Source organism: Henckelia pumila, chromosome 3 (assembly GCF_033568475.1).
Source record: "Henckelia pumila isolate YLH828 chromosome 3, ASM3356847v2, whole genome shotgun sequence".
In the NCBI taxonomy this organism is placed as follows: domain Eukaryota; kingdom Viridiplantae; phylum Streptophyta; class Magnoliopsida; order Lamiales; family Gesneriaceae; genus Henckelia; species Henckelia pumila.
The window spans coordinates 32,764,658-32,900,950 of record NC_133122.1 but is presented as its reverse complement, the minus strand read 5'-3'; the positions used below and the strand labels follow the sequence as shown (position 1 = coordinate 32,900,950).

The following is a 136,293-nucleotide window of genomic DNA, read 5'->3' as shown; positions in this document are numbered from 1 at the left end:
AAGATAACATAACAAACAATTTGAAGTTGTCTTGCTTAAATATCTTCGACAAATAAAAAGCACAATCAAATAACGATGCATCATGATGCTTTTTCAAGCTAAACCAAAAAGAAGTATTTTATTCGAACATCTCCAATTACCGGACAAAACAAAAGACAATGACTATTAGAAACATAGTGAAATTTAAACAAAGAACATATTGTAGCGCAAAATTCTTTATTTTTTAAAATTAAGAAATGGAAAATTGATACAAAGTGAATTTAAAAAATTAAATAAAGATTAGTGGATGCAATCTCTAAATAATCCCTTAATTTTCATCTTCAATGACAATTTCTTGATGAATTTGAATTTCTTGAGTATTTGATCTTCTAGAAGAAGATTTGATGTCTTGAGATTTGATGTCTTGATAAAGTTAATTCGATGGGTTAACAACTTGATATCGAATTAAACTTCAAAATTTGGGAAGAACGCGATGAACTCCTTGAATCGCGCCTTGAAATTTGTTATCTTGAATTTGATGAAGAACACGATCTTCTTGAATTTGATTTATTTATTGAAGAACATGAACTTTTTGAATTTGATGAAAAACACAATCTTCTTGAATTTGATTTATTTGATAAAGAATGCGAGGTTCTTGAATTTGATGAAAAACACAATCTTCTTGAATTTGATTTATTTGTTGAAGAACACGAACTTCTTGAATTTGATGAAAAACACGATCTTATTGAATTTTATTTGTTTGATGAAGAACACGAACTTCTTGAATTTAATGAAGAACACGATCTTCTTGAATTTGAATGAATTTAAGTATATTTGAAGAAGAACGTAATTAATCCCTTGAATCACGCCTTGATCTTCTCGAATTTGATGATTATAGTAACCCAGATTCCATTTTAAGATAATAATATGTTAAACATGATTAAGGGTTAGTAATTAATCAATTTCGGAGTGTTATTGGACTTCAGAAGAAAATTTGGGCTTTTGACTTTTGGGCCGGATCGGAAGCTCCGAACCCAGATCGGAAGCTCCGATCCCAGCCACTTCGGAAGCTCATCGAAAGCACAGAGATCGGAAGCTCCGATCCTGGAACGGAAGTTCCGATCTTCGGCTGCCAGCAATGATCGATGACTCAGCCACGAGTTTTGACAAGTGTTGAACGTAGGGCAGATCGGAAGCTCCGATCGTCCGATGAAGTTTCGATCCCGACGTGTCTTGCATGCACGCCGTGAGCTGGATCGGAAGCTCTGATCCCAAAATCGGAAGCTCCGATCCCGAAATCGGAAGTTCCGATCCTTGCCGGGAATTTTGTCTATAAATAGGGGTCTCCGGGATTCATTTCAATTACGAATTCCGAGTTTCCTTCTTCAGTTATATAGTGTGAGTTATACACTTGAGGGCCCTATCAGTTATAATAGAGGTTCTGGAATAACCAAGGTGTGGTTATAGTCATCCGGGACTAGCGACTCCAAAGGGCTATCTACGGACGAAGGTATGGTCCGGGAATCTATTTAAGTTTTGGGAGTACTTATTAGCTTAGTTAAGGCTTATAAAACTTGTGTAGTGATACGATGAACTTTTGAATATAGGCTTGGAACCTAGGATCTACTATACTTGAACTAGCCTAGAGGTACGTACACATTGACCGAGATTGCCAGCGAGTATACATGTGTATATGTTGCATTTATTTGGCATTATTATTTGGCATGATGTATGATTTACCGTTTTCTATACTCATATGTCATGTGCATATACACGTTGAGCCTATACTTGTTATACCTGATTATAGAGCCGCTCAGCTCTATACTCGATAGTCTGTCACTGAGAGTACCGCAACGGCGGGGGCATTTATGTCTGTCTACTCTGGTGTACTAGACGAGTGTGGTTGCACCCAGAGGTTGATCCGCGCGGAGGCAGCACTCATGTGGCGCCGGTTCTGAGCATGACTTTTTGGATGACCCTTTACCAGTCATCATGTTGCATGCATTATATACATATGTTTACTCATGTCTATGTACTGGGCGTTAGCGCTCACGTCTTAGTTGTTATCTTGGACACCCTATTCCATGGGGCAGGTCGCAGGATGGATGGAGCTGGTAGTTCAAGGCAGAACTAGGGAGTAGGAGCCTTGAGGAGTTTATTATACACCAGGATTCGATATAGCTATATAATATTTACTTTTAAGTTTTAGATATGGTTGTATCACTACAGATTTAAGCCTGGATAATATTACTAAGCTGATATGTAAATTATGGTTATGTTTTCGCACGTTTTTACTCTGTTAGTTAATTATGCTGTATTTAGTTTAATGCATGCTATTAGTTGCCAGTTAGTAGGTGATTCCATTCAGGGTCACTACATTTTTGGTATCAGAGCATGCATAGATTTTGGGATTAGTACTTGGGATTTAGTCTAGTAATTCTTGCGCATTTGGTATTTTAATGTGCAATTCTTTTCAGGATATGGCTGACGAGAGTCACGGTAGTATTGGCCAGGGAGGTGGTCATCATCATCGTCACCATCATCATCAGGATGATCGACATCGTCCTCATGAGGGTAGACGTCGTTATACTATTAATAAGTTCATGCAAGTAGGACCGAAACCCTTGGTGGGAGGCGAGAATCCTGAACAAGCTAGAAGTTAGATGTCTAAACTTGATAGTACATTTCGAGCTTTCGAGTGTACTGAGGAGCAGAAACTGGAAGTTATAGAATTCGTTCTAGAGGATCGAACACGTTTTTGGTGGGATGCCAAGGCTGCTCAGGCACATACTGAGAGAGGACAAGTGACTTGGGGAGATTTCTGTCACCAGTTTCAGAAACTGTATTTTCCTCCGGCTGTTCGCCAAGCACGATCGATGGAGTTGCTTACTCTGAGGCAAGGATCAATGACTATTGATCAATATCAGCAATGATTTCTTGATCTGCTACCTTTCAGTCCTCATATCAGTAACAGTGATGCATCAAAGTATGATATCTTTCTGCAAGGCTTGAATCAGGATATATACTCACAAGTTGTCGTCTGTGATGATCCGACATCTTATGAGACTTTGGTAAACCGTTGCCGTCTTGTGGAGACCAGCAACAGGCAGGCACAGTTGATGATGCCAGCACAGCCTAGTGGATCTTTTGAGCCTCGAGCTCAATCTGTTGTGCAATCTGTACCTACGTCTTCTTCTACTCCTACTACTTCATCTGGTTCTCGTGGTTCACGAGGTACATTCCGCTTTGGGAAGAAGAAGAAGGAGGAGGAGTTTTGTAGCCACTATGGGGGGAAACATCCTGCAGCTTCATGTCGGAGGGCTACTGGGGCTTGTTATATTTGTGGTCAGCAGGGACATCTGCGGAGAGATTGTCCTCAGCTCATGGGTTCTGCTAGTGGATCGGGATCCCAGGTTGGATCTCAGGCTTCTACTTTTCCATGTCAGTAGCCAGCACCACAGAGTTCTTCTGGTTATCGTTCCCAGACTCAAGGGCAGGTATTTGCTCTATCTCAGGAGCAGGCTACTGAGGGAAGCGATCGCATGTTGGCAGGTAACTTTTTGTTATGTGGTATTCCTGCACTTGTCTTAATTGATACTGGAGCATCGCATTCCTTTATTTCTAGTCGCTTTGTTAAGAGACATAGATTACCTTATGTATCATTAGATATGGATTTAGTTGTATCTACTCCGCTGGAGCAGGAGGTAGTAACTAAGCGTCTAGTGATGGGTTGCCTTCTGGAGTTTGAGGGTAATGTGTTAGGCTAATTTGATGATATTAGCGATGACAGATTTTGATTGTATTTTGGGAATAGATATGCTGACTTTGTATCATGCTACTGTGGATTGTTATCAGCGTTTGGTACAGTTTCATCCTGTTGAGGGTGATAGCTGGTACTTTTATGGTGAGGGTGCGCGACCTCCGATGCCACTTGTTTCGGCTCTAAATGCATGTCATGTCTTAGAGTGAGGTGGGGAGGGCTACCTCATCTATGCAGTTGATATGTCCACGAGTAGTCCGGGTATTGATCAGCTACCGGTTGTCAGCGAGTTTTCTGACGTATTTCCTGATGAGATTCCTGGTTTTCCTCCGGTTCGAGAGGTTAAATTTGGTATTGATCTAGTACCAGGAACTACGCCTATATCCCGAGCACCTTATCGTCTGGCACCGTCAAATATGAGGGAATTGAAACAGCAGTTACATGATCTGCTTGATAAGGGATATATTCGTCCGAGTGTTTCTCCGTGGGGAGCACCTGTGTTATTTGTCAAGAAGAAGGATGGATCGATGCGATTATGTATTGATTACAGGCAGCTGAATCATGTCACCATCAAGAATAAGTATCCTTTGCCGCGGATTGATGATCTGTTCGATCAATTACAGGGTACTTCTGTTTATTCTAAGATAGATCTGAGATCTGGATACTACCAGATGCGGATACGAGACTCAGATATTTCTACGACTGCTTTTAGGACAGATACGGGCATTATGAATTTCTGGTGATGCCATTCGGTTTGACGAATGCACCGGCAGTTTTTATGAATCTGATGAATCAGGTATTTCGAGAATATCTGGATAGATTTGTCATCGTCTTCATTGATGATATTCTTGTCTATTCTCATGACAAGGATAAGCATGCACAACATCTAAGGATTGTTTTACAGACGTTACGAGATAAGCAGTTGTATGCGAAATTGAGCAAGTGTGAATTTTGGCTTGATCGGGTAGTGTTTCTCGGTCATGTGATTTCTAGTGAAGGAATATCTGTTGATCCTATTAAGATAGAGGCAGTACTGAACTAGTCTCGTCCGACGACGATTGCTGAGATTCGTAGTTTCTTGGGTCTAGTTGGATATTACCGTCGGTTCATCGAGAATTTTTCACAGTTGGCCAGGCCTTTGACTCAGCTTACTCGGAAAGATGTTACCTTCATTTGGTCCTCGGATTATAAGGAGTCATTTCATGAGCTGCGTAGACGTCTTACTACTGCACCTGTGCTAGCTCTACCTTCTGGATCAGGAGGTTATGTTGTCTATACTGATGCCTCTGGTCAGGGGTTAGGATATCTTTTGACACAGCATGGACATGTTATTGCCTATGTTTCTCGACAGTTGAAGATGCATGAGAATAATTATCCAGTACATGATCTTGATTTAGCCGCCATTGTATTTGCGCTCAAGATTTGGAGGCATTATCTTTATGGCGAGAAATTTGAGATATTTACGGATCACAAGATTTTGAAGTATTTATTCACTTAAGCGGAGTTGAATATGCAACAGAGACGCTGGATGGATCTTTTGAAGGATTATAATTGTGAAATCAAATATCATCCAGGTTCTACTAATCTTACTGCTGATTCCTTGAGTCGGCAGGTGAGACTTTCCGCACTTCAAACTAATGAAATATCTCATATGATTCAAGTGTGCTGTTCATTGAGTTTTACGCTCAATCACAAGAAAGGGAGGAATGGGATTCGTTTGTATACTATTCTATCTGAGCCAGTATTGTATTCTCGAATCAGAGATGCTCAGATGTCTGATGTTAAGACTTAGCGTTTGGCACATCTAGCCAATGGAGTTAATACATCTGGATTCCATTTTCAGGCAGATGGTTTATTGTGCCTATCTAATCGAGTGGTTGTACCTAATATTGCGGAGCTCAGGAATGATATTCTATCTCAAGCTCACAGGAGTCGATTATCAGTTCATCCTGGAAGCATGAAAATGTATAAGGACTTGCGAACTAGATTCTGGTGGAAAGGGATGAAGCGAAGTGTGTATCAATTTGTTTCTAGATGTTTGGTTTGTCAACAGGTCAAGGCTGGACATCGACGACCAGGTGGATTACTGCAGAATCTTGAGATTCCCGAATGGAAGTGGGAGCACGTGACTATGGATTTTGTCACCCACTTGCCTATGACTTCACAACAGTGTAATGCTATCTGGGTTGTCGTTGATCGTTTGACGAAATCAGCACATTTCATTCCTTATAATCGGGAGTATTCTTATGATCTCATGACACGCTTATAAATCCAGGAGATAGTGCGATTGCATGGGATTTCAGTGAGTATAGTCAGTGATAGAGACCCGCGATTTACCTCACGTTTTTGGGGTAGTTTTCAGCAGACATTGGGTACCACTCTGAGTTTGAGCACTGCATATCATCCGAAGACTGATGGGCAGTCAGAGCACATTATTCGTACGCTGGAGGATATGTTACGTTCGTCTGTCATGGACTTTGGCTTATCTTGGCAGGATCAATTACCTTTGATCGAATTTGCCTACAATAACAGTTATCATCGTATTATTGATATGGAACCTTTCGAGGCATTGTATGGTCGACGGTGTCGTACTCCGTTATTCTGGGATAAAGTCGGGGAACGGAAAGTCGAGGGTCCTGAATTGGTGCAGCAGATTGTAGACAAGGTAGATTTGATCAAACATAGGATCAAAGTTGCTCAAGATAGACAAGCCAGTTATGCTAATATTTGCCGCAGGCCACTTCAGTTTGAGCCTGGTGAATATGTGTTTCTACGAGTATCACCTTTCAGGAAGGTGATGAGATTCGGTGTGAAAGGCAAGTTGTCTCATCGTTTCATTGGGCCTTTCCAGATACTGGAGAAGATTGGAGATGTTGCTTACCGTTTGGCTTTACCGCCATCTCTTTTCAGTATACATAATGTTTTTCATGTGTCGTTGCTTCGACAGTACATAGCTGATGAATCACATGTGATTCAGTCTACTGATATTCAGCTAGAGCCAGATCTGTCTTTTGTTGAACGACCAATCCGTATCCTAGACAGGAAGGAGAAAGTTCTTCGGAACAAGACTATACCACTTGTGATGGTACAATGGCAGCGCCGAGGCGTTGAAGAAGCAACTTGGGAAACTGAGAGTCGTATGCAAGCGGAATATCCTGAGTTGTTTGCTTTGTACTTTTGATTACCATGTAATATGTAATTACAGTTGTTGTAATAAAACATGGTTTGATGTTTCATATTGTTATCTTGATTTGTCTTTAGATGTTATTTCGCGGACGAAATATCTAAAGGTGGGGAGAATGTAGTAACCCAGATTCTATTTTAAGATAATAATATGTTAAACATGATTAAGATTTAGTAATTAATCAATTTCGGAGTGTTATTGGACTTCAGAAGAAAATTTGGGCTTTTGACTTTTGGGACGGATCGGAAGCTCCGAACCCAGATCGGAAGCTCCGATCCCAGCCACTTCGGAAGCTCATCGGAAGCCCAGAGATCGGAAGCTCCGATCCTGGAACGGAAGTTCCGATCTCCGGCTGCCAGCAATGATCGATGACTCAGCCACGAGTTTTGACAAGTGTTGAACGTAGGGCAGATCGAAAGCTCCGATCGTCCGATCGGAAGTTCCGATCCCGACGTGTCTTGCATGCACGCCGTGAGCTGGATCGGAAGCTCCGATCCCGAAATCGGAAGTTCCGATCCTGGCCGGGAATTTTGCCTATAAATAGGGGTCTCCGGGATTCATTTCAATTACGAATTCCGAGTTTCCTTCTTCAGTTATATAGTGTGAGTTATACACTTGAGGGCCCTATCGGTTATAATAGAGGTTCTGGAATAACCAAGGTGTGGTTATAGTCATTCGGGACTAGCGACTCCAAAGGGCTATCTACGGACGAAGGTATGGTCCGGAAATCTATTTAAGTTTTGGGAGTACTTATTAGCTTAGTTAAGGCTTATAGAACTTGTGTACTGATACGATGAACTTTTGAATATAGGCTTGGAACCTAGGATCTACTATACTTGAACTAGCCTAGAGGTACGTACACATTGACTGAGATTGCCAGCGAGTATACATGTGTATATGTTGCATTTATTTGGCATTATTATTTGGCATGATGTATGATTTACCGTTTTCTATACTCATATGTCATGTGCATATACACGTTGAGCCTATACCTTGTTATACCTGATTATAGAGCCGCTCAGCTCTATACTCGATAGTCTGTCACTGAGAGTACCGCGACGGCGGGGGCATTTATGTATGTCTACTCTGGTGTACTAGACGAGTGTGGTTGCACCCAGAGGTTGATCCGCGCGGTGGCAGCACTCATGTGGCGCCGGTTCTGAGCATGACTTTTCGGATGACCCTTTACTAGTCATCATGTTGCATGCATTATATATATATGTTTACTCATGTCTATGTACTGGGCGTTAGCGCTCACGTCCTAGTTGTTATCTTGGACACCCTATTCCATGGGGTAGGTCGCAGGATGGACGGAGCTGGTAGCTCAAGGCAGGACTAGGGAGCAGGAGCCTTGAGGAGTTTATTATACACCAGGATTCGATATAGCTGTATAATATTTACTTTTAAGTTTTTGATATGGTTGTATCACTACAGATTTAAGCCTGGATAATATTACTAAGCTGATATGTAAATTATGGTTATGTTTTCGCACGTTTTTACTCTGTTAGTTAATTATGCTGTATTTAGTTTAATGCATGCTATTAGTTAGTAGGTGATTCCATGCAGGGTCACTACAATGATTTTGAAGAAGAACGCCTTGAATTGCGCCTTGAACTTCTTGAATGTGACTTGAGAGAAAAATCTTGAATTCTTCTACTTCTTTGCTTCAGTTTTCTTTGTTATGTTTTTTTGTTGGTCATTTGCCCCCTTATTTATAGCTGAAGGATGCAGATTTCTACCATTTTGATTTTATGAGATGTCGCAATTTGATTGGCTCCTCATGATTCATTTGGTGATTATCTTCCATTAATCACAAGATTTGATTTTAAATACTAAAAATATTAGTATTTTCTTTTATTTGATGCAAGATTTGATCTCAAATACTAAAAATATTAGTATTATCTTCCAATTTGTGCAAGATACAATCTTGATTTAAAAATCTTGATTTAATCACAAAATATATTAAACTATCAATTAATTAACTATTTATTTTTTAGGAATTTAATCTTCCTAAAAATAGCTAATTGTTTTATTGATATTTAATTATTTCATACTTGTCATATTTAAAGGTTGACAAATTTAATTGTCTGCAACAATATCATCATTGGAGACATTATGTGTCGATAAGTTCATCGTAGTAGGGATAAAATCCCGCAAGGCATGCCATAAGTCCATCATGAACGATCGGGATGCACATATATAGGAGGAACCATGCTACTTCTCATATTTGTAACAAATCCAAAATCTTACGTCTTCACTACGTACCCCTCTCATCCAAGGGAATGTGTAGAATATATTATCATTTCAGACCCTGATCTCCTAATAAAAGCTCCACTTTAGTGCCATTTTCATGAAGATGGTTCATAAAACATATGCAAAAAAATAAAGTAAAAAAATAATATACATTTCATCACTAAATAATAAAAGTATTGAATGTGAAACAAATGAAGTGGATGTTAAATAAACATTTTTATTATTATAAGATTACACAAATAGTAGAAGAAGAATCCTTTAATTTTGACCACAAAAATCAAAACAAAAACTATTATTATATTAACTAAACAAATAGAACATGGTAACGGCAAACCACCACCAGTGACCACACCAATGGCAGCCTCACATTTCCCCGCCGCCCACTTCCCACGGCCGAGCACCACCGCCACCACCTCCACCGCTCCCACCTTCTTCCACTCTCTCCCCAAGCACGCCACCAAAACCAAATCCTCACCGCCACTAAAATTCACAGACCACAAAGATTTCAGGTGTGTGTTCAAGCTCAGAAGCATAGCCCAAGAAACCGAAAGCCAGCCCAAACCAAGCTCGGCCTCCGACACGCAGCAGCAGCAGCAGCAGTTGGTGGAATTCTTGTACGAGGATCTTCCCCATCTGTTCGACGATCGAGGGATCGATCGGACGGCCTACGACGAGCGTGTGAATTTCAGAGATCCCATCACCAAGCACGACAGTATCGGCGGGTACCTCTTCAATATCGCCATGTTGAAGAATATCTTCAACCCAGATTTCCAGTTGCACTGGGTTAAACAGGTGTGACGTGTAGCTCATCTAGCACCGAATGTTAAACGTGGACGAGTTCTCGTGTTCGAGACTCAATTTTAATAATAATAGATGTGTATGGTTTAAAGAATTAATCAATATAATCCGTAGGATGTCCAAATTTAGAAAATGGACATGTTAGTATATTATTTTACTCGCGATATAGACTACGTTTGTTCAACTTATTAAGGTAGTCAACTCGCAGAACCCGCTCGAATTATTTTCCGAATATGGGTGTTGAACTTGTACCAGAAAAGCACATAGTTCTACCTTTACCACTAGTATTTTTAGTACTAGTCCTACACTTACATGCCTCTTGGTACATATGAATCATACTAGAATTAACTAATTCTTTAGCCTATTTGACATTTTGGAGAAACAGTTTTAAAAATTGGTGTAAAACATAACTGATGTGAATATATTTCTAACAATGTCTCTTGACTCTTATGATGTGCCAACATTTCTTTTATGTATAATCTTTTGAGTCTTCCACTTGTTGTCGCGAAAAATTAGAATGCTAACGAAGGCTGCTACCACCTGGGAATTTGGTCGTTTGCATTCGACGAAAAAACCATTTTTTTTTTCTTGATGATTGATTGTATAACGCAGTGTTTGGTACAATTGACATGATTATTGAATGATTATTAAATGAATGATAAAAGACATGATAAATAAGGATTGGTAATTTGTGTTGAAAATAGTATTGTGTTTGGTTTGATTTTTATGAATAAGATTAAATAATGGTTTAAATTTTTTTTCCCAAAAATACATTTATATTTTTTTTGAATGGGTGATTTTTAGGTTAGAGAGAAATGGTAATTATGGAATTTATGTGTAATATAAAAACAAAGATAAGTAATACTAGGGTGAGGGGAGGGTTTAGTTAAACTACTATAAAACAACTTTATCCTTTCTAGGTTAGATTAACTTGTTTTAATAAAAATCCTATCAAACAATGGATTAAATCAAAAATCACACACAAACCTACCTAATCCCTTGTACCAAACACTGCGTTATTGTGTAGACAGGAGCTTATGAGTTAACTACAAGATGGACCATGGTTATGAAGTTTGCTCTGTTGCCTTGGAAGCCTGAATTAGTCTTCACAGGCACTTCTGTTATGGGCATTAATCCACAAACTATGAAGTTCTGCAGCCATCTGGTAAGATTTTTGATATTCATACTCGACTCGACCTAAAGAAATTTATTGTGATCTTTAGCTAATTACATTGATCTCTATAAATATTTCATCTCCAGGACTATTGGGATTCCATTCAGAACAATGAGTATTTTTCTGTGGAAGGTTTACTTGAAGTGTTGAAGCAAGTAATTATAGACATCACAAATAATAATATTACATATATATACTATAAACAATTCCTTGCAAGTGAATATATATCTTTGATTCTTCAAGTGTCACCTTTGCAGCTGCGTTATTACAAGACTCCGGACTTGGAAACGCCCAAATATCAAATACTGAAACGAACTGCCAATTATGAGGTCCTCCTCGAGTTTTTCCAGTTTTTGCAAATAATTCAACGAGCATGTGGTAATATGATCTGTGATATGATATGCGCGCAGGTGAGAAAGTATGAGCCGTTTATAGTCGTCGAAACAAATACCGACAAGCTATCTGGTTCAAGCGGCTTCAACTCAGTTGCTGGGTATAAGTAACATTCTATCAATTACCACGCAAATTTTTAGTTTTTCATGACCGGATCACGTAAATATATCCTGTGTACGCATCATTTGGTTTGAAGGATAATGCAGAGGACGAAGGACGTATACTAGATATTGATAACCTTTCTAGAACTTGAGAAAAAAAGGCGTGTAATCAATTAATGTCTTATCATTTGTATCAAAGGATGCCAAATATTAGTTTTAATTAGTACTATCTGAAATCCAACATATTTCCTAGGTACATATTTGGGAAAAATGCCACGACGGAGAAAATACCGATGACGACTCCAGTGTTTACTCAAGCATTTGACCAGGAGATCTCCAAGCTTTCTATCCAAATAGTTATTCCAGCAGACAAAGATTTGAGCAGCTTACCAGCTCCGAATCAAGATAACATTAGGTTGAATAAATCTGAAGGTGGTATAGCTGCAGTCTCAAGATTCAGTGGAAAACCAACAGATGATATTGCTCGAGAAAAAGAAAGTGCACTTCGATCTGCACTCGTTAGAGACGGTCTGAAACCCAGAGTCGGTTGTATGCTAGCTCGATACAACGATCCCGGTCGAACTTGGAGTTTTATAATGGTATGTCAAATCTCTAATCCTTCTCTTCTTCATGCACAAAACCATATTCACCGTTGATATACACTGCACACTTTTCCATTCTTATCCATCTAATGTGTAAGAAAACTTAGTTTCGAGTGGTTTCACATATATAGCTGGTCACGAGCTCATAAATTTTGTTATAAGGTTTCGAAAATTTTGTTTATTTACGATTTTGATCTTGTATGTTGTCACGTGGCTTAGTCACAAGCACAAAAGTCCCATTTCGTTTTCGTAAACGATACTGACTGGCATTTGTGTTTGTTTCATGTGTGGTGATATGCAGAGGAATGAAATTCTTATTTGGCTCGAGGAGTTTTCGTTGGACTGAGCCATTTGGAACCCTTTAATTTGCTTCATTTTCATCCATAATTGAATGTAAATGTATTGCAAATAATTGCTTCATTTTTAGATTTATTTTTCTTATTTATATGAAAGCATAACAATTCATCCTCAATTACTGGTAAAAATTATAAATAATCTATATAATATAAAAATATTTTAAAATAGGAATTCAACCATTTCAAACAAAATTACTAGCTAGACAATTATAATGTTTCACTTCATTGTTTATTTTTATTATATTTTGTTCATATTGCTATTACTTAAATCGATCTTCTCATATCCATTTGATCACTAAATTAGTTTGTAATATCTTTGCATAATTTCAAGGGAATTTTTAAAAATAATTTTGGTACCCATGCAGATTTAAGATAATTTCAACGTACAAATGCTAAGTGAATCTGTACAAGGTACAACTACAATTTTGGTCATTTATATTTGTCGCTTTGCGATTTCGATTCTCTATGTTCATATTTTAATTTTAGTCTTGTATATTTCGATTTTTGGCAATTTCGGCCTTTTTGTTTCGAAAATGCTTACGTGGCACTATACACGTCATCTCTACATCAGAACTGCATTGGCGTCACATCAGTGTCACATCAGATAAAGGGTTGAGTCGATGCTACCCATGGGGTGGGGTACTATCCCATAGGTAGCGTGGCAGGTTGTGACTGGTCCAAATCAGTGAGCCCCACTGATTTTGACCAATCATGGAAGGACGCGTTGCCCATGGGGTACTATGAACAAAACCAGATAAATGACTAAAATTGAAAAAAAAAATAAAATTAAGATAACAGACTAAAACTAAATTATGAAGTTATAGATGATCAAAATCGCAAAGTAACAAACATACACAACTAAAAAACAAATTTTTTCATTTTGGTTTAATTTAATAGAATATTTATTGGAACCGAAATACATTATTAATTATTGGTTGTTTTTTATGACGTGGGACCAGCAGCCGCTACTTTTCGGTGTGCACTAGATAAACTCTCGAACAAATGCAATAGCCTGCAAACTACGTTAATCAGATAAACCACACTAGACAGACCATATGTGACAAGTTAGTCCAAAAAAATGTCTACCCCACCAACTTAGACACTTCATAGAGCATTAATAAGTGGTTGTTGGTCAACAACATTCTTTTTTGCTTTTTTGTTTTTTGTTTTTTTAAAAAAAGATAATTGTCAACAACCTTATTTTGATAACCACCAAATAATTGATGATTACAGTTTCCACGAAATTTTCCGTAGATAAATTTGTATTTTTATTTGAAATTTCGTAAGATGTCAATAAATTAATAAAATCGAGGCAATAAATTTTTTCAATGTAGATAAATATTAAAGAACATTTTTAATTCAACAAATATCAGTTTAATTATTTAAAAAATTATCGTGTTTCATTTATGTTCGTATCATAATTCTTAGTTTAATTTATTAAGAAAATCATTGTACACATATATTTATAAAAAAAAGTAATATATTTTAATAATTAAATCCTATTTATTTTATTAATCAAATAAAATTCACAATATAATCTAAGTACAAGTTTTACTAAATTGTCTTAATTATGTTTGTAATTTTACAGAAATATTAATTTATAATATTAATATAACCATAAATATATAAGAGTTTTTTAAAAAATTATTATCACGTTAATTTATCAAAAAAATTAATTTAACATATTGATCGAAAGTCATGTCAAGAAACGATATTATTTTTAAAATGTTATTATTTAATTGAATATTAATTTATTGCATCATCTATTACTATGTACTCATCATCTCATTCAATCAGGTTTGTGTGTGTTTTCAAATAGATTAAGAAATTATTTGAAAATATAAATGTTATAAAGTAATTTTTCAATTTTTTTCTTTTTTTAAGAAAATTTTAATAGAAAAAAAAAATTGTATAAAGACTTGATTACATTAATTTAATAGAATAAAATTGATGAAATAGTTTAAAAATAACACCACATTGTATATATTTTATATTAATACAACTACCATTACAAAATTTCACGAGATAATAAAAAAATCTTTTTTTGATCAAATATAATAAGAAAATCTCATTCACATAATTTAGCATTAATATAGTATTTCAATATCATAGGATATCTACTTGGCGCAAACGGCCCCAACAAAAGTATGCCAGCCGTAGTCCCCAAGGAAAAAGAAAGACCAAGACTTGCGTAAATTTGCACAATCAGATATATAATCCAACCCCCTATTCGTCGTTCCAAATCACATTTTCCTCTTTTCCAATCGCGGTTGAAAGCAAATATGGGCCTCGGGAAACTGAGAATTGGTGGAGCATGGAGTGGGGTGCTGGAAGTCGAACTAGATGACTGGACAGTGGCCATGTTGAGAGAAGAATTGGCAAACCGATCAAACTGCGGTGGGCCTCACTCAATAAACCTGATATGCGGGGGCAAAATGCTCAAAGATGGTGATGGCTCTGAGAAATTGAGCCAATTGGGTGTCAGAAACAACGGCAAGATTTTTGCTTCCAAGGTTTCTTCTTCTGATCAAGTCGGGAAGTCGCAAAAAGATGAGTTCTTGGCCGAAGAAGAGCGCGCCAACAAACTTTCCAGGCTCAAGTTAGTTTGTATTTGTATTTGTTGTGCCTTTGTGTGTGTGTGTGTGTATCTCTTGGGTTTTTTGGAGTATTGGGTTTTTGATGATTTGTTCTTTGGTTGCATACTGATAGTATATTCTCTCAAAGAATCTTTTATATATTTATTTCTGAATTTCTGTGCTTGTGTCTGTTTGGTAGTATTTCTTGGGTTTCTTTTGAATTTCTGAATTGTGTAATGGAATGATCAAAGGGATTTGTAAACGACCAAGTAGCAATTTGCTTCGCACGATTCACTGAGTTTATGGATGGATTGTAGTCATATATTGGATAAATGCATAGCTTGTGGTCATTTTTGGATTTGGTAAATCTTGAACTTGGTATGATTGATGGGTTCTGGATATATGATGTGATTCTGGGAGAATTTGAAGACCAAATGCTTCTTCAGTATGTCTGAGTTGGAATCGTTGATTTTCGGGCATTTCTCCATCTAGTATTGGTGCATCAGTCTAATATGCTTAAATAAGTGAATCCAGAGTGTTGCCTGGACCTTATGTCCCCCCTTCAGTCAGTGTCTTTGATATGTGGTTATTCTGCTGTCCTGTTAAATGCCATGACTTCATACTGAATTGCCTGCTGACTCTAGAGTTGGCTCATAGTGATGAACACTTGCTATTTTCTGCTATTTTGATCGAGAGCTTGTGGTAAATTGCATTTTTAGTTGTCAATTATCTTTTCTGAAAATTTTATCCTTAAATTAACTTTGGTTTCAGATTTTCTGAATGTATTGGGTGAAAAATTCACACATGATACTTGCCCTCATCTGGGGATCGTTAGTTTTTCTATGAGTTAAATTCGAGCGTAATAGCAGTCTGTTCGACATGGTCTTTGATTCTTTTAGGATAGAATATAAATTTGCATTGATAGGGTCATAAAGAAATTTCAGGTGAATATTTATTGAGCAAAAAAATTGCATGCTATATTTTAGGCTGCGACATTACTCTGCATTAATTTTTCTCGCTCTCTTTCTAACATGATTGACATCATAGGGCTGCTGCCACTTCATTGGCCAGTAGACATGTAGATGGTTCCTTACCTGATGGGGACTTCAATCTAGAGCTGGAAAATCAGAGTGGAGAAAAAGTGCAGTTGGGATCTGAGACTGACCAAAGGTATGATTATACACCATGCTAGTGTATTAGTGTGTATATCTGATATGCTTTGTGGGATGCATATGAATGATGAGTTCAACTGTTGCTAAAGAAGTTAAATCTCTGTTGCTTCTTTAATTTTAAAATTTGAAATTTTTATGTGGCAGGGCCATAATGATGGGACTCATGCTTCACACAAATGGAAAAGCCCTGATACGAAAGCAACAATATAGAGATGCATTGGAAGTCCTCACCGTTGGTGAGGTAATTGTCTAAAAACCTAGTGCGAGAAGACAATAAATTCATTGTGGATGCATTGAAATTGAAAGTTTTGATTTTGGCGAAAGGGATTTGATCTGGGGAAAGGATATGGAGCTTGAGTTTGAAACGACATCAGTGTTGGATGTATTTAAAATCTATTATTAAATTCAGAGGAGGTGAATCTGAATGTATCTATAAAAAAACATCCAAACAACTAAAATAGATTGAAATCCTTGATTTCAAATCACTCAGTCCAAACACACCCTTGAGGGAATTGCATGATATAACTGTAATGTGAACCCTAATCTTATGAGATGGATGATATGCCAAGTACATTTTCCATTTGTAAGAATGGTTAAGAACTGCGGGATTTAGAAATATTAAGGATTGGATGGGCATACACCTGTGGTGTAGTTTATTATTTGACCAGGTCAAATATTTTTTTTCGGTTTTTGACCTTCATTGACTTTTTTTCTTTCCTGCTTTGTTATGATGTTTACTTTTGAAATGATATGGACATAGTGAAAGAGAAAGAGGGTGTAGCACCGGATCAAAGTGTTTCAGCTATGTTGCCAATGTCTGCTATTTTTTAAACTCTAAAGTTTTTGTTATCACTCTTATTATTCAACCCAAGAATCACGCTCTCGTATAGTTTGAGATAATATCTTAGAGATAAACATTGCATGAGAAATCACACCATGTAAATTACAAAAAATATGATAATATAAAATCTGATTCGGGTATATCATCTTTGTTTTACTACATATATAATATGACTGTGTTAGTGGATGCAGCTTAATTTTCCTTGTTATGGATTATCCTAAATTTGGATTGAGATATTAATTATCTATCGGCAACCAGGCTTCTGTAACTTTTGACTTATGCTATTCTGGAATGATGCTTGTATGTATGTTTTATCTTAATGTTGTTGCTGTCTATTTCTTTCTGTGTCGCCTTGCAAAGTTTTTGATTTTATCTGAATCTTTTCACAATCCCCACAGTGTTATTTGCCTATAAATTTAATATCAAATTTCCAGATATTTCCTAATTATGCGACAACCTTGTGTTTTTTGTAGGAGGCTTTCTCTCTGTGTGACCCTAAGCTTGTTGAGGTGAGACATCGTTTCGTTTTAGCATTTGTATTATTTCTCTCAGACTAAATTTCAGAGAATCAAATCCTTCCAATCCTTGTTGTCCTCAATAATCATCAGTTATGAACTTTTTTAGTGGATCTATTAATTGCAACCATATCAAAATGCCATTTTATCCTATTTTTTCCCATTTTCAGTCTCCAGCACGATGTGGATCAACTGAAAATTTGATATAATTGTTGGTCATTTCGTCTTAATTATTTTATCATCTTAGTTTGTGGAAAGAATAGAAAATAAATTATCTGCCAAATTATATTTGGAGCACATTTAGTCAATAACTTTATGCTTGCTGCCTTTGTTTTTGGACCTCCAGATGGTTGACAACGTATCAATTCTTCAAATAGACATGGTGTGGTGCTATTTTATGCTCCGAGATATCAGTTGGCTTTCCGTAGCAGGTATTCGCCTTGCAAAAGCTAGAGAAGGTATTGAGCGTTCTCATGGAAAGGAATCTGCTCGCCTGAGGATTCTTCAAGGAGGTCGTTTTCCTGAGCTTGCATTGTGAGTCATGGATCACCTTTAGTATTGCAAGTAGTTGTTGCAACACCTCGTTGCGTCAAACAAGGTTTATGTTGTCATTATTCATCTGTAGACACTTGAGAATGGAGTTGCTAGAAGGAGTGGTTGCATATCACAGTGGTCAGTTGCAAAAATCGAAAGAATTCCTGACATCAGCACAGGCTAAATTTTCCCAGGTTCATTGACCATAGTCTGCTGCTTCTTATACACTGCCAGTGATTTTATACATAATTTTTGCGTGTTAATCCATCTTTATTGTATTAAGGGAAATTTGATTTACTATTGATTATATTTTACCTATCCCCACAAGATTGAGAAACGGAAAAGTTTACTGACTTTCTTTGTGATTGTCATTTTAATCAGATAGTTGCACGTAATTTTTCTTAACAAACTAATTGTAATTTTATATCATTTCATTTATGGAAAACATTTTCTTGTTCGAATTTCTGTTGGCATGTAAAATTCAAATTTTGGAGTCCAGGAGTATAAAGTGGATTGATTTTCCATGTTCAATCCTTCATTATGAGTTCTTATGTGCTTTATTCCAGATTCAATTCTTGTTTCAGTGCACTAACATGTGTGTTGTTTCAGCTCCAAGTTCCTGATGAAACCTTGTCTTTTCTAATGAGCATGGGTTATAAAGAACGTGAAGCAAAGAGGGCCCTACGCATGAACAACTTGGATGTTGGAAGTGCTATTGATTTTCTTGTTGATGAAAAGGCAAAAAGGGCTAAAAAACGGGAGGAGAATCTCAGAAGACAAAAAGACATCCTGTGAGTTTTAACATGTTCAATTTAACTCATCATGCTTTATCTTCTAGTTGTACTACAGAGTGCAATGAATATTTGACTAGAATTCAATGCCAGGGAGCAAAAACAATACGGAGTGACTCCTCTTAGGAAAGCAGTGGATCTCCAGAAAGTAAATGAATTGGTCTCCATAGGGTAAGAATAGTAAGATTTGTCAGCAAAGTGAGAAGTAAGAATAGTTGTAGATTTTGAGGTTCATTTGCATATGCCCACAATATTTCGGTTGGCTGAGAAACCATTACAAATGTGGCCTTTAACCGGTGATTGAAATGCATTTACTTTCTTGTGAAGCTACTTTTGCCTTGCTCTTTTCATGGAAATTCAAGTTTTTGGCCCTAAGCATTGATGAGTTTTCTGAGATTTTCTGATGTATAGGTTTGAGAAAGATCTGGCTGCAGAGGCCCTTCGAAGAAATGAAAATGACACCCAGAAGGCTTTGGATGACTTGACAAACCCTGAAACAAATTCTGTTTTACAAGTCAGTTCACATGTTTAATGTTTCCATTTTGTTCTCCTGAATTCCAACCATTCTTTTGTTTGGACGTGCAGACTGAAATTATATCAAGGAAAAGGAAAAGGTTGCGTCAAGCAGAAGCTGCTGCCAGAGAAAGTCTTTTATCCATGGGATTCACGAGCACATCAGGTATCTAAAATACGATACACATCCCAATTTGAGAACTAATAAAGGAGAACATACAGAGTTTTCGAATCATATGTTGCATCAAGGGGCTTCTTTGTTTATTTTTTTGGATTTTTTAAATGATGTATAACAATCCAGAGGTACATGATTTGAGATTCTCATAATTGTTGTCTCTGGTCTATGGGATCATAAAAGAAAATCAGAGTTGTGTTTTCGAATCAGATTGAGTCATAATCAGACTAAAGATTATTTAGAACAGAATTTTAGTCGTGTAGACATACATGCTGAGAAAGAGCAAAGATTAATTTTTAATGAAAAACCTGAATCAAAATTAACATTATTCAAAGGTGAGAAAAAGTATAGGGCTTCCGTAAAGACATTCTTGCGGTTAAATTCAAATGTAAGGCAATTACGAAGCCCCTTCATGCGGATAAATATATTTGAGATCAATATGCTTAGGCAAGAGATGAGTATTAGCATTAGCATATGCCCACAGTTTAGACAAATGTTCGAGAATTGCTTGAGATTGTTTAGGCTTATATACGCGTTGTTTAACTAATGGAACTAATGTAAATGACAACTGAGGATGACGGCGATTTTAAGGATTAGTGACGGGGAAGGCAGACTCAGTGCCGTGCAATCTAGCTTCTTGATCATGCCATATATTTTGATTCTCGTTGAATATATAATTTATTGATTTTTTTTATTTTTGTCACACTTAGTGGACGACGCCCTTCACAAGTTTAGCGATGAAGAGCAGGCATTAAACCATCTACTTGGACAACCCAACGGAAGTACCACTGATGCATCAGGTGCAAGTCCTGTTCCACCAAAGAATGTCAATGAGACAGAAAACTTAGGATCCAATGATATAGCCAGCAGCTCTGGAGGTACATCAAACGACAACGATTTTAAGGTTCGGGATATGGAGATGGAAGGTGAACTCACAGAAGAACTGCACAATACAGATGCATATTCCGACTATGATATTGAAGTTACGATAGAAGGTGAGGCGATAAACGAGTACTTGGCATTGTTAGATTCTGCAGAAAATGTGGAAAAAATTCTTACATAGACCTGAGAATGTTTACTACTTGTTGAACTTTGACGCAACTGTGTATAGTCTGCAGTCATGGATGGTTTGGAATTTGGTTTCAGTAAAATAGCAAAAGGATGGGGTATTATTTGCTTAACGAAAACGAGCTTGCTAATGAGCTCTTAACGAGCCGAAATCGAGTCAGGTTCATTTAATATGATAACGAGGTATTAACGAGCTGACCTTATATATATATATATCAAATGAGCATAGCCCAAGTTTGATATTGTTCGACTCGGCTCGGCTCATTTACATCCCTTCATTTTTTGATGTTATTGTTTCAAAAACGATTTTTTTGTCGACAAATCCTATGTTATTCTATTTTATTTCCACGCATTAATGTGATGAGGGTTTTTTTAAAAAAATAAATATTACAAATTAAAAGGATTAAAAGAATACACCAAATTTAATTTTTAAAAAGTTTATAATAAAGCAAGGTTGAAGAGAAGACGGGATCTCAATTCTTCTCTCTCGTATTAAAGAGCAAACAATTGGATCTTATATTTATTTAATTATTTCGGTCCATCTTTTTTGTCATTTTAAATAAAATGCTAATTTTTTACAAAATTTGAAGACCATGAATAATTTTTTATCAATAATTTAGAGTTGTCAATTCAGTTTGAGTGCGTCGATCAACCTGTCTCACCTCTAAAAAAGGCAGAGTTGGATTATAATTTTGGCGACTGATTTAGAGACGTCTAAAAACAGGCTAATCTGTTTGGGTTGCGAGTCAAGGCGAGACTGATTAACTATAGTAAAATAATAAAACGAAAAATTGAGGAAAAAATATAACCCGAATTCTTCGCATTCTTCTCCTTATATTATTTATTCATCTATTAATTATTTATTTATTTTGCATCAATCAAATCATTAATCATTTATCTTATATCAATCAAATTATTGAATTTAAATTACTATATTATCCTTATAAATAATATTATTCATATTTTATTTATTTTCAAAAGGACAAAATGGTAATTTATATTTTTAATATAAAATTTAATCAATCAAATCCAATAAACTATAATCTATCAATCAAATCAAATACTAAATTAACTATCATTTTCTATTTATTTTATATTATATTATATTACTTATCCAAATATTATTTATCTTGTCCTCGAACCAAACAGTGCCTAAGAGTATTATATAAACTTTTGAAAAAAATTATATGAGAGCGAAGAGAAGATATGATAATTCGTTTTACTATAAACATTTCAAAAATTAAAATTTTCTTTATATTTTGAAAAACATTTATTTGTAATATTTATTTTTAAAAACCTGATACTTTTTTTGAAGTAAAAAAAAAAACCTGAAAAAGAGGGGACAAAATTTAATTATTTTAGAAAATAGAAGAACCTTGAATAGATAAAAGAGCACATACATACGAATGGCTAGGTGGCTTGCAAGATATGCAATCTTTCTCACGAAAAGAAACTCCAACCACTATTTTTTACTTTTCTCGCTTTCTTTGCTCTTTTTATGACGTGAAAACTCAAGTTTTTTCTTCTTCTTCTTCTTTCCTTTTTTTTTATTTTTATATTAACGAAATTGAAAGTAATGTTAATAATACTAATAATAATAACCACCACCAAATATATATTATTTTGGGTATCGACGATATTTTACTTCGCCCTTATTAATTTTTTTCTCCGCTTTAATTTCTTCCGTGCACTATGTTATCCTACACAAATTACAAATATATAAAGACGTCATAGGAAGTTCAATTACATATAACCTGACTGTCAAACAATGAAGAATATGGGAATAGAAAATACTACATTAATTAGAGGGGATGGCTTTTATTCCGCATATTTTATTTGAACTTTAATTTAATGGTTGAGTTTCTTACATTACAAAAAGAAAAAAACAAAAATAAAAAAGAAACAACGCTGGCTTTTGAGATGTAAAGAAAGAAACGTCGCAAAATTTTCATTTACAGCGATTTTGTGATGGTTTTAAAAGCCATTTTCGTAACAAGAAATAAAATAATTATGTAGATGGTATTTAATGCAATAACTCACTAACATGTTGTCTCAAAACGTATGAATTTTCATGACGGATCTAGTTTAGATCAATTGTTAGGTTGCAGACTAATAATATTTTTTTATTATTACCTATTAGTTTTTTACTTCCATTAAAGCCCACCATCTCTCTTCCAAAAAAAAAATCCATAATTTTCACTCTTAAACTCTAGCCTACTTTCTTAATTCTAGGGCAAAACTTCATGAAAAAGTACAATAAAATAATTTTTATTTTGTTTATATATGTATAAATAATTTATTACATTAAGTTCAATATCACCTTTATTTTAGTTCTTGAAACGAGATAATTCATAATTATGTCCTTATAGTTTTATCATCGTCCCGATTATATCCCTTTTCTTTGTCATTATCCAAAATTATCCTTCATTAATTAAAAAGTTTCACGTCCTTAAAACTAAATAATGCCTATTTTACCCTTTCTTACCCTTTTTAAAGAAATTATGCATAAGTCCATCATGCTTCCGTAAGATTAATTAAAATTTAAATATCTTTTTGACCATAGTGTCGTCGGGTCATACCTGCCGAGTTTTACGAAGTACTCCTCATACTCAACCACGCAGTCGCAACAGATGGTTTCTGCACAAGCTCCTTCAACGACACCTAGCACAGCTTTAATTCGTTTTCTACCTTAAGGCGTATGATATATAAAATTAATTATAAAATATGAGCATGGATGAACAAGAGACTTAGGAAATTTATTCATACAACATATTATTACATAAATCAACCTCCTTTGAAGAGGAGAAGATAACTAGTTTAGCTACTCTCACAGTAGCTTTGTTCTTGAAATACATAAAATAGAGACTTAATACAAACTTAGAAAGAGAAATATTACAATAATTTTTATTTTCGTAAGAACACTGAAGGGAATGATCGATATTTTCAGCTTCCTCAAAATCCTGTATTTATAGCTGAAGTTTCACTCGTTTCACCGAGAAACTTCAGGAAATCTTACAGCTGTCTTGAATTATTTATGCCATTATTGATGGCAGTTGTCTTGAATTTTTTATGTCATTATTGATGACATCTTTTACTAGTGGAGGGTTCACATGTTTGCCACTTTCTTTTGGCTCTATTCTCCTCACATGCCTTCTTTAATTTTGTCGGGACATCTTTTGCTTTTGAAGTGGGCCCCTGTGAAAGCGTGTCTTCAGTGGCCCTTGTCCACCTTTGCTTGTCTCGGAAAAATCCTTCCGATCCGTTCGAGGTTTGAAGGTTTTTCCAAATTTTGGCTCCTTCTGGTTTGGACATTCTGGGCAGATGTTTTCTGACCATCTTCCGATATGCCCCATATTGCAAAATTTTCGGCGAGTTTCTTTACTCCCCGATAGCTTGTTGTTCCACAAAAGGTTTTCTCTTCTTTTCGAAGAGTTCTTCCGCAAAAGTCGTAGTTTTTCCTGTCATTGTATTTAACAGGAATGATCCATTCACAGAATTCTGATAAAATGTGAACGAAAACTTGACCTTATCCATATCGGTGAGACAGACCCAGATACCCCATGCCATTCTGGTTGAGATTTTATTTTCTCCGAAAGTGGACACCAATGGTATTTCTTCAGATATAGGATCCTTGATAAATCTTTGATTATTTACATCAGGTCTCCTTAGCTTGATTAAATGAAAGGACTCATGTGATCCTTTTTCTGTTGGTTCTGGAGCTGCACTAAAGAAGTATAACTCGAGTACATCTCCTCTGAACAAATGGTCATTATTTGCCCATGTTTCTTGGGCTGCTTCCTGAATCCATTTTGGTAGCTGTGATATTTCCTGGAAACTTGGTGAAGTTGTATAAACTGAGGCTAAAGCCCCAAATTCATACCATAGCTTTACATCCTTAGGATTTACATTATTTTTTAGCCAAACCCTTGGATATATCTCTGCAACATCAACCCTGCAAGTGTTTGGGTTAATTTCACTTTTTGTACTTAATTTCTCCCACCTTTGTTGATAAATCTGAAATGGAGAAATGACAGCTGGATTAGTATCAATCTTAGATTTTCCCTTGTCTGTGTTGGGCCTAAGATTGATCTCTTCCTCTTTTACCTCAGAGGCGGAGGGTTGACTTGATGAGTTATCCTCATCAATTGTTGCTTTATCTAGCTCATCAAAAGCTGATGATAGATTAGCACTTGTTTCCTGAGTTTTAGAATCCTCATCATCTTGTTTCACAATCGGTGGCTGTATTTCTTGTTTTTTGTAAAACCAATGGTTTTAGCATATCTTGTTTATAAGAAACCAATAGTTCTCTATAGCCTTCACAATTGGCCCTTGAATAGCAGCTCATAATTGAGTTTGAGCTTTCATACATCCTGTAATTCAATTAGATACTTTGATACGATCAGCTTGTTGTAACCTACCGGCCATTTCAGCATTAATGGTTAACTGGTTGAACTCGGTTTGAAGCAACCCAAGGTGTTCCCTGAGATGTCTCTGCATTTTCATGATGGAATCTACGTCACCGCCTTCCATCTTTTGTTAGAAAATCTGCAAGAATATTTTCATGAGATTTAATTTTATTTCTTAAGAAAGCTTTTACCTGAGTATTATCAACTTTCAAAATAAATTTTTTAGCAAGTAAAAATAAAGGTCATTTCTCAAAAGCCTTTTTAACTGCGTAAAATTACTTTTCGTTGATATGCCATATGATACCCTCAGATTCTGTAAATAGGCCGCTACAGTATCTGCATGGTACTTCTGTGAGAACCCAACATTCCAACAGCAATGTTGAGCCATAACCGAAGGAATGTTGAGCAGATTTTTCAGATTCAAAACTTTATGTGCATGAGTTGTAACAGCCAAGAATTGTAACATCCAAATTAAAGAAGAATGATGGATGTTAATGGGTATTATTGGCCATGAATAGGAGGCTTTTCAGCTACATTTACAGCCTATAAATGGTGGCCAGAAGCTGAGTGAATATCACACCCAAATCAGTCATTCTCGAGCATCACTTGCTGTCATTTTCAGTTTTCTCAAACACCAAGTTGCTGCTGTTTTGGTTGTGTAGCAGCTGCTGAAATTGAAAGATTTCAGCATAATCTTGAATACATAGCATGTCCAAATATTAGAGATCTTAACCAACTTTGTTCCTGCCCAAAAACGAAACACAACAGCAGGAGTTCGAACTCGGAAATCTCTTCAAGGCTGAACCAGAAAACTCGGAACTCGGCATTCGTTTCGAAGTAAACTTGCTGTCCATTTTTGAAGAGATTTCTGTTCATTTCAAGAGCAAGGTTTTGGCCATTCCTGAAGCCTTGTGGTCTGTCCAGGTTCGAGCAATCACCTACAATAATCTAAGAAAGAAAGTGGCTGAGTTCAATCCAAGAGGCAGCGCCTAAGTCGAGCAAGAATTTGCACTTTCTATCCAAAGTCGAGCAGGTTTTGTCCAACGTTCGAGCCGAGTTCTTGTCCACGGTTCAAGCAAATTTTATGTTCAAATTCGAGTAGACTTTCTGTCCAAGTTTTGAGTTATCATACACATCAACCCAAAGCCCAAAAATCTGTTCGAGTTTAGTTTAGGAGCAGCGCCGAAACCCGATCAAGAAGTTGTCTTTCTCTGTGCAAAAGATCGAGTAGATTAGCTTGTTCTAAGGTTCGAGGCTCCAAAAACACGTTTGCTCCTACACGATTTCTTGAAATCAAAATACTGTAAGTGAGCTTCTACCTTTATTTTGTGTAATATAAGTTTCTACACTTATATTTATTTTTGTGTGTGAGTTAAGTCTTATAAAATAAATAATTATGCTTTTGAAAATTCGATCGACATGATACGTATATTCGTTCCACTTTGATAAATATTATTTGTTGCATATTTATGATATTATTTGAAGCATGTTAGAATTATTTAGAAATATTTTGAGATGCACTGTTAAGAGTCGATTTAGAAATGGTTAAGGAATTTCCGATGATTTGATTTGATTTGATATGGCCCTGATGCGGTGGGTTATAATAACCGTTCCTTTGGCCTCGCCCCTTAGAGGAGTAACATATAGGGGACTGATCAGTAAAACCACGGAAAATGAGATAATTAACAGTGCAATATTTGCTTCGTATTTGTTCGAATTCAACATGCTTATTTTGTTTCGAGATTATGAAATATACATGTGTACATGTAAATATATTTTTGGTGTTTAGCGTGCTCGATCGGCCCTCACTTGCTGAGTGTTTCCCAAAACACTCACCCCCTTACTTTCCTCCCCAGATACCGAAGAAAAATTAGAACAATATGCATTCTGGGGTTGGTGATCAAGTTAAAGTTTTATTAGTAGTTGTTTTCTATTATTTTGTCGCTTCCGCTATTGTCATATTTCCTATTTTGTAAAGACATATTTGATTATGTAAAAGACTGGTTGAAGACTGTTATCTATACTACGTGGCTTGTTGTTTTTCAATTCGAAATGTTAAACAACGCCGATGTCAACTAGGCCCGGTTTCGGGGCGTGACAACTTTCCCATCTGGGGTGAGCTTAGTAAGAACTGCAGCCCACCAATCATCGCTGGCATCTGTAAATAACACCAAATCATCTTCATCTACGGGTATAGCCATTTTCGAGAGTTTCTTACATATCTCCTTTAATTGGTTTACCCCTTTAGTATGTTCATCGGTCCATATAAACCTAGCATCCTTTTTTAATAAAGGACTGAACACCTTCCTGTACATTGCTAGGTTTTTTATGAACATTCCTGCAAAATTAACCACTCCGAGAAAACTTTGGTGTTGTTTTATATCTTTGAGTTTATCTGAAAAATTCTGTACCTTTTCCTCAATATGGGGTTGTAGAATTATTCCAGATTCATAAATTTCAATACCAATAAATTCAATTTTTCTTGTTGCTATGACGGTTTTCTTTTCAAATAAAACAAGTCCTTCTTCTTTGCAAATTTTAGAGAAAATCTCTAAATGTTTAACATGTTCATCTATGTTTTTTGATGCTATAAGAATATCATCAATATAAACAAACATGAAGTTGAAATAATCCTTAAACAGATTATCCATCTTTCTTTGAAATATTTGGGGTGCATTAGCCAATCTCATAGACGTAACTTCCTAAATATAATGTCTTTGTGGTGTAGAGAAGGCTGTGAATTTTTTACTGCCTTCTTCCATCCGAATCTGGTAAAATCCAGATTTACAATCAAATTTTGAGAACGCCCTAGCATTTCGTACACAACTAATTAGGTGTTCTCTACTGGGTATGAAATACCCATCAAACTCCAAGATTTTATTAATTTATTGGTAATTAATAACTAACCTGGGTTTTCCTCTTTTTATCTCACCATGATTTCTGACGAAAAAACCTGGACTACTATATAGTGACACTCCTTCTTTGATTAGACCAAGGTCTAAATGTTCCTTGATAATTATTCTCATATCCCTTTGATATGTTACGTTCATAGGAATAGACTTATATCTAACAAACTCATATTCTTTTCCTTCCTTTAAAGTAAGGCTGGCTTTGAGTTGATTTCTATCCCACCATGCCAAAGGATGTTCATTATAACTTTCTTTGAGCCTCTTTTTGACATCTTCAAGGGATACCTTGTTCTCCAACTCTATATCCCTATGGGTTAGGGTTACCTTGAGAAGATCCATATCCTCTATTTGGAGTTATTGTTCTCTTGTTATTTTCAACATAGTTTCCCCAAATCTCCTAGAATCTTTCATCTTTGGATGAAAAAGTTGTCCTTTATCACCACGCTGGCTGCGGAATAATATTGGCATTTGTCTATAAAACGCCATCTTGAGTCGTTGAACGATAATCTTATGATCACAAATGGTAGTAAACATAAGGCGTCTTAACTCGTTATATTGTGTGTACTTTTTAAGCATTTGTAAAAAGTTATTTTCTAACAAGATATCGGCTCTTGTATCATGAAAATATATTGGTGGTGTCTTTACCTTGTACCAAGGAGTCTGACCCGCGCCTCCTATAAGGATCTCTGCTTGTTTTATTCCTCTGCAAAGAATTAGAATTCTTTTTGAGAAATCTCGTCCAGCAATTTTTGGCAATTATTCTTCACAATCTGTAGGGAAGACTCCTCTTTTTGCTATACAAATTCCTGCTCCTGAATCAATATAAGCTGCAAAGTATTCAGCTTTACATTGTTCATACAACATCCCAATTGGAATGTATATGGAGAACGAACTTTTTTTCATTTAAAAAGATTACTAAATGGCCCCGCCATTTTTAATAGGTTGTGTTGTAACTTAGTAATTTGATTAAGACTATTTAGCCTTAATCTTTCTAAGGCTTCAGTAGGGGTAGAATATGGTTACTTTTTTCTAGTTTCTCAATGCGTTCTAGTAAATCATGCTCATGATTTACTAACTTCAAGAATTGTTTCTTCCTCTGTTTGTGAACAGAGTTTTCAAATCTGGTTAAGGGATTATCCCTTATCCAATTTTCTTGATTGACCATCTCGTAGAATTTTATTGAATTCTCCAAGTTTTATCTTTTGTCATAAACTTTATTCCTCTATCAAAGTGTTTCCATGGTTTATGGTCCTCAAGGAATTCTAGACCAAAAATGAGTTGATCTACTTCTTTTCCTGGAATTCCACATATATGAACTTCCAATTCTCCAATATTTATCATGTTGTAAAACGGTGTTCATATCAATTAGAATTGATACCCGGTGCAGCGAAAGTTTAAAAATTTATTTTATTAATATGGAACGATTCCATATCTGGGTATCAAAACTTTACGATTAAATTGTGTAAGTAAAACAAATAATCACTATTAAATATTTTACCTTGTCAAGCAAATGCTTGATTGTGGACTCCAACAGAATTTAATCTACTCTTCTTATAAATCCCGGGAACCGATGACTATCACGATCTATCTCCGGAATTAGGTCCACGAACGAAAAACAGAAACCCTCTGATTGATTGCACTAGAAATCAATCAGAAGTTTTAAGTAGAGAATAAACAGATATGATCTGTTAATCCGGATTGTAATTTTTTACAAAAATCACAAGACCGAATTTTCTCCGAAAGGGACAGAGAATTCGAAAATCCTCTTGAATAATATAGACTGAAATTTCGAAAATTGCTAGACTGAAAAGCTTGTAATTTTCGAACACTGCAGTCTTATTTTTAGATAATTTCTAGACTAGATTAAGTTATAATTGCATTATCACTCTAACTTCTTAAAGCCCACAATCCATAACTTAAGCCCAACAAGCCAAGCCCGTTGTTCTAGAAATTAATATAAAATTCATCGTGACTCTGATTGATAAACTAATTTTACCAATGTGCACAGAAACCATTTCTGCATCTTTTAAAGTCAAGATAATTTTTCTGAATCCGAATTCAGTGATTTCCAAAAATGTCCATCCCTATGTCATTTTAGGAAATTCCACTCCCTTTAGTTAAGAAGTCCAACTTCTCTTTCATTAAATTTAACTCTTTAAATTTAACTATCTCTACGGGGTTTTAGTAATCCATTACTTGTGTAACCCTAAATGGTTCAGGAATACAGCTAGCCGTGGGCTCACAACTCCTTGTGACTCGGAACAATAATTTCCGACTTACCCATCGAATCATGGTAAGAGCGCCTAGCAACATCACCCCATGATTCCCTAGGTATTACTGATAGTGCTTGCAAGAACCAGTAGATTTTGGTTAGCGTACAGTACGGTCCCTTCAACCAAATATCCCGATCGAATCAACAACCATTGGTGCATCGAGAGTCGTTCGAGATTCGATAACTATGCATAACATCTTGGAGATCTATTAGTGACATCGCATGTGTTACTAGGAACACCAAGTAACCTAAAACATATCATGTACTCTGGCCAGATATTCGTCACACTAATATCTCCTCAGATCGCATAGGATATCCACACTCGCAAGTATGTGGTGAATCCTTGACAACAAAGCATCGAATCCTATATGTGTCGTAACTGTACCCAATTTCGACACCTGATGACCCCAATAGAGTCGGTAAACGAGTCAAAGTACAGTACTAGCATATAGAGTCTCAATGATGTTTCAAGTAATAAGGACTAATGGTGTACAACCAAAACCGCGGACTTTATCCACTCGATAAGTGATAACCACTTGGAAAGTCCGAATAGGATAGTTCGATCATTCATCATATGAATATCCATTTGCATGCTTTGAACATCTCTATGTTCCATACCAATGAAACGTGGTACTCGGCATCGCAAATGCTAGTCTCAATCTCGAGCGATCCTTATCCTTATTTGCGGATGGCTCAATTGACTAGGAACAGTTTAGAATATACAGTGACTATAAGATGTGTTTCATGATAGCCATCCCCATGTGCTACCACATCTTACATACACTATAGTATATTCAAGGTCTTTATCAAAACAACAATAGTATATCATAATATAACAATATGAAGAAAGATAAAGTCAATGTCATTATAAAAGTGTAAATTATATTAAACAAAAGATTGTTTTACATAGAGTCATAAATGCTCTTAGCCACAAGTTGGCTAACCGGGCACCCACTCTTTCAATCTCCCACTTGCCCTAAAGCCAACTAGTCATACTACGTAATCACATTGCTTCGCGATGTTTGTCAAACAATGGTACTGGCAAGGGCTTAGTAAGCGGATCAGCGATATTGTCTGTAGAGGCCACTCTCTCGACACTGATGTCTCCTCTTTTCACAATCTCCCGGATGATGTGGTATTTCCTCAGTACATGTTTGGACTTCTGATGAGACCTTGGCTCCTTTGCCTGAGCAACGACACCCGTGTTGTCACAGTACACCGGGACTGGACCAACAGTTTCAGGAATTACACCCAACTCTTGGATGAATTTCCTTATCCAAACCGCCTCTTTAGCAGCAGCTGATGCTGCAATGTATTCTGCCTCAGTGGTGGAATCCGCTGTGGTGTCCTGCTTGGAACTCTTCCAAGAGACAGCACCGCCATTGAGCACGAATACAAATCCAGAGGTTGATTTCGAGTCATCCACATCACATTGGAAGCTAGAGTCGGTATAGCCTTCCAACTTCAATTCTCTCCCTCCATAAACCATGAATAAATTCTTAGTCCTTCGCAAGTACTTAAGAATATCCTTCACGGCTTTCCAATGCATTTGACAGGGATTGGCTTGGTATCTGCTCGTGACGCTCAGAGCATAGGCCATATCCGGTCTGGTAGATATCATCCCATACATGATACTACCTATGGCTGACGCATATGACACGTGTGTCATCTTCTCTATCTCTTCGTCAGTCTTGGGACACATAGACTCTGATAGAGAAACTCCATGACACATAGGTAGATGTCCTCTCTTGGACTCATCCATAGAAAACCTTTTCAATATGGTGTCGATGTAGGTTGATTGAGTGAGTCCTATCATTCTTTTAGATCTATCTCTATAGATCTGAATTCCTAGAATATAGGATGCCTCACCTAAATCCTTCATCGAGAATCTACCTGATAACCATATCTTTGTTGACTGCAACATCCCTACATCATTCCCCATGATTAGGATGTCATCAACATAAAGTACTAAGAATGTTACCGCATTCTTAACTACTTTCTTGTACACGCATGGTTCCTCCGGATTCTTGATGAAACCAAAATCCTTTATTGTTTCATCAAATTTCTGGTTCCAACTTTTTGATGCTTGTTTGGGACCATAGATTGATCTCTGAAGCTTGCATACCTTATGCTCGCTTCCCATGGATGTGTATCCCTCAAGCTGCGTCATATAGATCTCTTCCTTAATGTTTCAATTAAGAAATGCAGTTTTTACATCCATTTGCCATATCTCATAGTCATACCATGCTGCTATGGCAATAAGGATTCTTATGGACTTGAACATTGCTACTGGTGAAAAAGTTTCATCATAGTCAACTCCTTGTCTTTGAGTATAACCTTTTGCCACCAATCGTGCCTTGTAGGTCAATACTTTTCCATCAGGCCCAAGCTTTCTCTTGTAGATTCATTTGCACCCAATTGGAACAATTCCATCGGGAGGATCTACTAAAGACCAAACTTGGTTAGAATGCATCGAGTCTATTTCCGATTGCATAGCTTCAAGCCATAAATTCGAATCCGCATCAGAAATTGCTTCCTTGAAGTTTCTTGGATTACATCCAATGTCGGGTTCACTTTGATCTCCTTCAAGAAGAAGACCATATCTAATAGGAGGCCTAGAAGTCCTCTCGGATCTCCTAGTAATAGGCGTGTCTTGTGATGATTCTTGAGGTGTAGGATCACTATTTTGTATCTCGGGTTCTTCTCGAATTTCTTCGAGTTCCATCATCTTGCCTTTCTTATCCAATAAGAACTCCTTCTCCAAGAAGGTGGCATTCCTTGAAACAAACACTTTTGTTTCAGCAGGATGATAGAAATAATATCCGATTGAATTTTTCGGATACCCTACAAAATAACATAAAGTGGATCGACTATCCAATTTATCTCCCACTGTCTGCTTCACGTAAGCAGGACATCCCCAAATTCTCAAGTACGAATACTTAGGAGCTTTGCCATTCCATAACTCGTATGGTGTTTTATTTACTGTTTTAGTGTGGACGTTGTTTAACAACAATACCACCGTTTCAAGCGCGTAGCCCCAAAACGAAGGTGGTAGCTCAGTGAAGCTCATCATGGATCGAACCATGTCCAACAAAGTTCGATTGCGACGCTCCGAAACACCATTAAGCTGAGGTGTCATAGGAGGAGTCCACTGAGAGAGAATCTCATTCTCTTTTAGATAGTCCAAAAACTCGGTACTTAAGTATTCTCCACCTCGATCCGATCGAAGTGCCTTAATACTTTTACCTAGTTTGTTTTCTACTTCAGCCTTGAATTCTTTGAACCTTTCAAATGCTTCAGACTTATATTTCATTAAATATAAATACCCATACCTAGAATGATCATCAGTAAAGGTAATGAAGTAGGTTTTGCCACATTTAGTACCAATCCTAAATGGACCGCAAACATCTGTATGGATCAAATCCAACAGATTTTGACTACGCTCAGGTTTCCCTTTGAAAGAAGATTTATTCATTTTTCCCTTTAGGCAGGACTCACAATTAGGTAGAGAGTTAATATCAGACATATCAAACATGCCCTCTCCCACTAGCTTGTTCATCCTCCTTGAGGAAATATGACCTAGCCTAGCATGCCAAAGGTTTGCCGGGTTTTGACTATCGTCCTTCCTTTTAATTGTTGTTACCGGTTTATCAACATAATTAATTGGAACGTCTTTTAATTTTAAGCTATATAGATCGTTTTCAAGTTGTTTATTTCCAATCAAACATTCAATCTTGTAAATATTGCAAATCTCATTCACAAAATTGCAAGAAAAACCATCTCTATCAAGCATAGAAATAGATATAATGTTTTTGACCAAATCCGGAACATATAAAAAATCCCTCAAAAATAACTTAAAATTGTTCTTCAAAACTAAATAAATGTCTCCTATGGCTTTAGCTTCGACTCTAGAACCATTCCCGAGCCTTAGCTGGGTCTCACCCATCCTTAGCTTACGACTTCTTGTCATCACCTGCAAATCATTGCAAATGTGAGATCCACATCCGATATCCAATACCCAAGAAGAAGTATTAAGCGAAACATTTATTTCAATGTAAAACATACCCTTTGCAGTTCGCAACTGTTCGAGGTATTCCTTGCAGTTACGTTTCCAATGACCGGGTTTCTTGCAGTAATGGCAAACGTTTTCATCTTTTATCCCATTTGAAACCTTGGCCTTTCCCTTCTTATTTGGTACAATCTTCTTGGGCGGGACAGAACGTTTCTTACCCTTTCCACTTGGTCCTTTCTTAGAGTTAGAAGAGGAGCCAACCAAGAGTACCGGTTTATCCTTCTTTAGTGTGGCTTCATATGTGACAAGCATATTGACCATCTCTTCAAGGGTGGCCTCTATCTTGTTCATATTGAAGTTCATCACAAAATCGTCAAACGATGAAGGAAGTGATAGAAGCAACAAGTCCGCGCTAAGTTCATGCTCCAAAGTCAAGTCGAGTGTTACCAACTTTTCAATGAGCCCAATCATGTGCACCCCATGCTCACGGACCGAAGTTCCATCTCACATGCGGCTCTTCATGAGCTCTCTGACGGTGGCATACCTCTCCGACCTTGACTGAGCTCCAAAGAGTTCCTTGAGGTTCTTGTGAATGTCAGCAACATTCACGGCATCCTCGAATCTCCTTTGAAGCTCATCAGACATCGAAGCCTGCATGTAGCATTTAGCCTTGATATCATGGTCCCACCATAAATCAAGTTTGGCCAACTCTTCCGGACTTGTATTAGCCGGGGCTTCCTTCGGAGGCGGCTTCTCTAACACGTAGAAAGATTTTTCCGAAGTAAGAATAATTTTCAACTTACGGAACCATTCCGTATAGTTTGCGCCAGTCAATTTGTTTTGTTCGAGAATTGAAAACAGTGGATTGCGAGAAGTCATTGTAATAATATACTGAAAAGGAAACAGACAATAATCAATGATTGTTTAATTAATTTACTAAGACATAAAATATGGCGAATTTTATTTTTATGAATTACACTCCCACTATTTTAACGATTTCACTACCCTCTAGTGAAAACGGGAAACTGTTTTCCTTAGTGAGAACATGGAGTCTAATTGACAAATCATGATCTCGAATAATATCAGCCAACCATAATTTTCAAAATGTAGAGCCCAATTACTTCCAAAGTAACCCCCATATTTTTACCTCATGTCCAATAAGTGCCCAATAATATGACGCCGTTTATTGTGACATGTCAAGATAACCCATCAATATTAAGTTGTGATGGACGGTCGCCATGTGGATCCCCAATAATATGAGCCAATCCCATGGGAGTTCCACCCAACTTACAACATGTGTCGATCCAATGTACAGTTTTTCGACGAACGGGCCCCCCCAATAATATGAGCCGAACCGTATCCGCGGGTAGCATCTCATACATTGATCGTTGATGGAAGGTAGGAATATTTAAACAATATTTAAATTCCTTTTTATTAATCTTGATATCAATTTTAAATCATATTTAAAATGAGGGATTTTAATTTTAAAATTTTGTCTCATCATGCAATTTATGTATGCTTGCGGGATTCATACAATGTAGTCTAAACATTCATACATCAATAATATCATATATTATTTAAGGATGATCGATCCCATTAACTAATCGACCCGTGGTTGCCAATCACGAGTCTAAGTCCAATCCTATGTGATATGTAAGTATGCAATGCAATCCTATTACATTGTGCTTCCAATTTACATTTCTTCGGTCTTCATTGTCTGCTGGGCCCACCATTTCTTCAAATCTTTGTCTCCCACTAAGTCTAATAAATTTACAATAAATTTCGATGACAAATATGGGATACATTTTAGGGGTGGGAACGGGCCATAAACCAGGCCCACTTTTATTACATATGACAATCATATTGGGCTATAAACCAAGCCCATTAATAAACACCAACAACAATAAAACAAATATAAATCACCTAACATACACCTAAAATATTGGTCATGACAATCGATCATCCTTTATCCATTAATTAATTCAATAATTAAATAATTGGATAAACATGCAAAGGCATCATAATTTAAAAGATAAAATCATATTTTATCTTATCCATCCATAAGATCATATCTTATCATAAATTGTACCAAAATAATTAATTTTATAAAATTTAATTTAACGGATAAAATTTATAAATTTTCCAAAAATTCAAATTTATCCAAAAATCAATTTTAAAATTTTCGGACTCGAACAATTCGATCCGATGCCTCGTGAACCAATCAAAAACAATTTTCGATCGGATCAAAAACTAGAATTTCAAAAAATTAAAATTTTAATTAAAAATTAAAAAATAATTTTTTCGGGCCGCCCGGGACAATCCCGGGCAGCCCGTGCCCCAAAAAGGGCCCGGGCTGGGCAGCCCGTCGCTGCCCTTGGGCAGCGACGCTCGCTGCCCGATTTGCCCATTAAAATTTAATTTTAAATTTTCGTTTTGTTTCAAAAACCGAGGCTTAAAAATTTTGTACAATCGATTAATTTAATCGTTTGATCTGAGCAACCTGGCTTTGATACCACTGTTGAAAAACGGTGTTCAGATCAATTAGAATTGATACCCGGTGCAGCGGAAGTTTAAAAATTTATTTTATTAATATGGAACGATTCCATATCTGGGTATCAAAACTTTACGATTAAATTGGGTAAGTAAAACAAATAATCACTATTAAATATTTTACCTTGTCAAGCAAAGGCTTGATTGTGGACTCCAACAGAATTTAATCTGCTCTTCTTATAAATCCCGGGAACCGATGACTATCACGATCTATCTCCGGAATTAGGTCCACGAACGAAAAGCAGAAACCCTCTAATTGATTGCACTAGAAATCAATCAGAAGTTTTACGTAGAGAATAAACAGATATGATCTGTTAATCCGGATTGTAATTTTTTACAAAAATCACAAGACCGAATTTTCTCCGAAAGGGACAGAGAATTCGAAAATCCTCTTGAATAATATAGACTGAAATTTCGAAAATTTCTAGACTGAAAAGCTTGTAATTTTCGAACACCGCAGTCTTATTTTTAGATAATTTTTAGACTAGATTAAGTTATAATTGCATTATGACTCTAACTCCTTAAAGCTCACAATCCATAACTTAAGCCCAACAAGCCAAGCCCGTTGTTCTAGAAATTAATATAAAATTCATCGTGACTCTGATTGATAAACTAATTTTACCAATGTGCACATAAACCATTTCTGCATCTTTTAAAGTCAAGATAATTTTTCTGAATCCGAATTCAGTGATTTCCAAAAATGTCCATCCCTATGTCATTTTAGGAAATTTCACTCCCTTTAGTTAAGAAGTCCAACTTCTCTTTTATTAAATTTAACTCTTTAAATTTAACTATCTCTACGGGGTTTTAGTAATCCATTACTTGTGTAACCCTCAATGGTTCAGGAATACAGCTAGCCGTGGGCTCACAACTCCTTGTGACTCGGAACAACAATTTCCGACTTACCCATCGAATCATGGTAAGAGCACCTAGCAACATCGCCCCATGATTCCCTAGGTATTACTGATAGTGCCTGCAAGAACCAGTAGATTTTGGTTAGCGTACAGTACGGTCCCTTCAACCAAATATCCCGATCGAATCAACAACCATTGGTGCATCGAGAGTCGTTCGAGATTCGATAACTATGCATAACATCTTGGAGATCTATTAGTGACATCGCATGTGTTACTAGGAACACCAAGTAACCTAAAACACATCATGTACTCTGGCCAGAGATTCGTCACACTAATATCTCCTCAGATCGCATAGGATATCCACACTCGCAAGTATGTGGTGAATCCTTGACAATAAAGCATCGACTCCTATATGTGTCGTAACTGTACCCAATCCCGACACCTGATGACCCCAATAGAGTCGGTAAACGAGTCAAAGTACAGTACTAGCATATAGAGTCTCAATGATGTTTCAAGTAATAAGGACTAATGGTGTACAACCAAAACCGCGGACTTTATCCACTCGATAAGTGATAACCACTTGGAAAGTTCGAATAGGATAGTTCGATCATTCATCATATGAATATCCATTTGCATGCTTTGAACATCTCTATGTTCCATACCAATGAAACGTGGTACTCGGCATCGCAAATGCTAGTCTCAATCTCGAGCGATCCTTATCCTTATTTGCGGACGGCTCAATTGACTAGGAACAGTTTAGAATATACAGTGACTATAAGATGTGTTTCATGATAGTCATCCCCATGTGCTACCACATCTTACATACACTATAGTATATTCAAGGTCTTTATCAAAACAACAATAGTATATCATAATATAACAATATGAAGAAAGATAAAGTCAATGCCATTATAAAAGTGTAAATTATATTAAACAAAAGATTATTTTACATAGAGTCATAAAAGCCCTTAGCCACAAGTTGGCTAACCGAGCACCCACTCTTTCATATCACTCCTTGGTAAGTCCCTTTTTCTTGTTGTTCTAAATAGTAAACCGAGTTACAAGGAAATTTGTTCCGATGACTTGTATTTCGAATACTATTTTTACTTTTTTTTCCATCCTTCTGGAGATCTAAGTTTTTCTAGTATAGAAAACTCTTTTTCTTATGGTGGAATTTCCTGAATCGGAGATTTTTCCCATCTACGAATTGTCATTCGATTTTTCTGAAAGGATAACCTTCTGGGTTCTATTTTATGTTCTCTATATAGAACCGGTTGGTCTTGAATTTGAATGTATGTTTCTTGAATTAAGGGAAACTTGATTCTTTCTGGGTAGATTGCTTGAGCAACCTTTTCAAAAATATCTGAAATTTTAATAAACTCATTTCTAATAAATAATTCTAAATGGTAAGTATTAGAAAGAGCATATGAAATTTTATATGTAATAGAATATGGTCTATTACCTTCTTTCATCAATCTTTTTTCCTTGAAATTTTAATGCAATGTCAAGGCACGACTAAAATCTATATCGGCTAAATTGTAGGATATTCTTGGGTAGATAACTCCTACAATTTTTTCTGCACATAAATTTCCTGAGATAGTTCCCAGAATACCATCTTGTATATTCCCCATTCTTTTATCGCATACTACGATATCTATGGGCGAATCTATTCCTTCTTTAAAAGTGGCTTTGATCATTATTTGGATTGCTCCAATATGAATCCAAGACATCGTCTTTGCTACTTCACTTTTCAGTTTTTGCAATTCTTCTCTTATTTCTTCAAAAGGAATTAATTACATTTCAATCTGATTACTAGTTAATTCCATAGGGATTGTCATTTCCCTTCTGGATACCTTGTAAATCAGATTGTTTCTTCTTTTTCTAAGGCCCAGGTTTCCTAACACTCTTTCCACTTGTCCTGCTGAAAATCCTTGATATTTTTGTAGAGTAGGATTTTCTCTCATAATTCTCTGGATCATATTATGAGATATAGTAGTTTGACTAAAAAAACCCAGCCAAACTCTCATGTGTTTCTTGTCGAAACACTTCCTCTTTACTCTGATTCTGATTCTGATTCTGATTCTGATTCATCCTCAGTTTCTTCTAATATTTCTTCCTCGTATATACTTTCGTTTGAGGGTATATCCTCAAACTGATATACTTGGATTAGATCTTGAAAGAAGACCGCATCATCCATGTCTGGTGTTGCTTCAAAGAGTTTGACTCTTTTCTTCTCATTTTCTAGACAATTTGTTGAGATATGTCCTCTTGCTCCACATGTCCAGCAGTTACAATCCTTAAAATTTTCACTTGCTCTTGTATGAGTTCTTCTGAAAGTTCTTTTGGATGGTATTCTTCCCTTGTTTTGAGATGAACTCATTGCTGGGGATGTTCTTGCAGGTCCGCTTCTATTTCCTGATCTATAAGATCTGGCCTTTTGTTTGGACCAAACTGTTTTTGGTTTCCAAGAACTCCACATTCGTTTGTTATAGGGATTATTTTTGAATTTCTTTATTTTAAATCTCTGTGATCTGTTCCCAATGATTGTTGGAAGATCATTTTCTTTACAACAGAAAGGAGTACGTTTATTTATACCCCTTATCTTCTTGTAGTTTTTTTGTAATACTGTCATGTGACACCATTCTGCCAATTTTCCTTTTAGAAAAGAGGCGCGTCTTGCCAATGTGTCTGGATTACCCGGAACGTATTCTTTTATCAACATTTCTCTCCAGGGACTTGACATTTTTGCAAAGAATAGCTGAATAGCTACGTTTTCCTCGACTCCTGAATTCCATCTATATTTGGTGAATAACATAATATATTCATCAACTAGACAGATGTCGTGCAACTCGAGACTATACAGAACTTGAGTATATCTTCTCTTTTTCTCTGTATCTTGATTATTGAAATAGTCTACCCTATAAATTGTGCTTTAAATAGAGTAGTCATTCTTCCTCCAATCTCGCTTAGGTATTCTCCTCCTAAGACTGATTCTTTGGTTTCTGGCATGGTCATTTCCCAAGCTATCTTGATCGATCCCATTAGACTCATTTCTAGGAGTTTAATGAATCATTCTTTATTGAGATCTAATGTTCCTGCTGCAATTCTCATAGCTGACGTCCAATCGTCTATGAGATCTTCCCTGTTTTTAAAGTCCAGAACATCAAGGTTTAACATAACCCCATAAGGATGTATCGGATCTAAAACAGTTTTTCCGTAAGGAGTTTGATGTATTGGTATCTTACTCCTTCTTGTCCTGGTTCCCGCTGGATGTGAATTTTCCCCAATCTGGAACTTACTATATGGTTTTTCTGTTTTAACCACATATCTTGGAGGATTTCCAATGGGTTGCTCACCCTCAGGAAAATTTATTTTTAGATCTACTACTTTGAGATTTGCAAATGAATCTGCAAGATCTTGTAGATCCTCGAGATTTAATCTTTCTAAAGTAGTCATCAGATAGTATTTTTCTCTGATACTGCTTTTATAAAATTAATCATCATTTCTTCACCAGTTAAAGTTTTTTGTACCATTTTGGTTTTACCTTTTTGATGTAGCAAAGACTCAGTACCAAACGAGAGTGGTAACCTTCCTCCTGTATTTCCTTTTCTAGAACCAGAGTGTGTTCTAGATTTATGATTTTTGTTTGCAGATCCTTTAGAGTTCCAAGAATTTCTTCTTGTTTCCCAAGGATTTCTTCAATCTGCCGAGGTATTTCATACAGCCGATTGCTGTAATATTGTACCGTCTTTTGAATTTCTCTAAGATCTCCGGAGAGTTTAGAGGAATCTGGTGTAATTTCTAAAAATTGAGAATTATAAATCATATTTCTTAATCTCTTCAGAGCGTATAAAAAGACCCAAGTCTTTTTAACTTCTATTGTAGAGAATCTATTTTAAATAGATTCACTTGTTTATGAGATTTCATGTAAGTAAAGTCCTTTTGGTTCAAACTCTTGTTTGAATCCATGGTTTGTTGAAAATCTCTTCCTCATCAAAGAAAAATATGATTTAATGAATAATAAAAGTCTGAATAAAATTACCTAGGTTTTGATACCATTTTTTGAGCCTAAGGAAAGAATTAAAATGTCATTTTAATTTAAGTGTATTATAGGAAATTTTTAGTTTGAATGACATATCAGAAAACATTTTTGTAAAAAAAGGGACATAATTAGGAACGAATAAAGTGTTAGTATATTTTTGGAAAACGATGAAAACTTTAGGAACATAATTCATTATTATTCCCTTCCTGAAACCGTTTCTGATGAATTTGATACCTAAAAGTTCTAGATATTAGTTAGAATAAATTTATAAGCTACTAAGGGATATATAAAATATATGTGTATATAGATATATAAATTTATAATTGAAAATCTTTTTACAAACGTAATCATTTGGTATATACTAGCATTTTAATTTCGTGTCATGATCCAAAAAGCAAATCACTAAACGTACCAAAGTTTAATTAGTAAAATTTGAGTTGCATAGCGTTATCAACAACCGGTGGGTAAAACTCAAAAAAAAAAAAAAAAAAAAAAAAAAAAAAAAAAATCCATTGGGTTTCCCTGATCTCCAACTCACTCGGTTATTTAAATTTTCATACATTTATTAATTTACGCCAAAATGTAAGAGATGAAATTTAAGAGTTGGATTTAAGAATTTTAGTGAAAGTATATATTTATATTTTGAAGTCATTTTATTAAACATTCACAATAATATTATTTTTATTTTTATTTTTTTACAAGAAAACTCGTAATTCTCATTAACTAAATAATGTCATACATATTATAAATTCTCTAACCAAATTGGAAATTTTTTCTTTTTTCAAACAAGCGGGGAAGGGAAAAAAGAAGAAGAATATTATAAGTTGAAGCATCCTTTTCTAAGTTGAACAACGTGGGATCACACGAATCATTTGTATGAGCAGATCAGCCATGTTCGTAGCAACTTTCTAATATAATTATCATTATATATTATTCCAACGTGTCTATTTGTTCTTTCGCTAACTATTTCTGCGGGTTGTAGATTTTTTTTCAAACCATTAAGAAAATATATTTTAATCTAGGTTTGAACACACTTTTCTCGTTTTGAAGTATCTTGAAGTGTTAATTAAGAAAGATTACGGTAGTGTTTGAGATTAATTTTAAGAAGCATATTAAGAAAAAAACTAAAAAAGTGTTTCCTATAATTGTTTATTTACCAATTAAAAATTGAATTTTGAAAATATTTTTTTTTTTTTAAAAAAACAAATATAGTGTCTAACTTTTATTGTCAAAATAATAATATTTGGTATGTGTAGTATAAAAAAAATTCATTTTCAAATGTAATCTTAATTTAATATAATAAAAATCAAAAGAATTCAAAATCATTGAATTCCGAAAATGAGAAAATCAAGGGGTTTTTTTTTAAAATCATGTGTCGTGGATGAGCTAATTGCACCAACATCTTTCGTAAAAAAAATGAAAAACAAAACAAAATAACATCAAAATTATTAACATTTTAGTTTAGTTTTTTTTTTTTTTTTTTGTTCAAATCAGGCACAAAACCTCTTATCAATTATCATAGGGATTATATGTGTCGAGTTTTTATTAAGGTAAAATATGTTTGATTTTTTTAAAAAAATATAAAAACGTATTAATCTACCAATAATTTTTTAAAGAGATTTTATGTCTTTTAGACTCTAACTATGTATCATGTAAGGCGATTTCACGGATTTATATTTGTAAAACGGGTTAAACCGATACATATCCGGAGTACAAAGTAATAAATTTTTAGGCATAAAAATAAATAAATTTTTATGAATCAGATTAAGAAATAAATCTGCCTCACGGTAAATATATATATAATACGGATCGACTCGTATTATATATTGAACGAAAAGTAATACTTTAAACATAAAAAAAATAATATTTTTTTATGAATTTTGAATTAGAAATTTAAACACAAAATTGATTCTTATTACAAGTTTTTGTGTTAAGACTTTGATGGTAGGTGCAGTAATCTCCATGTATAATTTATAAATGGAATCATTACATGCAAGTAGTTATTCCATATAATTCATTTAAAAAAAAAAAAAAAGAATTTATTCCATATAATTTATTCTGATAGTTTCATTCATTATTCTTCAAGTTTCCTATGAAAAAAAAGGTGGCAAGTGATGAGAGACAGCTGAAAAAGCTGGCGAGGCCTTTAAGAAAAGGAAAGGAGTGTTTGGAGAGTCAAACAAAACCTGACAGTTTGCCAACGAAACTCACCCACAATCTTGGAATACACGGAAACCCCAAATATTTTCTTGAAATTTCCCCAAAAATTTAAAATCAAGAATCCCACTTTCGATTTGTAGTAATTTATGGGGGGAGAAAATGCCGCAGGCCTCCTTTTTTTTTTCATTCTTTTCCAGCGTATAAACAGGATTATAATGTAATAAATTATTGATGATTCCTTTCACCTTTTGTGGTTTTTATGCCAGCTCCAGAGCTGTTTGCTTGTTCTTGGTGAATATCATTGGTTTCCTCCCGTTCATCTGCAATCCAAATTCTTGATTTTTTTCCCTTGGAAATTCCCGGAATATTTTGGACGAAGATCGACCCTTTCGGAAGTTGCACCATCCAATCAAATCATTTCAATTTGTTTTGTATCCTTTTAGAAGAAAAGGGTTGGAATCTTCAATCTTTGCTTGCAGCTGAATTAAGGTTTATTCTTTATCTGTACCATTTCTAAATTGGGATTTGACGGGGGGGAAATATTTTTTGCTGGGATCGTTCATTTCTTGGTATTTGTGTTGGAGGTTGGTGGGATTGTGAAGCATTCATCTGAGCTTTCTGGGTGAAGATTTGGTTTTGTCTTTCGTTTGTTTCTCGGTTGTTGGGATATAAATTGGTGCGTAGGTGTTATTGAAGGTGGTTCTGGGTCTAAAGTATACAGCTTGGATTTGATTGGTAAATCAGTCTGCAGATTTTTTCAGATTGATTTCGTTTTAATATCCTTCTTTAATAGGAAACTTCAAGCTACTTATTATTCTTAGAAAATCGATTGGGACTAAGGTCGTATAACTTTGGGGTAAGATAAGTGTTAGATATTGAATTCAAGTTTTTGGTTGTTTGAAATCTTGAATTTTAATATGGGGAAACATGGAGGAACAAACAAGAAAACATTGGGAGATAAAGCAGGGGAATCCAATTTGAGGCAAAGTAAAGCTAGTGAAAATAGTCCAAGAGCTTATGATAAGGACACTGCCATATTTATTTCTATGTCGCAAGAATTAAAGAACGATGGCAATATATTGTTTCAGAGGAGGGACTATGAGGGCGCAATGTTAAAGTATGAGAAAGCCATAAAATTGCTTCCAAGAAACCATATAGATGTATCCTATCTACGGAGCAATATGGCTGCTTGCTATATGCAGTTGGGTATTAGTGAGTATCCAAGGGCGATCCATGAATGCAATTTAGCCCTTGAGGTCACACCAAAATACAGTAAGGCTCTCTTGAAGAGAGCTCGGTGTTATGAAGCATTGAATAAGCTAGATTTGGCACTAAGAGATGTTGGGACGGTATTGAAGACGGAACAAAATAATATCATGGCAAGTGAAATTGCAGAAAGGGTGAAAAACACACTAGAGAGACAAGGCTCAAGAGCAAGTGAAATTTCGATAGACTTGATTCCTTTACCTGAATATGTGGAGCCTCCTCCTCTTTCGCCTCCAATTAAGGCATCCAAAGAGAAGACTAAGAAAAAGAAAAGCAACAATGTAGTGGAAAAGATAGTTGATGACAAGATGAAAGAAAATAGGGATGGGAAAGAAGGTGACAAAAAGGAAATGAAAGGAAAAACTGGAGAAAGAAAAGCTGATGACATTGTTATGACGAGGAAGTCTGATGAGCGGATGGATGAAAAGAAGGCTGAGGACAAATTAGTCGTTGAGGAAGAGAAAATTAGTAATGGTGTGGGTGAAGAGCCTAGTAGAACTGTGAAACTGGTATTTGGAGAAGACATAAGATGGGCTCAGATTCCCGTCAACTGCAACATGCTGAAGCTTAGAGAAATTATTTCTGATCGGTTTCCCAGCTCCAAAGCTGTTCATGTCAAGTATAGAGATGAAGAAGGTGATCTGGTCACAATTGCCACGGCAGAAGAACTGAGGTGGGCTGAAGCAGCTTCAGGACATGGTTCTGTTAAACTATATATTGTTGAAGTTAATCCCGATCAAGATACCTTGCGTCAAAAGGTTAAAAGGCTTGAAACAGAAGCCCAGCTTGACACGAAACATGTTACTGAAAATGGACATGTGGGAAGAAGAAAAGAGTTACGGAGTGAGTCATCTTGTATCAGCGATTGGATCATTGAGTTTGCTCGATTCTTTAAGAACTATGCTGGGTTTGACGTTGATGCTTACCTAGATCTCCATGAGGTGGGAATGAAACTCTATTCTGAAGCTATGGAGGAGGCGATCACGAGTGAAGAGGCTCAAGACCTTTTCAGCAATGCGGCAGATACATTCCAAGAGCTGGCAGCTTTGGCTTTGTTTAATTGGGGTAATGTTCACATGTCCAGGGCAAGAAAGAAGGTTTATTTTACTGAGGATTCTTCTAGAGAATCTGTTCTTATGCAGATCAAGGGTGCTTATGATTGGGCACAGAAGGAGTACGTAGAAGCTGGGAAAAAATATGAAGAGGCACTGAAAATTAAACCAAATTTCTATGAAGCTATTCTAGCTTGTGGGCAGCAACAGTTTGAGCAGGCCAAACTTTCTTGGTATTATACAGTCGGTACTAATATTGATCTAGAATCGTGGCCTTCAACAGAAGTTCTTCAGCTTTACAACAATGCCGAGGAAAACATGGAAAAGGGTATGCTGATGTGGGAAGATGCGGAAGAACGCCGTCTCAATGAACTGTCCAAGCCGAAGAAAGTGGAAACCCCGTTGCAGAAAATGAAACTGGATAACTTGTTCAAACATATCTCTGCAAATGAGGCCTCAGAACAGGCTTCAAATGTTAGATCACAGATATTTGTGCTTTGGGGTACCATGCTTTATGAAAGATCTATTATGGAATTCAAATTAGGACTTCCTGTGTGGCAAGAATGTTTGGAGGTTGCTGTCGAAAAATTTGAACTTGCTGGAGCTTCTCCCACTGATATTGCTGTTATGATAAAGAATCACTGCTCCATAGACACTACATCGAAAGGTGATGCTTAGACTTTAGCATCTCAGGATGTGTGATATTTTAGAATTAAAATTTTTACTTCAAAGTCTTCTAACATCTAAATGTGGTTTCAGGCTTGGGATTCAATATCGATGAGATTGTTCAGGCATGGAATGAGATGTATGAAGCTAAAACGTGGCAGAGAACCATTCCTTGTTTCCGATTAGAGCCACTACTTCGAAGAAGAGCTTCAAAACTTTATTATGCCCTTGAACATGCGTAGCTGCTCAAGTTGATGTATCATGGAGAAATCGAAGTGTAACTACTACGGAGAATCCCTTGGCAAGAATTTGGGCTTATTGCAATCTGGTGAGTATGATAAAATATTTGGCCATTATGTTATAGTAACAAGATTTTTTTCTGTTGGATCCCAAGTCCCAACTATAAGAATAGTTGAAATGACCTGAGTTATCTGTTATCTAAAGACTTACATGACATATGATCTCATGGACTTACCACAGCTTTGGTTAAGGAAACGAGAAATTTGTTCAAACGATCTAGAAAGATCAATAATGTCTGCCAGTTATTTGTAATATATAGCTTAGATGCCGAATCTAAAGTAGGTAATAAGTTGCGTTAAAGTTAGTTCCGAGGTAATTTTAAGCTCATGATGTTGAGCTTTGAGGCATCGTGCCACGAGTAAACATATACTGATATAGGAAAACTTTATATGATGATTGATCCATCAATTGATCTCGTGGTTCAAATCCCTATGGTTTTAAGTCATAGTCGAAATGTGGTTTTTCAGATTTATTTGCTCCATACCATGTGGGATGTCTTATTAATTGTCTGCTTTCGGACTACCTTTGAAAGGATGATAAAACTATAAGCTTGAGGGGGAATTGGATCAAAAGTGAGTTTCTGTCTTCACCTAAATTCATTGTGCTTGTTAAATCATTTTTTTTTTTTTTTTTTACAAAAACTCGTGAGCATGCATTCTTTGAATGAGGAATCTGATGCAGCTAGATATATATGAAACATAACAAACTTTGGTTTTTGTGGAAGTCTCCTGTATTCTTGTTTATTCGTTACCCGCAAAGTTTAGATGATAATTCATCTCCTTGCAGGTTTCCTTCTTCTGGTGGGGTATTTTGTGATGAACTACAGTGGAAAATCAATCAACTGATATGAATTTTCAAGTTTCATGGGATGAGTTTCGAGGGAGCGAATCTCTTCGCCAACTTAGCATCTCTCCCCATCACAGTAATTTCCGAGAACATGAAAATATATAGTTTTTGTTATAAATTAATTTTTACATGTTTTTCACTTTTCTTTTTCTTTTTCTTTTTTTGGTGAAGAACTTGTATGGATAGTGTTTTGCTGTGAGATTTATGTAACTGTAATTTGGTTTTTAAGTCGGTTTAATATTTGTCAATGGATTGAAGGAAGCGGCTGGTTATCATTTGTTTCATGTTATCATGGACTTAGGTTGTCTCTTTATTCATTCATTGTTTTTTTTTTTCTAGTTTTGAATTCCATCAGACGAACACCAAGTAATTTTGTCAGTAGGCAGAATACTTCCATGGTAGTATGATTGGATTACTAGAATGTGGTTTAATGTTTCATGTTTTTGTCCATAGAAAAATAAATATCACATTTCGGATCATATTTTCTTTTTCATTCGTCACAAATATTTAATATAATTTCTATATTTAATATTTTATATTAATCTATCCTCATCGTGGAATACATTAACTATTTTTAATATCATTCTCAATATACGTAAAAATACGTACAAGTCTTGTATATGGAGTAACAGTGTCATAATCTCACAAGGTAAAGTACTAAGCGAAGCGCAAGAGAATTCCATATTTTGATGTTTAAAATTCAATGGAAGGTGAAAAAGCTACAAATTCTAGCGAATAATCCGAAAAAGGAAAAATATAGAGAAACGTGCTTTTCTTATCTCCCAAACATAACCACAGTGCAGCATAGTATTTATGTAGATATAGGAAACTACAGAAGGAAATACACATAAATTGCACCTTTTACAACATTCTCGTACCAATAAGTAAATAAGAAATACAAGAAACTTCAAAGATACCAAAATCAACGTTTGCAGACTGGGCATCACATATTTTTCTAATATATAATCTAGTAAAAATTGATCCTTCTCACCCAGACACCTTTCGAAACTAATACAACGAAGTTCCATCGCGAAACTGCTCAAGAATGGGCAGCATTTCGACCTAAACCAACGCCCAAACCTAAAGGAATCGAATCGGTTTTTCTATTGTGATTATGGCCATGGCTACAGTGAGAAGAATGGACATGACCGTGATGCGAATTTGAGGTATTCTTCACATCAATTACTACTTGGCCATTTCCATTTGTTCGACTAGCATGATCGATGGATCCATTTGAATGGATGGCATTTCGTGTCATGTGCATCATCCCAATTCCTTCAGATTCATTCATTGATTCTTCAGCGCGCTCGATATCTTCATTGTAACCATTTATCAAGAAATCTGTGCAGTTCTTCTTACAGCCATGATCATAGGGGTTACGGAATCTACCACCTGGTTCTCTTAGGTAGCTGTACCGCATCATGTTTGCCATTTCATTTGTCGTAATATTGCGAGCAATCTTATATCAGAAAAGTGAATCATTTAGGAGTCAACTATAGACCGTATCAGAATTAACTACCTGCTGTCAGATTATAAGAAAAGAATTGACATTCCTAGGGCATATTTGGTAAGGGAACGTGGAAATTTGCCGAAATACAAAATCCTATTATAAAGTAAACGTGAATGCTTATATGCAAGAAAGCCGAAATTAGAGAAAATGCATATGAAATTCGTACATCGAAGAACAAATTATTGAAATCAAAATAGCAATCAAAGCAATCCCCATGCAACTGAAAGAAAAATGACCAGCATATGACATGAACTAGCCAATATGTAGCTGTTGATCCTGAAGTCTGAAAAGTGCACGACTAAGATGCCGACCATGCAGATGTGCATGGAGAAAGAAAGCAGCGTAAGAAAAACGACTGACAAGCAAAACAGCAAACAGAAGCAGACTCCAGAAGTGTACCTGAGAGCCCTGTACAACAGTCAAAACTGCAACACCGGAAAGGAGGAAAAAGTCTGCAACCAAAAATGATAACGCAGCAACATGCTGATTACCAGCATGGCTTAACCATGCGCCAAAGGTAGATGGAGCCGTTGGGTCAGTCAACACTCCTGGGATGATAAGAAAATGCTAGAAGTGGATAAAAAGCCATAAAAGATACAGCCACATATAATATCTATTAAGGCTAACTGGGAAAAGAAGCTTAAATTCAAATCTTACTTATAAGTGCAACTGCTCCAGTAATCAGCATTGCAACAACTTCCAGAACAAGAAACAAGAAGAAGTCCCACTTGTTTTTCTGTTCAAGAAATAAACGGGTAAGGTCACGACAAGTAAATTTTTCACATTGTTTCCCACTCTCTCTCTCTTATTACATGTAACGACTAACAAGCACAGAACTACATCTGAAATGTAAATGAATGCATTTATGCATAAGCGGTTATGAGAATATAAAGTGAAACGATAAAGATAATGACCCAAAATCTCGCCATTAATTATTTCATTAAAGAGTGGCAATATGATTTGTGATATGATATGACCCCACAAACAAGAAACTCATAGATGTATTAACAACAGTAGCATTAAACGGAGTTAAGAAAGAGTTGAAGCACCTTGCCAATGCAATTAGACACCCATGGGCAATGATGGTCAAATTGTTCAACGCAGCGATCACAGGTGGAACAATGCTTTGCACGAAGAGGACGAACAATCTAACAAAGAAAAAGAAAATGTATGATAGAGCATAGAAATAATTTAGACAGGGGTTCGTTAATGGAGGGGTATGCAGCATTGAAGTCAGAAAGAAATAGTACCTTGCAAGTTGAGCAAAGTTGTGACCAATTCCCAGCAAGCAAAGCAGGATTATTTACCTCAACCTTCAGCAAAGGTTCCTAACCAAAAAAAATGAGTTTTATTCAAATATTTGTTAATTTTAGAGAACAAGAAGATTTTTATTTTTTATTTTTTTTTGAGAAAAGAACAAGAAGATATTTGAAAGAAATTAAAACTGAACATGGGGCAACTTACATCATCTTTCATGTTTTCTTGATCATGTCTATTCATTTTGATAAACCCGGGATCCTTGCTACAATAAAAATGTTCAAACAGAGTTAGGCTATTGGACAAACCCCGTGCATAATACATATCAGAATGATCAGGTTTGACTGTCTTTCGCTGTAAGACAGAGAAAACAATAACTATCAAGGAAACATGAATGCTCAAAAGAGTTAAGTCAAATGGAAATTGCAAGCTGAATCTAAACAAAGAATGCAAGATTCAATTTCAATCGAAAAGAATGAATACCATGACTACTAAAAGGATATTGACTCAAATTTTACGTGGATAAACAAGAAATATAGCCAAACAAAATCAACAGCTGCTGGGTGCGCCACTTAAACAACGAATTAATTGTACCATTATTTTGGCACCAACATAAAATATATTTATGATCTCAAGGTTTCACAAACACACACAACAATTACTGCCCAAAAACTAGTCAACCTATAGGTAAACGATAAAACTAACAAAGGTTCAAGATATGTATAATTTCATCCTTGAGGGTTTATATAATCATGAAAGTAATGATTGTTTGCATCAAATATTGCAGTTGGTGAGCAAAATGGACCAGCTTCCAACCATGCCCAAATTATCGAACTGAACAAACAATGTCATTACGCATGTCAACTACTTCACCGATTATTGGCAATAAAATAATATTTAGTAAACTATCTCGAAAAGTTTAAATATTTTATTTTTTTTTTATTTTTTTTTTGAAGCCGTTTAAATATTCAATATAACTGAAGAGTTACCTGCTACATCTATAAAAGAGAATCAGTCCAGAGGTTGCCAAGAATACACCCATCCAAGCAAAAAGACCAAAACCAGCAGTTAATCTTGGCAAATTAGAAGCTGTGAAAACAAACATTTTTTTTAAAAAAAAAATTACATGCAAAAGGGCAATGATTCATTCAGGTGGTAGTACAAATCAGGAGAATTACCTGTAACAACCGAGTGGATATATGTCACAAGCATTAAAAAGATTATGCACCAAAGTAATGGAGCAAGTCCTAATTTTGAAAGTTTGCCAAGGAAGCTATTGTTATCCCACTTTTTGTCGAATAACTTTCTAGCATTTCCCTGCAAATCAAATTCAAGTAATTGATAAGAATATGTCAGCAGCATGCATAAAAACAGAGATCCCGAGTTTTAAAGCTTAAACATAAAATATGTAAAAGGGGGAAAAAAGAAGGAAAAATCACATTGTTTGCCCGTATAGACTACATTCATGAACTGATGCCCAAAGGATTAAAATTCTCATAATAATCTTACATTTAGATAGTTAACTTTTGAACTAAGTCAAAATCCTTAATTTCATCATCGATGTCTCAACAATTAGCATTGACAAAACTAAACATGATTAAATAGTTTGCGAAATACCTACAAGGAAAAATGCGACTTGTCTATGATTCTTATCAGCGGCTAGCTGAGCAGGTGTAAGACCAGTATTGTCGGTAACCATCAAATCTTCCTTCTTCCCAGCCTGCACCAAAACAGTGCATGCTTCTAAATTACCCCTAATGGCAGCCCAGTGAAGGGGGGTGCAACCTATAAGCATCAAAATCATTTTAATCAGGATAATGTGCTTGTCGCACTACAAGAAAAATGGAAAAAGCGTAAACTGCACCAGCAATCATTTCAACTAACCTTCTTTGTCCTGCCGTCCCCTGTATGCATTTAGAAATAGCAAAAGCCGTATGCAATCTGCAAAGCCCTTGTAAGCTGCCCTATAGTTGTTCCAAAAAAAAAAATTAAGAAGTCCAAAATTGATTAATTCCTCAAAATTCAGATCAATCGCATTCAAAAGACACTAACATTAGCTTGTGTGAAAGTAGATCGGGAATTAGAGAATAATTACATGTAGCTATTTTAGCATCTCAACCTAACGAATAAATCTTAACGCCAACGGATATAGAGAGGGAAACATTAAGATATCATTAATGACATTACAAATCAGCTTTAGGAACATCACTCCACACAATCCTTATATAATCCAACATTAACTGCTCACAATTAAACTGTACAATAACATTAGCAGAAAGCAAAGGAAAAAAATAAAAGCAATAGCTAAGATTGACAGTAAACCAAAATCAGGTTAATAATCTGAAGGGGGGTAATTAGGTACATTTGTTACCAAACATGCCTCCAAGTTCCATCTAGTTGTGTTTCTAAAGTGTCTAGTTCAGGAGAAACAACGATTGTGTAGAAACCAACATGCTAGAACTAAAATTAACTGCAACATAAAAAAGTTAAAAAAAGAGGAAATATATGCTAAACTTTCAACAAGCAAACAGGTATACTTGAGCAGTGGAGCTATGTTCTCGAAATTTTCTCAAGTTTATTATACACAGTTAATTAACAAGAGAATATATGGATGGTTGGTTATACAAAATACAGCATATAGGCCTTCTTTACTAACAGAAATTCAATGCAGCATGCTCAAAATCATAATGAACATTGGTCACAGAAATCAAACCCAGGATGAACAAAATTGTAGCAAGCAACATACTTTTCCCCATAAATAATTGTGGTGTTCTCAGACATCTTGTTTCAATGAACAAATTATATCGAATGTTGGATGACTGAGATTACATAAAAGGGAAGAAAACAGTCAAATCAAGTATTTAGTATTTACTGAAACACAAGAATAACAATTACATTTGTCAAGTACCAGTGTAAAGGGCTTCTTCCATCATTATCAGGAATATCAGGATCAGCATTCCACTTAGCGACTATGTGATAAAGAAAAGCAGTTTGACCATATTGTGCAGCAACATGTGTTGTCTGCAAATACAGGAAGTGCACATAATACACAGGAAAAGGTTGAACGCTAGAAAATAACAAATTTCTTTGGAAAAATAGAATAAATAAGATAAAAGGATCAAACTAACAAGACCAAATCCAATACAACACTCAACTTTCAACCCACTAGCACACAAATCAGGCAAACTTCAAATAGTCAAATATTCAGGAAAACAATGCCTCGATTTGGAAAACATGTGCTAGTGGGTTGAAAGTTGAATATTGTAGTTAAAAATTCAGGAAAACAACGCCGCGATTTGGAAAACATGTTCTGGTGTTTCCATCGCCTTGAATATTTGCAGAAAGTGCGCCTTAAAACTTCTCGATTGTAGACTCTCATCATAATCGACACGTCAGCAATTTTAAATTCTTCTGATGACCACTTTCTAAAAAGTAAAAGATAAAGACATTGTATATGGAAGTAATTCAAAATGTTTCTAGGTTGCAAACACTTCCTGTAACAAATATTTTGATGCCTGAACAACCTTTTATAATAACTATTCAAACAAACTAACCAATAAATACTTGAGATGAAAACCACGAGATTAAAAGTATACCTGATAGCCGTTAAAATCAACTGAATTGACCCGAGCACCCTCCTGCAACAGAAGTTCAGCAACCTGGGTTGCACCCCTAACAGCACTCCAGTGCAGAGCAGTTTGACCCGTATTATCACGTGCATTAATATCAGCTCCATGCTGTCGATCACACCACAAAAATTATCAGAACACCAGGTTCTTTATTATTTACGAGAAGGCAAAACGAAAATGGGAAAAAATGAAGATTTTGCACCACCCACGTCCTCCTCTTCCATTAAACTTGTAATCCAAGCCCTAATTTTGAGAAATTAACATTTGTCATCAACCACCACCCCCAATATTAACCCCCCCTCTTATATTTTCGGGGTCCTGAAATTTAAGGCGTGTAGCTCCACAGAGAAGAAAAATAATAAAATGTGACAACTTTGTTACTCAAAAGTCTTGTGTTTACTTTTGTGATTCACAGCTCCTGGATGCACCAAAATCTGATGGATATGTTACATAACTTAACTCCAATACTTCAACATGTTTCTAAATATCAATCACATGCATTATAAACTCTCGTGCAATCAGTGCAAATAGTCAGAAAGGACGAATCATGATTTTAAAAATGTCTCAGTCAGAGGCTCTCCGTCAAAGGTATATCCCTTCTCACGATCAAATAACTAAAACAATTCACATCCTCGAAAACAGATTCCCAAACTCACTATACCAGCCAAAGTCAACCCATTACTTCATCAAATCCATTTCCTAATATTCATTGTAAATAACAATATCCAACAATCTAATGATGCAGAACCAATGCCAAGATACCAATTGAACACTAACAAAATTTACATGGTCGAAATAGCTGCAAACCAAACCAAAGAAAACAAAACCTCCAATACCTCTATGATGTATTGCGCGGCGGCAGTCCGGTTATTGAGTGCGGCCCATTGAAGTGCATAATAACCTAGGGCATCGGGCTCCGAGACCGAGCAACCCTCGCTCTCGACGAGCCGCTGCAGCTTCTCCATGTCACCATAAGCGGCCGCCGTGTACACGTCGTTCCTCAAGCTCTCATCTTCAACAACCGCCGCCGCCGTCTTTCCACCATTGGAGGAAATATCTCCAGATTCCACCTCGTCCACCACCTCGATCTCCGATGCCATATGCAAATCGGGTTTCGCAATCGGAAATCGGTTGGATTCAATACAAGGAAATGATCAACAATGCGTGTTAAAGCGTCGTTTGTTGACCAATTATTATAAGGTTTTCTCTGCCAATTATAAGGTTTTTCTTGGAAGGTTAGGCTGTACCCGTAGGGGCCTTAGAGGCCAGATTTTCTTTTCTTTTTTTTAACATTTTTTTCCCTTTAAAACAATAACGATAAATCATTTCAGTTGAATATTAGATAAGCCAAGTCTTGTCGCATAATGAACTGAGAAAGTATTGATAAAAATAATGAAACATGTGATTATTTGATAATACATTAAGTCATTTCACTAATTCGAAAACAGTAAAAGTCTTATTTTCGTTTAGCTATTCGATTATGAGAATTATGATTGGTCTCGAGATTGAGAGATGAACCAGATTTCATTTTTTTTTTTATACTCATCAAAATTGGAGGGTCTAATCCAAAGTTCGAGTTCAATCTAAACTCAAAGTTTCAAGTTTAGAAACCTAAAATCAAGCAAAGAGTATCAGAGGGGGCCGGGAGGGTGTCCCGGCGTAGCCCCTCTGACGCTCAAGTCAGAGTATAAAAATAAATAAGTGAAGAGGAGAGCTTGAGCACCCCTCGAAAAAAAAGTAATGAGTTGCAAATGAAGTGAGTAAATCCGGTATTTTTATGGAGAAGGAAGGGGGCCACACATATTCCGTAGGGGACCATGTGAGTGAGATTCACGCGCTTGTTCATCCGATACTCGCCCTTTCGAGACGGTTCAAAGTGTGACCTCGCCCTTGAGGCGAGGCTGAAGCTAAGGGGTCTCGTTCTTGAGACGAATCTTAGGCTGAGGGCTCACCCACCGATATGCTCTACCCTAGTTACTCTCGGCCTCCACCAGTGTAATCTTCAACTCCTAGGCTCATCCTTGGATTCCGAACTCCCAAGCTCATCCTTGGATTTCCAAGTCCCAAGCTCATCTCTAACTCCTTAGCACACCTTTTAGCCCATCTTCACATTTGTCATCTCCCTTGACTACAACTCCAACTCCAACCTGACTTGCCTCCACCACCTATCCTCATGGGCCAATCTCATCACTTAAGAGCTGGACCTGAGGGCTGAGCCTTAGTCCTTGGTTTATGGGCCTCCATTGGGCTCAAGCATATGATGGACATACTCGTAGGATATCACTTTTAAAGAGAGATGAGAAATATAAATGATACGCCTTTTTTTTTTCAAATTTGGTGGTTGGTTGAGAGCCCGTTTGGATTTTGTAGATATTTTTTAAAATAAGTGTTTTTAAAAGCTACAATTTATGGCTTTTAAAAAAGCTCTAATTTTGACTTTTAAAAGTTCTTATTTAAGCATTTTTTTGATCAACCAAACACTTTGTTAATTGAAAAGCACTTAAAAAAATGTTTTTTGGCCTAGCTTTTGAAACCAAACGGGGCCTGAGTTTTGAATTATTTTTTTTAGTGTTCTGTTTTTATGGGAATTTTTTGTTTCAACTTTAACTATGAATTTAAAGGAGACGAATTTTAAATAACTTTGGTTCAAATTTAAATTCATAAACTTTTGAATTCAAAACGAGCTGATTTATTTGATTGTTTTATAGTTAATATTATTTGAAAATTAGAATTGAATTTAAAAAAATCATGTGCATTGTATAAATTATGAATGAGCAGTAAGGCCAAGTTTTTATTGATGATGATTATTATATATGCAATTTATTTTATGGAATATATTATATAAACATATTACTCATAGCTTCTTGTTATAAGAAAGGATTGTTTTTGAAGTGCGGACCGAAAGTGGGTTTGAAGACCACCACAAGAAAACGTCAATGAAATTGTTTTTGGAGACCTTATTATTATGGTTTTTTTTTTTTTAAATAATAATAATATTTTTGTAGAAAAATCCAAGATGTGATGAGGAATTGAGGACTATAGCTATTTTGAAAGGAATTTAATTTATCAGTTGAAAATTAAATGTTTTTTTCAATCACATGTTTTTAAAAATCAGGCGCGCATTTATCCCATTTGCAATCATTTTTAATACCTAAGATTTTAATAGATCGTTAATTTCAAACAGAGGTTATGCGATTTTTTTGAATTTTCATAGTGTGACTTGCTTTAAAGTCATCGACACTTGTATCAATGTTTGAAGATGAAATTCAATTGTTTGAAGTGTAGCAAATTTCATATCATGGATAAATAATAATCACATTTTATGATAAAATAATCATTGCTACAATCATTACCGTTTTAAAATTAACACAATACATTAATATGCATATATAGGTTGCAATCGAATCTTTGCAAATTCTACATTTGGTATATTGGAAACCAAGTGAAAAACAAAATGACATTTTCTAGGTGTTCCCTATTTCTCCCCATATCATAATTGGATGTTATGATTTTATTATGATCAATTTGATTCAAATGTTAACATTTGGATAGGCAGTCATAAATTTTCCTCCGATAGTTGAAAAACATAAAATAATATTTTAAGAATTTTTCTTAATTCGAAAAAAATATATATATCCAATTTGTGCAATTGAATAAATTCATTTTGATTGTTTTAAGTAACATCAAGCCATATATGTATCATCCAATAAAATTTCAAAATTCGATGTCTCAAAAGATTTTAAATAATCAATAATGTATGTATGGTAGTAGTTAGTATTAGTGAACAATGGAATTAAAAAGGGACGAGCGAGTTTGATATTATGCCCTTGTTAAAGTGATCGACCCAACATATTATTGTTTTTTTTAACCTAACACGTGCTTAATTAAGCATTTAAACATGATTTGCCTTTTAATCATGACTAGCTTAAATTGTGTAGAGAAATTTTTTTGTCGTCTTGCTATAACTTCTTGCGATATTTTATTCGGTGAAAAAGGGGAAATTTGGCATCTAAAATTTTGCAAATTTTTCGAGTTCAAAATTTGCTTCTCGAATTGTTAAATTTTGTGTTATATCTTTCATGCGAATCTGATTCTCATTGGAAATGCTTGTAAAAATATGACATCCTTCTATGCATTTTTGGCTCGAGAAATGTCTTAAACTGAAAAACTGGTCGTATGGAGTTAGATTTCAAACATTCAACTCCGATTATGACATTCTTTCTTTTTATACTTTACACAATCGAGTGTTCGTTTTAGAGAAAAATACTATTTCACAAACATTATAATTATCCTTGGGTTGGATGAATTGTTCGAAAATGATCGTTTAAAATAAAAAGAAAAGAAAGCCATAGCCTATCATCTCCACCTCGTAGGAACTACAAGATCTCCCAAATGGTACCTTTGTAATCAACCTTTTATGTTTTTTGGATTTTCATATAGGAGTAAATGTTATTTGTCCTTATTTTGAAGGATCGGAAGACCGCCTCGAATGAGAAAAGTACATCACTTTAAAGCATCGTCAATGGTGTGTTGGAAGATGAAATCCAATGGTTTAAAGTGCAAGAAATCATACATCACGAACAAATAAGATAAACAAAAACTCATGTGAGACGGTTTTAAGTGTCAATTTTGTGAGACAATATTTTATTTGAGTCACCATGAAAAAATATTAATTTATATGATAAAAATATTAATTTTTTATTGTAAATATAGATAGGGTTGTCCCGTCTCACAAAAAGATATGTGAGATCGTCTCCCAAGATACCTATATTACATTAAACGATAAAATAATTATTGCAGCAATCATTACCGTTTTAAAATCAGCACAATACATATGTTAAAACTAAATCTTGCAGATTCCACATCTGATAACGAAACAAATGAAAACAAAATGATGGTTCTCGAATATTTTCAGGTGTTCACTTCACCATTCTCCTCGATGATACCATTTCGTTTTCGCCACTTCACATATTGGATTGCACGTTTTTATTGAGATAAATAGTCTTTCACATATATTCAACATCTTTAGTCGGACGAATTATCCAAAAAGAATCGTAAGGCAGAGTTGGAGGCTAGCTATAATCATTTTTTAATTGAACTCTCAAGTAGAGGAGTTGTCGCTCGGCCCCTAAAGCACACTATGCTCCGATTCAACAAATGAAAGTTTTCGGTGGAACCGATGAACCACATGAGCTGGTTAGATGTGTGGGACAGAGGGGGACCTACTTGAAGATTAGGTCAAACTATCGAGATTGACGCGGCGACGTACCAATATCATTGGGAACTGGTTCCACATTAGTAAGGGAAGGCAAGGCAAGGCATCGCCTTACTAACGAGCCGAAAAAGTATAATTCACTCAATTAAGTCAGCTCAAAGTACATTCAAATATGAATAAAATTGCTTTTTACCCTTATTTTTATCATGTAAAGGATCTAATAGGTTAATTGGGTAGTTTTTGCTATCTTTTTTTTCTCTCCTATCACTAGGCTCACCAACCAACCTGGACTTTTTTAGGTCAAATCTATTTTTGGATCACTTTTTTCGGGGTTAATCTGACCTTCTTTCCTATGCATTTCTTAGGGCTTTCGGGTATGGTGTCGAGGTGCTCGCTATGTGAGAATGAAGGTGAATCGGTGTTCAATTGCATTCATTTTTGGCGTGCTCCAAGGCCACTTTTCCAGTTATTCTCGATACTATTTTAAAATATTGGATTTTTCGTCGATAAACTAAACCAGATAGTTATATGAGTGAAATAAAACGGCTTAAAGATTTGTTGTTAAAGGGCTAAAGAAAGAGCCAAAAATGGATCTTTCGTGTATAATACTGCATAATCTCGAATGTTCTCAGTTCCGGTACGTAGACCAAATAGCATCTAGAATTCAGAGCAGCTAAGAAAATAAAATCGAGTAGCTTGCTTGCGGGCCCGTTGCTTCCTGAGCCGACGATGAAGCTAGTTCGCTTCCTCCGGCCCAGGAGGCGTTTTTCTCATCGCAATAGGCGATTTCAGGTTTCCCAAGGCGTTGGAAATCCAGACCGGCTCAGAGAATCACTTGCGCCTTTGGCGCATCCTAGTTTTGGGTAGAGATGTCAAAATGGGCTAGCGGAGCGGGCCTCTCACAATTTGTCGCAACCCACCATTAGGCGGGGCGGACCGGCCCACCTTTTAGGCAGGTTGGAAAAACATCAACCCAAGATACCTGTTTTAGGTGGCGGGACGGGCCAACCTGGTGGACTCACGTGTAAATTGGCGGGTTTTTGCGGTCCAATCCGCAACTCACTACAACCCACCGTTAAGCGGGGCGGGGCGACCCATCTTTTAGGTGGATTGAGAAATTGTCAACCCAACCCACCAATTTTGTATGGCGGGACGGGCCAACCCGACAGGCCTAGCCCATTTTGACACCTCTAGTTTTGGGACTAAATATTGATATTGTCAGGCAGAGACTTCTAGGTGGGTCGCCACTCGCCATGACAAACTTTGCGTGCGGTTTCTGGGAATTTATATACAGCAAGAGCGCGAAAAATTAAACTATATATGTATACAAAAAAAGGGATTTATTTAACTAAATAACCTCCGTTTGACCATGATTTGGAAATATAACATTCTTAATTTTTTCGTTTGTTTTGTTTTTGCATTTTCTTTGTATTTGAAGGTTATTTTGCAAATTTTTTTTGAAAAAAAGTCATAAATCAAAAAATTTGGTTGACCAAAGTCATTTTTCAAACTCTCTCAATCATCTCCACCAGACACCATATATGAACTACAAAATAACCCAAAGGACCTTTGGGATCTAGGTCTTGGACTATGTTGTTTATATCTTAAAATCATCATCGTACACTTGGTATCATGCATTTTTTTAAACCGGAAAATCACTATTTAAATAGATGCCACAATTGTCTAAGCTAGAAATATGAAGGACCAAATTGCAATTATCCTCATCCGTCAATGATTGCTCAAAGTCTTTGAATTGGGGGGAAAACAATCGCTTTAAATCCCATCTACAATCGGATAAAGTCACACCAACCCCTCCAAAGTTCCTAACGCACCCCTCTCCTTTAATGGAAAAAAGTTTTCCAAAAATCACAAACCGCCCCCTCGAGGTGAGAAAATATCATGGATACCCCCAATTGACAAAACCCTAGAGTCATCCCACAAAAACCCTAGTCAAACGTATCCCTTGGGCGTATTTCCTTAAATTCCTGTACTTTATATTATCGACATACTTTTGGACACCCAAATTCAACCCTAGCCAGAGGAAAGCACTGCCTGCGTCTCCTTCTTGGTTCGTTAGCCGTTTGTTTTCGTTTCTTGAAACTTCACTTCTCTTCTCTCCATTGTTCTTCAACTTTTTTCGGTGACTTTTTTAGGGGAGTTTCTTTTGTTTGGTTACATGGAGGTGGTGAGCTCTGACGTAGTATGCAGATTTGCTGAGGCTGCAGCGCTTCAAACTATCTTGGCTGCTCGAAAGTCCCTTGCTTGCCTTCTTTTGCTGGTACTCTGACCTTTTTTTTTTTTAAAGTTAAAGTTCAATTTGCATTTTTTTCTACTTTGGATTTCGGATTTGGGTTTCTGAGATTTTGCTTTAATTTTGACTTTTGAACTTCTGTGGTGCGCTTCTTGTGTGATTCCGTTCAGTTAAAGGGCTCAAAGTCTAGGCTTTCCCTTCACATCTTTCCCTTTTTCAGTATTTTTTAGTGTTCTCGGTATATGGTATCTGAATCTTTTTCCTGGTGGAATCCTTTTTCGTTATGAGTTTGACTTGAATGTTTTGCACTGGTTTGATGTGTTGTTGGTTAATCCCTTCTTCTTTTGTTGTTTTTCGTCTGAGTTAAATCTGAGACTGGGCTTTTCGTGAGTTTACTTTGTATAGAATGTCTTTGTAACCATTTGTTGTGTTTACGTTGCAGGATGTTTTTCCTTGGGCTAGTTTATTCTAAAAAAAATGATATTGCTCGCCTCGTGTAATATGTTTTGTGGGGATTTTCAGAGTCTTGATATAGTTGTTATTTTCAAATTTAGTATTACTTTGCTGTCACGTTCCAGTAACTAAATTATATCGAATTTGAACATTTTTCTGGAGGTTTACCTCAAAACTTGTAAACATCACACCTCAGTTTCGTGTTATCGGACTTGAATGAGTTTTTAGCACCCCTAGAAAACGAATTCAGGGGATCTGAATAGGAAAGGCTGGTCAGTGTATAATTTGTGCCTTTGGCTGTGCATCTGGAAGGAAAATTTTGGTTTTTCCTTGGATTTGGTACTCATTCGTAATTCACAGTTTACTTCAAAACCTTTTCATGTTTGCTTCAGTAATTCTTTCGAGTAAATATATGTTATTTAGAAATATTTTCCGATTAACGGTTTCCTAGCATTGAGCTGGCTGCTGATGTATTGAAATGAGTGAAGTTTTATGCACTCTTCTACATTTTTACAATTGACTTTCTTAATTAACTAAATTATTTCAATAGATGGGAGCTCTGTTGAACAACATTGATGGGCTACCTGACTTGACTGAGAAAAGGTAATATTTACTTTCTCGACTGCAATATTTCTTACCAAAAAAAAAAAATTGTGTACAAAGTGAACAAATGCCAAGCATGGGCAGGTTCCCAATTGACGATCTTCATAGTTTGGAAAAGCCCGGACCCGAAAACAAAGATGCATCCGACACAGAGGATGATGACGAAGATGATGATGAGGATGCTGAAGAGCAGGATGACGACGACGATGCTGGTGACGAAGATTTCTCGGCCGGCGAAGAAGGTGGCGATGATGAGGAAGGGGAGCCAGAAGACGAACCGGAAGCCAATGGTAATGGAGGTAGCGGTGATGAGGATGATGATGATGATGATGGGGATGATGATGACGGCGACGAGGATGAGGAAGATGAGGACGAGGAGGATGAGGAGGATCAACCACCGGCTAAGAAGAGGAAGTGAAGTAGCTGCAGATGATGTTTCTTTGGTTCCTTTTTTGTTGGTTGGGTGTGTGTAAGAGAACGAGGATAATTTAGTTCTGTTTGTTATAATCGAGTAGGAAATTGATCTTTCTTGTTTGGGTTTAACTGTGTTTTGTTATTTGATAGAATTTCATGTGCTCCCTTTCGTGGAGAGATGAGAATTCTGGATCTTATTTTAGTTGTATGATTTATTAATGTCATATTTATGTTTAGAAGTAAGTTGCCTGTTTAATTACTTGGTTAGCTAGTTCATTTCCATGGATTGTAGCCAGCAGGTGGAGACTCAGGTATTTATTTGATTTGTTTTCACCCTAATGAGATATTTTTTAATAAGTTATACAATTATATTCTTGATTTTTTACTCGTTTTCGATGAGAGTGTTCTGCATCGATGGGGATGTTTCTTAACAAGGCATGGGGATTGAATCATCTGAGATTGAAGGTGGTCAATTCTAGACCATATAAAACTTTTGATATGTGTACTGTCTTTGCCGTTTCACGAGTGTCTCCGGCGGCCGCGGCCTAAGTTTCCAACGGTAAAAGGGTCTTTCGAATTTCCGAAGAACCTCGTATAAGAAAAAAAGATTCACATGATCTAATGTTATCCGAACCAACAGGTGAAAATTCACACTCATGACAAAGTGCCTGTCATTCACAACAGTGTGGTCTCCCAAATTCCATGTGCTACAAAAGACTTTATCTTACTTATCTAATTCTGCCCAATCATGTGGAACTACAAGTGAGACTGCATGATTCAATGACAATCATGGACCAGAAGGTAGGAGAAATAAATTATGGACGTCAACTAGATTTTTTTTTTTTAAAAAAAACTATGCATAATTTGTTTTGATAATACATATTTTACCTTCATTCACAATATGATTTTGTCCCACCCTAGTAGATAAGATAGCAAAGTCTACAATTGCGATTTTATTAAGATTGAGAGTATCATAGTAACTGCTTGTTAGTCGGTATGACCAAATATAATATTCCATAAATATCTTTATGACACTAACACATTTTAATTCACAAGATGAAATTGAGAGGATTTGAAATTTCAAGATAATGCGCTGCAGCAAACGTCATTTATCAATTATTGACAAAAAAGAAGAAACAGCAGTTTTCTCAGACATGATGTAGAACAGAGAAAATACATCAAACAGAAGGTTGCCGCAAGTAGCTGTAAGTCAATATAGAGTACAGATATCAACCACGAAATGTTGTGAAGTAGAAATATTGCCACCGAACCAGTGGCGCAAACGGAAAGTTCTTTGTCATCCCTCCTTTGCTTCTACCATGGTTCGATATCAACCATTCGAATATCCTGAATCATGAAATCAAAATGCCTCGTTTACTTTGTAAGAAAACCAAGAAAACCCACGAAGAAATTAGCATGCTTTCAAGTTTCAAGTGAGGGACAAGGGTGATTCTCAACTTACTATTTAAACCAGAAAACAATCGATCTACCCTTTATTTGTCTCAACACGGGAGATTTTTCATATTTTTCCTTTCAATTAATGTTTAGCAAATTAGCCCTTTGCTTATCACCCAACAAGTAAGGTCTTACTCGCTTTCTCGTGGACTACCACATCAGCCATCATTTATGAACAAAAGAATGTGCCCCATTTATCCGAATCCCCCAACCTAACCCAAATAACAATACTTGTACTTGTTGTTTACTAAAACTTTAATAGACCACATTAAACATGGAGCACTAACTAATAAACGCGTAAAAAAAACTAATCCTCCACTTGATGGTTTAGGGAACAAGGAAACTCTAGAGGTAATTTCATTTGTACAGATCCCTTTTTATTCAACTTTTGTCCATCAAAATTAGCAACTTATAAATTCAAATTGGAAACGTTGGCACATTGTTCAAGAACAAGAATGATACACGTTGATCTTGATAGCATATGAACATTTTCTACAGTATATTATCAGATAATTTTACTCGAATGTATAAATTTAAACTCGACGGAACATCATCCTAAGGTTACAACCTGACTGTTGCGGTTTTTAGAGCATTTAATAAAAGCAAGCCTTGTACGGTAGGGAAAAAAATCTGATTGTTACCAATTTATGATACATACAATACAAGTTAGGTTGCTCACACAGAGCCCATGAACATCTTTGCGTTCGAGTTTACCCTACGTACACATAAATTGGTTGCACCAGACTTAAACTAGAAAAACTTAAAACCTACTTAATTTAAAAAATGAAGCATCGCTACTTTCCATCAATTCCATCAAACCGTCATGTTTTTCCTTGAAATTTTGATTCAAATCAAATATGTCCTAGACTCATTTGAAACCTCCCAACTTGCTACCCGCTACTAACACACCCACACGCCGCAATCATCTCCTCTCCCCTACCCTACTGTGGCAAACTCAGCAATCCATTTTTAATTTTTTACCAAAGATGCACCTTTCCAGTTCAGAACATACTATGAAGCAAGAATAAGACCATGAGAATTTCAAGAATCGGTGCTGCAAACAAAGGAGGAGGTTAGTACCTGGAGATGTGGAAGAATCAACACACCAACTGACTAATTAGAGCAAGCTACTATGGACCCACTAAACTTAAATTTTCATTTATTGCCTCCTCAGATGTACGATGTTTAAAGCATGAAGCTTTTCAATGTTTTTTTTTGAATTTGTACCATGAGTTTTTATGGTTCAAGAATCAAGATGAATCTTCTAAGCATAAACATTGGGACAATTGTCTAGCCAAAACCAATTAAATAAAAATTTCGGGTATTCCTATGTATGGTATCCGAATGTTTCAGGTACCTGAAATTTCAGGTCGTGTTCCGACTCTAGGAATGCAATCAGTTCAGATTGAAAATTGTAACATGAAACTCCGCCAAAAGCATTTTCTGCACTAAGTCAAAGGGGTCTATGGCCTACTCTGACCTGTACTTATTAGGAAGCTTTCAGATTTTGTACATTTACTGTATTTTTTCCCCTCATGCAAACAACTAAAAACTCCAGCGAAATAAAAAAAATTAAAGGAAAATAATTGAAACCTTAGCTCATTGATGTGTGATCCTTTGAAGAAAAGTTGGCTTATACTGTTCAAAAGTGTTTTTGGTTAAGGACATCAGGAACGAAACTTGAAATAATTCAATGCCATGAGTCTCAAAAGACTATTATATATGATAAGGTTTGTTACTAAACCTTGCACTAGGTGTTTCACAAGTTGAATACTTATTTTCTGACAGAGCTGCTAAGTGATGATCATCATGTCCCCTTAATCCAGACTGTTATATGTTTACTACATCGGTACTTTTGAGTTTCCAACTCCAAAACACGAATTCATGATTTCGAGTCTTAACACAAACCTATTTACCCCATCAGTGCTTAGCTATCCCAGAAACTAATGCATGAGTGGCCCCATCAATCGCAATGTGATGTAAAACCCTTGGGGCTTGGATATTCAGTTAATTCATGGAGCTACCATCATAAGCACAATCTCTTTCTTGCAAGTCAATGCTTACCATATTAATGATTGGTGAAAGTAGAAACACCGTACTCGGAGAATGGCAAAAGAAACATCAAATACAACTGAACTACAGTAGACATGCTAAGTTGAAAAAAATACTGATATGGATTAATCACTAGATCACATATAGATGAATTCTGCAGCATTAAAATTCCTGAGAACCATTGTGATGTCGGATATATAAAATGTCAAAACTGCACATAAATTAAATGTTAAATCTTGTCTCAGATTGCTATCCGGGTCCCTAGCAGGCTATAAAATCCATGATATCACAAACAACAGTGCATCGTTCAAGACAAAGCTAAGAACTCAAAACACCAAAAATCCGAAACTGTGAAAGATGCCCCATTCAGTAATGACAAGTGCTTAATTTTCCACACTCTATAAAGAAGAGTTGAACACACGAACAGTATCAAATAATCTCATCATAATTATCCAATAAAGACAATTCCAAAATTTTAAAACTAAATGAACCTAATGTTTCTTATACCTTGGAAAATCCTTTTGACCAAAGGATCAGATAGAACACAAAACAGATGCAACAGCAAGACAGATGATCTATTACTAACGAAGTTCGCAGCATTATAAGTAGATAAAGAACAATTGACAATTCAGAAGCAAGAAATCAACTTCAGCAAACATTGCAACAACACATACCATATTCTTACTTAATAAACAAATATGTATCACTTCAGATGATGACACTATAATATACTACGCAGATAACCAACTGCAAACAAGAACACAACCTTAATATACTAACCAACAGTCAACACCAAACATGAAATACTTACTAGGATGGCAAATTTCCAGCCCGGAAAATTGCGAATTTTGACATAACTGAATCAGAGTATTCAATTCCATTTTCTTTAAAGAACTCCTCGATCATTCCCTTAACTTTCTCAGGCTCCACACTCTCGCACTCCACCTCGTACAAATCCCCAAATTCGTACTTAGTCTCATCCACCTCCAATTTCACCTCATTCCACTCATATACATTCCTCACATTCCTAAACCCTCCCAAACCCACAAAACCTGATACGCCAAATTCTTCTTTTACTCTCCTCAGAACCCTGGAATCCACTTCCATTAGCTTCCCGGGGTCCTCAAAGCAAGCTCTCCCAATGGCAGGGTCCACCTCTTCCTCATCTTCCTCAACACGGCTCACGCCATTGCTGATAATTGCTTTGGCCTTGAGGCAAACGAAGCATTTGGGGAGGTGAGTTTGCTCGTGGAAACGAAGACGGAGTACGGCTCGGCGTGAGCTCAACTCAGAAGCCGAGCCGTCAAAGAATGTATTGTGCTGATGATGGGTAATGACATGAAATGGAGAAAGCAACGAGAGCAGCTTCTCATTAGAGGCTTTATTCGGTAATCGGAGCTTAACTTCAATCTCCATCAATTTTCTCAATAAAGATGCCTTGCTGACTGAAAAAGAACCAATTTTTAAAATGAAAATCACAAGAAAATGATGTGGGTATATGATCTGGGGTGTTCGCTAGAGGCCGATGCGGTGGGATTTGGAGGAGGGATCGAGGGCGGAGCGGTCGAAGTGGTGAAGGATGGAGGACGAGGCGGTGGTGGCTGCCGAGGAAGATGAGGCGGAGGAAGCGGCGGCGGCTCGCTTGCGGCCTTCTTCGAGTTCCTCTTTGTCTTCGACTCTGACGTCTATTTTTGTGGGCTTCCTTCTAAGCATCTCGCCTGTTCAATTGATCTCCAAACCCGAGCATCTTTATAATCATGGCTTCATGTATCGGGTCAAAAGACTTGGCTCCGGTCCACTACCTACAGTCTAATGAGCTCTTTCTCCATGTATATCATAATCATACATGTGCAATCGACCACTTCTTTGAGCAAAGGAGAACTCCCTTGATAGGGATAAAGCCCATTTTCGTATAGTCCCTCGAGTTTTCGGGCCGCATGAAGGACATTTAAATATATAGGCTCGATCTTATTTTTTTTTAAGTCAAAGAGACTCGCGTGTTTTTTTTTAAGTCAAAGAGACTCATTTAATGTACTGTCTTAGTTGGCCCTTAAATATGCGTCTTAATTTCTTAACTGGTGCCAGCTCAGATTAGTTAATGATTAGATAATCTTTTATCTCGACCATATACTCGTGGGGCCTGTTTTTTTTTGTTTTTTTGTGCGTATTCCCCTGCTGTGCAAACGCAGCTCCTTTTCTACCGGGACCCCCATTTCTCCGACCAAAATATTCTCAGAAACTTCCTTCCAACTGGACCACTCTGCTTTAAAGTCCCACACCTGTACCAAACAAACTCTTTCCCTTGTTTTATCCCTCGTATTTTCCAAGAGGGAACAAAAAGTAAACAATATCATTAATGCTCCAAATCTGCCCCCTTTCTTTTATTTCTGTTATGTTGAATGACATTTATCTTTTATTTTTCAGTGTATATGTTTTACAATGATGTCTTTAATGCTAACTGTTTAATAAATATTTGTATCGACTCTAGTAGTAACTATATTGTTGTTGGATCGGGGAAGAAATTTGAGTGGTTTACATTTGGTCGACCGACATAGGCTATTGCTCGACTGTCTCTTTGTAACGTCGACCGAGGAAGAATGCATTTTGTAAAGTCATACCGATCGTAATCTCGACTGCTATTTCATGAATCTCTACCGACTTATTGTAATGATCGACCGACTTGTTGTAGTGCCGGCTGGTGTAGAATGCAATGGTTTAGTCAACCTGACCGTTTGCATATAATTAGTACGATTTATACCCTCCAATATCGACTGATTTTTGAATCATTTCGACTGCTCTTTCAAGCATATAGACTGCACTACAAGGCTTTAAGTAGTTTCCACCGTTGGCATAATATTATTTCGACCATTATTATAAAATCTCGGTTGATATGTAAAGCACGGCGACCTTTTGGACATGACAATGTCGTCTTCGTAATTCAAATAAAATTTGTTAAAACGCATGTGTATTTATTTTTTCTTTTTGAAAGTTGCTTATGCTTAATCTAATTATTTTTATAGGTTATGACAATCAGTAATGTTGTCCTTCAATGTAATGAAAAGTGGATACGGGATGAGCACAATGTTTTCAAATGGTCTTCACATGAAAGTTGTAAATGAGATTTAATCACAGTGGACGATGAGACATGTAATTTCGAATCTTTTAAGAATGAGGTTGTTAACATTCTGGATTTGACATGTGATATTAACAGAACCAAATTCAGCTATTTGCCTATTTTTTCTAATTGCCATCCTCCTCCCTTTTATATTAAGGATGATAGAACTCTGTGTGCGTACCTTTACTTTGGTGCCCCAGACAAGAGACCTGTGCTGAATGTTATGGTGGAAGAAGAGGAAGTGAACGTTGGACTGGACAACGAGGTGCATGCATTTGAAAGCACTCAGCACCTCAGTAATGATAGCATGACATTTAATAACATCGCTAATTTTGAACAATCATTTGATCTTTGTGACAGATTGATGGATGAAAATGTTGGGGGGATCAATCGTACTGGGAGGAATTTGTTGTTAGATGGAGATGATACATGTGGCAATTGTAAAGTCGCTGATTGTGGTAGATCATGCAATGAAATGTGGGGTCTTGATGGTGAAGACGAGGATCGTGACAGATCGATGGATGTAAATGTTGGGGGGTTGAATCATAATGATGAATACTTTGGTGGAGATTTTGTCATTCCTAACGAGAATGATAAGGAAACAACTGAGAATGTCAACGTGTCTTGTTCTGTGGGGGGGGGGGGGGGTTGAATCATAATGACGAATACTTTGATGGATTTTTTGTCATTCCTAACGAGAATGATAAGGAAACAACTTAGAATGTCAACGTTCGAACATATTGTAACATTCACACCTGTGACTTGATGCCCATTTACAACTTTCATGTGAAGACCATTTGAAAACATCGTGCTCATCCTCCTCCCTTTTATATTAAGGATGATAGAACTTTGCGTGCGTACCTTTACTTTGGTGCCCCAGACAAGAGACCTGTGCTGAATGTTATGGTGGAAGAAGAGGAAGTGAACGTTGGACTGGACAACGAGGTGCATGCATTTGAAAGCACTCAGCACCTCAGTAATGATAGCATGACATTTAATAACATCGCTAATTTTGAACAATCATTTGATGTTTGTGACAGATTGATGGATGAAAATGTTGGGGGGATCAATTGTATTGGGAGGAATTTGTTGTTAGATGGAGATGATACATGTGGCAATTGTAAAGTCGCTGATTGTGGTAGATCATGCAATGAAATGTGGGGTCTTGGTGGTGAAGACGAGGATCGTGACAGATCGATGGATGTAAATGTTGGGGGGTTGAATCGTAATGACGAATACTTCGATGGAGATTTTCTCAATCCTAACGAGAATGATAAGGAAACAACTGAGAATGTCAACATGTCTTGTCCTGTGGGGGGGTTGAATCATAATGATGAATACTTTGGTGGAGATTTTGTCATTCCTAACGAGAATGATAAGGAAACAACTGAGAATGTCAACGTGTCTTGTCTTGTGGGGGGGTTGAATCATAATGACGAATACTTTGATGGATTTTTTGTCATTCCTAACGAGAATGATAAGGAAACAACTGAGAATTTCAACGTGTCTTGTCCATTCGAACAATTTGAAGATCCTTTAATTTTAGGAGAACCTTCATTACACCAGCAACAATTAAGACGGTCTGAGTCCGAGCCGGAAGGGTATCTAAATGGACATCGGATCCGAAAGAGAATTTCGTTGGTAGATAGAGCTGAGTCATGTGGCAATGGTACCTACTCATTCCGTGATGGATCCAACATTTCTATTGGGCAGGTATTTTCCAATAAGGCAGAATTTCTGATTGAATTGTCCCGACTTGCAATAAAGTCATCTTTTGAATTCAAAATATTGAAATCTAACAAGTCCGTGTATGATGTTCGATGTGCTGCTGATAGTTGTACTTGGAGGATTCGAGGTGCAAAGAAAGATCCACACTCAACATGTTTTAACGTTCGAATATATTGTAACATTCACACCTGTGACTTGATGCGCATGAGTATAAAAAATCAACAGGCTACTTCTGGGTTAGTGTCAGCTGTGTTGCTAGAAAATTTCGGTGGTCAAAGGACTACACCTGTGCCAAAATCAATAATCACAATGATGCGTAATCAGGGAGTTTAAGTATCATACTTCAAGGCACGTAGAGGTAAAGAACTGGCCCTTAACACCATGATGGGCGATTCTGTTGAGAATTTTAGGAAGTTGCCATCATTTTTGAAAATGGTTGAGAAAGTAAATGTTGGTAGTTTCACGGATTTAGAAGTCGATGAAGAAAAAAGATTTAAATACATGTTCTTGGCATATGATGCATGAATTACGGGATACAAATTCATGAGAAAAGTTGTCTGCATTGATGGTACATTCTTGAAAGGAAAGTATGATGGTGTGCTACTTGTAGCAACCGCACAGGACGGAAATCACCACCAATTTCCCATTGCATGGGGTGTTGTCGACAAGGAAAGCTCTGAGTCATGGTCTTGGTTTCTAAGCAGATTGAAAATCATAGTAGAGGATGACGACAAATTGGCGATAATATCAGATAGACACCAGGGCATCATAAATGCAGTTGCATCTTTATACAATCGTGCACATCATGTGTTTTGTATGTGGCACATGTCACAAAACATCAAAGGCAAGAGCAACAAAAAAAAGGGACCTGCCGAGCAATTCATTCGGGTGGCAAAAGCATACAAGGAAAGTGATTTTGATTCCTTGTATACAGAATTGAGAGAGAGATTTCTAGAGGTTGCTAAATATTTGGAGGATAACACTTCTCCCAAAAGGTGGTCTAGAGCGAAACAAACCAGGAACCGTTACTCCATCATGACCACGAATGGAGTGGAATCAATAAATGGTAGGTTGCGTGAGGAGAGGGAGCTTCCAATAATTGCATTATTGGAAGCACTACAAAGAATCACATCAACCTGGAGAAGTAAATATCGTCAAGAAGCGGTTTCATCAACTACACATCTCACACCAGCGATAGAATCGATCGTTCGTGAGAATTTCATCGTTTCTAGAAAATATGAAGTCATTGAAGCAACTGAGGGGAAGTATTGCGTGTACGGTAGCACAAGCAACGAGTTAGTTGATTTACAGAGTAAATCTTGCACATGCCGTAAATTCGACATTGACAGGATTCCATGTTCACATGCCATTGCTGCTGCCTACAACGCAAATATTTCTGTTTATGAATTTTGTACAGATTATTACACCACATGTTATTGGTTAGAAGCATATACGGACCCTGTCTATCCAGTACCAGGTGAATGGACAGTGCAGGAGGAAATATTGGGGCTGCTGCCTCTGGTCATTCCCCTACGTGGACGGAAAAAATTAAAAAGAATACCTTCAGTTGGGGAGTATGCCAGAAGACGTTGATTTTTAGTTTTGTCACTCATTCAGCATGCAACGACCGATTAATGTATGGTGTCGACTGTTAATATTACCAACTCGACCGGTTTGTGTAGAGTTTTATTTCTCTTTTCAATCGATCGTTATTCGTTACTAACGAAGCCTAATTCATCCAGGAGAGTCGGTTGGTATATAAAAAATATAAAATGGTACAAGTTTGTTAATAAAAAATATTGCTAGCTAAAATTCCACATAAACATAAATGAAAATTATTACGGAAATCTGTTTTGTTGTTTTCAAACGTTAGGGTTTTTCGTATTTATTATTATTTGCATTTTATTCGTATTTAATTTTTGTAGTCTGTGCGCGAAAAACGTGTCGACCGATTAATGTATGGTGTCGACTGTTAATATAAACAACTCGACCGCTTTGAGTGTAGAGTTTTAACGAAGCCTAATTCATCCAGGAGTGTCGGTTGGTATAAAAAAAATATAAAATGGTACAAGTTTGTTAATAAAAAATATTGCTAGCAAAAATTCCACATAAACATAAATGAAAGTTATTACGAAAATCTGTTTTGTTGTTTTCAAACGTTAGGGTTTAGGTGTAAAAAAACTGATTGCCTAAATAAAAGATATTACCAAGGAGCAGCAACAATTCTTCTTAACTCGAATCCCAGTACTTCTTCTTCACCACCTATCTCGGCCTTCAAACGATTTATTCGACGATCGAAAATAAAACATTGATGCCCAAGTCTTCGAAAGCCTTACATTGATTCATGAAATCATGAAATCATGCAGGATGAGATAGGCGATTTGGAATAAAAACCTAATGCAACTGCCATCTTGAAGTGAACATGGCGGTAGCAGGCAACGTTAGGACTCCTCTTGTATTATTAGGTAATGCAGAGGATACGTAGGACTGCAATTAGGACTCCACTCGTATTATTGTAGTTGGATGGAACTTGTAACCCAGGTTGGGTATCATCGGCAGAAATCCATACGGGGTGTGGAATGTCCAACATAATAAGTTGATCAACAACAATCATAGTGATAAAATATTAATTATTGTAATTTTGTATTCGAGAGAGGAGAAGAGTAGAAGAGTAGGTAGAAAACGAAGAAGGAGATGAAGAGATGGAATTTTTTTTAATAATGGTGAATATGAAAAATTAAACGCCTTTTATCTTTATTTATAGAAGAAGAAGATTGGGTGGGTGAGTGAATAATCATAATCCATACGGTTGAGCACTTTAGCTTTTGTTCCAAAATTGTCCCTACCCATTAAAATTATAAATAATTAAATTTGAAATAGTCTACATTATTATCATATATTTCTCAAATAATAATAATAATAATAATAATAATAATAATAATAATAATATTATTATTATTATTATTATTATTATTATTATTATTATTATTATTATTATATTATTTTATATACATGCGTTATGCTAGTAATAAATAATAATTATAGCCCCTTATAATCGCCGAATGAATTGAATTATTCCCACATATCGGGTCACGGGTGAGAATGAATAAAATTCCTTTTTCTTGGAATGTGTATCCGAAGAAGACAGATAGATTCCGATTCCCGTGAAATTAGTCTTGAGAGTAGCATGGTCGAACAGTCAAGTCTTTTGGGGTCCCAATCCCATATATATATTTTTTTGCTATATAAATAGCCATGAAGTTACGTCCGATAATTATTATTAATTATTAGTCGAATAAAATTCCGAAATAAATGTATTTATTGCTATTTGTTAGTGACCATTATTATGAGAAGAATACAAGAGGTGTCCTAAACTTTGCTGGATCTATATCCCTGAAAGCTCCCTTTTGTCTATCTTTCTTGTCGCCAAATGTGAATCCAACATTTTACAACCAGAAAGTGATTGGTTCAACATTTTACAATGAGAAAGTGATTGGTTGTTCTCCTCAATATTTTTGGAAAGCACCCTTCTCTCCCCGGGAGTGAACGAGAAGGTGATTTGGAAGGTGATTTAGACTTTTGGAGTTCTTCAATTTTGTGTTTCATTTTCCATATATATATTTTGAATTATTATTTTCCATTGTCATGTAATCTATGTTTTCGATTATTTGTATTTAGTAAATAGACAATAGCATATCGATGTTTGACAATGTACTTATCCTTACAATTAAATTATAAATGTAATTATTATAAAAATAACATTTTTATTCAGCTTCGAGATAATCAAGCATTCAATATAACATTCCAATTCAATAACACAAAGTAAACAAAATGAAAATCAACCATGAACCAACAAACAAGGACTTCAACTTTCGGTTATCTTTTTCAGCTTTTTTCTTGTAATCTTCGAGCACGGCCAGTTTCCATTTCAACTCGGGAATTATAGTCATCGCCCTACGACACATCGGCGGATCTTCCCATGCGAAGAAATTACATCCACCACTCTGCCACGGTAAGGGAGGGTATAGGACCAAAAAAATTAGAACAATATAATGAGCAATAAATTATAAGAAATAAATATAATCCCGTAAAAGTGAAAAAAATTAAAACAGAACTTTCACCCTCCAATTTTACATCCATGGAACCTCCGACCTGGATTATCACTGGTCCAAGAAACCCTCAAATTTGCTCATAGTCCACATTGACAGGATATCATTCCCCCTTGAGAAACTGAGGACATCGCGATCCTTGGAAGATAATGTATGATTTGGGAAGGTTGGAAAATTTATAAAATGATAAGAAAAATTTGAAGTATTTAGAAATGGGTCGAATTATGAAATAAATATATAGCCCAAAAAATGAAATTTAAAGCTCAACGTAAATGGGTCGACAAGCAAATATATTCGGTCGATCAATCATTATATTCGGTCGGACAACGGTCGAGACGGTAGCGTGGACATCCTCGGTGTTTAATATGGGTCAAATCATGTTGTATCACATTATATTGAATAGGTTCTGGTCGCACATGATTATTCCAGTCTTAATCCAATGGTGAGAACGATACTTTCTTCTCTATCAAATGTCGCACTAATCTTAATCTTACATTATGATAGGGAGGTAATCATGTTTATAAATTCGAATAATCACAATCATAACCTTTGAAATAATATGATACAATCTCCATGGAACAAATTTCATAATAATGGAATTTAGGGTTTAGGGTTTTCAATTTAGGGTTTAGGGTTTAGGGTTTAACATTATTTGGGGTTTAGGGTGTCTTATTGCGGGTCCGGTGAAATCCGACAATTTCAAGCGCGCATCCCCAAAAAGACACACTACTGAATCTGGATTCGATTCTTTATCGCTATTTCAAAGTAGAGTACAAATATTCACAGGATTTTCACGTGGCCTTCTCATAAATATCAATCGATCATGTCAAATATCAAGTTTTTAACAGTCGACAGCCAAATAATGATCAGTCACCTATTACATAGACGCCGACTGGTTAATAACATATACATATTACATAATATTGTAATCTTAATCATAATCGTAAGCAATAACGTTATTCATAATCATAACCCAATTGGTTTAGTTGAATAACCAAATTTATTTTTATATGATGGTTTTCCATAAAAATTAAAAAAAAAAACATATATACTTTCTCTCAAGCAGGACAAATAAATATATATATACTTTCTCTCAAGTTTTTAGAAAAATTTTAGCATATCTCTGATTATTGAATTGTATCGTAATCTCAGATAAATTGCATATGGTATTTTATTCTTGAGGCCGATGCTTGTTAGATATGAGAGGCCAGAGGACTATGGTTAAGCACATACAAATGTTGGGGAAATAGGAGTCAAAACAGAGCCTTTTTAAAGCTCAACGTAAATAGGTCGACAAGCAAATATATTCGGTCGACCAATCATTATATTCGGTCGGACAGCGGTCGAGACGGTAGCGTGGGCATCCTCGGTGTTTAATATGGGTCAAATCATGTTGTATCACATTATATTGAATAGGTTCTGGTCGCACATGATTATTCCAGTCTTAATCCAATGGTGAGAACGATACTTTCTTTTCTACCAAATGTCGCACTAATCTCAATCTTACATTATGATAGGGAGGTAATCATGTTTATAAATTCGAATAATCACAATCATAACCTTTGAAATAATATGATACAATCTCCATGGAACAAATTTCATAATCATGGAATTTAGGGTTTAGGGTTTTCAATTTAGGGTTTAGGGTTTAGGGTTTAGCATTATTTGGGGTTTAGGGTGTCTTATTGCGGGTCCGGTGAAACCCGACAATTTCAAGCGTGCATCCCCAAAAAGACACGCTACTAAATCTGGATTCGATTCTTTATCGCTATTTTACTTTCGCGGTATTCGAGGTTCCCTTTATTATCTTAATGTTATTATGTTATTATTATAAATATATAATGTTTATAGGCGAAATTCGTTAAAAAGGCCGGTACACGCACTCTGAGAGGCTCTGAACTCTCATCATCTGTATTTCTTCCTTGACATCTCCCTAGAATAGTATCTATTTTCAAAATACGTATTATGGGTTCCATCAGTACTGATAGATTTTTTTTCTCATTCCGATATCGTATTATTTCGTGTTTCCATTAGTAATTTATTTTGTTTTTCTTGCATTGTAATGTTAAATAGTATCTATTTTCCACTATGTTGGTTATGTTAGTAATACAAGAAGAGTCCTTACGGACCTTACCTGCGTGTAACTGGGCTTCCATTAGTAGGGTTTTTTTCATTTGTTTTCATAATGATACTAATAATGATAATAATAATAGCGTGTAAACAGTACTTACGAAATTACGTTTACGATTAGTTCACCGAAGAGACGTCAACCAATTAATATAGCGTATTAATTGAGAACATGCATTCAAAACGTCCCATCGCATCGGATACTCACGATAAGGATGAATGCACATTTGCAACTTTCAATGATTGTCTATAAATAGTGCATTTACGTGTTTACGTAATATTACGTTCTGCTCAAACTCTTGCACTCTTCTCTTTATTTTCTTCTCCTCTCTCGCATTCACTTTTCAATGGCAGGCGAAGGTTCCAACGTCAACCACTACATACAACATGTGAAGAGGATGTACGAAGACTTTGTCTATGAGAAAACAATGTCTACGTGGTCGAAGATTGAGGAGCTGAGGATGTACAGACAAGCGCCAATACCTCCTCGGCGAATGTCAGACGCCAGAAGACTTGATCGCATAGAGGAAAAATTTAAGAGGAAGCTCCGCATTTTGAATTCCATGGACATTTTCAAAGATGAAAATGTTCTCCGTTTAATGTTAATGAAAGAGTCTAAACATGTGAGGAAAATTTTTTACTCTTATCATTTTATGAAAATCGCCTATGATCACCCTAACTCTGACTTGTACTCTTGGGTTGCTGAATGGAAACATTCACTACTTCAAGAATTAGGGTTGTAAAAATTTCATTTTATTATATAAAATTATGTTTCGTTAATGAGTTTTTCGTTACACATGCGTTGATAATTCTTGAAACTGTAATGAAGATAATAATAACAATACAACCTAATTGTCAACAGTCTTAGTTCAAAATATTATACCCCCTAAAAAAAGGATTAATATATTATATTTAATTATAAACGGTCGTCGATTGTGAATGAAGGTTTACTCCACATAATAAGCGGTCGTCGATGATTTTGCTACCGAACGGAGAATAATTAAATAATAAAGAATGCCCTCGGTCGAATGTGAATAACGTCGATCGACTCCATATATTAACCGGTCGTCGCGGATTTTGCTATCGACCTACGAATAATATTCGTATTCAATGTTTAATAATTTATTACGATCTAAAATACGTTTTATATTGTACTTATATTAAATCTCATATCAACAATCTATTATTGTTATTATATAAATTATTTTTTTGTATTTGTTCTGTTAGATTTTTATTGTGAATTATGATGGAAAAAAAAGAAAATCTTAATCTACAAGTTCAAAGAGAAAAATAAAGAATTGCAATACGTATTAACTATAATACTAATCATTAATTTAATAATAATAATTATATACAGACGTATTATTTCCTAATTTTTTCTATACCCAATGAATGTGAATAAATTTCAATTCATAACCAAAACATTTTGTCGCATCTCTATCTCATACCGATCGATAACTGTTGCGCACGTATGCAACATTCACATTCACCGCCCCAATGTTTGTCTATAAACAGTGCTTTATGTCTATGCAAATCCATCGAATAGTCACGCGACTGTTCGGGTTCCCAGACTCTTCACACTTAACCTACCCTGACTTCTGATTTCTGATTATAAAAGCACAACATCTGTGATCATTTTGAAACAAACAAATCGAAGGTTAAGTTTACAATATGAGCAAATATGGACGGAGCAAGTTCTTTAAGGTGATCACCCACGAAGCAGATTATGCCAGAAGCCTCGGAATTTTCAGCTTCATCTTGCCATTCCGAGCAAAGTTTAGCGGTAATGCAAATAGAGTTAACTGTCACTCAGATTGAGAGAGAACTATATTCTATCTTTCACTCAGATTGATAGAGAACTCTCTTTGCATGATCATGGTTCGTGAAAGACATGGTACCCAAAAACTTTGATCGGAATGGCAGGAAAAACATGAAACATCCTCAAGGTGTTGTTGCCTGTTGGGGATATCAAGGAATACCTTAAACTTGATTATGCTATCCTCAAGATTGATCATGATTCTTTAAGGTGATCACCACGAAGCAGATGCCAGAAGCCTCGGAATTTTCAGCTTTTTGTTGCCAGTCGGAGCAAAGTTTAGCGGTAATGCAAATAGAGTTATCTGTCACTGAGATTGAGAGAGAACTATATTATATCTTTCACTCAGATTGATAGAGAACTCTCTTTGCATGATAATGGTTCGTGAAAGACATGGTACCCAAAAACTTTGCTCGGAATGGCAGGAGAAACTGAAACATCCTCAAGGTGTTGTTGCTTGTTGGGGATATCAAGGAATACCTTAAAATTGATTATGCTATCCTCAAGGTCATTTCCATGCCAAATTCACGGGTACAGATTTAATTATTATTATTTTTTTTGAAAAGTTGTACAAATTTAATTATAATTATACATATTAAATAAAACAGGAATCCGGTCGATCGAAGGTCCAATCGGTCGACTCCATATAATAATCGGTCGTTGCTGATTTTGCTATCGACCAGATTACAATTACATATATCAACTGATTAAAATAATAGTATTTATATTCCTCGTCCTCCTAATAATATTTGTACTCATCGTATTAGTTTACAATTATAATTATACATAGTAAATAAATAAAGAATGCCTTCGGTCGAGTGTGAATAACGTCGGTCGACTCCATATAATAATCGGTCGTTGATGATTTTGCTATCGACCAAATTACAATTACATATATCAATTGATTAAAATAATAGTATTTATATTCCTCTTCCGCCTAATAATATTCGTACTCATCGTATTAGTTTACAATTATAATTATACATAGTAAATAACTAAAGAATGCCTTCGGTTGACTGTGAATAACGTCGGTCGACTTCATATAATAATCGGTCGTCGATTATTTTGCTATCGACCAGATTACAATTATATATATCAGTTGATTAAAACTCATTCATATAGACAAAATTGATTTCTACTACAAATAAATATAGCGTACAATGCCAATTTTATATTGTTCGCATGAACAAATTAATTGTGCTTACATCAAATCTCATCAATAGCTGGAAGGGACCAGTCATTGAGCCAAATCGCTATGGTCAAAATTTTTTTGAAATCGGCAATGACATCTGAAAGAGTGGGTGTCCGGTTAGCCAACTTGTGGCTAAGGGCTTTTATGACTCCATGTATAAACAATCTTTGTTTAATATAATTTACATTCATTAATGGCATTTTCTTTGTCTTTCTTCATATTGTTATATTGTGATATACTATTGATGTTTTGATAAAGACCTTGAATATACTATAGTGTAAGTAAGATGAGATAGTGAATAAAGAGAGATCACTATTATGAAACACATCTTATAGTCACTGTATATTCTAAACAGTTCCTAGTCAATTGAGCCGTCCGCTAATAAGGATAAGGATCGCTCGAGATTGAGACTAGCATTTGTGATGCCAAGTACCACGTTTCATTGGTAATGGACATGGAGATGTTCAAAGCATGCAAATGGATATTCATATGATGAATGATCGAACTACCCTATTCGGACTTTCCAAGTGGTTATCACTTATTGAGTAGATAAAGTCCACGGTTTTGGTTGTACACCATTAGTCCTTACTACTTGAAACATCATTGAGACTCTATATGCTAGTACTGTACTTTGACTCGTTTATCGACTCTATTGGGGTCATCAGGTGTCGGGATTGGGTACAATTACGACACATATAGGAGTCGATGCTTTGCTGTCAAGGATTCACCATATACTTGCGAGTGTGGATATCCTATGCGATCTAAGAAGATATTAGTGTGACGAATCTCTGGCCAGAGTACATGATGTGTTTTAGGTTACTCGGTTTTCCTAGTAACACATGTGATGTCACTATTTGATCTCCAAGATGTAATGCATAGTTATCGAATCTCTAACGACTCTCGATGCACCAATGGTTGTTGATTCGATCGGGATATATGGATGAAGGGACCGTACTGTACGCTAACCAAAATCTACTGGTTCTTGCAGGCACTATCAGTGATACCTAGGGAATCATGGGGCGATGTTGCTAGACGCTCTTACCATGATTCGTTGGGCAAGTCGGAAATTGTTGTTTCGAGTCACAAGGAGTTGTGAGCCCACGGCTAGCTGTATCCCTGAACCATTGAGGGTCACACAAGTAATGAATTACTAAACCCCGTTGAGATAATTAAATTTAAAGAGTTAAATTTAATGAAAGAGAAGTTGGACTTCTTAAATAAAAGGAGTGAAATTTCCTAAAATGACATAAGGATGGACATTTCTTGAAAATCACTGAATTCGGATTCAGAAAAATTATCTTGACTTCAAAAGATGCAGAAATGGTTTCTGTGCACATTGGTAAAATCAGTTTATCAATCGGAGTCACGATGAATTTTATATTAATTTCTATAATAACAGGCTTGGCTTGTTGGGCTTAAGTTATGGATTGTGGGCCCTAAGGAGTTAGAGTCCTAATGCAATTATAACTTAATCTAGTCTAGAAATTATCTATAAATACATGTGTAGTATTCAAAAATCAGTAACAATTAATCTTGCAATTTTCGAATTACACACTAAATATTCTAAGGGGATTTTCGAAATCCTCTACTCCTTTTTGAGATAATTCAGTCTATGATTTTTGTGAAAAATTACATTCTGAATTGACAGATCAAATCTGTTTAATCTCATCGATAAACATCTGATTGATCTCTAGTGCAATCAATCAGAGGGTTTAAGTTTTCTGTTCATGGACTTAATTCCGGAGATTGATCGTGATAGTCATCGGTTCCCGGGATTTACAAGAAGAGCAGATTAAATTCTGTTGGAGTCCATAATCAAGCCTTTGCTTGAATAGGTAAAATATTTAATTATTTATATATTTTACTTGCAACAATTTTAATCGTTAGGATTTGATACCCACGATATGGAATCGTTTCATATTGAAAAATAAAATTTTTAAACTTCCGCTGCTCCGGGTATCACATCCGTGTGATCAGAGAACGCGTGTTTCAACAGTTGTTAAGCCCAACAAGCCAAGCCCGTTATTATAGAACGCGTGATCAGAGATCGCGTGTTACATCAAATCTCATCAATAGCTGGAAGGGACCAGTCATTGAGCCAAATCGCTATGGTCAAAAATTTTCTGAAATCGGCAATGACATCATCATTCAGTTGATATGGATCGCCATTGCTCATCTCAGCAGCAATTGACCTCAAAGCATACAAACCACACTCGCCACTGCACTTAAAGAAGATAATTAGCTTTCACTATAGACCAAATATTACTTAAAAATTATAGTACAAAACATTGATGAGAAGTAACGTAAATGGAAGACCTTTTTTTCTACTGGGGAAATGCACACAAACTAACGCACGTCCAACTCCTTTCTGCACCTTCAAAATCCAGGGATCTCAGAGTTTCCGGGACCAAGCTAATGACTCCCTTCACAACTTTGTCGAAGTTGCTCCTAGTTGTCGCACTTATATCTGAATCCAGAAAGTAAATTAGTTGTTCCTTGACGTAAACCATCATCGTAACCCAATGGTTGGGTAGATGGATAGGAGCTAGAACCAAACTCGAAGACCACCAAGAGGACAATGCCCAATCTTCTACACATCCAGTAATGTGGTTTGTGAGTTGCTCAACGTCAATTAGCTTGTCCATGCTTGAGTACTCTGTTTGGAACAACTGTGCGAAATTAACGTTCATCAAAGAAACGTTCTTAGCTAATATTTCGGGGTACAACTTCTGTAAGCTCAGGAGGCCACGCATACACTCTGCCATATGCTGGATCATAAAAATATGTTAAAGGTATATATAAAACACAATACACATGCATGTAATGACAATTGAATCAAAATATATTGACATGGGGCACTCACATCATATTCTAACCACTGTCCAGGGGTCATAAGGATACGAAAAAAGTTTCGATCATATTTCCCATGTTTCTGTTTGGCCCGCAATTTCCTTATCTCCATCTCAACCTTGGGCCAATCACGCCTGACTCTAAGCAAGTACCGCTTCTCAAACTCTTGACCTTGAAGTGCGGTGTTGGTGCCATACATGGGTGCGTGAAAGGGTGTTGAAACGGCAGATGATCTCAGCACCTTCCTCCTGTGCTCGGGTGTCAGGTGACTGAATACAATCATCTTCGGCTCATCCTCAACACAGTATTCTTAAACACATTGGAATAAATTAAATAGTCAACTAGATGTAATAAATGGCTCAAACCATATTTAATTAAGGACTTGAACCATACCGGTAGGTGGTGGTCATTGAAATTGCATTGTACTACCTGCAGCCGCTTCTTCATCTGTCCGGGTTCCAAGCTGCGTATTAGGCGGAGTGACGACTAATCATCAAAGATTAAAACAAGTGATTTTAGTATGTTGTTAGGATCACAAAAAGGGTAAGGAATTTGAGATTGAGGATCGAAAGATGCAATTGATCTAAGAATGTTGTTCGGAGTACAAAAAAGTAAAGGATTCTAACATGACGAACACGTACGTGGTTCATGCTGAGATGGTGACTGAGGATCCTTTTATCTTCCCTCATTGGAAGACATTCCTTCTGTATAGAGAAATAAATAAACAAGTCAACTAGATTAAATAAATGGCCCAAACCATATTTAATTCAGGACTTAAACCATACCGGTAGGTGGTGTTCGTCGTAATTGCAGTGTAGAATCTGCAGCCACTTCTTCATGATTTTTTGCCTGACTGACGACTAGTGATCAAATGTTACAAGAAGTGATTTTAGGATGTTGTTAGGATAATAGAAAACTTGGAGATTCTAATACGTCGGAACACATACATGGCTCACAATGTGGGGGTGACTTCGGATCTGCATCAACATCCGCTTCTTCATCTGTCCGGGATCCAAGCTGCGCATTAGGCGGAGTGACGACTAATCATCAAAGATTAAAACAAGTGATTTTAGTATGTTGTTAGGATCACAAAAAGGGTAAGGAATTTGAGATTGAGGATCGAAAGATGCAATTGATCTAAGAATGTTGTTCGGAGTACAAAAAAGTAAGGGATTCTAACATGACAAACACGTACGTGGTTCACGCTGAGGTGGTGACTGAGGATCTTTTTCTCTTCCCTCATTGGAAGACATTCCTTCTGTATAGAGAAATAAATAAACAAGTCAACTAGATGAAATAAATGGCCCAAACCATATTTAATTTAGGACTTAAAACATACCGGTAGGTGGTGTTCGTCGTAATTGCAGTGTAGAATCTGCAGCCACTTCTTCATGATTTTTTGTCTGACTGACGACTAGTGATCAAATATTACAATAATTTATTTTAGGATGTTGTTAGGATCACAGAAAACTTGGAGATTCTAATACGTCGGAACACATACATGGCTCACAATGTGGGGGTGACTTCGGATCTGCATCAACATCCGCTTCTTCATCTGTCCGAGATCCAAGCTGCGCATTAGGCGGAGTGACGACTAATCGTCAAAGATTAACACAAGTGATTTTAGTATGTTGTTAGGATCACAAAAAGGGTAAGGAATTTGGCATTAAGTGTGGGGACCTGGGTTGCTAATTAAATCTTATAGAGCGATTAGTAACTAAAAATAGTTAATCTGCAAAACCGAACAATTGGCGACGCAAAACCTAACATTTGGAGACGCAAAAGCACGTCACAAAAAGATCAACAAAATATTTTTTTTTTGAACCAAAGTGGCTCGCTCGAGCGAGCGCCGCTCGGGTCTAGGACCCTTTGGCTCGCTCGAGCGAGCCTCGGGCTCCGCTCGAGCGAGCTGCACTCTGTCCGGCTGCTCAAAATCTAACTTTTTGCTGTCAAATAAAAGTTTGGGATGCCTCAGCTCTTCTAACAACACCATACATGAATAAGAGAAGATGATAACATCAAAACACAACCCAACATGTATATCTAATCTTTGACAAGTTACACAATCAAAGACTTGCTCTTTACAAACATAATATGAAGGCTAACAAGTACTTGACAACATCATACAAAGTTCTTGTATCATTCTACCATGTTTCAATAACTCAAAGTACAAGTTGTTCTGCTAAAATACAAGTTGTTCTGCTAAAACCCGAGTCCTCACATGCTAAGACTCTCTCTCGAGCTATCCCTGTCGCTTCTGACCAGCTCCTACCTCACCTATTGCCATGCACACATACAAAAAAAAGCAATAGCCGAATACCTTCGGTGAGAATAAAATCCCAGTATAAACAACAAAATGCGCGAGATAATAAACGTGAATGCAATGCATATGACAAAAGAGGCTATCAAGCTGATATCAATAGGATATAAGTTCTTGGGATCCCGAGGAAATAAAATCATCAACAAACACCAACTCACCCAATCAAGGTGAAGTTAAATACTTTATTTCCTCTGACTTTGGTGCAACTATAGTGAGTCTTCTGGCTCTGGAAGTAAGTCTACATTCCGTGCCACTCAACTACAATCCGCCAAACGTCATATGCACTCTAGGCTTTTCAACCCTCTGTGCTTATCAGGCTGGAGTTCAAGATGAATGCAACATGGTCTGTATGCATTAAATGCTATAAAACACCTTGAACATGTACTTAAATAAGCAAGCAAAACAATCAAATCATTTAATCACATAAAACACATAATCAACCAAGTATGTGATTAACAAGGAAATACTCGAAACAATAGTTATTTCGAGCGTTCTATCCCATCTGGATTAGCTGTCATTTATACCTTTAAATAGCACTTCTGAAAGTACTTCAAATTTGCAATGACATTAATGATAAATCATATCAAAAGGCTGCTCAACATTCAACTCAAACTTCAATTGCAAAAGACTTCAAACCTTCTCGACTTCTTTGCCAATTCAAAATCTGAATTCTTGAGCTTGATCACATCAATATAATCTGAAAATAACATGTATGTACAACTGAAATTCAGTATTCCAACCACCTCAATCTATGGTTTCATCCATACAATTCAAAACAACTTGTGATCATAATCCGACGGCATAACAGCTAAAAACCGGCAATCCGAATAAATATCACAATCACTCTACTAAGCTATACCAACTGAATCTCCAACAAAACATCAATATACATGCACGTTCAGCAACATCTCAGAAATGAGATATTTCGAATATAGCTTCAGAAATTCATATAAAATCGGAACAACAGTCTTTTTTGGAATCGTCTGCGAATACGTAACCGGTACTAGCTCAATCACATATATACTCAAAAAGAATATCAACCCCTCTTTAAAAAAAATAAAGTATGAGAAAGCTCAATAAAAGTTGTACCAAAACGAAGCGCTCGGAGCGGTGATCGCAGATATATATTTATCTGGAATTTCTGACTACCGGATCACGAGTTATCGAAACTTTTGCGGAATGAAAATCTCAAAATGGCATCTGAAATCCCTTTAGCCGTGTTCTCTGCCTTTCCTTTCTATTTAATCTGATGATTCATGTGTATAAGAGATAAATATAAGCATATTTGCAGTTTAGTCCCTGAACTTTTGGCTATTTGCAATTCAGTCTCCCAAAAAGCGATTTAATTCATTTCAATCCTTATTCATTTAAGAATATTAGAATTTAATTCTAAACTCTAAATATTCCCAAATTAAATATTTTTGGATTAAAATTAAATAATCCCGGGCCTTACATTTCTCCCCCACTAAGACATGAGTTCGTCCTCGAAATAATAAGCAAGCTGTATAGACAATCTGTATACACATAAGATAATGAAATAACAGAAAACAGAATAAGAACTCTAATCAATAAAATAACTCTGGAAATCTCTGTCTCATGTCTGACTCAGTCTCCCAAGTCGCTTCTTCTGTGCCATGTCGACTCAACTGAACCTTGACTAGCTGAATAATCTTGTTTCTGAGCTGTTTGTCTTTATGATCCAGAATCTGAATAGGCTGCTCAAAATAACCAAGAGTCTCGTCCAGTTCAGCTTTATCAGGCTGAAGAATATGGGAAGGATCAGGCTGATACTTCCGAAGCATAGAGACATGAAATACATCATGAATACCAGACAAAGATGGAGAAAGAGCGAGTCGATAAGCAAGATCGCCTATCTTCTTGATAATCTCATACGGACCGATAAAACGCGGAGATAAATTTCCTCTCTTGCCAAATCTGACTGTACCTCTAAACGGAGAAATATTCAAGAAAACTCTGTCTCCCTGATCAAAAGATAGAGGTCGTCGTCTGATATTTGCATACGTTGCTTGTCTGTCTTGAGCTATTTTCATTCTTTTCTGTATAAGCTTTACCTTTTCAGTCATTTCTCTGATCATATCCGGCCCAACATCTGGTACATCTGAGATTTCATCCTAATATAACGGTGATCTACATTTCTTCCCGTACAGTTCTTCAAAAGGATCCATCTCAATGCTCGTCTGATAGCTATTATTATAAGAAAATTCTGCAAGTGGTAATGAATCTTGCCAACTAGTACCAAAATCTAGTACTACAGCTCTCAACATATCCTCAAGTGTCTGGATAGTCCGCTCTGACTGTCCATCTGTTTGAGGATGATAAGCTGTACTCAGATGCAATTGAGTACCAAGAGCTTGTTGCAAGCTATGCCAAAAGTATGATGTAAATCTAGGGTCTCGATCTGAAACTATAGATTTAGGCACACCATGTAATCTTACCACTTCTCTGACGTAGATATCTGCCATCTGATCATGTATGTACGTCATTCTGTATGGAATAAAACATGCTGATTTCGTCAAACGATCAATAATCACCCAAATGGCATCGCACCCTCTGGATGAACGTGGTAGCTGTGTAACGAAATCCATGGAAATGTGATCCCATTTCCATTCTGGAACTGATAAACTCTGTAATAGACCACCTGGCTTCTTTCGTTCAGCTTTTACCTGTTGGCAATTCAAACATCTGGATACAAATTCAGTCACATCTGACTTCATCTGTTTCCACCAAAACTGCATCTTCAGATCATTATACATTTTTCTGCCACCAGGATGAATACTGAATCGACTGCTGTGAGCCTCTTTCAATATCTGCTGTTTCAAATCTGAAATATTTGGAACAAAAAGTCTGTTATTCACATATAACACATAATCAGCACTGACCTGATATTCAGATTGATGTCCAGATCTGACCATAGCAATTGAATTCTGAATATTTAGATCCTCTTTCTGTGCTTCTGTGATTCTTATCAAAAGTTCTGGCTCAGCTTTCATAGCATAAACACGGATAGACTGTATATCTGTTTCAAATTGTGAGACCTCGATTCTAATCATCTAATCTCAGAATAAACAGTAATTACGCATACAAGATCTAAGATTAAAAGAAAAGTTTTTTTTTTTTTTTTTTTTTTACACAGGGTGACGCGCGGGCGCGCCACCCGAGGCGCGGGCGCGCATACAGAGCTGCCCGGGCCTCCGAGAAAGGGAGCAGAATGCGCGGGCGCTCCTCACCAGGCGCGGGCGTGCATGGCCTGCTGTTTTAGCTCAAAACAAGGCTCCAAAAGTGCAATCCAACACCCGGAAAGGCTCCGACATGATCCAACTAACACTTTTCAACAACGAAGTATTCAATTACAAGAAAGAGTTCGAATACAAAACATATCAAGTTTGAGTTCTAACATGCTCCAATCTTAAACTAGATAAACATGCTAATTCGACTTCTAAACCGAGTCTCACTTCTACTACTTGCCCTCGAAGCTAACCATGCCTCTTCTGACTTGTTCCTGCCCCACCTGTTGCCAAGTACACATACAAAACAAAGCAACAGCCGGATAACCGGTGAGAACGACATTCCCAGTAAAAGCAACATAACAAGTAATACAAGTAACAAACATGCTTTCAATACAATAACGAAATCAGTAACATCGTAATGAATGCATGTCTTTAAACAGGGATATTAAATCTGATAACGAGGGATTGCAGCTGTGCTTTTGGGATCCCGAGGGTAAGATCACGTAACAACTCACCGACTCTCCCAATCGAGGTGGTGCCACGTATCTCACTCCTCTAGACTTTGAGCAACTATAATGAGTATGCTAGCACCAGACGAAACGACTACGACCTGGGCCACTCAATTATAGTTCCCAAACGTCTAAACAAAAAGGGCGGTTCTGCCCGCTGAAAACAAGATTGGCTCAAGATGAATGCATAACAGAAACATAAAACATAAGCCAAAACAATCAAACAAAACACAAGTTCCTCATGCTAGAACAAGTGTAGATGCAAGTACGTGATTTCAAAAGGGAAAACTCGAGAACCACAGTCCCGAGTATGCTATCCCGCTGCGATGACTGCTTTTACCTTTCAATGTAGTAGCTCCAACTCTGGATAAGCTACAAAAGAGATTGTATAAACAACTACACAATCTAACAACAACAAGGCAATGGTTCAAGGAAAACTCTTTATACCGTTCTTCGTCCAACTCTCGACGAACAATGCTGCTAACACAGGGCTCGATAAACTCCAACGAATCTGTAAGAATTCAAGAGTTGATCAACAACCACGATCACTCACACACCAAGACTTCAATCAATACAAAAACGATTCGAAAACCCAAAACTCAAACCGACGGCATAACGGCTATAAACTGAACAAACCGGAAATGCAGACAGCAGTTCAATACCGATATCAACTCATATCAATGCCCAAAACAACAATAACAAAACAAACCCATCAATCTAAAAATCCACATTTTCGAAAATGGCTTCCAAAAATCATAACAAATCCGAACGTCGCTCTAATTCAAAACCGACAGATAATAAACGATCAGAACTCTGTCTAGAACAACATACTCGAATCTCGAATGATTCTAACAACATCCAAAAACTAGAATGTATCCGATCGTAGAAGAACTTACAATATAACAGAGCTCTCACTGCAGTGATCGATAATCTGCCTTCAGAAATAAATTCCAACGGCCGGATCGAGCTCGGGATGAAATCTGGAAGCTTGAAGAATCGATTTATTCAACAATGGAGGAGGGAGGCGTGAAGAGGAAGATGATGGAGAAGAGAGTGGGTCCAAAATCCTTATAAATATCTATAAAAACCGATAATTGCGTTTTAGTCCCTGAAAAATCCAATTTTTGCAAAAAGGACCCTGATCAAAATCAAACCGGCTCGAGAACTCTGTAATCTCTGATTAACTCAAATAAATTCAATTAAGATAAAAACGGGGCGTTACAATTCTCCCCCACTAAGAAGAGATTTCGTCCTCGAATCCACAAGAACCATAACTCATAAGATAGAATAAAAAACTAAAGACAGTAAGAAGAACTCACGTCATCCGAATAACTCCGGAAATCGCTGTCTCATGTCAAATTCTGTCTCCCAAGTTGCTTCCTCGACGCCGTGACGGCTCCACTGCACTTTCACCTATGGAATCAACTTGGTTCTGAGTTGCTTTTCTTTCCGATCAAGGATCTGAATCGGTCGTTCAAAATAGCTCAGGGTCTCGTCTAACTCGGCTTCGTCAGGCTGAAGGATATGAGAAATATCTAGTTGATACTTTCGCAGCATAGAGACGTGAAAAACGTCGTGAATACCAGATAAAGACAGAGGAAGTGCAAGTCTGTAGGCAAGATCGCCTATTTTCTCGAGAATTTCGTACGGACCGATGAATCTCGGAGATAACTTTCCTCTCTTACCGAATCTGACGGTGCCTCTGAACGGAGAAATCTTAAGGAATACACGGTCTCCCTGCTCAAAACTCAGAGGTCGACGTCTGACATTCGCATACTTCGCCTGTCTATCTTGAGCTGACTTCATTCTGGTCTGAATGATCTTAACCTGCTCTGCCATATCTCTAAGCATCTCCGGTCCCAAATCTGGTGACTCGGACAATTCATCCCAAAACAACGGAGATCGGCACTTTCTACCATACAAAGCCTCAAAAGGCGCCATACCGATACTCGCTTGGAAGCTGTTGTTATAAGAAAACTCGACAAGAGGCAAAGAATCCTGCCAACTAGTGCCAAAGTCTAGCACTACCGCTCGCAGCATATCCTCCAACGTCTGGATAGTCCGCTCTGACTGTCCATCTGTCTGAGGATGATAAGCTGTACTCAGATGCAATCGAGTACCAAGTGCCCCCTGAAGACTGTGCCAGAAGTGAGAAGTGAATCTAGGATCTCTGTCTGAAACGATCGACTTCGGCACACCATGCAATCTCACAACATTGCTAACATACAACTCAGCCATCTGATCATGACGATACGTCATCCTGTACGGAATAAAACACGCAGACTTCGTCAATCGGTCGATCACTACCCAAATAGCATCGCATCCTCGAACGGATCGTGGTAGCTTCGTGACAAAATCCATAGAAATATGATCCCATTTCCATTCAGGAACAGATAGGCTGTGCAAAAGACCACCTGGTCGCTTCCGCTCTACTTTCACTTGCTGACAATTCAAACACCGAGATACAAATCTCGCAACATCGTCCTTCATTCTCTTCCACCAGAACTGACTCTTCAGATCGTTGTACATCTTACGACCTCCAGGATGAACGCTAAACCGACTGCAATGAGCCTCTCGGAGAATACGCTGTCTCAACTCCGAAATATCAGGCACAACAATACGATTATTCACGAACAAAACATCATCTCTAACCTGGAATTCAGACTGATGGCCCGATCTGACTTTCTCTACTGAAATCTGGATGCTCGGCTCAGATTTCTGTGCTTCTCTGATTGCAACAAACAACTCTGGCTCGGCTTGAATAGCAAACACTCTGATAGTCTCCCTATCTGTTTCAAACTCTAAACCAGAAGTGCAACAATCATCGATCAACTGGGAAACACCCACAGTAGAAAGAGATAAAGAACAAAGCTTTCGGCTCAAGGCATCTGCAACTGCATTAGACTTCCCCGGATAGTACTTGATTTCACAGTCGAAATCCTTCAACAGATCTAACCATCTCCTCTGTCTCATATTCAGCTCTGCTTGAGAAAACAAGTACTTAAGACTCTTATGGTTAGAAAAGATCTCGAAAGACTCGCCATAAAGATAGTGACGCCAGATCTTCAGAGCAAAGACGATCGCTGCTAGTTCAAGATCATGGACCGGATAATGAGTCTCATGCGGTTTCAGCTCCCTTGATGCATACGCCACCACATGCTTATGCTGCATAAGAACACAACCCAAGCCTCGGTTAGAAGCATCACAATAGACTGTGAACCCTCCAGTACCCTTCGGAATAGAAAGAATTGGAGCACTGGTCAGTCTCCTCTTTAGATCAACAAAGCTAGCCTCACAATCTGGAGTCCAGATAAAAGGCGCATTCTTCTGAGTCAGCTGGGTAATAGGCTTGGCAATAGACGAGAAACCCTCGATGAAACGACGGTAATAACCAGCTAAACCCATGAAGCTTCGGATCTCAGGTACTGATGTCGGTCTAGGCCAATTCATAACCGCTTCGATTTTGCTGGGATCGACAGAAATCCCATCTTCAGAAATAATATGACCGAGAAAGACAACTCGATCTAACCAAAATTCGCATTTCGATAGCTTGGCAAACAACTGCTCAACTCGCAAAATCTGCAAGACGATTCTCAAGTGCTCTGCATGGTCAGTACGGTTCTTCGAGTAGATAAGAATATCATCGATGAAAATAATGACGAACACATCTAAATAACGCTGAAAGATACGGTTCATCAAACCCATAAAAACAGCTGGAGCGTTAGTCAAACCGAATGGCATGACTATAAACTCAAAGTGACCATACCTCGTTCTGAATGCGGTCTTAGGAACATCTTCCTCTCGCACTCTCAGCTGATGGTAGCCTGACCTCAGATCAATCTTAGAGTAGACAGAAGAACCCTGCAGTTGATCAAACAAGTCATCTATTCGAGGTAAAGGATATCTGTTCTTAACTGTAGCCTGATTCAATTGGCGGTAGTCGATACAGAGCCGCATAGAACCATCCTTCTTCCGAACGAATAGAACAGGAGCACCCCAAGGCGATACACTAGGTCTGATGTATCCCTTGGCAATCAAATCCTCAAGCTGCTCCTTCAACTCTCTCAATTCAACAAGTGCCATACGATAAGGAGCTTTTGAAATAGGTTGAGTACCTGGCACTAAGTCAATGCTGAATTCGACTTCTCGAATGGGTGGCAATCCAGGAACATCTTCCGGAAACACATCAGCAAAATCTCTAACCACTGGTAAGTCAACCAAAGCTGGGCTAGATTTCAGTACATCAACCGCATAAACCAAAAATCCTTCTGCACCTCTCTGTAACAAACGAGTCATAGATAACACTGAAATCAAAGGAATTCTAGATCGAGAACCCTTACCAAAGAATTTCCACTCATCTGCCATTTCAGGTCTGAACCTGACAACCTTCAGAAAACAATCAACTGTCGCCCTGTACTTGGTTAAAGCATCTATCCCGACAATACAATCAAAATCTGACAGTCCAAGTACAATACAGTCGAATTCTAACAAATTCCCCTCAAAACAAAGTTCACAGTTCCTGACTAGTCGGACAGAAACAATTCCTCCACCCAAAGGTGAAGTAACAGCTACTACAGTAGGCAACAATTCAGTTGGCAAAGCATGCAATAACACATCTTTCTCAGAGATAAAGGAATGGGAAGCACCTGTATCTATCAAGACATGAGCAGAATGACCGAAAATCGAACAGTTACCTGCTATGACATCGTCAGGTGCTGCCTGAGCCTGATCCTCTGTCAATGCAAAGACTCGTGCTTGCTGTCTCGGAGGCTGATTTGCACTAGAGCTACCTCCTTGTCTGTTCTGCTGTTGCTGGGGTTGGAAAGAGTGTACTGCAGACGACTGCCTCTCCGGCTGAGCTGCAGGTCTAGACGAACTCCCACTCTGAGCTCTATCTCTATTACGTTGAGGGCACACTTTAGAGAAGTGTCCCGGTTGCTGACATGTGTTACAATTGCCAAAGACTCCCACACACTGATCCGATGAGTGTCTTCCTCCACACTTGCTGCAGTACAAGGATGATGACCCAGAACTCGGTCCTGAACCGAATTGCTTCGAACCACTGGAACTGGACGAACTGTTCCCCTGTCTCTTGAACTGTTTATCTCTTGCCTTGTACTGATCCTTTCTGTTTCCCCCACTGTTTCCACCTTCATACCTCTGCTGCTGGTTCTGATGTTGAGGTGGTTGATTCTGGTACTGAGATGGTTGGTTCTGATACTGCCTCTGCTGCTGAGGTGCCCCCTGATTACCTCTTTGCCTCCACAAGCCTTCTTCTGCTCCCTTTGCGTAATTCATGGCATCCGCAAAGTTGCTAGGCCTGTTGGTGTTAACCAACGTGAAGACATCGGGGTTCAACCCGTTGATGAACTGATCTGCCTTAGCTTCTTCATCTCCGGCAATTAGCGGTGCAAAACGCAACAGACTATCGAACTTAGCCACGTACTCTTCAATGTTCAGATTTCCTTGCCTCAGATTTGCAAACTCTGCTCCCTTATCCTTACGATACGAGATAGGGAAAAACCGCTTATAAAACTCAGATTTAAAAAGAGTCCAAGTAACCTCTGTACCTCTACTCTCAATTGCTTTCTTTGTCATGATCCACCAGCTCTTAGCACCACCACGCAGCTGATGAATTACTAACCTGATTCGACGGTCATCTGTGTAGTCAATGGAATCAAACAACTGATCCATATCATCCAACCAACTCTCACAGTCAACTGGATTTTCTGAACCCATCAACAATGGCTCTTCAGCAAGGTTTCCATAGGAGTCGCTGAAGCATCCAACTGATCAACCTCAGTGCTAGTTTGCTCAGTCGCAGGGATAACTGGTGGTGTGTTTCTGTTTATCACTCGACGAGGACCCATCTGATAATCAAAGGTTAGCACACGAGATATCTCAATTGCTACCATCAGTGCCCTTACAACCGCTTGGAATACCGAATACCAGTCGAGAACAGAAACAGTTATATCTCAAGTAGATCATGCTTTATTAATTTAAATCACACAACCATGTAATTCAAATAATGCTCAAACAATAAAGCATGCTCGCATGGAATTAAGTACACAATTAAATAATTCAAACACATGCGAGGAGTCATTGCACACAGACTCAATCTACCCCGCTCACTCTAGTTCGACCAAGAATCTTAACGCTCTGATACCACTTAATGTGAGACCTCGATTCTAATCATCTAATCTCAGAATAAACAGTAATTACGCATACAAGATCTAAGATTAAAAGAAAAGTTTTTTTTTTTTTTTTTACACAGGGTGACGCGCGGGCGCGCCACCCGAGGCACGGGCGCGCATACAGAGCTGCCCGGGCCTCCGAGAAAGGGAGCAAAACGCGCGGGCGCTCCTCACCAGGCGCGGGCGCGCATGGCCTGCTGTTTTAGCTCAAAACAAGGCTCCAAAAGTGCAATCCAACACCCGGAAAGGCTCCGACATGATCCAACTAACACTTTTCAACAACGAAGTATTCAATTACAAGAAAGAGTTCGAATACAAAACATATCAAGTTCGAGTTCTAACATGCTCCAATCTTAAACTAGATAAACATGCTAATTCGACTTCTAAACCGAGTCTCACTTCTACTACTTGCCCTCGAAGCTAACCATGCCTCTTCTGACTTGTTTCTGCCCCACCTGTTGCCAAGTACACATACAAAACAAAGCAACAGCCGGATAACCGGTGAGAACGACATTCCCAGTAAAAGCAACATAACAAGTAATACAAGTAACAAACATGCTTTCAATACAATAACGAAATCAGTAACATCGTAATGAATGCATGTCTTTAAACAGGGATATTAAATCTGATAACGAGGGATTGCAGCTGTGCTTTTGGGATCCCGAGGGTAAGATCACGTAACAACTCACCGACTCTCCCAATCGAGGTGGTGCCACGTATCTCACTCCTCTAGACTTTGAGCAACTATAATGAGTATGCTAGCACCAGACGAAACGACTACGACCTGGGCCACTCAATTATAGTTCCCAAACGTCTAAACAAAAAGGGCGGTTCTGCCCGCTGAAAACAAGATTGGCTCAAGATGAATGCATAACAAAAACATAAAACATAAGCCAAAACAATCAAACAAAACACAAGTTCCTCATGCTAGAACAAGTGTAGATGCAAGTACGTGATTTCAAAAGGGAAAACTCGAGAACCACAGTCCCGAGTATGCTATCCCGCTGCGATGACTGCTTTTACCTTTCAATGTAGTAGCTCCAACTCTGGATAAGCTACAAAAGAGATTGTATAAACAACTACACAATCTAACAACAACAAGGCAATGGTTCAAGGAAAACTCTTTATACCGTTCTTCGTCCAACTCTCGACGAACAATGCTGCTAACACAGGGCTCGATAAACTCCAACGAATCTGTAAGAATTCAAGAGTTGATCAACAACCACGATCACTCACACACCAAGACTTCAATCAATACAAAAACGATTCGAAAACCCAAAACTCAAACCGACGGCATAACGGCTATAAACTGAACAAACCGGAAATGCAGACAGCAGTTCAATACCGATATCAACTCATATCAATGCCCAAAACAACAATAACAAAGCAAACCCATCAATCTAAAAATCCACATTTTCGAAAATGGCTTCCAAAAATCATAACAAATCCGAACGTCGCTCTAATTCAAAACCGACAGATAATAAACGATCAGAACTTTGTCTAGAACAACATACTCGAATCTCGAATGATTCTAACAACATCCAAAAACTAGAATGTATCCGATCGTAGAAGAACTTACAATATAACAGAGCTCTCACTGCAGTGATCGATAATCTGCCTTCAGAAATAAATTCCAACGGTCGGATCGAGCTCGGGATGAAATCTGGAAGCTTGAAGAATCGATTTCTTCAACAATGGAGGAGGGAGGCGTGAAGAGGAAGATGATGGAGAAGAGAGTGGGTCCAAAATCCTTATAAATATCTATAAAAACCGATAATTGCGTTTTAGTCCCTGAAAAATCCAATTTTTGCAAAAAGGACCCTGATCAAAATCAAACCGGCTCGAGAACTCTGTAATCTCTGATTAACTCAAATAAATTCAATTAAGATAAAAACGGGGCGTTACACAAATACTAATCCAGAAATACAACAATTTTCCACCAATTGAGATACACCTATCGTAGACAAGGATAAAGAACATATCTTTCTACTTAAGGCGTCTGCAGCTGCATTAGATTTTCCTGGATAATATTTGATCTCACAATCGAAATCTTTCAGTAAATCAAGCCATCTACGCTGTCTCATATTCAATTCTGATTGCGAAAACAGATATTTCAAACTTTTATGATCAGAAAAGATGTCAAACTTCTCACCATAAAGATAATGTCGCCATATTTTCAATGCAAAGACAATAGCGGCAAGCTCCAAATCATGGATAGGATACCGAGTTTCATGTGGATTCAATTGTCTTGATGCATAAGCGATAACATGTCCTCGCTGCATAAGTACACAACCCAGAACCTTGTGAGAAGCATCACAATAGACAACAAAATCACCCGTACCTGATGGAATCATCAAGATAGGTGCACTTGTAAGCCTTTTCTTCAATTCCAAGAAACTCGTTTCACACGCATCAGTCCAGACATACGACATATTTGTCTGATTCAATTGCGTAATAGGCTTCGCAATGCTGGAAAAATCTCTGATAAAGCGTCGATAATAACCTTCCAAGCCCATAAAACTCCGTATTTCTGGCACTGATGTAGGTCTAGGCCAATTCAGCACAACCTCTACCTTGCTTGGATCCACTGAAATCCCATCACTGAAATAATATGCCCAAGAAACACAACTTTCTGCAACCAAAATTCACATTTCGATAACTTTGCATATAATTTCTCATTTCTCAAAGTCTGTAAAATGATTCTGAGATGTTCAGCATTATCATCCACATTCTTGGAATATATCAAGATATCATCAATAAAAATAATGAAAAAGTCATCCAAGTATTTCTGAAATACCCGATTCATTAATCCCATAAATACTGTAGGAGCATTGGTTAAACCAAAAGGCATGACGATAAATTCATAATGTCCATATCTTATTCTGAAAGCAGTTTTAGGAATATCTTCATCTCGTACTCTCAGTTGATGATATCCGGATCGCAAATCAATCTTAGAATAGATGCTCGAACCCTGTAGTTGATCAAACAAATCATCTATTCTAGGCAGTGGATATTTATTCTTGATGGTTACCTTGTTCAATTGACGATAATCAATACATAAGCGCATTGAACCATCTTTCTTTCGTACAAACAGTACCGGAGCACCCCAAGGTGAAACGCTCGGCCTAATGTACCCCTTGGCCAATAAATCTTCCAGCTGATCTTTCAACTCCTTCAATTCAATAGGTGCCATTCTGTAAGGAGCTTTGGATATTGGTTGTGTACCTGACATTAAATCAATGCTGAAATCTATCTCTCGGACTGGAGGTAAACCAGGAATTTCATCAGGAAATACATCAGCAAATTCATGCACAACTGGAATATCTGTTACTACTGGACTGGATTTCAATACATCGACTGCATAAATAAGAAATCCTTCCGCCCCTCTCTGCAATAAACGGGTCATAGATAATATAGATATCAAAGGGATCTTGGCTCGAGAACCCTTACCGTAGAATTTCCATTCAGATGCCATTTCTGGTCTAAATCCGACCACTTTCTAGAAACAATTCGCCCTATACTTGGTTAACATGTCTATACCGACAATACAATCGAAATTTGATAATCCAAGTACTATACAATCTATATCAATCACATTCCCGTCATATTGCAAAGAACAATTTCGAATCATTCGAACAGATATAATACCTTCACCCAAAGGTGATGAAATAGAAACAACAGTAGGCAATGGATCAGACGATAAAGAATGCATCATAACAAATTTTTCAGAGATGAATGTATGTGATGCACCTGTATCTATCAAAACATAGGCAGGATAACCATAAATAGAGCAGTTACCTGCTATGACATCGTCAGGTGCTGCCTGTGCCTGTTCCTCAGTAAGTGCAAATACTCGAGCCTGTTGTCTAGGAGGTTGAGTCACAGTCTGGCTTCCTCCTGCTCTGGTCTGTTGTTGAGCTGAAATGAATGCACTGATTGCCTTTCCGCCGAGGAGCTGGTCGAGAAGAACTTTCACCAATAGCTCGTTGAGGACATACCTTGGCATAATGACCTAGTTGGCGACAGATATTACAATTTCCTAACACACCTCTACACTGTTCAATTGCATGTCGTCCACCACACTTACCACAAAATGCTCCTGACTCACCAGTTCTCTGCCCTGTACCAAACTATCTCTGTCCACTAGAACTGGAAAAACTACTGCCTGCCTTCTTGAATTGCTTCCCTTTCGGCCTGAATCTAGAATCCTTTCTGCCACTGCTTCCTCCCTCAACTCTGAGAGATGGTTGCTGAAACTGTGGCGGATTCTGTGGAAGTGATGCTGATACAGGCTGTGGTAATGACTGTGGAATGAACGGTGCTCCTCTTTGTTGCAATAACCCCGCTTCTGCTCCCTTAGCTTTATTTAAGGCGTCATCAAAAGTATTAGGTCGTCCACTATTCACCAAAGTAAACACATCCGGATTGAGGCCATTGATAAACTGATCTGCCATTGCTTCATCAGTCGCTGCTATATGTGGAGCAAACTTCAAAAGACTTGAAAATTTGGCCACATATTCTTCGATATTCAAGTTGCCTTGCCTTAGATTGGCAAATTCAGCACCCTTATCCTTCCTGTAGGAGACTGGAAAGAAACGTTGATAGAACTCAGTTTTAAATACAGTCCAGGTAATAGTCGTACCTCGTTGTTCCAATGCCCGTTTTGTTGTAATCCACCAACTTTTGGCAACTTCATGGAGTTGATGTATTACAAGTCGGATACGATGATCTTCGGTATAATCAAGTGATTCAAACAGCTGTTCTATATCATCAAGCCAATTTTCACAATCAACTGAATTTTCTGTTCCTTTCAGTTTTGGCGGTTTGAATGACTGAAATCGCTTCAGCAAAGTCTCCATTGGAGTTGCAGTAGGATCCATAGGGTCAGCAGATGTACTACCCTGTGCATTCTGAAGTTCAACAATTGGCGGTGGTACTGGTGCTGGTTCAGCCTGAGGAACCGCTAATGGATATCTAGTGGCCGGTGCTTTAAGAGGAGGCATATCTGATTGTCAAACAGATTAGTGCATAAACAATATCATATGCAGCAATTTATTCCATCCTTCTCTGATAAGCATTCTCATGCATTCTCATGAGAATTCAGGTTCTGACTGAGGATAATCTGGAATACAATTGCATATATAGCATGCAGTAGCAATAAAAACACATAATCATGCAATCACATAATTATTGCAATATAAAGCATGCTAGCAAATAGTGCACATAATCAGATACAAACTGTAATCTCATGTAATATCAAACAATCAGACAGACTCAATCTACCCCGCTCATCAACTTCTATCTAAATACAAAAACTTACGCTCTGATACCACCTGTTGTGGGGACCCGGGTTGCTAATTAAATCTTATAGAGCGATTAGTAACTAAAAATAGTTAATCTGCAAAACCGAACAATTGGCGATGCAAAACCTAAAATTTGGCGACGCAAAAGCACGTCGCAAAAATTTCAACAAAATATATTTTTTTTAGAACCAAAGTGGCTCGCTTGAGCGAGCCTCAGCTCTCGCTTGAGCGAGCGCCGCTCGGGTCTAGGACCCCTTGGCTCGCTCGAGTGAGCCTCGGGCTCCGCTCGAGCGAGCTGCGCTCTGTCCAGCTGCTCAAAATCTGACTTTTTGCTGTCAAATAGAAGTTTGGGATGCCTCAGCTCTTCTAATAACACCATACATGAATAAGAGAAGATGATAACATCAAAACACAACCCAACATGTATATCTAATCTTTGACAAGTTACACAATCAAAGACTTTCTCTTTACAAACATAATATGAAGGCTAACAAGTACTTGACAACATCATACAAAGTTCTTGTATCATTCTACCATGTTTCAATAACTCAAAGTACAAGTTGTTCTGCTAAAATACAAGTTGTTCTGCTAAAACCCGAGTCCTCACATGCTAAGACTCTCTCTCGAGCTATCCCTGTCGCTTCTGACCAGCTCCTGCTCCACCTATTGCCATGCACACATACAAAACAAAGCAATAGCTGGATACCTCCGGTGAGAATAAAATCCCAGTATAAACAACAAAATGCACGATATAATAAACATGAATGCAATGCATATGACAAAAGAGGCTATCAAGTTGATATCAATAGGATATAAGTTCTTGGGATCCCGAGGAAATAAAATCGTCAACAAACACCAACTCACCCAATCGAGGTGAAGTTAAATACTTTATTTCCTCTGACTTTGGTGCAACTATAGTGAGTCTTCTGGCTCTGGAAGTAAGTCTACATTCCGTGCCACTCAACTACAATCCGCCAAACGTCATATGCACTCTAGGCTTTTCAACCCTCTGTGCTTATCAGGCTGGAGTTCAAGATGAATGCAACATGGTCTGTATGCATTAAATGCTATAAAACACCTTGAACATGTACTTAAATAAGCAAGCAAAACAATCAAATCATTTAATCACATAAAACACATAATCAACCAAGTATGTGATTAACAAGGAAATACTCGAAACATAGCTATTTCGAGCATTCTATCCCATCTGGATTAGCTGTCATTTATACCTTTCAATAGCACTTCTGAAAGTACTTCAAATCTGCAATGACATTAATGATAAATCATATCAAAAGGCTGCTCAACATTCAACTCAAACTTCAATTGCAAAAGACTTCAAACCTTCTCGACTTCTTTGCCAATTCAAAATCTAAATTCTTGAGCTTGATCACATCAATATAATCTGAAAATAACATGTATGTACAACTGAAATTCAGTATTCCAACCACCTCAATCTATGGTTTCATCCATACAATTCAAAACAGCTTGTGATCATAATCCGGCGGCGTAACAGCTAAAAACCGGCAATCCGAATCAATATCACAATCACTCTACTAAGCTATACCAACTGAATCTCCAACAAAACATCAATATACATGCACGTTCAGCAACATCTCAGAAACGAGATATTTCGAATATAGCTTCAGAAATTCATATAAAATCGGAACAACAGTCTTTTTTGGAACCGTCTGCGAATACGTAACCGGTACTAGTTCAATCACATATATACTCAAAAAGAATATCAACCCCTCTTTAACAAAAAAATAAAGTATGAGAAAGCTCAATAAAAGTTGTACCAAAACAAAGCGCTCGGAGCGGTGATCGCAGAAATATATTTATCTGGAATTTCTGACTACCGGATCGCGAGTTATCGAAGCTTTTGCGGAATGAAAATCTGAAAATGGCGTCTGAAACCCCTTTAGCCGTGTTCTCTGACTTTCCTTTCTATTTAATCTGATGATTCACGTGTATAAGAGATAAATATAAGCATATTTGCACTTTAGTCCCTGAAATTTTGGCTATTTGCAATTCAGTCCTCGAAAAAGCGATTTAATTCAATTTCAATCCTTATTCATTTAAGAATATTAGAATTTAATTCTAAACTATAAATATTCCCAAATTAAATATTCTTGGATTAAAATTAAATAATCCCGGGCCTTACATTAAGGATCGAAAGATGCAATTGATCTAAGAATGTTGTTCGGAGTACAAAAAAGTAAGAGATTCTAACATGACAAACATGTAAGTGGTTCATGGTGAGGTGGTGACTGAGGATCCTTCTCTATTCCCTCATTGGAAGACATTTCTTCTATATAGAAAAATAAATAAACATGTCATTTTAGCATGTTGTTAGGATTCAGACGAATGGTATGGTATTTGGACACAAACAAAACAAATTCATACGTGACTGGTGAGGTTTTGGCTGCTGCTGAGTGCTACTAGAAAAGATAGCAAGATGGGCTCGCAATATATCTTCCAACTCTGTCATCTTCTGTCTCATATCAGCAAACTCACCATGCATCTCAGCGACCTCACCTCGCACCTCAGCAAACTCGGCTCGCATCTCGTTCATTGAAGTTTGCATCACCGTCCCCATGAAATCAATGGATGTCTGCATGGCACGCATCATGTCTCCTAACATCTGAATTTCATTTGGCTTAGGCGGCTTCAAGCCACTGGCATTGATTGGAGATGGTGGCGGGATCGTGGAATTATTGGGGCTATTGGACACCAGAGGGTTTGTCATCTCATTTTGGGTATCAGGTGACCGATCATGGATGTGTGACGGCGGGTTCCCCGGAGGAATATTCACATCCGGTGTATGAACAAAACGGGAAGGGGGACGCTGGCAGCAGTACCTCTTCTTCCCCTGGGCCATAAAATCAATGATTTGATCAATCACATGATCTGGAGAAGGGTCTTCAAATATTCCAGTGCTGAAGTGTGCTGACATACGCTCCTCGTCAGTGGGATCAAGGATCATTGTCCTCTTTTGGTGTCTGCTCCTGTCTTTGCTCGGGGGCCGAGCTCGTTTCGGTTCCAGAGCATGTGGACTCGGCACCCGGGGTTCCTTCAAACCGTCAGGCTGAACTGGAACATGCCCTGCTCTTTGCAAGGCATGCCCAGGCTCTTTGCCAAGCTGAAACGGTTGAAGGGCCACCTCAAGTGGTGGAACCGGGATGTTTTTGGGAACCTTTTTGATAAGATCGCTGAGGCGGAGAGGTCGGTTAGACTGGCTGAGGCTGCCTGTGAAGCGGATCCCTCTGAGCATAGCTGGACCCTCTTGTCCAGATGCAATGAGGAGCTGTCTAGAGTCACCGCTATGGAAGCGGATTTTTGGAAGCAGAAAGCTGCTTGTAATTGGCTTGAGGACGGGGAGAGGAATACGAAGCTTTTCCACAACATGGTGAAGAAGAAGAATGTGGTTAATAAGATCTTTCGTATTTGGGAGGATGGTAATTGCCTCACCTCTCCTGGTCTCATCAAGCAGTCTGGGGCTGCCTATTTTGAGCGCCTCCTCACTGGAGATCCTTTTGTCCTGGATCTTCCGGATTTTTCTGGCTTCTCCTCGGAGATTTCGGAGGAGGAGAACCATAGCTTTGCCGCCGCACCTTCCTTGGAGGAGGTTCGTGCTGTCGTCTTTTCCATCCCTCGGGATAGTGTGGCGGGCCCCGATGGGTTTTCTTCGGTTTTCTTTCAGAGCTGATGGGATTTTGTGCAGCATGATGTCATGGACGCTGTCCTTGATTTCTTTCGGGGCTCTCTTATGCCCCAGGGCTTCACTGCCACCACGATCACTTTGATTCCCAAAGTCGAGGGTGCGCAAGCTTGGACGGACTTCCGTCCCATCAGCTTGTGTAATGTTTCCAACAAGATTATCTCGAAGCTTTTATACTCTCGTCTGCGGTCGGTGGTGGGGAGACTCGTTTCTCAGAGTAAGAGTGGCTTTGTGCCGGGGCGGATGATTGCTGACAATATCCTTCTCGCGCATGAGCTCACTCACAGTCTTAATCTCCCTGCCCGTGGTGGTAATTTCATTCTGAAATTGGACATGGCTAAGGCCTATGATAGAGTCCAATGGTCTTTTCTTCTGGATGTCCTCCGAAGGTTTGGTTTTTCGGAGCAGGTTGTGAGAATGGTGAGGGCTTGCATTTCTTTTTGCAAGTTCTCGGTTAATGTCAATGGTACCCCTGCTGGTTTCTTTGCTTCCTCGAGAGGCCTGAGACAGGGTGACCCTTTGTCTCCCCTCCTCTTTATTCTTGGAGCAGAGTATCTGTCCCGTGGCTTGGACCGGTTGTTCCTCCAGCATGCTGATTTGAGGTATCGGTCTGGGTGTGATTTGCCGATTTCCCATTTGGCCTATGCTGACGATGTCATTATTTTTGCCAATGGGGGATCCCGTGGTCTTCAGCGTCTCAAAGATTTTCTGGCTCACTATGAAAATTGCTCGGGCCAGCTCGTTAATGTGGCCAAGAGTGCTATGATCTTTCCTCCGGGCTGGACCGCTCGTCGCCGCTCCCGTTTGCTGCAAATCACTGGATTTGCGGAGGGGCAGCTGCCCTTGAAATACCTTGGAGCTCCGCTTTTCCGTGGGAACCGCAAGTGCTCTCTCTTTGAGCCTCTTCTGCAGTCGGTCCGGAAAAAGCTGGAGGGCTGGGAGTCCCGTTCCCTTGCTCCTGGGAGTAGGATGACGCTGATCCGTAGTGTGCTCCTTTCGATCCCGATCTATCTCTGCCAGGTGATCCAGCCTCCTTTGGCTGTTTTGGAGAAATTGGAGCGTATTTTCAATGCTTTTCTTTGGGGCTCCAGACCCTTAGAAAAGAAGTGGCACTGGGCCCGCTGGTCTCGCGCCTGTCTCCCTGTGGAAGAAGGAGGCCTGGGTTTTCTCAGGCTCAAGGACATTGTTGATAGCTTTTCCATGAAGCTGTGGTTCAGATTCCGGCAGGGTTCCTCTCTCTGGGCGAGATTCCTTTCGAGGAAGTATTGCCGGACTGTCAGCCCTATTTGTGCTCCTTTTCGTGGAGCCATTTCCCCCACTTGGAGGCGCTTGCTCCAGATTAGACCTCGTGCGGAGCCTGGTATCCGGTGGAGGATTGGTCTTGGGGATGTCTCTTTTTGGGATGATACTTGGTTGGGTGATGCCCCTTTGTCGAGCAGGTGTAATGTCAGAGGGGATCGGTGTGTGCATGTTTTCAGCTTCCTTTTGGAGGGAGACTGGGATTTTGATCTCCTTTGCGCTGTCGTCGCTCCCTCGGTGGCGGAGGAGATCATTCAGATTCCTGTTTTGGTGGATGAACCGGATGCGAATATCTAGATCCACAGCACCGATGGTGCCTTTTCTGTGAGATCTGCTTGGGAGCAGGTCAGACCGAGAGGCTCGGTCTCGGATATCTTTACTCCCTGTTGGGGTCGCTGGATGAGGCCCACCATGTCCTTCTTTCTGTGGAGGTTTTGGCATCGGTGGTTGCCTGTGGATGAGGTGCTCCAGCAGCGGGGTTTCTCCTTTGTGTCCAAGTGCCAGTGCTGTGAGATGTCGGAGACATTTACTCACATTTTCATCGACGGTCCCATCGCCCGCTCTGTGTGGCATTTCTTTGGGGCTATCTTTAGAGTTCGCATCCCTGCCACTGAGAACTTCAGTCTGTTTCTCAGTGCTTGGAAAAGGGGTCGCGAGTGGTCTCCGGGGGGTAATGTGAGGGAATTCATTCCTTTTGTCGTGCTTTGGTTCCTATGGACTGCACGCAATGATACTAAGCACCGTCACTTACCCTACTCTGCGGAGAAGGTTAAGTTCCAAATTTTGTCTTATTTGAGACTTGCTCATTCCGCAACTGTTATCAAGCCCCGTCTTTGGCTGGGGGCTTTGCAGGCTGCGAGGAAGATGGGCATCTCGGTCGGCCTCCAACGGATTCACAAGATTGCGATCGTCCGTTGGTTGAGGCCTCCACCTGGGTCCTTCAAGCTCAATGTGGATGGGAGCTTGAGAGGTAACCCGGGTGAGTCGTCTGTGGGGGGGGGGGGGGGGGGGGTTTTCCGGGATTCTTCTGGTAGGGTCTTGGCATTTTTTAGTGAGTTCATTGGTTTGGGGTCCAATGTCCGTGCAGAACTCTGGGCGATTTGGAGGGGTATTCTTCTCTGTTCTGACCTTAGCCTTTTTCCCCTTTGGATTGAAACTGATTCCCAGATTGCTATTCAGATTCTTAGATCTCGGAGGTGCCGTTGGGATTTGGACCATATTGTTTCGAGGACGCGTGTTTTGGTGCGGAATAGGCCGGTTCATTTCTCGCATATCTATCGGGAAGGGAATTCGGTTGCGGATGCGTTGGCGCGGCAGGCTCATGATCATAGGCAGTGTTTGTTGGAGATTGGTGTTTCTTTAACCACTCCCATCGCTGCGTTGGCCCGTTCTGACTCTTCCGGGCTTCCTTACCTTAGATCTAGGTTTTCTTAGAGCCTCACGCTCGCTTATAGCCGTTTCTCTTGGGCTTTCTTTTTCTTTGTTTGCTCTCCTTTTTGGTCTAGGTCATCCTAGATTTAGATATATGTAGCTATTTATTTTTCTTTGCAGGTACAGCTCTCCGGCTCTTTTCCGGAGTTTTTGGAGTTAGTCTGTTCCCCTGTCACTTGCTTTGCTTTCTTCAGGGTGATGGATCATCAGGCGTTCTCTGTGCTTCCCCTTGCCTGGTTCTTGCTGTTGTTTGGATGTTTTGTGGGCGGTCTCTCGTGCCCCTCGCTTTTTGGATTTCCAGTCTTCTTGGGAGTTAGGTTATGGCTTGAGTTTCCTTCGCCATTCTCCTGCTTTTTTGCTCTGGGTCTGCTGGTTTGCGGTCGCTCCTCTTTTTCCTCGCGGCCTTTGTATAGTGACTTCCCAGCTGATCATGACTTTTGGCATATTTCTTGCATAGCTTTGATCTGTTGTTCAGCTCTGGATGGTGCCAGCCTCTTTTCGCGCTTTAGTGTCGGATTTGATTTTGCTGGCCTGGAGTTGTGGATCTCCTCTAGGTTTTACTGCACAGGCTGATACCAGCCACTCTTCGCGCCTCAGTGTCCATTTTTGATTTTGCTGGGCCGAGCTGTGGCTCTCTTCTAGCTTTTGCTGCTCAGGATGCCTGCTGACGTTGATTTAGTTAGCTATATTTGATGTTATTTGTTTATACTTATTTCCTAGGGATGCTTTGGTTGTATATTTCGATACCCTAGCTGTTCTGATGTTCTTATTACCTTTGTATAGCCTTTTGGGGAGGTTTTGGCCTAGTCCCCCTCCTCCGTTAGGTTTTATTTGTATCGCTTTTTTATGTTTATATACAGGTAGGGGTCTGCCTGGGGGCTCCCGGCGGTGTTTTTAAAAAAAAAAAAAAAAAAGTAATACTCATAATTTAATGCGAGTAATGGATTTATGAATGAATACCATATATCTAAGAGACAAAACAATTACTTTACTTACATTGTCAAGGGATTTGAAGCATGAATTAATTTCTTCCTTCTTAGGAGCATTCTTGCTGCTCCAGTCCTTCGTCCTCCAACGACACATACGCGGAAGTGGTAGACCAGCCTCATCTAAATGAGTTGCAAAACTATCCACAACGCCAGGTATGCATTCGTAGGATAGGATCTGCAATTATATAACATTTCTATTTAATATATAAATATGATTCAAATGATATTATTAAAAAAAATGACAAATCAAGATGACTTCTTACTTGTAATGGATTGATGAAACCTGCAATGGTGTATGTGAGCGAATTCTATTTTTTTTCATTCCTTTCTTTCAATTTGTCACTTAAATTCATCGACCGCAAGCTAGCAAGGACTACATCATATGCGCAAGACCCCCAAGGATATCTATTAAAAACATCAAAGTCTTCCACTAACCTAAGACACTCGGTGCCCACGGTCACAGATTGCCAAGTTCTCTTGGTCAACAGAACACCAGCGACAAAAAGAAGGCACGCTAGTTTTAACTTCTCAAGATTGACCTCATCACCGCCCTCGCTGCTCAACATACCAAGCCTATCCTCCAAGTTCCGCACAAAGACCACATCCATATCCCCAAAATGTCTAGATTTAAAATCTAAATTCATTGGAATCTCAGGAATATCTTTGGAGCAGTTAAGTCCTGAGATCAAACAAAACTCTAGTTTTGAAAATCTTATAGGCCTCTTTCGAATCACCATCCAGAATTTATTTTTCGGTGAGTCTAATGTCTGCCTACTTATCAAATACCATAACAAACTCCCAGACAATTTATAACGATTTGCACTACATATCAGGTGACCAAATTGTGTTCTGCTCATCATGACTTCCATCTCGGCTGGATTAAGATACTTCATTATCTTTTCAGAAACATCTACATACCGTCCCAATGTAGTCAGTTTGCAAGAAAAACGATCAACTTTGAACCCTTTCCTTTTAAGAACAACCTGAAAATGTATTAAATCAATGAATACCTAATTACGACTGAAATCAGAAGAAATAAATGTTCAAAAAAAGTCAATATCAAAATAATAAGTTAAATGAATTAGTCGAGATTAAAATATGATACAGTCGAGTTAAGAAAGAAATCGATCGGGACATGGTCGATAATTCCTGCTAAGTAATGCAGTCGAGATTCATAACATCATCAGTCAATATATGAAGCAAATCAGTCGGAACATAGACGAGATTCGTCCAACGTAATGCAGTAGAGATTCATATCATCGTGCTACGTAATACAGTCGAGATTCATTACAACATAAGTCGAGATATGAAACAAAACATTCGGAAATGGTCAAAATCTACTATGACTGTACTACTGTTTCCCTAGGAATGGACAAACATATGAAAATAGAAAAACCTAGGTTTCTCGATGACTTACAGTAACGTTTTCCTCTGCCATTGTTGCAATGCTGCTTGTCGAGAACGAAAGAGATTACGGGGAGTAAAGGAGCTACGACGACGACGAAGGAGGGCTTCAACGATGGTTCAATAGGGTTCCGTTCCGACGGTTCCATTAAAAATTGAAAAGCGGACAGAGAGAAAATTGAAATTGCAGTAAACCAATTAATTACATCAGTCGAGAAATCATTTATCGAGTCGAAGAGGGTTAAAATGTTTTGTATCTCATTTTGGATTTTTTTTTATTCAACTTAAGATTTTTACTTAAGGGTAAAATTATCTTTTTTATTCTGAGGTCTATTTGCTCAAATAAAAACAAGACGGGGTCCATATCCCTCATTTTCCAGCCAAAATAGTCCCTCATGTTTCATTTTTTTCCCGCATTTGGTCCCTCCCGTTATCTGAACGTTAAAATTTGACGGAAAAAAGCCCACGTCTCCATTTCTCTGTTATTTCCCCCAAATTGAAACTCTTTTTCACGTTTTCCCCAAATCCAAACCTTAGAACACATAACACATTCAAATTCGACGCCCATATCTTGATACCACGCTCTTCTTCAAGTTTTGCATCGTCATTTCTTCTGGTTGGGTGGAAAGATAAGGTCATCTCTTTGAAATCCAGATCTCGTGTAAGGTAAATGTTTGCCTTCATCTATCTCTAGATTCGTGTTTACATGTTTTCGAGGATGAAAAGCCACATAATTTGACTTTTTTCAAGAGAAGCAATTTATCTAATGTTGGTATGTGGTATAGATAGGCCTGATAATGAAATTTCAGACATAAACCTGTCATCTCTACATGTTATTTACCTTATTATTGTATTCAAAGATCTGCACGTTTCTGATGCTCGACTCTTCTGCTGAAACAAGGAAATTTAAGGAAACCATAGCAATAGCTATCTCTGTTAACATTGATGGCTTGAGTGTCTCCATGAAGTGTTCAAATTAGAATCATGTTATTCTTCAAATTCTCAAATGTTTCTTGTGGTTTCAATTAGTCATTATTTGAATTATGACCTTTGAATAATTATAGATATTATGTGTGTTCCTGTAGTATATCTGCTAATCTTTAGGTGAATTGACCTCAAGTTCTTGGTGTTAAAGTTTAAACTGCATAATCTGTGCTTCATTCGCCTCTAAGAATTCGACCTTTTGCTCCTTGATTTACTGGTGGATTCTATACGTGTCTACAACCACCATGAAATTCCATATTTTTCTAATGCTAGACATCATGTTGTTCTAATTGAAAGAGTGGGTGCCCGGTTAGCCAACTTGTGGCTAAGGGCTTTGATGACTCTATGTAAAACAATTTTTTGTTTAATATAATTTACACTTTTATAATGGCATTGACTTTATCTTTCTTCATATTGTTATATTATGATATACTATTGTTGTTTTGATAAAGACCTTGAATATACTATAGTGTATGTAAGATGTGGTAGCACATGGGGATGGCTATCAAGAAACACATCTTATAGTCACTGTATATTCTAAACTATTTCTAGTCAATTGAGCCGTCCGATAATAAGGATAAGGATCGCTCGAGATTGAGACTAGCATTTGCGATGCCGAGTACCACGTTTCATTGGTATGGAACATAGAGATGTTCAAAGCATGAAAATGGATATTCATATGATGAATGATCGAACTACCCTATTCGGACATTCCAAGTGGTTATCACTTATCGAGTGGATAAAGTCCGCGGTTTTGGTTGTACACCATTAGTCCTTATTACTTGAAACATCATTGAGACTCTATATGCTAGTACTGTACTTTGACTCGTTTACCGACTCTATTGGGGTCATCAGGTGTCGGGATTGGGTATAGTTACAACACATATATGAGTCGATGCTTTGTTGTCAAGGATTCACCACATACTTGCGAGTGTGGATATCCTATGCGATCTGAGGAGATATTAGTGTGACGAATCTCTGGCCAGAGTACATGATGTGTTTTAGGTTAATGGGTTATCCTAGTAACACATGCGATGTCACTATTTGATCTCCAAGATGTTATGCATAGTTATCGAATCTCGAACGACTCTCGATATACCAATGGTTGTTGATTCGATCAGGATATATGGATGAAGGGACCGTACTGTACGCTAACCAAAATCTACTGGTTCTTGCAGGCACTATCAGTAATACCTAGGGAATCATGGGGCGATGTTGCTAGGCTCTCTTACCATGATTCGATGGGTAAGTCAGAAATTGTTGTTCCGAGTCACAAGGAGTTGTGAGCCCACGGCTAGCTGTATTCCTGAACCATTGAGGGTTACACAAGTAATGGATTACTAAAACCCCGTAGAGATAGTTAAATTTAAAGAGTTAAATTTAATGAAAGAGAAGTTGGACTTCTTAACTAAAGGGAGTGGGATTTCCTAAAATGACATAGGGATGGACATTTTTTGGAAATCACTGAATTCGGATTCAGAAAAATTATCTTGACTCTAAAAGATGCAAAAATGGTTTCTGTGCACATTGGTAAAATCAGTTTATCAATCGGAGTCACGATGAATTTTATATTAATTTCTATAACAACGGGCTTGGCTTGTTGGGCTTAAGTTATGGATTGTGGGCTTTAAGGAGTTAGAGTCCTGATACAATTATAACTAGAAATTATCTATAAATATATGTGCAGTGTTCGAAAATTGCATGCAATTAATTATTAGAATTTTCGAAAACACCACATATTATTTTCTAAGGGTTTTTCGAAAATCCTTGCTCCTTTTTGAGAAAATTCGGCTTGTGATTTTTATGAAAGATTACAATCTGAATTAACAGATCATATCTGTTTATTCTCTACGCAAACTTCTGATTGATTTCTAGTGCAGTCAATCAGAGGGTTTCTATTTTCTGTTCGTGGACCTTATTCCGGTGATTGATCGTGACGGCATCAGTTCCCGGGATTTACAAGAAGAGCAGATTAAATTCTGTTGGAGTCCATAATCTCGTTTCGAGATTTAAGGTAAAACATTAATTGTGATTATTTGTTTTACTTGTATGAATTTAATCGTAAAAGTTTTGATACCCAGATATGAAATCGTTTCATATTAATTAAAATAAATTTTTAAACTTCCGCTGCACCAGATATCAATTCTAATTGATCTGAACACAGTTTTCAAACACTATGATATAAACTAATCAAGTAATGTAAGTGTTTGGACAGAAACTGCACCATCTTCATTGTGAGAATTATTTGATGATATTGTTTGAGATATATTTATGATGTAATTGATGATAGTGTTTGGACAGAAATTGCAACAGTGTTTGGGATAGAGCTTCTTGATTTGATTTGCTTTGTATTTCTATGTATTCTCATTTGATTTAAGCACATGTCTCGAATTGATTACTTTTCGCACTGTTTGTGTCTTCTGATTTTGCAAGTGTTTTCGTATGAAAGAATGGTTAATGAATGTCTGCTTGGATTATAATTTGCAAAGGAACTTAGCATACTACCAAAATTTTGATGTAAGGGTCAATGCCATGCTTTAGTAAAATTGCAATTTTTGTCATTTGTTTTTTAATGTGTTCTTTTGATTTGGATAGTTTTTTATGGTTATTGCCAAAGACTGCTCATATTTGCATTTTACACTCTCGTATCATATCCATCTTATGAACTGATTTTGATGTCGTATTTTTTTTTTATAATTCCTGCCCTACATTGTTGAATTGTACATTATTGTTCAGTTTTCCATCTCCTGTTTATGTTGTTGAAAGAAATATGACCTCAAAGTCTTCTTATGCCATCTGTTGAAGGTCTTCTTGAGAATGTAAATTTATTTCATTTATTCCTTTGGTTTAACCATGGTATATCTTGTGATGATGCTGGAATACACTCTTCATTTAGACCACTGATTTCTTGCATTGTCATTGCATATATTTAATTTTTTTTGTAACTTTCATTTGTGTGTCAGGTGAATCCTATCGCGAAGAAAAATTTCATTGTGAAATATGAAAAGAATTTTGTGACAAGCTCTCATTTAAGAGCTTCATTGGATGATAAAAAGAAGAAAGAACCAACAGATTCAAGTGGATCTCTATCATTACGACCTATGACGAAGGAGAAAACTGCTGCATCATCAACTTCATCATCTAAAAACAAACAGTGACATAATTCCACGATGATGGGTTATGAAGAGGGTCTTTACTGTGGGACTAGTCCTTTTTTTGCCAAAAATTATGTGTAAAGATGTTTGCATTAGTGAATGTATGATCTTGAGACTAATATTTTTTTGTCAAAACTTGGATTTCATTTTATCTAAGAATTTATTTGGATCAATTTTCTGTCAATGTATGATCATGTTCTTTCCATTTTTCCATACAGGTTATAATATTTTTGCACTTATATCACTGATTGATTTTATTTTACCACTTACCAGTCCATTTTAGTTGCTTACTTATACGGTAATTTTTTTTTACCATTACCAAATAACCAAATACACATTAATCAACATTTTAAATTTATACTAATAACAAAAAGACTAATAAAATTTCAATACATTGCAGCCCTAAAAACATGATTCACCTTTACACCATTAAACTTGTTAAATATCATGTGATCAGGATAGATTCATAAATAAAATAACCAAGTAGCATGTCAATAGTACGTCAACAAATAACCATAAAAATACCTTAATCATCATAAATAAATAAACTACAAGGATTTTGAAAGTTGTTGCATCTTTTTAGTTATCTCTGAAATTCTGGAAGCATGCCTGTGATTCTCTTGCTCTAATTCCACTCCAGCAATTCTTAGCTGAGCTACTTTTTCATCGTGCTTCGAAGTAGAACTTGAACATTTCTTCTCATTATTGGTACAAGAGCCGGTCTGTTTATCCAGAAATGCATCAAATGCTTCCACAGCTTCTCGTCTACTATAGTAGGATTTGTGAGAAGCGCCACTAACTTTATTAACTTGTTCATGTGCTTCATTCCAGCTCTTGTAAACACTAGGTTTCGTCCAACAAAAACAACATATATTTTAGTCTGCATAGGGAAAATATTAATAGAAAAATTTAAGCTCAGATCATTAATAAAGTACAAAGCACGTAGTCTTGTTCTAAGAATCAACATGTATTTTTGTTATAAGAATCACTTGTATTTCTTTCCAAGAATCGAAAAAAATTATACAATCACATAAGATACCAAAATAAACAAAGAAACGTCAATGCAAAAATTAATTTGATTTTTTCAGCCGTGTCTTGGAACAAAAAAATCCCATTTTCTGTTCTTTTTAAGGTGTTTTTGCTTCTAAATTCTCAGAATACAACAAGCATTTATCTGTTCTTGAGCTTGCTCACTATTTGCGTGTGCTAAAGATTACACAAAAATCATAAAAAAAATACAACTGATATTTTACCATCGAAGGAAGCTTTTCTTGTCAGCGGTGCGTGTGGTGGCTACCAGAAATTACCTTCGTGTGCTTCAACCTTGGGCGCTTGGAATTTGCGTTATGTGTTCTAGGGTTTTGATTTGGGAAAAAACGTGATAAAGGGTTCTAAATTGGAGGAAATGACAGAGAAATCAGTTGCAACCCGATAAATAGAGATGTGGGCTTTTTTCACCGTCAATTTTAACGTGCAGATAACGAGAAGGACCAAAGGCGGAAAAAAAATGAAACACGAGGGACTGTTTTGGCGGCCCGAAAACTCGAGGGACTATTTAAGGATAAGTCACAAACAAGAGGGACGAAAATAGGCTTTATCCCCCCTTGATATTACTTACATGTAATTAGCTTAAAATGATAAACTTATTCAGAGAAATACCGTGGAAACTACCAAACAAGTCTTGTCACGTCAACAATATATCACTGATTACGCATATATATAAAAATACAAACCATTAGATGCATGCTTTGAATATTATCCTAGGATCTCATTAACCGATATCCAAGATTATACCAAAAAGATACTAATTATCTATAAGTATACAAACCGATACAATACATACAAGTGATGTTATTACTTATTAGGTAACTGGTCAACTATAAAACGTGCTCAGAACAATTTTATAATTGTAATTTTTTTATTTTATATATTTTTTTTAAAAATTATTTGACATATTTGACTATATTTGTATTAGATGAAGATGAATAATATAGCATGAGTCTCAAGTTTGAATTCTATATAATGAATTATTATTATTGATAAATATACAGATGAACAAAAAAATCTAGATATTTAAACTGAAAAAAGAAAAAAGAAAAAAAACAAAAAAACAAAACAAAACGCTTAGATGCTAAAGCGTTGGTCACCTATCTAACGCCTACGTTTTTACGCCTACCTTTTTACGTAGCATATATGATTTTTATTAGGGTGATGCTGCTGCTACATGTATACGTAGGGTTATACGTTGCACTTGAAATTATATATATATATTTTTAATGTATTATGGAAAAAAAAATTCAAATCAAATGGAGGGATAAATTTGTAAGTTAATAACTTTCAAATCCCATCATATTTGTTCTTGTTCAAACCCGAGGCCGTAAGGGAGGCGAGGCCCAATAGGCTATCGCTTCACATGTACATTTTAGATGGGGGTCCATCACTCGAAAAGGAAAATGGTTGCATTAAATTAAACTCAAGTTTTCGAAAGCTCTACGTTTCTTGAAAATAGTAATCCACGCAAAATTTACGTGTATAAATATTTTATATTATATCTAAAAATAATAAATTTTTTAAATTTAAAATAAAATTAAAAGATGATAGTTATAAATAGGGGTCATTTGCATTCACCTCTCCTACACTTAATGTATTTGACACTCACCTCCCTTATTAAGTGTAAAAATTATAATATAGAAAGGAGGCTAATGTCAAAAGGAAAAAGTATAGGGAAGGTGAATGCAAATTACCTTTATAAATAGCAAGGATATTTTTGTTTATCCATTAATTTGACTAAGACTGCGTTTACTTGCCTTGATAAATGAAGGATAACATAGATAATACCAACTAATCTTATGTTTATTTGCAAAATTGAAAAATGGTATAAATTTTTAGGCCCGTTAATAATAGGATTGAGAGATGATTTTTAGTCCTAAATTTTTAATGGGATTATAAATATTATGGAGTGAGAGAATGAAAAAAAATCAATTATGCCTTTCCTTTTTATCTCCCACCTTCTTCTCTTCTTTGCTGGACATATGATTATTATGAATTATGATAGCTAAATGGTGAAATCGTAATTTGTTCTTAAATATAATTTCAATCCCAAAATTAATCCATCCAACTAAACATATTATTATTTATCCATAATCACTCTCTATCCTATCAAATTATATTAAGAATCATACTTTAATTTATACTTGCCCAATCCATCATTCAAAGTAAACATAACCTAAGGTGATTATTTTAAGGTTGCGTTTACTTGCTATGATAAGTATAGGATTACATTAATAATCCTAAGTAATCACATGTTTACTTGCTTTTTGAGGGCCCGTATTAACTCATAAAGCTCATCCATAATTACCTAATTTAAAATTTAAATCTTGATGATTTATCACAAATAAATGGTGTGATAAATAATCATTATGTTTCTAATTGAAAAAAATTACACTAATATCCTTAATTTACTTTTCAAAAAAATAATATATGAAAATCTCATTTAAAAAAATTATATAACATGGATATAAATTTCAAATACTTTAAGATATATTAATACATTTAATTTAATTTAAATATACGAAAGGTCCATTTAAAAATTATAAAATATGAAAAATATTCTAATAATTTAATATATGATTAATACATTTCATTAGAATTTATCTTTATTCATGGGAAATTTTTTTTTAACTCAATTTATTAATTTTTTTAAAAATAAATAATATTTATACTCAATAATTTTGGTCAATTAAAATAATTTACATGTGGATTAATAATAATTTATATTTTTCAATAAAAATCACAATCCCAATTTTACAAATAAAAACTAAAAATAAGATTATATATTATACACAAAGGGCAAAATTGTAGTATCAATCACAAAATTGATCCATTAAAGTAAACATGTGATTGTTTATGCATCATTATTCAACATCCTATAAAATTAGTTTAATAGTCTTAATATTATTTATCTATATATAATTAATCTTACTAAGTAAACATAGGGTTTATGCATTATTATATTGTATAAATGTATAGATGTATAGATGTTTCTCTATTTTTAGACAAGTAATTTTAACAAAATAAATGTTGTTATTATTTACTTTGTTTGGAATAGTGGGATGTTATCTTGTAATTGGTTACAAAATAATAACAATGCAACAAATTTTTTTCAAGGAAAATTCAATAATTTTTCAGAGGTTGTCATAGTTTTCTGAAATTTCTACAACTTTCAAAAACAGATTCTCATGTATACATGAAAGATCTTCTCTTTTAATTTCTGTTAGAATTTAATGAAAACTTTGATTGTTTTTCCATGATTCAAAATATTCAAGATTGAATAATGAAAACTTAATCTATCTGGTGCAAAATTAGCTGTTGGTTTAGGTTAAACTAAACAAAAGTTATTGTGAGGTTGTCTAATAAGTCAATTTTGTGAGATAAGTATCCGACCCAATATAACATATTAAAAAATATTATTTTTTATGTCAAAAATATTATTATTATTTTATTATAAATATAGAATGGTCACAAGATGCCTACTCTAATTTAAACAAGATGTAAAAATGAAATTTTAAGTCGTAATTATTGTTGAAACTGGTCAAAATTTTGTTGAAGTTTAATTGGATTTGTATTCCGCTTTTTCTTTGTTTCTATGTACATTTTCTTTTTCAAGCACGGAATTGTCATTTTTTTTCCTGCAAGAAACCCTTTACACATTATGCCTAAAAATGAAATGCCCACTTAAAAATTATTCTCTTCTAATTTCATGTCTCATAAGAAATTTTTTAAACTATTTTTTTGAACCAAAATTCTACAGATTTAGTTTTGAAAAAATTCTTATTCGTGAAAAGAATATTATATTATTGTTTGAGAGCCTCAAAATTTGATATTCCACCGAGAGTCAACAAATATCTGATTACTAGTGCCTCAAAAAATATCTAATTAGACACGTTCAAACCATGATTGAAAAGGATTGGAACATAAAGTTGGGGTTTAATGCATACGGCCCCTTTTAAATGTTCTAATTGGCTCATAACCCTTCGTATTATTTTAAGTGGCTCCACGGTCCTCGCGTATTTAAAATATTAGCTCACGTGCCCCATGCTCAATTATAATATGTTTTTAATATATCTTAATTATGAATTGACAAATATACCCCGGTAATATAATGTGTATATGCTTTAATATTCAGGCATTGATTACCCTTATTCAATCTCTTCCCTAATTTCACCCGACAAATTCTCACGCAGAAACCCTAAACTCGAACCAGATCTTGGAACAAAGATATTCGTTGATGGGATTCTGAATTTGAAGTTGGAAGTGTGGTGGACTAGGTAATCTTCCATTTCTTATTCTTACAAACAGTACATTATGGAGTCATCAGTTAATTTTGAGATGTGGGTTGGTGGTTTGTTTAAGATCCAAAGCGAGCCCGGAAAGCCAAAAATAGTTTATGTTGGGGGGCTTAAGCATGAATTTAAAAAGGTTGACTTTGATAGGTTTAACTACAACAATTTATATGATATGTACCGTTTGTGTGGTGGCAACAAGTTGAATGTGCATTTTTTTTTTAGAATTCCTGGGTATGTAATAGAATATGGGCTTACAAAGATATCTGGAGACAAGAAAGTTATTGAAATGTATGATTTTTACAAGAACTTAGAAACAGTTCCAATTTGGGTTGAGGAGACCATGCCAGTTCCAGAAATGGTGATGGATCCTGATGGGAATGTTGTTCTTGCTAGTGAATTCATTCATTCAAGTCCAGTAGGCTACATTGAATATAGAAAAGAGTCTTCTAGTGGTCATTCATTCCATTCTCATGATGAAAATCATTCTAGGTCTTGTCATGTGTTACCAGAACCTCAACCAAACTCCCCTGTTTTATCACAACCTCAACAAAACTCTCGTGCTTTTGATTTAAATGCTCATGAAATACTCGAGGTGAATACATGTTCTGGTCCTGCTCTTTCACCTCATAACTCTAGCCATGTAAAACATGAATTTGATTCATGTGATCAAGAAGATTATACAGATGTATCCCATAAAAATGGATTTAGTGACATTGATGAAGGTATTAGTGAGAGAAGTGAGTTTGATGACTCATCAGATGAAAATTACTCTATGTCAACTGAATATTCTGAATCTTCTTACTCTTTTGAATCTGATGTAGAAATTAATAACATTGGAGTTGAAATTAATGATGTAAGAGAGGGAGGGACTAAGGAAAAAAGTAATGACAAAGGTAAGAGTAAGGTTTGTGAAAAAACAAATGATAAAGGCAAGAGTAAGGTAGGGGAAAAAAGGAAGGTGGGTGAGTGTCATGATGATTTGGATAGTGATTATGGTGAGGATGATGAGTTGGTAAGTCTTGATGGATCAGGAGATGAGGGCCCTAGGCATCCAACATACAGGGAGGGTCAAGATATGGAGAGATTTCAGCTTGTGGTTGGTATGAAGTTCAAGAATGCAAGTGAATTCAGAGAGGTTTTGAGGGACTACATGGTGAGACATGGATTTCTATTGGATTTTAAGAAAAATGAGTCCAAAAGAATAACTACTGTGTGCAAAAATGAATGTAGTTGGAGAATTCATGCTTCTTTAGTTATGGGTGGGCCTACATTTCAAATAAAAACAATTACTGGGGAACATTCATGTGCTAGAGTCCGGGAAAACAAGTTTGCAAACTACAATTACTTGAGCAAAAGGATTGAGAAATTTGTCCAAGACAATCCTGACATAAATATTGAAAAACTTAGCAATTTGATAGTAAGAGAGTGTGGAGTTGAGGTTAACTACTGGAAGGTGTTGAGGGCAAAGAAAGCTGTCATGAAAAGAATTAGAGGGGTGGACAGTATACAATACCAGCTGTTGTGGGATTACTTGGAGACAGTGTTGAGATTCAATCCGGGCAGTAAGTTAATGATTAAGAGGAAGGAAGATGTGGAACCACCTACATTTGATAGGCTATATTACAGCTTGCAAGGCATGAAAGCTAGTTTTTTAACAGCATGATGGCCTATTATAGGATTGGATGGTTGTTTTCTTAAGACAGTTCATGGAGGGCAGCTTCTAGTGGCTATTGGTAGAGATGGCAATGATAACATGGTCCCCATCGCCTTGGCAGTTGTCCAGGTAGAAAATAGAGAGAATTGGAAATGATTCCTAAGAGAGCTATTGGATGATATAGGAGGTTTGGGTGAGAATAAATGGACATTTATTAGTGATAGACAGAAGGGACTTATTGAAGCATTAAAAGAACTTGTACCTGATTCAGAGCATAGGTACTGCTTGCGACACATGTACCAAAACTTCAAGAAAAATTATAGGGGAGTGGAATTGAAAGGATTGTTTTGGAAGGCTGGATGTACAGAAAATAAGTTTGATTTTGAGAATTACATGAAACTTATTGCTGAGGCAGATCCTAAAGTGAATCCTACTTATGAGACAGCTGAAAGAGTGGGTGCCCGGTTAGCCAACTTGTGGCTAAGGGCTTTTATGACTCTATGTATAAACAATCTTTGTTTAATATAATTTACATTCATTAATGGCATTTTCTTTATATTTCTTCATATTGTTATATTGTGATATACTATTGTTGTTTTGATAAAGACCTTGAATATACTATAGTGTAAGTAAGATGAGATAGTGAATAAAGAGAGATCACTATTATGAAACACATCTTATAGTCACTGTATATTCTAAACAGTTCCTAGTTAATTGAGCCGTCCGCTAATAAGGATAAGGATCTCTCGAGATTGAGACTAGCATTTGTGATGCCAAGTACCACGTTTCATTGGTAATGGACATGGAGATGTTCAAAGCATGCAAATGGATATTCATATGATGAATGATCGAACTACCCTATTCGGACTTTCCAAGTGGTTATCACTTATCGAGTGGATAAAGTCCGCGGTTTTGGTTGTACACCATTAGTCCTTACTACTTGAAACATCATTGAGACTCTATATGCTAGTACTGTACTTTGACTCGTTTACCGACTCTATTGGGGTCATCAGGTGTCGGGATTGGGTACAGTTACGACACATATAGGAGTCGATGTTTTGTTGTCAAGGATTCACCACATACTTGCGAGTGTGGATATCCTATGCGATCTGAGGAGATATTAGTGTGACGAATCTCTGGCCAGAGTACATGATGTGTTTTAGGTTACTCGGTTTTCCTAGTAACACATGCGATGTCACTATTTGATCTCCAAGATGTAATGCATAGTTATCGAATCTTGAACGACTCTCGATGCACCAATGGTTGTTGATTCGATCGGGATATATGGTTGAAGGGACCGTACTGTACGCTAACCAAAATCTACTGGTTCTTGCAGGCACTATAAGTGATACCTAGGGAATCATGGGACGATGTTGCAAGATGCTCTTACCATGATTCGTTGGGCAAGTCGGAAATCGTTGTTCCGAGTCACAAGGAGTTGTGAGCCCACGACTAGCTGTATCCCTGAACCATTGAGGGTCACACAAGTAATGGATTACTAAACCCCGTTGAGATAGTTAAATTTAAAGAGTTAAATTTAATGAAAGAGAAGTTGGACTTCTTAACTAAAGGGAGTGGAATTTCCTAAAATAACATAGGGATGGACATTTTTGGAAATCACTGAATTCGAATTCAGAAAAATTATCTTGACTTTAAAAGGTGCAGAAACGGTTTCTGTGCACATTGGTGAAATCGGTTTATCAATCGGAGTCATGATGAATTTTATATTAATTTCTATAATAACGGGCTTGGCTTGTTGGGCTTAAGTTATGGATTGTGGGCCTTAAGGAGTTAGAGTCCTAATACAATCATAACTTAATCTAGTCTAGAAATTATCTATAAATAGATGAGTAGTGTTCGAAAATCACAAGAATTCATTCTAGCAATTTTCGAAAATCACTCATATTATTTCAAGGGGATTTTCGAATTCCTCTGTCCCTTTTGAGAAAATTCGGTCTGTGATTTTTGTGAAAAATTACATTCCGAATTAACAGATCAAATATGTTTATTCTCTTCGATAAACATCTGATTGATTTCTAGTGCAATCAATCAGAGGGTTTCTGTTTTTTGTTCGTGGACATTATTCCGGAGATTGATCGTGAAGCCATCGGTTCCCGGGATATACAAGAAGAGCAGATTAAATTCTGTTGGTGTTCATAATCAAGCCGTTGTTTGAATAGGTAAAAATTTAATTGTGATTTTATTTTTACTTGCATAATTTAATCGTAAAGTTTTAATCGATTGCCATGACCAAGTTTTTAGGTGTATGTTAGGTAATTTACATTTGGTTTTATTGTTGTTGGGTTTTATTAATGGGCTTGGTTTATGGCCAATTTGAATTGTCATTTGTAATAAAAAGTGGGCTTGGTTTATGGCGCGTTCCCACCCCTTAAATATGTATCCCCTACTTATTATCGAAATTTATTGTAAATTTGTTAGACTTAGTGGGAGATAAAGATTTGAAGACAATAGTGGGCCCAGCAGACAATAAAGACCGAAGAAATGTAAATTGGAAGCTCAATGTAATAGGATTGCATTGCATACTTGCATATCACCTAGGATTGGACTTAGACTCGTGATTGGAAACCACGGGTCGATTAGTATTGGAGTCGATCATCCTAAATATAATATATGATATTATTGTTGTATGCATGTTTAGAACTAAATTGCATGAATCCCGCAAGCATACAAATGTTGATTGATGAGACAAATTTTTCAAAATTAAAAATCCCTCATTTTAAATATGATTTAAAATTGATATCAAGATAAACAAAAGGGAATTTAAATATTGTTTAAATGTTCCTACCTTCCATCAACGATCAATGTATGAGATTCTACCCGCGGGCACGGTCCGACTCATATTATTGGGGGGACCCGTTCGCCGGAAAGCTGTACATTGGATCGACACATATTGTAAGTTGTGTGGAACTCCCATGGGATTGGCTCATATTATTGGGGATCCACATGGCGACCGTCCATCACAACTTAATATTGACGGGTCATCTTGACATGTCACATTAAACGGCGTCATATTATTGGGCCCTTATTGGATATGAGGTAAAAACATGGGGGTTGCTTTGGAAGCAATTGGGCTCTACCTTTTGAAAATTATGGTTGGCTGATATTATTCAGGACTATAGTTTGTCAATTGGACTCCATGTTCCCACTAAGAAAACAAGTTTTCCGTTTTCACTAGAGGGTAGTGAAATCGTTAAAATAGTGGGAGTGAAATTCATAAAATTAAATCTCGCCATATTTTATGTCTTAGTAAATTAATTAAACAATCATCGATTATTGTCTGTTTCATCTCAGTATATCATTATGATGAATCTTCGTAATCCACATGTTTCAATTCTCGAACAAAACAAACTTTCTGGCGCAAACCATACGGAATGGTTCCATAAGTTAAGATTGTCCTGAGCTCGGAAAAGATTTTCTAAGTGTTAGAAAAGGCTCCTCCGAAAACAGCCCCAGCTGATGTAACTTCGGAAAGTTTGGCCAAACTAGAGAAATGGTAGGACCATGATCTCAAGGCCAAATGTTACATGCAAAGATGGACAAGTCTAAATAAGTTTGCCATCACTGTAAGAAACCCGATTACTGGAAGCGCAACTGCAAAGAATGTATATCGAGTAGTTACAAACTACAAAGGATATATTTTATAAATGTTTCACTTAATACTATTTCTTGGGTATTGGATACCAGATGTAGATCTCACATTTTCAATGAGTTGCAGATGATGGCAAAAAGTCGTAAGCTTAGGATGGGTGAGACTCAGTTAAGGCTCGGGAATGGTTCCAGAGTTGAATCCAAAAGCTATGGGAAATATTTGTTTGATTTTGCAAAAACAATTTTAAGCTATATTTTGAGAGAGATGTTTTTATTTGTACCAAGATTTCATTAAAACATTATTTCTTTTTCTATTCTTGATAGAGAAGATATTTCTTGAAAATTTGCGAATGGGATTTGCAATATTTACAAGAATGAATGTTTGATTTGAAATGGACAATTTAAAAACGATCTATATAACTTAAAATTAAAAGACGTTCCAGTTGATTATGTTGATAAACCGGTAACAACAAATAAAAGGAAAAACGATAGTCAAAACCCGGCAAACCTTTGGCATGCTAGGCTAGGTCATATTTCCTCAAGGAGGATGAACAAGCTAGTGGGAGAGAGAATGTTTGATATGTCTGATATTAACTCTCTACCTACTTGTGAGTCCTGCTTAAAAGGAAAAATGACTAAATCTCCTTTCAAAGGGAAGCCTGAGCGTAGTCAAAACCTGTTGGATTTGATCCATACAGATGTTTGTGGACCATTTAGTATCGGTACTAAATTTGGTCACACCTACTTCATTACCTTTACTGATGATTATTCTAGGTATGGGTATTTATATTTAATGAAATATAAGTCTGAATCATTTGAAAAGTTAAAAGAATTCAAGGCTGAAGTAGAAAACAAACAAGGTAGAAGTATTAAAGCACTTCGATCGGATCGAGGTGGAGAATACTTAAGTATCGAGTTTTTGAACTATCTAAAAGAGAATGAGATTCTCTCTTAGTGGACTCCTCCTATGACACCTCAGCTGAATGGTGTCTCGGAGCGTCGTAATCGAACTTTGTTGGACATGGTTTGATCTATGATGAGCTTCACTGAGCTCCCACCTTCGTTTTGGGGCTATGCGCTTGAAACGGCGGTATTGTTGTTGAACAATGTCCACACTAAAGCAGTAGATAAAACTCCATACGAGTTATGGAATGGCAAAGATCCTAAGTATTCGTACTTAAGGATTTGGGGATGTCCTGCTTACGTGAAGCAGACAGTGGGAGATAAGTTGGATAGTCGATCCACCTTATGTTATTTTGTAGGATATTCGAAGAATTCAATCGGATATTATTTCTATCATCCTTATGAGACAAAAGTGTTTGTTTCGAGGAATGCCACCTTCATGGAGAAGGAGTTCTTATTAGATAAAAAAGGCAAGATGATGGAACTCGAAGAAATTCGAGAAGAACCCGAGATACAAAATAACGACCACACACCTCAAGAACCTTCAACGGACATGCCTACATCTAGGAGATCCGAGAGGACTTCTAGACCTCCTATTCGATATGGTCTTCTTCTTGAAGGGGATCAAAGTGAACCCGACATTGGATGTGATCCAAGAAACTTCAAGGAAGCAATTTCTGATGCGGATTCGAATTTATGGCTTGACGCTATGCAGTCAGAAATAGACTCGATGCATACAAACCAAGTTTGGTCTTTAGTAGATCCTCCCGATGGAATTGTTCCAATAGGGTGTAAATGGATCTACAAGAGAAAACTTGGGCCTGATGGCAAGGTACTAACCTACATGGCACGATTGGTAGCAAAAGGTTATACTCAAAGACAAGGAGTTGACTATGATGAAACCTTTTCACCAGTTGCAATGTTCAAGTCCATAAGAATTCTTATTGCCATAGCAGCATGGTATGACTATGAGATATGAAAAATGGATGTGAAGACTGCATTTCTTAATGGAAATATTAAGGAAGAAATCTATATGATGCAGCCCAAGGGATTCACATCCATGGGAAGCGAGCATAAAGTATGCAAGCTTCAGAGATCAATTTATGGTCTCAAACAAGCATCAAAAAGTTGGAACCAGAAATTTGATGAAACAATAAAGGACTTTGGTTTCATCAAAAACCCGGAGGAACCGTGCGTGTACAAGAAAGTAGTTAAGGATGCAGTGACATTCTTAGTGCTTTATGTTGATGAAATCCTACTCATTGGGAATGACGTAGGGATGTTGCAGTCAACAAAGATATGGTTATCAGGTAGATTCTCGATGAAGGATTTGGGTGAGGCCTCCTATATTCTAGGGATACAGATCTATAGAGATAGATCTAAGAGAATGATAGGACTCACTCAAGCAACCTACATCGACACCATATTGAAAAGGTTTTCTATGGATGAGTCCAAGAGAGGACATCTACCTATGTGTCATGGAGTTTCTCTATCCAAGTCTATGTGTCCCAAGACTAATGAAGAGATAGAGAAAATGACACACATACCATATGCGTCAGCCATAGGTAGTATTATGTATGGGATGATATCTACCAGACCGGATATAGCCTTTGCTCTGAGTGTCACGAGCAGATATCAGGCCAACCCTGGTCAAATGCATTAGAAAGCCGTGAAGGATATTCTTAAGTACTTGAGGAGGACTAAGAATATATTCATGGTTTATGGAGGAAGAGAATTGAAATTGGAAGGCTATACCGACTCTAGCTTCCAAAGCGACGTGCATGACTCGAAGTCAACCTCTGGATTTGTATTCATGCTCAATGGCGGTGCTGTCTCTTGGAAGAGTTCCAAGCAAGACAACATAGCGGATTCCAACACTGAGGCAGAATACATTGTAGCATCAGCTGCTGCTAAAGAGGCCGTTTGGATGAGGAATTTCGTCCAAGAGTTGGGCGTAATTCCTAAAGCTATTGGTCCAGTTTCGGTGTACTGCGACAACACTGGTACCGTTGCTCAGGCAAAGGAACCAAGGTCTCATCAAAGATCCAAACACGTACTGAGGAAATACCACATCATCCGGGAGATTGTGGAAAGAGGAGACATCACTGTCGAGAGAGTGGCCTCTACAGAAAATATCGCTGATCCACTTACTAAGCCCTTGCCAGGACCATTGTTTGACAAAAATCGCGAAGCAATGAGATTACGTAGTATGACTAGTTGGCTTTAGGGCAAGTGGGAGATTGAAAGAGTGGGTGCCCGGTTAGCCAACTTGTGGCTAAGGGTTTTTATGACTCTATGTATAAACAATCTTTGTTTAATATAATTTACATTCATTAATGGCATTTTCTTTATATTTCTTCATATTGTTATATTGTGATATACTATTGTTGTTTTGATAAAGACCTTGAATATACTATAGTGTAAGTAAGATGAGATAGTGAATAAAGAGAGATCACTATTATGAAACACATCTTATAGTCACTGTATATTCTAAATAGTTCCTAGTCAATTGAGCCGTCCGCTAATAAGGATAAGGATCGCTCGAGATTGAGACTAGCATTTGTGATTCCAAGTACCATGTTTCATTGGTAATGGACATGGAGATGTTCAAAGCATGCAAATGGATATTCATATGATGAATGATCGAACTATCCTATTCTGACTTTCCAAGTGGTTATCACTTATCGAATGGATAAAGTCCGCGGTTTTGGTTGTACACAATTAGTCCTTACTACTTGAAACATCATTGAGACTCTATATGCTAGTACTGTACTTTGACTTGTTTACCGACTCTATTGGGGTCATCAGGTGTCGGGATTGGGTACAGTTATGACAAATATAGGAGTCGATGCTTTGTTGTCAAGGATTCACCACATACTTGCAAGTGTGGATATCCTATGCGATCTGAGGAGATATTAGTGTGACGAATCTCTGGCCAGAGTACATGATGTGTTTTAGGTTACTCGGTTTTCCTAGTAACACATGCGATGTCATTATTTGATCTCCAAGATGTAATGCATAGTTATCGAATCTCGAACGACTCTCGATGCACCAATGGTTGTTGATTCGATCGGGATATATGGTTGAAGGGACCGTACTGTACGCTAACCAAAATCTACTGGTTCTTGCAGGCACTATCAGTGATACCTAGGGAATCATGGGGCGATTTTGCTAGACGCTCTTACCATGATTCGTTGGGAAAGTCAGAAATCGTTGTTCCGAGTCACAAGGAGTTGTGAGCCCACGGCTAGCTGTATCCCTGAACCATTGAGGGTCACACAAGTAATGGATTACTAAACCCCGTTGAGATATTTAAATTTAAAGAGTTAAATTTAATGAAAGAGAAGTTGGACTTCTTAACTAAAGGGAGTGAAATTTCCTAAAATGACATAGGGATGGACATTTTTGGAAATCACTGAATTCGGATTCAGAAAAATTATCTTGACTTTAAAAGGTGCAAAAATGGTTTATGTGCACATTGGTGAAATCGGTTTATCAATCGGAGTCATGATGAATTTTATATTAATTTCTATAATAACGGGTTTGGCTTGTTGGGCTTAAGTTATGGATTGTGGGCCCTAAGGAGTTAGAGTCCTAATACAATCATAACTTAATCTAGTCTAAAAATTATCTATAAATAGATGAGTAGTGTTCGAAAATCACAAGAATTCATTCTAGCAATTTTCGAAAATCACTCATATTATTTCAAGGGGATTTTCGAATTCCTCTGTCCCTTTTGAGAAAATTCGGTCTGTGATTTTTGTGAAAAATTACATTCCGAATTAACAGATCAAATCTGTTTATTCTCTTCTATAAACATCTGATTGATTTCTAGTGCAATCAATCAGAGGGTTTCTGTTTTCTGTTCGTGGACCTTATTCCGGAGATTGATCGTGAAGCCATCTGTTACCGGGATATACAAGAAGAGCAGATTAAATTCTGTTGGTGTTCATAATCAAGCCGTTGCTTGAATAGGTAAAAATTTAATTGTGATTTTATTTTTACTTGCATAATTTAATCGCAAAGTTTTGATACCCATGATATGGAATCGTTTCATATCGAAAAATAAAAATTTTTAAACTTCCGCTGCACCGGGTATCAATTCTTAATTGATCTGAACACGTTTTCCAAAACAGCTAGTGAATGGCTACAAAAAATCCCAGCAGAGCATTGGGATAGAAGTCACTTCAAAACAGATTGTTTGAGTGATGTGGTGGTGAACAATCTTTGTGAGTCATTCAACAGCTACATCTTGGGTGCAAGAGATAAGCCAATCATCACAATGCTGGAATGCATACGAAACAAATTGATGAAGAGAATGCAACAAAAGAAGGCTGGAATGGAGAAATATGTAGGTGACATTTGCCCCAACATATTGAGGAGGATCAACAAGAATCAGAAAATTTCCAGGAGATATTATGCATTCTACTCAGGAAACAAAGAATATCAGGTTAACTGTTTGTCTGCCCAAGGTGTTTTTGGACAATATGTGGTTGACTTGAGCAAGAGGACATGTACATGTGGCATGTTCCAATTGTGTGGCTATCCTTGCTTGCATGCGTGCACATCAATTGGTCAAGGAAGACAGAAAATTGAAGATTTTGTCCACAAGTACTACAGCAAGATGGAGTACTTGAGGACATACTCTCATGTCATTCATGTTTTTCCTGGACAAGAACACTATTTCAAAACTCAATACCAGCCTTTAAATGCTCCAGTTTATAGGAAACAAAAGAGAAGACCACAAAGATTGAGAAGAAAAGAAGCAGATGAAAGTGGTAGCATTTCAACAAGGAAAGGACTGAAGCATGCTTGCTCAAGATGCTTGGAACTTGGTCATAATGTAGCAACATGTACCAATGAAGTTCATCCAAAATCAAAGTTGTTTAAGGTAATAAAAATGTAATTGTTAAGTTTTTTTCACATTGATATTGACAGTGTTTTGTGTGTTAGGTGCACGAAAACCCAGGGCAATCTCAGACTGCCTCTTCTAGGCCATCAAAGCAACATCCATCGTCTAGGAGACCACCAACAAGGGAGAAAAGTAGAGGTTCACAGCCTTCATCCAAAGGTAGAAACAAATTAATTTGGAATTATAACGCTTCAATTTACTAATGTCGAACAATTCTTCAAAGGATAACCTTCAACAGATGGATACACAATCAAATTCTGAGCCACAAGCAGACAATGCACCATCAAATACTTCTGCAAATGGATCAACTGCTTCTGTGAAGGTGTATTCACATATGCTCAAAATTTGATTTCCATTTTGGATTCTTATCTTCTCATGTTCTATCTTCTAAAGCACTTTTTGTACATTAGAAAATGCAGAATTTGAATAGAAGAGTGCAAATGAGTCACTACAGCAGAGCAATGGCCAATGCAAGTGCAAGTGCAAGTGCAAATGCAAGTGCAAGTGCAAGGATCAGGACAAGTGCAAGTGCTTTGGGAGGGGCAAGTGCAAGTGCAAGTGCAAGTGCAAGGGCAGGTGCTAGTTCAATTGCAGGTGCAGCTGCCAATGCAGGAACTCAAGCAACAAGTGCAAATGTTGATGCACATGTTAGGACAAGTTCCAGTGCACATTCTGCAGAAAAATAGGGCTTTTAGTTTGGTGTTTATCAGGAAATTTAGAGAAAATGTCCTCTAATTTAATGTTTTGTATTTTGGTTTAATGGAAATTGTTGAAAACTTTGACTCTAATGATAAAAACTTGAATATGATGTCTTTTGGTTTTGTTAAGTGTAATTGAGCTTGTGGTTTCTGAATTGTATTGAGATTGTATTGAGCTTCAGTCCTTTATTTTATATTGATAACACTAATGCAGTAAACAAAAACTTATCAACACAATAAACATAATTTTGATCTCATTCATAACCAAATACAGGAGCAAACAATTCATGACCAAATGCATACGATACTGGAATTCTCCCATACTACACCAAAATTCTACCATAACTAAAACTCCAGTACTTAATACATCAAAGCACATGATAACTACCAATTACATGAACACACTATCACTTAGAAAGAAGGCCGATGAGCACAAGGAAAAGCAAGGCACAGGAAACCCAGGAAACATGCACATAACCAGTGACCGATGGATCTTGCATCAATGCTGGCTCCTTGGAGTTAGCTTCGCCATCTTCAGGAGCCTTGACTCTAGTTTCAGGACAACTGAAACTGCTGCAATTACTCTCCCTTGATTCTTCTTCGCCACCATTTGGTAGCAACGTGTGTGTCTCGGGCTTGTACCATCCAAAGAACCCACAGTTGTTCAATGTACAACTATAATACAACATACCTTTTGATTTTTTTTCTCTCGGACATCACAACCTTAATTTCTGCTCTCTTGTTGCAGGCACACAGTGGAGGAATCGGATACCTTAAGTCCAACATGGGCTTCTTGGTTGAATTAAATGGAGCTTTGGATTCCATGACTTTGACATGGTAAAGTGAGAATCAAGAAGACAACGAAGGGAGATAAGAATAAAACCGAATAATTGATTAAAATAAATGAAGGGAGGGGCATTTTAGGAATTGAATAAAAAAATATGGGTAACATACAAGCACCACCTGCATCTTACGCGCGTGCAAAACAAAAATGATGGATCGGGGACACGTGAGCTAATATTTCAAATACGCGAGGATCGTGGAGCCACTTAAAATAATACGAGGGATTATGAGCCAATTAAAACATTTACAAGGGGGCCGTATGCATTAAGTGGCTCCCTTGTAAATGTTTTAATTGGCTCATAATCCCTCGTATTACTTTAAGTGGCTCCACGGTCTTCGCGTATTTGAAATATTAGCTCACGTGTCCCCGATCCATCATTTTTGTTTTGCACGCGCGTAAGATGCAGGTGGTGCTTGTATGTTACCCATATTTTTTTATTCAATTCCTAAAATGCCCCTCCCTTCATTTATTTTAATCAATTATTCGGTTTTATTCTTATCTCCCTTCGTTGTCTTCTTGATTCTCACTTTACCATGTCAAAGTCATGGAATCCAAAGCTCCATTTAATTCAACCAAGAAGCCCATGTTGGACTTAAGGTATCCGATTCCTCCACTGTGTGCCTGCAACAAGAGAGCAGAAATTAAGGTTGTGATGTCCGAGAGAAAAAAAATCAAAAGGTATGTTGTATTATAGTTGTACATTGAACAACTGTGGGTTCTTTGGATGGTACAAGCCCGAGACACACACGTTGCTACCAAATGGTGGCGAAGAAGAATCAAGGGAGAGTAATTGCAGCAGTTTCAGTTGTCCTGAAACTAGAGTCAAGGCTCCTGAAGATGGCGAAGCTAACTCCAAGGAGCCAGCATTGATGCAAGATCCATCGGTCACTGGTTATGTGCATGTTTCCTGGGTTTCCTGTGCCTTGCTTTTCCTTGTGCTCATCGGCCTTCTTTCTAAGTGATAGTGTGTTCATGTAATTGGTAGTTATCATGTGCTTTGATGTATTAAGTACTGGAGTTTTAGTTATGGTAGAATTTTGGTGTAGTATGGGAGAATTCCAGTATCGTATGCATTTGGTCATGAATTGTTTGCTCCTGTATTTGGTTATGAATGAGATCAAAATTATGTTTATTGTGTTGATAAGTTTTTGTTTACTGCATTAGTGTTATCAATATAAAATAAAGGACTGAAGCTCAATACAATCTCAATACAATTCAGAAACCACAAGCTCAATTACACTTAACAAAACCAAAAGACATCATATTCAAGTTTTTATCATTAGAGTCAAAGTTTTCAACAATTTCCATTAAACCAAAATACAAAACATTAAATTAGAGGACATTTTCTCTAAATTTCCTGATAAACACCAAACTAAAAGCCCTATTTTTCTGCAGAATGTGCACTGGAACTTGTCCTAACATGTGCATCAACATTAGCACTTGTTGCTTGAGTTCCTGCATTGGCAGCTGCACCTGCACCTGCAATTGAACTAGCACCTGCCCTTGCACTTGCACTTGCACTTGCCCCTCCCAAAGCACTTGCACTTGTCGTGATCCTTGCACTTTGTTGTGAAATTTCCTCGCAAGTGTACGAGTGTCAAGTTTTTAATATAGTGAATAATTCAAATATCGATCCCACATGGAGTAAAATGAAAATAATCAGTACTTGTAATTAAAATAGTCTAAACTTTATCTAGAAAATCAATAATCAAGAATTTTACAATAAAAATAAATAATCAGTGAAATTTTAATAGCACGCACACAACTTTTAGATTAAAATCAATCAGAGAAAAATGGTCTAGAGGTATAGATTTCACCTGGTTTCAACAACAGTCAATCCTAATTAATTAATCTTCATGAATTCCAATCAATTAATAACCAAGAACACTTACGTTTATTATTTCCCTCTCCCGAGCAACAAATAATGTTTATCAACTACAATTCAATTCCAATATCCCTATTAAGAATTTATCACAGTGATCTATCACAAAAAAATGTTCTCTTTAAAAGCTCTGTTAAAGTTATAAGCTCTTTCGAGTCAGATAAACAATTAACAGTGTAATTTCTAATGTCCTATTCAAAATCTCCTCTCCCGAGTGCCAGATTTCAAATAAATATAACAAATCAATTATTGATCAGATAATTGAAAAGACAATCAATTCTAGAAAAAACAATTAATCTAGAAGAAATTCAATTCAATAAAATCAAGAATTCAAGAAAGTGTCTACACCAGGTTCCATCAGACCTCTAGACTCTAAAAAATTAGTTCATAATAAAATTCTGAAAACAATAAATAATAAATCCAAACATATTCAGAATTAAATAAAAGATAAGAAACAAATCCGTCGTCGACGCCGTATCCGGTCTATCAGACTCCGTCTTCGTTCTTCAGTTAAGCTCCAGAAATCCTTCCTCACGATCAATCTCTGATTCCTGCTTTCTGTTGTGTTGTGGCGGCTCTCTCTATAATCAGATAAACAATTGCCTTTTATATCATCTCAAAAAGCCCACTCAAAAGCCCAAGAAAATATAAAAAATTCCTTTTGATTAAAATTTCCAAACGCTGAAGCTTGCGACACGCGGGCGCTCCACAATCCATGCGCCTGCGTATAGCCCTCTGATCTCAAGTTTCTCACGCCAAAACAATTCTTGCGCGATAGCTCTCTTTGAGCGCTAATGGGAAGCGCTGATCTTTTGGCCCAATAAGATGGCCCATCACTGTTCCTTTCTTTTGTCTATACGTTTCTTTACTTTTCTTCTTTCTTCTTCTCTGACTTCTTTCTTCTTTCCTCTTTTCTCTTAAATATCATTTTTCTCATTTTTCCTCCTTTTCCACATAAATTCCATAATTTCCTACAAATACAAAAACAACAAAATACCCACATAAATCTGCTCGAAACAAGCAATTAATAATTATAATCATATATAAATTAAGTGTATAAAATACACTTATCAAATACCCCCAAACTTAGACTTTTGCTAGTCCCGAGCAAAACTATTCAATTTCAAAAACTAATTCTCTCAAAAACCACAAGAATAGCCAAGAATTATTATGGAGCAATGGCCTCGACAATGATTTCAAAGAATTTTCAAATCCAATCTCATCCAACCTACTAACACTTGAAAGTTTCAGTCAATCACAAAATAATAACCGCATAAACTCACAATCTCTGCAACTCAAGTTCAAAACACCCTTCTTCAAATTCAATTCAAACATTCATAGATCATGAGGACTTTTCAAGGATAGCATAGGATCAAATATAAGATATTGAATCAAAAACACTCACAATTAGGTAAATTCAAAGAATAATAGTGTGTGCGTGTTTCGATCAAAATTCATAATCATTAAAAGCATCAATCAACAGTCCATAGGCTAAATTCTTGCAACTCTTCTCCACTAGTATATTGGGCAACTGAGACTCGGTCAATAGGATTTAATTAGCTTATAATGTAAGGCCTGGCTCACGGCTACAAATAAAGGAAAAGAATTCAAAATAAGGAGTAATTCATATTTTTATGCTCATTCTAAATTCAACTCCTTTTTCATTCACAATTTCACGCTTTTTTTTTTTTTTTTCAATTCACTTCATTGATTTTCAACTTTTTCACTTTCTCTTCTGCAACTCTTCATTCACACTTTTTTCTTTTTTTTTCCCAACAATTTCAATTTTTTTTTTCTACTACCTCTTTGCATCTTTTCAATTCATCATCACACCATTCCATTTTTTCACAAATAAAACTAGGAGCATATCAAAATTTAGCATTCAAATTACTCCCTTAAAGGTAGGAATTAGTGTATAAACTATCGGGTAGTCAATGTAGGACCTTGAAATAATTACGAATAGGGGTTTAATCACACGTTTACACGCATGCCATTC

At 37.0% G+C, this 136,293-nt stretch overlaps 8 protein-coding genes across 10 annotated transcripts; 5 read left to right on the top strand and 3 right to left on the bottom strand.

Annotated features, from left to right (window-relative positions):
• The first annotated feature begins 9,504 nt into the window (after positions 1–9,504).
• LOC140892954 (uncharacterized) lies at positions 9,505–12,769 on the top strand. Its single transcript, XM_073302017.1, has 7 exons — positions 9,505–9,968; positions 11,002–11,139; positions 11,235–11,303; positions 11,406–11,477; positions 11,559–11,641; positions 11,896–12,241; positions 12,546–12,769. The coding sequence occupies exons 1-7, from the start codon at positions 9,531–9,533 to the stop codon at positions 12,588–12,590; spliced, it is 1,191 nt and encodes a 396-aa protein (XP_073158118.1). The 5' UTR covers positions 9,505–9,530; the 3' UTR covers positions 12,591–12,769.
• Positions 12,770–14,851: 2,082 nt separating this feature from the next.
• Positions 14,852–20,963, top strand: LOC140887625 (uncharacterized). Its single transcript, XM_073295009.1, has 11 exons — positions 14,852–15,199; positions 16,224–16,346; positions 16,493–16,589; positions 17,663–17,698; positions 18,051–18,238; positions 18,330–18,432; positions 18,848–19,029; positions 19,123–19,200; positions 19,441–19,543; positions 19,615–19,708; positions 20,428–20,963. The coding sequence occupies exons 1-11, from the start codon at positions 14,883–14,885 to the stop codon at positions 20,778–20,780; spliced, it is 1,674 nt and encodes a 557-aa protein (XP_073151110.1). The 5' UTR covers positions 14,852–14,882; the 3' UTR covers positions 20,781–20,963.
• A 23,021-nt stretch (positions 20,964–43,984) lies between these two features.
• On the top strand, positions 43,985–48,372 carry LOC140887078 (protein PHOX1-like). 2 transcript variants are annotated; one of them, XM_073294106.1, is made up of 4 exons: positions 43,985–46,975; positions 47,068–47,302; positions 47,742–47,846; positions 48,061–48,372. In XM_073294106.1, exons 1-2 carry the CDS (start codon positions 44,908–44,910, stop codon positions 47,214–47,216), a joined length of 2,217 nt encoding a protein of 738 aa, XP_073150207.1. In that variant the 5' UTR covers positions 43,985–44,907; the 3' UTR covers positions 47,217–47,302; positions 47,742–47,846; positions 48,061–48,372. The 2 variants fall into 2 exon arrangements, with proteins under 2 accessions (XP_073150207.1, XP_073150206.1); XM_073294105.1 differs by lacking the exon at positions 47,742–47,846.
• Positions 48,373–48,877: 505 nt separating this feature from the next.
• On the bottom strand, positions 48,878–55,767 carry LOC140890416 (protein S-acyltransferase 24-like). The gene is made up of 13 exons (XM_073298183.1): positions 55,353–55,767; positions 54,484–54,624; positions 53,796–53,908; positions 52,772–52,851; positions 52,509–52,672; positions 52,066–52,204; positions 51,877–51,976; positions 51,095–51,152; positions 50,881–50,958; positions 50,680–50,778; positions 50,288–50,366; positions 50,030–50,178; positions 48,878–49,579 (listed from the first exon to the last, which is right to left on the bottom strand). The coding sequence occupies exons 1-13, from the start codon at positions 55,614–55,616 to the stop codon at positions 49,160–49,162; spliced, it is 1,884 nt and encodes a 627-aa protein (XP_073154284.1). The 5' UTR covers positions 55,617–55,767; the 3' UTR covers positions 48,878–49,159.
• A 5,884-nt stretch (positions 55,768–61,651) lies between these two features.
• LOC140892181 (uncharacterized) lies at positions 61,652–63,676 on the top strand. 2 transcript variants are annotated; one of them, XM_073300949.1, is made up of 4 exons: positions 61,652–61,799; positions 61,885–62,009; positions 62,986–63,038; positions 63,123–63,676. In XM_073300949.1, exons 2-4 carry the CDS (start codon positions 61,908–61,910, stop codon positions 63,454–63,456), a joined length of 489 nt encoding a protein of 162 aa, XP_073157050.1. In that variant the 5' UTR covers positions 61,652–61,799; positions 61,885–61,907; the 3' UTR covers positions 63,457–63,676. The 2 variants fall into 2 exon arrangements, with proteins under 2 accessions (XP_073157050.1, XP_073157051.1); XM_073300950.1 differs by lacking the exon at positions 61,652–61,799 and having other exon boundaries at positions 61,807–62,009.
• Positions 63,677–64,546: 870 nt separating this feature from the next.
• On the bottom strand, positions 64,547–68,516 carry LOC140890829 (triphosphate tunnel metalloenzyme 3-like). The gene is made up of 2 exons (XM_073298939.1): positions 67,771–68,516; positions 64,547–64,799 (listed from the first exon to the last, which is right to left on the bottom strand). Coding segments are annotated over exons 1-2 (606 nt in total). The 5' UTR covers positions 68,376–68,516; the 3' UTR covers positions 64,547–64,798.
• Positions 68,517–72,345: 3,829 nt separating this feature from the next.
• On the top strand, positions 72,346–78,781 carry LOC140888413 (uncharacterized). Its single transcript, XM_073296089.1, has 2 exons — positions 72,346–73,279; positions 78,393–78,781. Exons 1-2 carry the CDS (start codon positions 72,346–72,348, stop codon positions 78,779–78,781), a joined length of 1,323 nt encoding a protein of 440 aa, XP_073152190.1.
• A 30,434-nt stretch (positions 78,782–109,215) lies between these two features.
• On the bottom strand, positions 109,216–110,345 carry LOC140888412 (uncharacterized). Its single transcript, XM_073296088.1, has 2 exons — positions 110,325–110,345; positions 109,216–109,890 (listed from the first exon to the last, which is right to left on the bottom strand). The coding sequence occupies exons 1-2, from the start codon at positions 110,343–110,345 to the stop codon at positions 109,216–109,218; spliced, it is 696 nt and encodes a 231-aa protein (XP_073152189.1).
• Positions 110,346–136,293: the final 25,948 nt, after the last annotated feature.

Coding starts and splice junctions, on each gene's coding strand:
- LOC140892954 (XM_073302017.1), top strand. CDS start 9,531: ATGGCAGCCTCACATTTCCCCGCCGCCCACTTCCCACGGCCGAGCACC. Junction 9,969..11,001: donor AGTTGCACTGGGTTAAACAG/GTGTGACGTGTA, acceptor GTTATTGTGTAG/ACAGGAGCTTATGAGTTAAC. Junction 11,140..11,234: donor TGAAGTTCTGCAGCCATCTG/GTAAGATTTTTG, acceptor TTTCATCTCCAG/GACTATTGGGATTCCATTCA.
- LOC140887625 (XM_073295009.1), top strand. CDS start 14,883: ATGGGCCTCGGGAAACTGAGAATTGGTGGAGCATGGAGTGGGGTGCTG. Junction 19,030..19,122: donor AGAAGACAAAAAGACATCCT/GTGAGTTTTAAC, acceptor ATTCAATGCCAG/GGAGCAAAAACAATACGGAG. Junction 19,709..20,427: donor GGGATTCACGAGCACATCAG/GTATCTAAAATA, acceptor TGTCACACTTAG/TGGACGACGCCCTTCACAAG.
- LOC140887078 (XM_073294105.1), top strand. CDS start 44,908: ATGGGGAAACATGGAGGAACAAACAAGAAAACATTGGGAGATAAAGCA. Junction 46,976..47,067: donor CATAGACACTACATCGAAAG/GTGATGCTTAGA, acceptor ATGTGGTTTCAG/GCTTGGGATTCAATATCGAT.
- LOC140890416 (XM_073298183.1), bottom strand. CDS start 55,616: ATGGCATCGGAGATCGAGGTGGTGGACGAGGTGGAATCTGGAGATATT. Junction 51,977..52,065: donor TATCCACTCGGTTGTTACAG/GTAATTCTCCTG, acceptor TTGTTTTCACAG/CTTCTAATTTGCCAAGATTA. Junction 50,959..51,094: donor AAGAAAACATGAAAGATGAT/GTAAGTTGCCCC, acceptor TTTTTTGGTTAG/GAACCTTTGCTGAAGGTTGA.
- LOC140892181 (XM_073300949.1), top strand. CDS start 61,908: ATGGAGGTGGTGAGCTCTGACGTAGTATGCAGATTTGCTGAGGCTGCA. Junction 62,010..62,985: donor TTGCTTGCCTTCTTTTGCTG/GTACTCTGACCT, acceptor TTATTTCAATAG/ATGGGAGCTCTGTTGAACAA. Junction 63,039..63,122: donor CCTGACTTGACTGAGAAAAG/GTAATATTTACT, acceptor AAGCATGGGCAG/GTTCCCAATTGACGATCTTC.
- LOC140890829 (XM_073298939.1), bottom strand. CDS start 68,375: ATGGAGATTGAAGTTAAGCTCCGATTACCGAATAAAGCCTCTAATGAG.
- LOC140888413 (XM_073296089.1), top strand. CDS start 72,346: ATGAGAAAAGTTGTCTGCATTGATGGTACATTCTTGAAAGGAAAGTAT. Junction 73,280..78,392: donor CCCTGTCTATCCAGTACCAG/GTGAATGGACAG, acceptor TTTCAATGGCAG/GCGAAGGTTCCAACGTCAAC.
- LOC140888412 (XM_073296088.1), bottom strand. CDS start 110,345: ATGGCAGAGGAAAACGTTACT. Junction 109,891..110,324: donor TGGCAGAGGAAAACGTTACT/GTAAGTCATCGA, acceptor ATACATTTTCAG/GTTGTTCTTAAAAGGAAAGG.